We start from the raw sequence: 112,611 nt of genomic DNA, 5'->3' as shown, positions 1-112,611 counted from the left end.
GGTGGGAGAGCAGTGATGAGGCCGCCAAACGCAGGAAGAAATCAGCAAGGAAGGGGTGGTCGAGCCCAAGCTACTGGGCGTGTGTACGCAATTACTGGTGCGGAAGCAGCAAGTTCAGGTACACTTATCACCAGTACTTGCTTGTTATATGGAATGCAATGTTGTGTGCTGTTTGATTCGGGGGCGACGCACTCCTTCATCTCGAAGGCGTGTGTTGAAAAGCTGGGAATAGTGGAGAGAGATATGCAGTTTGAATTGGTGGTATCAACACCAGCGGCTGGAGAGCTTAGGACATCTACCGTATGCATTAGATGTCCTATTGTGGTAGAGGGGCATAGTTATAAGGTGAATTTAATCTGTTTACCTTTGAAGGACTTGGAGATAATTCTAGGAATGGATTGGCTAGCTGCCAACCATATTATTATTGACTGTGGCAAGAAGGAATTAGTGTTTCCTGAAGAGGATGAAGAATACTTGGGTGTAACTTTCGGTCAATTGAAAGAGGATATAATGGAAGGTGCAAGCTGTTTTCTCATCATGACGCATGAAGATAAGGAGTTAAGGGGGTTGGCAGAAGCACGGATGTACAAGGGGAGCAGTATTGAGAGCACGGTTGTGAATGAATTTCTGGACGTATTTCCAGAAGAGATACCAGGATTGCCTCCTGTTAGAGAGATTGAATTCACCATTGATTTGGTGACAACAGCTGCACCTATATCTGTTCAACCTTACCGGATGGCGCCTGCAGAATTGACCGAGCTTAAGAAACAGATTGAAGAACTTATGGAGAAGCAATTCATCAGACCAAGTGTATCACCATGGGGAGCTCCTGTACTCTTGGTGAAAAAGAAAGATGGTAGCTCTCGGTTATGTATAGACTACAGGCAATTAAATAAGCTGACCATCAAGAACAAATACCCGTTGCCAAGGATAGACGATTTGCTGGATCAGCTGCATGGAGCAACGGTATTTTCAAAAATTGATTTGCGTTCAGGATATCACCAAATAAGGGTTAAGGAGGACGACATCCAGAAGACAGCATTTAGATCACGTTATGGACATTATGAGTACGTGGTCATGCCATTCGGAGTAACGAACGCTCCAGCCATCTTCATGGATTACATGAACCGGATATTCAGACCCTATTTGGATAAGTTTGTAGTTGTGTTTATAGATGATATTCTCATCTACTCCAAAAGCAATGCCGAACATGAGGAGCATTTGAGAACAGTACTAACCGTATTGAGGGAGAAAGAGTTGTACGCAAAGCTGTCAAAGTGTGAATTCTGGTTAAAGGAGGTGCAGTTTTTGGGACATGTGATCTCGGCTGAAGGCATTTCAGTGGATCCCTCTAAGGTGAGAGCAGTGTTGGATTGGAAGAGCCCTCGTTCAGTCACAGAAGTGAGGAGTTTTGTGGGACTAGCAGGCTATTACAGACGTTTCATAGAGGGGTTCGCCAAGATAGTGGCTCCACTTACTCAGTTGACTAGAAAGGATCATCCATTCGCTTGGACTGATGAGTGTGAGGAACGGTTCCAGGAGCTGAAGGCGAAACTGACGAGCGCCCCAGTTTTAATTATCCCAGACACGTCCAAGCCATTTGAAGTATACTGTGACGCTTCTCACCATGGTTTAGGCTGTGTGCTCATGCAAGAGAGACGTGCAGTAGCTTACGCGTCTCGCCAGTTGAAGATTCATGAAAAGAATTATCCCACTCACGATTTGGAGTTAGCAGCAGTTGTGTTCGCATTAAAGATTTGGAGGCACTATCTATACGGATCAACATTTCAAGTCTTTAGTGATCACAAGAGCCTCAAATATTTGTTTGATCAGAGGGAGCTGAATATGAGGCAAAGACGTTGGTTGGAGTTTTTAAAAGATTATGATTTCGAACTGCTGTATCACCCTGGGAAAGCCAATGTAGTGGCAGACGCTCTGAGCAGGAAGGCAGTGCAAGTTTCGTTTATGATGGTGAAAGAGTTTAATTTGGTGGAGAGTTTTAGGGATTTGAGATTACAATTTGATCTAGGAGCGGATGTGATAAGGTGCTGTAATCTTAGAATTTCCAGTGATGTGTTTGACAGAATTTGGAAGAAGCAAAGAGAGGATGAAGAATTGGTGAAGATCTTTGATGCACTCGGTACAGACAAAGCTAAGGAGTTTAATGCTGGAACAGATGGTATGTTACGTTACCTTGGTAGGACGTGCATTCCCAACGATGGCGAGCTGAAGCGGATTATTTTGGAGGAAGCTCATCACAGTCGTCTTAGCATGCACCCTGGCATGACTAAGATGTATCAAGACCTACGAAAATCGTTTTGGTGGCCTGGAATGAAGAGTGATGTTGCACGCTTTGTGGCATCTTGCTTGACCTGTCAACGTGCAAAGGCTGAACACCAACGTCCAGGAGGGTTGCTTCAATCACTGGAAATTCCAGAATGGAAGTGGGACAGCATCTCCATGGATTTTGTGACTCACCTGCCACGAACAGTGAGGAATCATGACTCAATTTGGGTGATCGTGGACAGACTAACGAAGAGCGCTCACTTCCTACCAGTGAATTTGAAGATGTCAATGACGAATTTGGCTAAGTTGTATATCAAGGAGATCGTTCGTCTTCATGGAGTGCCCTCAAGCATCATTTCTGACCGAGACACGAGATTTACATCTCGGTTTTGGCAATCACTGCAAGGCGAATTGGGAAGCAAGCTGCAGATGAGTTCAGCATATCATCCGCAAACTGACGGCCAATCTGAACGTACCATCCAGACACTAGAAGATTTATTGAGGACATGCGTCCTAGACCACTTAGGCGCATGGGATGAGGTCTTGCCACTGGTGGAGTTCACATACAACAATAGTTTCCAATCTAGCATTGGAATGGCGCCGTTTGAAGCTCTCTATGGGAGGAAGTGCAGAACGCCACTTTGCTGGTTCCAGGAAGGGGAGAACGTAATAACTGGACCTGAACTCATCCAGCAAACAACCGAGAAGGTTAAGTTGATCCAAGACAGATTGAAGACGTCCCTGAGCAGGCAGAAATCTTATGCGGATAGAAGAAGGAGGCCTTTGGAGTTTGCTGCAGGAGATCACGTATTCTTGAGACTGAATCCAATCACTGGAGTGGGAAGAGTTGTTCGTCCAAAGAAGCTGTCTCCCAAGTTCATAGGACCGTATCAGATTTTAAAGAAGATTGGACCAGTAGCCTATGAACTCGCGTTACCTCCTCAATTATCAAATTTACATCCGGTCTTCCATGTGTCTCAGCTTAGGAGATACATATCTAATCCTTCTCATGTCTTGGAGCTGGAAAACATCCAACTGCGCCAAGACAGAACATTGGAACTACAACCAGTCCGCATTGAAGATGAACGTACCAAGCTGCATAAAGGAAAAGACATCCGTTTGGTAAAGATTGTATGGGACGAAAAGACTGGAGATTCAACGTGGGAAGTAGAGAGTGCAATGAGGAACTTATATCCACACCTATTCACGGGTAATTTCTAAATTTTCGAGGACGAAAATTTTTGTAGATAGGGAGAATGTGAGATCCTTAATAATTAGCTTAAATTAATCCTGGCACCTCACCCTTAATGCTTGCCACCTCATTCCCAGCCATTTAAAACCCACTTCCTAATCTGATCAAAATTCTGTCTGACGTGCACGAAGCACCACGCTCATCATTCTCTGAAACATTAAAACGCACTAAACTCTACATGCACACACGCCACTTGTCACGTTGGAATCTTCTAAATCAGAGTTTGGTGTGCATGTGGCAACCTGTGACACGTTCTTCCAATTGAACGTTGGTTTAACCAAAACCAGACTTTTCGAAAACTCTCTCTCACTTGCACGAACTCATCTTCAACCTCTGAACTCACCCTTTCATCTTCTCCAACTTCTCTCTAAAAACCCTAAACTTCTCTCTGCTGTAATCCTTACGTTTCTTCTCCAATCGCGTTTTCAGCACCGTAGGAACAACCACTGCACTAAGAGCTATCCATTGGACCGAACAGCTTCAAAGACTGACACTGGTGAGTCCCTTTCGTAGTTCGTCCTTAGGTTCTGGAAAAATAGAGTTTTAGTTGCATGCAAACTGGTATTCTAAGAGTTCTGTAATCTGTGGTTAGATTTGGTTCTGGAAGAGTCAAGAATCCTAAGCAAAACGTAGTTGGACGAAGCCATTTTATACATCTAGAACAAGCTTGAATTTCAATCCGGGTAAGGGAAGTTTATATGTTTAATTTATACTGTTTGATTTATGATCTGAGATGCATGTATGGAAAGCATGATGTTTGAGTATTTAGAAACGTTTACTGATATGGAATATGATTTCTGGTTTGTTTTGCATGTGTGAAAAATATGAAGTTGAGTTGTTAGAAATGATCACTGATATCTGATATGCATTCTGGTTTGGATGAATCTGTCATGAACTGATACGGCTTGTATGAATTATATTTGATGTTGAATTTGTTTTAAATGCATGTTGAGTTGATTATGGATGAATGGAGAATGGCTATTGTGTGGTTGGAATGATTTTAAATGTTGAAATCTGCATGATGATGATGTTTGAAGGGAATTAAACCTGAAATGGAAGTATAAAGTTGGAAAATGGAAATCTGGAAAAATTCTGCTAAGTGTGAAAAATCTAAATTTTCTAATCCTTCTCTGTTGCTAAAAGGACGTTCGTCACTGTACGGTCTTAGACCGTTCGGTTTTTGGTTAACATGACTTAGATTGGAATTCATTCATTTGGAATGAATTCTGCTCAAGAACGAGCGTCCCCCAATTGAGTGAATGAGCGTTCGTTCTGCTCAATATAGATCAATATTTAAAACTTTATAAATAAGTGACGTTCGGTCTTAAGTCGAGCGTTCGTCCTCAATGACGTTCGGCCTCATGTCGAGCGTTCGTCCTTATTGTTGTTCGACCTTATGTCGAACGTTAGTTTTAGAGAGCGTTCGTCCTTATACTGAACGTTCGTCCAAAGTTGGCGTTCGGTCCTATACCGAAACGCTCGTCCTATAAAGCGCTTGGGTTATAACCAGCGTTAGTGCTGATTCGTGCTTTGTCATTGACCTAGCGTTCGTCCACAGCAGGGTTCGGTTTCTAACTGAACGCTCGTCCTTATTATTGAATTCTGAGCGAACGTAATTGACGTTCGTCCAAAGTAAATTTCTGAACGTTCATTCATTGACAGTAAGAGTTGTTTCTGTACTTTAAATATTCTGGTTATTTATCTAAGTTATTCTGTAAGATAATTATTTCTTTTGATTCAACCTAAAGTTCTTGTACTCAACATCTTCTAAGTATTATTCTGAACTTCTAAATTCAATCTCATCTAAATTCTTTAAGAATTCTTAATGTCCATCAGTGAATAAGAGTTCGTTTCTTTTGTTCAGAAACGTGAAATCAAAGGTTCTGTAATAAGTTCGTTTTATTTGAGTAAAGAATGCATGACGTTAATGTTAAGAGAGTGGAACACAGAATGAAAATGTGAAAATGAGAAATGTTTAATGTGGACGAATGATATGTTGAACGAATTATTGGAATTGGATTTTTACGAGCGTTCCAGGGAGGAACGTCTCTTATATGATTGAATATTGAATTGTTAAGGTATGACTGTGGTTAGTTAATGCTGGCTTGGTCCATCCTGATATTCCGTGATACACCTCTTCAAGTAGAAGGGGGTAGTCATGCGTGGGAATGGCAGGAGGTCCTTAGTCCATAAGTTAACATGGGCGACGTAAGAACGGACTTACCTTGAGTGGCAGCTGTTTGGTGTTACCCAGTTACTACACCACTCGGGTGCAAGGACGCCTGTAACTACATGGTTCATACAGTCCGGACGGTCTGTCTTATTATATGCCTTTATATGATTATTATTTGATGAATTACATGCTGTATGTGTGTTTAGAAATGTAACTGTATGTGTTGATTGTATAAATTAAATATTATAAGCTTACCCTTGCATTTTCCATTGTGTTGTCTACTGTACATGTATACTCCGTCTTGTCAAATGCAATGATCATCCGTTGTGGATGTGAGCAGATGGTGGTACATCCCTTGAAGCAATGCTGGAAGAAGAAAATTTGGACGACCCCAATCTGGTTGAAGTTGAAGTAAAGGCCGAGCCTTAGAGTGCTCGTTTGATTTAGGCTGTACATGTTAGCATAGTTATAACGTTCGGCCACCTATTTTGTAAGGCCGTTCGTCTTATTCATCTCTGATTGTATTTTGGTGCACGTTAGTTTATGTATTTAAGAGCGTTCACTCTTGGTTTTATTGTATGCGTTTACACGCGTCCGCTGTACTGATGCCGTTAGGCTTTTCAATCCAGTTTTAAATGCAAAGACTGTTTGTGATTACTGTTAATTGTAATTAATTCTGAATTATAGTGATTACTGTATTTTGGGATGTTACAAAATTAGTTTTATGTTTTTCTCTTAATTCTTTAGTTTTATAAAATTTTAGTTAAAAAGAGGTTTTTAGGTGTAATTTTTAGCTTTTGTTAATAATTAGGAAATTAGTATTTTTCTGAAATTCTTTCAATAAAAATGTTTTGTTTTAATTGCATAATTTCTCTTTTTTTTCTTAATTGTTTGATTTTTTAGAGATTGGAATAACATTTGGACCATAATAGAAGTTGATTGAGAGGTGTTGAATTGAAATGAGCTGCTGGATTAAATTTGGGCCGCTGTTTTGGGCCACTGTTTTAACATTAAGCTGCTGCAAGTAAAATTGAAGGCAGCGCTGGCCTGCTACAATGGTGCTGCAATTGGAAGACTGCTGCTGATTGGATAATTGGGCTGCGAATGCTGGTATGGGCTTAAGCTAGGGCTTGTGCGAGAGAAGGGAGAAGAAAAGCTCTCGCCACTTACCCAAAGAAGAACCTGACCGGTGAAGCTGAAGACGTGACCGGAGCGCGATCCTCGCCAGAGAAGAAGTTGACCGAAGCTTAAGTGGATCGGAGGGTTTGAAGAGCAAAGCTTTTGGAGACCGTTGGATCAAGGTGAAGCTCGAAGCGTCATAGCAAGGTTTCCCCTCTCCCATTTTTCTTTTCCCCCTTCCTTTTCTCTTTTCGTTTTTGACCCTATATAAAGGGCCTTCACCATGTAAATAGGGAGATATAGAGAACACTTCTTCATATACTTTTGAGATACATTTTCAGACGCTCTGTAGATTAGGGTTTTTACGCTTTTCTTAGAGTAGAGATATTGTTCTTGTTTCTGGATTTTGCTGAGACAATTGCGAGAGTGACAGTCGCGAGAATATTGGTGACTTCCGATATAGTTGTAATCTTCTTTTCATATTAATAAAGTTCTATTTCGTATTCTCGTTTGTGTTGAGATTGTTCTGTGTTCTTGATTTCTGCCATTGTTATGTTTTGAGAAAATGATTTGGATTCTGATTCTCTGCAATTTATGATTTCTTTCGGAATTAAATGTCTCCATAGTGAGCATTTTTCATGGAGATGTCTTCTCGAGACAGAGAAAAGTCCAATGCATAAAAATTGATTCAAATTTGTGTTTCTTGAATTTGTTTGTGAATTTTAGATTGATGAATAGGCTAATGAACCTTGATTGGAAAAATGAGTGGAAAGAGTCAAATTAAAGTTCTGAAATATGAACTAGAATACCCTGGATTGGGATTCACATTATCATGATGTCTTCTTGAGAACTCTACGCACTCTTTTATTCATATCAATGTACATTCACCTATGAAATCAATTCTGTCTTTGCTTTTGATAGTGATAGTTGAAGTTCAGTTTGAGTTTTGATGTTCCAGTTGTTTACTTTGAGTATTTTAGAATTTATGATCTGCTTTACTTCTGTTTCAGCCTTTACATTCTTGTTGATATGATGCTTTTCAATCTTGAGTTTTAAGTTCTTTTCAATTTGGTTTTATTTCTGATTTTGTTCCAGTTTTAGTATATAGGTTTTGTTTTGGATATAAATAGGTTTAATCTCTTCATCACTTTAGCTTAGGTTTTATTTCTTTATTTTCTTCCTTCTTTTATTTTAAAATAGATTATAGTTTCGCTTTTCTTAATTTTTTAATTTCTGTGTTTTCATTTTAAATGTCCCCACCTGTTTAGTAGTAGTTAGTAAGTAAATAATTAGTAAATAAATACAAGACTTAACTCTACATTTTAAAACTTAATTTTGTTGAGTCCTAGGATTGATATTCTGGTTGCCCTATGCTACATTAGTGGGACCAGATTTTGTTCTGATTTTAGGCGACAAAAATAAGTTTAACAAATGGTGCCGTTGCCGGGGACTCGGCGAGTTAAGTCTTAGAGTGTTAGGTTAGTCTTGTTTAGGCTTGTTTTCTTGATTTTATTTCTGTTTTGTGTTCATATATGTTCCTTTTTAGTTTAGGATCTGTTTGTTTTGTTTTCATTTTTGTATATTAGGATCTGTTCTGCAGAGTAGAAATTGTGAATATAGCTTGTATAGATTTTCTTTTCTTTCAATTCTTTTGTTGAATTCTGTGATAGAGGCTTTATTGGTCTGATTGGTTTTTATCTTGTGAGCAATTGTTAAGCATGGATCACTCCTCTGCATATGGTAATTTCTCATTTCCTTATAATGCTCAACCACCAAGATTTGACATGTTTTATGAGCCTATTCCTGAGGTTTTTATGCAGCCAGCCAATCAAGCTTTCCAGCAGCAACCACCACATTGTTTTCAACCATATCATGAGCAACCACCCTTGCAAGTGCAGCAGCAGCTGCCACACGTATACTGGGACCAATATGCTGAACCAGAGCAGGAGAATTTCCTGTCGGAACAGCCATGGCAGCCATCTTTTTTCCATTATGATGCACCAGAGCAAGAGGAAATTCATTCAGAACAGCCATGGCAGCCACAATTCTGTGATCAGTGGCAACAGGGGATTCCAGCGTATGAACTTCAAGGACTAACCAATCAAGTGGCTGAGTTAGTAGCTGTAGTCAACAAGTTGACTGGGAGAGTTGAAAAGGAGAAAGAGGCAGCAACCAATGAAGCACCACTGATGGTAGCTGTTACCCCAGAGTTTCAAGTGATTAAGTGTCCAACCACCTCTGTAATTGTATACGCTAATCCTTCTTTCACTGATTCAGATTCTGTTTTAATTTCTGTTAATGATAGTTCCAATTCTCTGATGAGTGGTGATTGTATGAATGCATCTGTTGATTCTGAATCTGTATATGAACTTTATGTTGGTGATGAGAGTACTGAACCTCATTCTGAAATTGATTGTATTGTTGATTTGAACTCTGATTTTAAAATTGAACCTGCTGAGCTTGAAGTACAAATTGATTTCAGAAAGTCCAAAGAGTATTTGAAAAAAATGAGGGAAGCTGCCAACCATGTTTTGGTGCTTCAGTACTATGAAATGGACTTTTATGCTGATGTATGTGATCCTAAAATTGATTTGACTACGTTTGATCAAATGCTTGATGTGCCTGTAGAGGTTGTTGATTTTAGTCCTTGCTTTGATCATTCTAATATCACAAATTCAGTATTTAACATTGATAGAGTTCATATACCTGCATCTAGTGTTTTTTATGATTGCACAGATTTAAATGCACTTCTTGATGATGAATCAGGTGCTCATGATGATAGATATGTAGTTTTTGATGATGTGAAAGTTGATATGACTGATTTTGAAAATGCCTGTACTGATTTAGGATTAGAACTTGAACTTGAGTTTGCTGGGTTCTTAAACTCTTCAGAACTGAGTAATGAAAAACTCACTGGTTGTACATGCCTTGGGGGTGGTTGTGAAGTTTGTGAAGAAATCAGTTCTGCCATATGTTCTGCTTCTAACTATTTTGCAGGCGCCAAAGAAGAGATCATTATGTTCAAGCTGGATGGAAATGACCTTGATGAGGTAGCTAGTGATCAGAGAACACAGGTTTATTCTGAACTTAGCATTCCCATAGAATTCTCTAAGGTTCAATATGAATTTAATGCTTTGGATCTGTTTAAAGTTGAACCCATAGAACCTGCTCCAGATTATGTTCCTGTTATGCCTGCACACAGTCATATTTTAGATTCAGCCTGTTCCATTGGAAATATTGACATGCCTTATGCTGTTTCAGAGTTATGCACTGGTTTTGACATTATTCCAGTTGATGATAGCTTCACAATAGGTGTTCATTTAGCTGCTGATTTGATAGATGCTAGTGAGGTCATTTTTGAGGAGCCAGTACAGGTTGATTTTAAATTTGAGCTTCCTGTCTGTTTAGGTGAGGTACAAACTAGCTTTGATAATCTTATGGATGAGAAAACCTTGCCAGATATTCTTGCTGTTATACCTGATTGTACTGAAAAGCTGGATGAAATTTGTGTTGTAGAACATATTGATATTTCTGATGATTTTTATGATGTGTGCATTGGTCTGGACAACAATTTTGAGGATAACTTTATGGACTGTGTTGAGTTCACTATGGATTTTGTTGTTATTACTAAGGAAGAGCCAACACAGGTGTTGTTTAACCTTGAAATTCTAGTTGTCTTATCTGAGTTTCCTTTGCAGTTTAGCTCATTTGATTGCCTATGCATAGATCCTTTAGAGCCTGTTGTTAACACTGCAGTAGTTATTGATTCTAAGGTTCTTAGAGCACCATTTGAGATTGAATGTATCCATACCCCTACTGTTTGCACTGATAATATTTTTCCCACCTTTGATGCATTGGTTCTTCATGAGAATGATCTTGATTTCAGTTTTAACAAAGCTGAAATGTTTGATGATTCACTGATGAACATTGACTTTGATTTTGCTGTTGCAGCTGACATTACTAATATTGCCACTCATCCAAAGGAAGCTGCAGACACAAAGGAAGTGGTCATGAATGCAAGAGAAGGTATAAATGATGCTCAAAGAGCCTGGAATTTGCAAAATCAACAGCAAAGGCATGAGGAGATCTGGTTGCTGCAGCTGAAAGCATTGAATGGAGAACTGATGATGCTAAAGCAGAGAGCTGGGAAGGAGCTAATGCACATCTTGGCTGACAATGGAGAAAATCCAATAAGCTCTTTCTTGTCCCTTCCTTTAAATAGTAGTTATAGGTCTTTTATAGTAGTTTACATAGCTTTAAGTAGCATAATAAATAGTAGGGTAGATAATATGTTGTTTTTCATAAAAATAAAAAGAATTAACTTTGATTTGTGGCCAATCTGAATAAGTTCTTTGCCTCTTTAGTTTTGTAGTTTTACTTTTAAGTCTTGTTTCTGTTCTTGTTCAATTGCTGTTTTTTTTGTGTTTTTCAGTTTCTATTCTTGTACATATCTGTTGCTGTTTGATCTGAGTATGTTTTTGTTGATTAGAAAACCTTACTCACTCACACATTGAGGGCAATGTGCCTCTTAAGTGTGGGGGGTGAGGGGTTGTAGTTAAAATTTTTGCTTTTACTTTGATAGATGTGTTTAGTATCTGTTTTAGCAATAAAATAGGGGTATTTTTTTCTGAACTGTTTTTCTCTTAGTTTAGGTCTGGTTTGGTTTATAAATCCCTAGAGTAGTTTACTATTCTTTCTTTAGTCTGTAAATACTTACTCTTGTTACTGATCTGTTTTAGTTTAGTTGTTAGTTTTGTTGATAATAGTTCTCAGGTCTTTTAAAGTTCATTCATTTTCTGGTTTATGTTGTTTTAGCTTAGGTTCTTTTGCTGTTTTTTAATCTGTTTTAGAACTTATTTTAGGTCCCTTTTCTTGGCTTATTTCTATTATTTTGTTTTCCTTATGCTAGTTTCTTGCTCTGTTTTAGTTCTTCATTAGTTTCTATTCTTCATTTTATTTTCATGCTTTGCTTCAAGTTTTAATTAGGATTCTTTTCATAATTTGGTTCTATTTTCTTTCTGCTACTGTTTTTGAAATTTTTCTGAATCTGTTTAGCTTTCTTTTTGTCAATTCTCTATTCTGGTTATATTGCATATGTCAGGTAGCTTATAGGAATAGTTTAGGTTTATCTTCTGTCAATATATTAGGTAGTTTAGGACTGATTCCAGGTTCCTTTTATTTCTCTAACCTTTGTTTCTATTCTTTTAGATTCTGTTTTATGCTTATCTTCATTCTTTGGTGATGTCATTCAAATTTTAGCTTTATTTCCTTAGATTAGAATTGTCAAGAGTAGACTTAGCTTTGGATTTGGGCAGAAGTAGTTCTAGCATTAATTTTTACAGTCTTTCGTTCATTTCAATTCAGTAATTTTTACATAGGATGAGTAGCAAGTCAGTTTTAACAAATTTTAAACCCTTGAGAGATTTTGGGCCAGTTTTTGTCTTTCTTGTGTGATAACATGCATGTTTAATTGTCATTCTGATTTTGCATTGATTCTTTGTGATGTGCTCGCTCTTGGTAACTTTAAATGTGATCTAGGCATCCTTCATTTTTCCAGTTTAGCTTATCCATTTCATTCCTTACCATTGCACCTTATATTGAGCTTTAGTTTTTTTTTTTCTTTGGTTTTCATCCATTTCAAGCCATTTCCCCCAACCAATCATTCCTTAGAGACTCGTGAGATGTAGGGAGAAGTCTAGAACTTGGTGAGTGCATGAAAAAGAGTGAGGCCAGAAGTGAAAAAGAAAAAAAAATGTGTTGAAAAAAAATCTGGTTTGGTTGAAAAAGAAAGAAACAGGTTTGGAAATGAGAAAAATCAGAAAAAGAAATTGAAAAAGAGACCTGAAATGAATGAAATAGAAAGAGAACCAGAGAAAAAGAAAGAAAAAATCATCTGGCCAAAGTCTGAGAAAAATAGTATGTTCTGAGTTCTAGTTTTATCCCTTTTTCTTCACATTTCTCTACTCATTTCAGTTCCCATTCTTTTCTGTTTTTCCATTTCATTCCATGAACATTACAAGCCAATTAAAGACCTATTGATTTAGAGAAGCCTTGAGTCAAGCATTGTCATTTAGAGTCTTTTCAAAGTTGTGAATGGTAGTTGGCATGACATGATTGAGTGAAACAGGATTACATACTGTATTTTGTTTGATTGATTGAAATATACTGTATTTTGTTAGGAATGTAAATCTAGAATCACAACTGATTTAACTGTCATTAGACAGTTTACTTTTTGTACATATATACTGCTGACTTCAATAAGAAAATTAATCGTTTTCTCTAAATCTTTTGCATCTCTGTTTTCATTGCCTATCTCTCTCGGTTCCGCTTTTCCAAAATATCTTCCTCTCTTCTCTGATAAGCTGCCACTCTAACAGTGGTATCAGAGCTTACAGGTTTCGAATCTGGGAGGAGTAGTCAAGTAAAGAAACTCTGCAGCAAAATAGATTTTACGCTGAAGTATGGCAGGGATGATCCAAAGTAACCTACCGGTATTCGACGGAAAGAATTTCGAAGATTGGTGCGTAAAGATGGATGCTATATTGGGCTTCCATGAGATCGATGAAATTGTCAAAGATGGGTTTAAAGATCCTGCAAAGAGTGCTACAGATGAAGAAAAGAAAGCGTATAAAGAGAACAGAAAATTAGACTGCAAAGCACGCATGATCTTGCATCAATGCATCTCGACGGCGATATTCCAAAAGGTGTCAAAGGCGACAACGGCCAAAGAAACATGGGAGATGTTACAAGATGGGTACAGAACTGCTGGAAATATAAAGGAGATTAAGCTACAGTCACTACGGCGGCAGTATGAGCTCCTGAACATGGGGGAACAAGAAACCATTCAAGGGTACATCGGCAGGATCCAAGTAATTGTCAACGCAATGCGTGCATGCGACAAAGTTGTCAAGGACAAGAAGATAGTTCATAAGATCTTGCGTACGTTAACGCCCCAGTATGACCACATTGTTGTGGCGATTGTAGAAAGTAGAGATTTGGAGAAAATGAAAGTCGAGGAGTTGCAAAACTCACTTGAAGCTCACGAACAGAGACTGCTAGAAAGGAAAGCCGCAGAACAAGATGCAACACAGATCAGCCAAGCATTACAAGCCAAAATACAAAAGGGTCGTGGATTTGGTAGAGGAAGAGGCAGAATGCGAGGTGGTCGTGGAGGCCGAAACGGAGGAAGGTCCGCTAATAACCAAGATCAGAACAAAGATGACGTTAACTATGATCAAAAGGAAGGAAACTTCAGAGGAAGAGGTGGCAGAAGAAATGTCGACAGAAGAAACGTGCAATGTTTCACATGTAGTAAATTGGGCCATTATTCGTCTGAATGCTGGCATAATGAAAACACCAAGAAAGAGAAGAATGACGAAGCTAATCTAGTGAAAGACGAACAAGAATCAGATTCTGATCACGTAGTGCTAATGACTGTTACAACGCAAGGAAGAAATACTGATGAGAATCTGATTAATCAAAGAAAACAAGTACTTGAGACAAGCGAAGTTGAAGACAACTGCACAAAGAATGCTGCAGAAAGAGAATACGTGTCTCTTGCTGGGAAGACGAGCCATGCAAATGAGGGATCATCGTGGTATTTGGATATAGGGTGTTCCAACCACATGACAGGAAATCGAAATTGGCTGATCGATCTTGATACTAGTGTTAAAAGCATAATACGGTTCGCTGATAATAGTACCATAAGAGCTGAAGGCACGGAAAAGGTATTGATTGCGCGCAAAGATGGAAGGCCAGTATACATGCATAATGTTCTTTACGTACCCACCATGAGAAGCAACCTCCTGAGTCTTGGTCAGTTACACGAGAAAGGATACACCATGAAAATGGAACAAGGGCACATCAAAGTGTTCGACGAAAAGCAACGAATGATACTCAAAGCTCCTATTGCCAGCAATCGCACATTTCGTGTAGATCTGAATACAGCGGAGATACAATGCATGAAAGCAACAAGTGTTGAAGGAAATTGGCTGTGGCATTATCGTTACGGGCATCTAAACTTTAGAAGCTAAAGAAAAGAAGCTTGTGAGTGGAATCTGTACGATTGAGGCACCTAAGAAAGTTTGTGAAAGTTGCACCATAGGAAAGCAAACAAGATCAGTATTCAAGAAACGTGCCTACAAGAGAGCAAGACAGCTGCTAGAAGTGGTGCATGCTGATGTATGTGGACCATTCGACGTGCATATAGACTCTATGATCCATGAAATCAAAAATTGTGATAAGTAGGGACGTGATTGTTGATGAATCTAATGTGTTCAAGTGGAACACATGTGAGACTACCCCAGATAATTCACCTAGTACTGTGATTACTACGTTGTTTAAGGAGAGAAACTATGATCAAGACACTCCGACAGTTAATACAGAGGATGTAAATAATAGGCGGTCAAAAAGAACGCGTTTCCCATCGACAAGACTGGCAGATCACGAGCTATTCCGAGACAGTGACATTACAGACACAGGTGATATATTGCATTATGCTTTACTTGCAGGTACTGAAACCATAGCATGGGAGAAAGCTATCAAAGATGATAATTGGAAGGATGCTATGATTGAGGAGATTTCAGCTATCGAGAAGAATAAAACATGGACGTTGATGGACTTACCTGCCTACAAGAAAGCCATAGAGGTGAAGTGGATATTCAAAACTAAGTACAAACCCGATGGGAGTGTGGCAAAGTTAAAAGCTAGACTAGTTGCTAAAGGATTTCTGCAACAACCTGGGATCGATTTCACTGATGTGTACGCCCCTGTTGCAAGATTGGAAACGGTGAGGATCGTGGTAGCTATTGCCAATTCAAATAATTGGAGTATCAGCCAGATGGATGTCAAATCAGCATTTCTTAATGGGGCTCTCGAAGAAGAAGTCTACGTATGTCAACCGCCTGGTTTCATCAAGAAGGACAATGAACTGAAGGTTTATAAACTTAACAAAGCTCTCTACGGTCTTCGTCAGGCACCACGAGCATGGAACAAGCATATTGACTCGTTGCTCACCAGGTATGGATTTCAAAGATGTATTGTTGAATATGGAATATATGTCAAGTTCTGTGATCAGCTAGGTACCTTGCTCATATGTCTGTACGTGGACGACCTACTGGTCACTGGAAGCTCAGTGCAAGAGATTGAAAAATTCAAAGTTATGATGAAGAATGATATGGAGATGAGAGACCTTGGCTTCTTGGGATACTTCCTTGGATTGGAGTTTATACAAACCAAAGAGGGAGTACATATGAATCAAAAGAAATATATTCTCGAAACTCTGGAGAGGTTCAAGTTAAAAGACTGCAACAGCGCATCAGTTCCAGTTATTGCCAACATGAAGCTCTCACTGCAGCAGGATGAAAGCAAAGTAGATGCAACGCTATACAGACAGATAGTCGGGACACTCCGCTACATCTGTAACAGCAGGCCAGACATAAGCTTTGGTGTGGGTCTCATCAGCCGTTACATGCATGATCCCAGACAATCGCACATGACAGCTGCAAAACACATCCTTCGATACTTGAAAGGTACCTTAGACTACGGAATTTACTTTCCCAGAAAAATTGATAGCACTACCAACATCTTGGAGGCATGGTGTGACGCGGACTGGAGCGGTGATCTTGTAGACAGGAAGAGTACTTACGGGTATTTGTTCAAGCTTATGGGAGCCCCCATCTCATGGTGTTCTAAGAAGCAGACAGTCGTGGCACTCTCATCGTGTGAAGCCGAATACATCTCAGCAGCAGAGACTGCCTGTCAATGCACTTGGATAGAAGCCATTTTGCAAGAGCTAAAGATCAAGCATCACGGACCAACATGCTTAAGGATAGACAACAAATCAGCTATTAATCTAACCAAAAACCCAATATCTCATGGACGGAGCAAGCACATCGAAACAAAATTTCACTATCTCAGAGAACGGGTCAGCGAAGGAAAACTGGAACTGATCTACTGCAACACGGATGAACAGGAAGCTGATATATTCACTGTTTCGGTGTACATTTTCCTGCGTGTCTTTACTGTTCTTGGCTGTTTGGGTTGCTTGCTGATCTTCAATTGTTGTTCTTCATATTCGCCAAAGGAGGGGAGGAGGTACCTGCAAAGATACTCCGACGCTCAAGTCAGATATGAATTATGGAGCTGAAGCTCTCAGGAGAATTGGAGAATGATTATGATACTGCTCTGAAATATTATTCAGGATCTCTAGAGCCTAAAGAGAACGTACCTGGACTTTGGTCCTGTCACTGTATTTATAAGCAAAATAAAAATAACCACCTTACCTAAAAATGTGGCTAATGGCTTTGACAAATATCTTAACTGTCTAAAATATCTAAGATATTTATGTTATTACATAAATATCCTTACTACATAACATTCACGAAAGCCCTACGACAGAATAGATTTGAAAAGCTTAGAAGATCACTTGGAATTAGGTCTCTTAGTGATTTAGATTTAAGAGGGAGTGTTAGGAATGTAAATCTAGAACACAACTGATTTAACTGTCATTAGACAGTTTACTTTTTGTACATATATACTGCTGACTTCAATAAGAAAATTAATCGTTTTTTCTAAATCTTTTGCATCTCTGTTTTCATTGCCTGTCTCTCTCGGTTCCGCTTTTCCAAAATATCTTCCTCTCCTCTGATAAGCTGCCACTCTAACATATTTGATGCAAATCTGGAAATTTGGGGATGAAAAATGGGGTTTCTGCGTTTCTGGAAACTCTGGTGCGATTCTGCAGAATTCTGCAGAAACGGGCGTACGTCCAATTTTGGTCAAAATGGGACGTTCGTCCAAATGGCTCGACCAAACAGTGGTCGGCCAAAATCTGTGGAGCGTTCGGTCTTGTGTTAGCGAGCGTTCGGGTTCGTCCTTCATAGTGAGTTTAACGTTCGGTTGATATTTAGTACCGTTCGGTTACAATTGGCTTTAGTACCGTTCGCACAGGCTTGATTTAATACTGTTCGGTTAAAGTGTTCATATGGTACTGGATTAAGTGATGACCGTTCGGTCAGGATTCTAAACGATCGTTCAGTACCTTAGGTATTCGACATAGTTCTCTAGGGATTCGATCCATACTCAAAACGTTCGTCCCTGTGGTGTTCAATTTAATAGTGGTTAATTTGAGTTTTGGTCTCGGTGTACTACTAATTGTATGCGTTCGGTCTTAAATTCATAGGCTTCAATCTTGAGCTTTCGGTCTTTGTGAAATAGTGGNAACGTTAGTTTTTAGAGAGCGTTCGTCCTTATACTGAACGTTCGTCCAAAGTTGGCGTTCGGTCCTATACCGAAACGCTCGTCCTATAAAGCGCTTGGGTTATAACCAGCGTTAGTGCTGATTCGTGCTTGGTCATTGACCTAGCGTTCGTCCACAGCAGGGTTCGGTTTCTAACTGAACGCTCGTCCTTATTATTGAATTCTGAGCGAACGTAATTGACGTTCGTCCAAAGTAAATTTCTGAACGTTCATTCATTGACAGTAAGAGTTGTTTCTGTACTTTAAATATTCTGGTTATTTATCTAAGTTATTCTGTAAGATAATTATTTCTTTTGATTCAACCTAAAGTTCTTGTACTCAACATCTTCTAAGTATTATTCTGAACTTCTAAATTCAATCTCATCTAAATTCTTTAAGAATTCTTAATGTCCATCAGTGAATAAGAGTTCGTTTCTTTTGTTCAGAAACGTGAAATCAAAGGTTCTGTAATAAGTTCGTTTTATTTGAGTAAAGAATGCATGACGTTAATGTTAAGAGAGTGGAACACAGAATGAAAATGTGAAAATGAGAAATGTTTAATGTGGACGAATGATATGTTGAACGAATTATTGGAATTGGATTTTTACGAGCGTTCCAGGGAGGAACGTCTCTTATATGATTGAATATTGAATTGTTAAGGTATGACTGTGGTTAGTTAATGCTGGCTTGGTCCATCCTGATATTCCGTGATACACCTCTTCAAGTAGAAGGGGGTAGTCATGCGTGGGAATGGCAGGAGGTCCTTAGTCCATAAGTTAACATGGGCGACGTAAGAACGGACTTACCTTGAGTGGCAGCTGTTTGGTGTTACCCAGTTACTACACCACTCGGGTGCAAGGACGCCTGTAACTACATGGTTCATACAGTCCGGACGGTCTGTCTTATTATATGCCTTTATATGATTATTATTTGATGAATTACATGCTGTATGTGTGTTTAGAAATGTAACTGTATGTGTTGATTGTATAAATTAAATATTATAAGCTTACCCTTGCATTTTCCATTGTGTTGTCTACTGTACATGTATACTCCGTCTTGTCAAATGCAATGATCATCCGTTGTGGATGTGAGCAGATGGTGGTACATCCCTTGAAGCAATGCTGGAAGAAGAAAATTTGGACGACCCCAATCTGGTTGAAGTTGAAGTAAAGGCCGAGCCTTAGAGTGCTCGTTTGATTTAGGCTGTACATGTTAGCATAGTTATAACGTTCGGCCACCTATTTTGTAAGGCCGTTCGTCTTATTCATCTCTGATTGTATTTTGGTGCACGTTAGTTTATGTATTTAAGAGCGTTCACTCTTGGTTTTATTGTATGCGTTTACACGCGTCCGCTGTACTGATGCCGTTAGGCTTTTCAATCCAGTTTTAAATGCAAAGACTGTTTGTGATTACTGTTAATTGTAATTAATTCTGAATTATAGTGATTACTGTATTTTGGGATGTTACATTAGTGGTATCAGAGCAGTTTTGTTCTTCTAAGGACACTGTAGGGTTATGAGTGCACTGTGTTTTGTTGTGTGCTTATTGCATGTTTAATGAGTTATTATTGTTTTAACTCTTGGACATAACTAATGCTCGTTTGTTTTTCTCTGCATCCAGAGAACAAATGGCACCTAGACTTCCTCCTCCTCCTCAACCGAATGAGTCCGAAACGTCCAACAACACTAGATTGTTGGAAACCGTGGTGGAAAGATTGCATCAACAAAATACCACGTTGCTGGAGCAAAACGCCACCCTGATGCAGCAAAACCAAGCTGCTATGCAAGGTTTGGAGGCCTCGCGTGTTAATTCTGAAAACACGCAAAGGCAGTTGATGGAAATCTTGGCTGCAACTAGAGGTGCGCCTGGAGCATCTTCTTCAAACGCTGCTCAACCTGCTGCCGAGTGGAGTTTGGAGAGCTTCCTGCAGCATCACCCAGCTAAGTTCAGTGGGAAGTGCCTCCCTGATGAGGCTGATCAGTGGCTGAGGGATATGGAGAGGATTTTTAACGCCAAAAGGTGTCCGGATGAGAACAGGTTGGCGTATACAGAATACTTATTAACTGGAGAAGCAAGCCATTGGTGGACGAGCACAAGGGCCATACTGGTAGACGCTCACCGCCCTGTTACTTGGGAAGTATTCCGTAATAAGTTTTATGAGGAATATTTCCCTGACAGCGTAAAGTTTGCAAAGGAGGTGGAGTTTTTACAACTGGTTCAAGGTGGAATGTCTGTATCAGAATACACCAATAAGTTTAAACACCTTGTCCGATTCAATACAATGGCCACTAGTGAGGAGTGGCAGTGCAGAAAATTTGAGAATGGTCTACGCAGTGATCTGAAGGTTGTGATTTCCAGTTTATGCATCCGAACGTTCCCTGCCATGGTGGAGAGGGCTAAGGTACTGGAAAAGAATTTAGCAGAGGTGGAACGGTATAAGAAACAGCAAACAGTAAGGGGGCCAATTGTCTCAAGGGGGAGTGTGAATCAGAGAGGATCCCCTTACGCTCGTCCAGCAGCCAACACAAGTGGATCTCAAGCCTTGATTCCTGCTGGACAGTCTGGACAGCAAGGTAGTATCACTTGTTTTCAGTGTGGAGGGCCACACTACCGTTCATCATGCCCTCAGTTGGCGAGAGGAAAACATTGTGCTCGTTGCGGAAGAAGTGGACATGGAACGAATGAGTGCAACTCTGGTGGGAGAGCAGTGATGAGGCCGCCAAACGCAGGAAGAAATCAGCAAGGAAGGGGTGGTCGAGCCCAAGCTACTGGGCGTGTGTACGCAATTACTGGTGCGGAAGCAGCAAGTTCAGGTACACTTATCACCAGTACTTGCTTGTTATATGGAATGCAATGTTGTGTGCTGTTTGATTCGGGGGCGACGCACTCCTTCATCTCGAAGGCGTGTGTTGAAAAGCTGGGAATAGTGGAGAGAGATATGCAGTTTGAATTGGTGGTATCAACACCAGCGGCTGGAGAGCTTAGGACATCTACCGTATGCATTAGATGTCCTATTGTGGTAGAGGGGCATAGTTATAAGGTGAATTTAATCTGTTTACCTTTGAAGGACTTGGAGATAATTCTAGGAATGGATTGGCTAGCTGCCAACCATATTATTATTGACTGTGGCAAGAAGGAATTAGTGTTTCCTGAAGAGGATGAAGAATACTTGGGTGTAACTTTCGGTCAATTGAAAGAGGATATAATGGAAGGTGCAAGCTGTTTTCTCATCATGACGCATGAAGATAAGGAGTTAAGGGGGTTGGCAGAAGCACGGATGTACAAGGGGAGCAGTATTGAGAGCACGGTTGTGAATGAATTTCTGGACGTATTTCCAGAAGAGATACCAGGATTGCCTCCTGTTAGAGAGATTGAATTCACCATTGATTTGGTGACAACAGCTGCACCTATATCTGTTCAACCTTACCGGATGGCGCCTGCAGAATTGACCGAGCTTAAGAAACAGATTGAAGAACTTATGGAGAAGCAATTCATCAGACCAAGTGTATCACCATGGGGAGCTCCTGTACTCTTGGTGAAAAAGAAAGATGGTAGCTCTCGGTTATGTATAGACTACAGGCAATTAAATAAGCTGACCATCAAGAACAAATACCCGTTGCCAAGGATAGACGATTTGCTGGATCAGCTGCATGGAGCAACGGTATTTTCAAAAATTGATTTGCGTTCAGGATATCACCAAATAAGGGTTAAGGAGGACGACATCCAGAAGACAGCATTTAGATCACGTTATGGACATTATGAGTACGTGGTCATGCCATTCGGAGTAACGAACGCTCCAGCCATCTTCATGGATTACATGAACCGGATATTCAGACCCTATTTGGATAAGTTTGTAGTTGTGTTTATAGATGATATTCTCATCTACTCCAAAAGCAATGCCGAACATGAGGAGCATTTGAGAACAGTACTAACCGTATTGAGGGAGAAAGAGTTGTACGCAAAGCTGTCAAAGTGTGAATTCTGGTTAAAGGAGGTGCAGTTTTTGGGACATGTGATCTCGGCTGAAGGCATTTCAGTGGATCCCTCTAAGGTGAGAGCAGTGTTGGATTGGAAGAGCCCTCGTTCAGTCACAGAAGTGAGGAGTTTTGTGGGACTAGCAGGCTATTACAGACGTTTCATAGAGGGGTTCGCCAAGATAGTGGCTCCACTTACTCAGTTGACTAGAAAGGATCATCCATTCGCTTGGACTGATGAGTGTGAGGAACGGTTCCAGGAGCTGAAGGCGAAACTGACGAGCGCCCCAGTTTTAATTATCCCAGACACGTCCAAGCCATTTGAAGTATACTGTGACGCTTCTCACCATGGTTTAGGCTGTGTGCTCATGCAAGAGAGACGTGCAGTAGCTTACGCGTCTCGCCAGTTGAAGATTCATGAAAAGAATTATCCCACTCACGATTTGGAGTTAGCAGCAGTTGTGTTCGCATTAAAGATTTGGAGGCACTATCTATACGGATCAACATTTCAAGTCTTTAGTGATCACAAGAGCCTCAAATATTTGTTTGATCAGAGGGAGCTGAATATGAGGCAAAGACGTTGGTTGGAGTTTTTAAAAGATTATGATTTCGAACTGCTGTATCACCCTGGGAAAGCCAATGTAGTGGCAGACGCTCTGAGCAGGAAGGCAGTGCAAGTTTCGTTTATGATGGTGAAAGAGTTTAATTTGGTGGAGAGTTTTAGGGATTTGAGATTACAATTTGATCTAGGAGCGGATGTGATAAGGTGCTGTAATCTTAGAATTTCCAGTGATGTGTTTGACAGAATTTGGAAGAAGCAAAGAGAGGATGAAGAATTGGTGAAGATCTTTGATGCACTCGGTACAGACAAAGCTAAGGAGTTTAATGCTGGAACAGATGGTATGTTACGTTACCTTGGTAGGACGTGCATTCCCAACGATGGCGAGCTGAAGCGGATTATTTTGGAGGAAGCTCATCACAGTCGTCTTAGCATGCACCCTGGCATGACTAAGATGTATCAAGACCTACGAAAATCGTTTTGGTGGCCTGGAATGAAGAGTGATGTTGCACGCTTTGTGGCATCTTGCTTGACCTGTCAACGTGCAAAGGCTGAACACCAACGTCCAGGAGGGTTGCTTCAATCACTGGAAATTCCAGAATGGAAGTGGGACAGCATCTCCATGGATTTTGTGACTCACCTGCCACGAACAGTGAGGAATCATGACTCAATTTGGGTGATCGTGGACAGACTAACGAAGAGCGCTCACTTCCTACCAGTGAATTTGAAGATGTCAATGACGAATTTGGCTAAGTTGTATATCAAGGAGATCGTTCGTCTTCATGGAGTGCCCTCAAGCATCATTTCTGACCGAGACACGAGATTTACATCTCGGTTTTGGCAATCACTGCAAGGCGAATTGGGAAGCAAGCTGCAGATGAGTTCAGCATATCATCCGCAAACTGACGGCCAATCTGAACGTACCATCCAGACACTAGAAGATTTATTGAGGACATGCGTCCTAGACCACTTAGGCGCATGGGATGAGGTCTTGCCACTGGTGGAGTTCACATACAACAATAGTTTCCAATCTAGCATTGGAATGGCGCCGTTTGAAGCTCTCTATGGGAGGAAGTGCAGAACGCCACTTTGCTGGTTCCAGGAAGGGGAGAACGTAATAACTGGACCTGAACTCATCCAGCAAACAACCGAGAAGGTTAAGTTGATCCAAGACAGATTGAAGACGTCCCTGAGCAGGCAGAAATCTTATGCGGATAGAAGAAGGAGGCCTTTGGAGTTTGCTGCAGGAGATCACGTATTCTTGAGACTGAATCCAATCACTGGAGTGGGAAGAGTTGTTCGTCCAAAGAAGCTGTCTCCCAAGTTCATAGGACCGTATCAGATTTTAAAGAAGATTGGACCAGTAGCCTATGAACTCGCGTTACCTCCTCAATTATCAAATTTACATCCGGTCTTCCATGTGTCTCAGCTTAGGAGATACATATCTAATCCTTCTCATGTCTTGGAGCTGGAAAACATCCAACTGCGCCAAGACAGAACATTGGAACTACAACCAGTCCGCATTGAAGATGAACGTACCAAGCTGCATAAAGGAAAAGACATCCGTTTGGTAAAGATTGTATGGGACGAAAAGACTGGAGATTCAACGTGGGAAGTAGAGAGTGCAATGAGGAACTTATATCCACACCTATTCACGGGTAATTTCTAAATTTTCGAGGACGAAAATTTTTGTAGATAGGGAGAATGTGAGATCCTTAATAATTAGCTTAAATTAATCCTGGCACCTCACCCTTAATGCTTGCCACCTCATTCCCAGCCATTTAAAACCCACTTCCTAATCTGATCAAAATTCTGTCTGACGTGCACGAAGCACCACGCTCATCATTCTCTGAAACATTAAAACGCACTAAACTCTACATGCACACACGCCACTTGTCACGTTGGAATCTTCTAAATCAGAGTTTGGTGTGCATGTGGCAACCTGTGACACGTTCTTCCAATTGAACGTTGGTTTAACCAAAACCAGACTTTTCGAAAACTCTCTCTCACTTGCACGAACTCATCTTCAACCTCTGAACTCACCCTTTCATCTTCTCCAACTTCTCTCTAAAAACCCTAAACTTCTCTCTGCTGTAATCCTTACGTTTCTTCTCCAATCGCGTTTTCAGCACCGTAGGAACAACCACTGCACTAAGAGCTATCCATTGGACCGAACAGCTTCAAAGACTGACACTGGTGAGTCCCTTTCGTAGTTCGTCCTTAGGTTCTGGAAAAATAGAGTTTTAGTTGCATGCAAACTGGTATTCTAAGAGTTCTGTAATCTGTGGTTAGATTTGGTTCTGGAAGAGTCAAGAATCCTAAGCAAAACGTAGTTGGACGAAGCCATTTTATACATCTAGAACAAGCTTGAATTTCAATCCGGGTAAGGGAAGTTTATATGTTTAATTTATACTGTTTGATTTATGATCTGAGATGCATGTATGGAAAGCATGATGTTTGAGTATTTAGAAACGTTTACTGATATGGAATATGATTTCTGGTTTGTTTTGCATGTGTGAAAAATATGAAGTTGAGTTGTTAGAAATGATCACTGATATCTGATATGCATTCTGGTTTGGATGAATCTGTCATGAACTGATACGGCTTGTATGAATTATATTTGATGTTGAATTTGTTTTAAATGCATGTTGAGTTGATTATGGATGAATGGAGAATGGCTATTGTGTGGTTGGAATGATTTTAAATGTTGAAATCTGCATGATGATGATGTTTGAAGGGAATTAAACCTGAAATGGAAGTATAAAGTTGGAAAATGGAAATCTGGAAAAATTCTGCTAAGTGTGAAAAATCTAAATTTTCTAATCCTTCTCTGTTGCTAAAAGGACGTTCGTCACTGTACGGTCTTAGACCGTTCGGTTTTTGGTTAACATGACTTAGATTGGAATTCATTCATTTGGAATGAATTCTGCTCAAGAACGAGCGTCCCCCAATTGAGTGAATGAGCGTTCGTTCTGCTCAATATAGATCAATATTTAAAACTTTATAAATAAGTGACGTTCGGTCTTAAGTCGAGCGTTCGTCCTCAATGACGTTCGGCCTCATGTCGAGCGTTCGTCCTTATTGTTGTTCGACCTTATGTCGAACGTTAGTTTTAGAGAGCGTTCGTCCTTATACTGAACGTTCGTCCAAAGTTGGCGTTCGGTCCTATACCGAAACGCTCGTCCTATAAAGCGCTTGGGTTATAACCAGCGTTAGTGCTGATTCGTGCTTTGTCATTGACCTAGCGTTCGTCCACAGCAGGGTTCGGTTTCTAACTGAACGCTCGTCCTTATTATTGAATTCTGAGCGAACGTAATTGACGTTCGTCCAAAGTAAATTTCTGAACGTTCATTCATTGACAGTAAGAGTTGTTTCTGTACTTTAAATATTCTGGTTATTTATCTAAGTTATTCTGTAAGATAATTATTTCTTTTGATTCAACCTAAAGTTCTTGTACTCAACATCTTCTAAGTATTATTCTGAACTTCTAAATTCAATCTCATCTAAATTCTTTAAGAATTCTTAATGTCCATCAGTGAATAAGAGTTCGTTTCTTTTGTTCAGAAACGTGAAATCAAAGGTTCTGTAATAAGTTCGTTTTATTTGAGTAAAGAATGCATGACGTTAATGTTAAGAGAGTGGAACACAGAATGAAAATGTGAAAATGAGAAATGTTTAATGTGGACGAATGATATGTTGAACGAATTATTGGAATTGGATTTTTACGAGCGTTCCAGGGAGGAACGTCTCTTATATGATTGAATATTGAATTGTTAAGGTATGACTGTGGTTAGTTAATGCTGGCTTGGTCCATCCTGATATTCCGTGATACACCTCTTCAAGTAGAAGGGGGTAGTCATGCGTGGGAATGGCAGGAGGTCCTTAGTCCATAAGTTAACATGGGCGACGTAAGAACGGACTTACCTTGAGTGGCAGCTGTTTGGTGTTACCCAGTTACTACACCACTCGGGTGCAAGGACGCCTGTAACTACATGGTTCATACAGTCCGGACGGTCTGTCTTATTATATGCCTTTATATGATTATTATTTGATGAATTACATGCTGTATGTGTGTTTAGAAATGTAACTGTATGTGTTGATTGTATAAATTAAATATTATAAGCTTACCCTTGCATTTTCCATTGTGTTGTCTACTGTACATGTATACTCCGTCTTGTCAAATGCAATGATCATCCGTTGTGGATGTGAGCAGATGGTGGTACATCCCTTGAAGCAATGCTGGAAGAAGAAAATTTGGACGACCCCAATCTGGTTGAAGTTGAAGTAAAGGCCGAGCCTTAGAGTGCTCGTTTGATTTAGGCTGTACATGTTAGCATAGTTATAACGTTCGGCCACCTATTTTGTAAGGCCGTTCGTCTTATTCATCTCTGATTGTATTTTGGTGCACGTTAGTTTATGTATTTAAGAGCGTTCACTCTTGGTTTTATTGTATGCGTTTACACGCGTCCGCTGTACTGATGCCGTTAGGCTTTTCAATCCAGTTTTAAATGCAAAGACTGTTTGTGATTACTGTTAATTGTAATTAATTCTGAATTATAGTGATTACTGTATTTTGGGATGTTACAAAATTAGTTTTATGTTTTTCTCTTAATTCTTTAGTTTTATAAAATTTTAGTTAAAAAGAGGTTTTTAGGTGTAATTTTTAGCTTTTGTTAATAATTAGGAAATTAGTATTTTTCTGAAATTCTTTCAATAAAAATGTTTTGTTTTAATTGCATAATTTCTCTTTTTTTTCTTAATTGTTTGATTTTTTAGAGATTGGAATAACATTTGGACCATAATAGAAGTTGATTGAGAGGTGTTGAATTGAAATGAGCTGCTGGATTAAATTTGGGCCGCTGTTTTGGGCCACTGTTTTAACATTAAGCTGCTGCAAGTAAAATTGAAGGCAGCGCTGGCCTGCTACAATGGTGCTGCAATTGGAAGACTGCTGCTGATTGGATAATTGGGCTGCGAATGCTGGTATGGGCTTAAGCTAGGGCTTGTGCGAGAGAAGGGAGAAGAAAAGCTCTCGCCACTTACCCAAAGAAGAACCTGACCGGTGAAGCTGAAGACGTGACCGGAGCGCGATCCTCGCCAGAGAAGAAGTTGACCGAAGCTTAAGTGGATCGGAGGGTTTGAAGAGCAAAGCTTTTGGAGACCGTTGGATCAAGGTGAAGCTCGAAGCGTCATAGCAAGGTTTCCCCTCTCCCATTTTTCTTTTCCCCCTTCCTTTTCTCTTTTCGTTTTTGACCCTATATAAAGGGCCTTCACCATGTAAATAGGGAGATATAGAGAACACTTCTTCATATACTTTTGAGATACATTTTCAGACGCTCTGTAGATTAGGGTTTTTACGCTTTTCTTAGAGTAGAGATATTGTTCTTGTTTCTGGATTTTGCTGAGACAATTGCGAGAGTGACAGTCGCGAGAATATTGGTGACTTCCGATATAGTTGTAATCTTCTTTTCATATTAATAAAGTTCTATTTCGTATTCTCGTTTGTGTTGAGATTGTTCTGTGTTCTTGATTTCTGCCATTGTTATGTTTTGAGAAAATGATTTGGATTCTGATTCTCTGCAATTTTATGATTTCTTTCGGAATTAAATGTCTCCATAGTGAGCATTTTTCATGGAGATGTCTTCTCGAGACAGAGAAAAGTCCAATGCATAAAAATTGATTCAAATTTGTGTTTCTTGAATTTGTTTGTGAATTTTAGATTGATGAATAGGCTAATGAACCTTGATTGGAAAAATGAGTGGAAAGAGTCAAATTAAAGTTCTGAAATATGAACTAGAATACCCTGGATTGGGATTCACATTATCATGATGTCTTCTTGAGAACTCTAAGCACTCTTTTATTCATATCAATGTACATTCACCTATGAAATCAATTCTGTCTTTGCTTTTGATAGTGATAGTTGAAGTTCAGTTTGAGTTTTGATGTTCCAGTTGTTTACTTTGAGTATTTTAGAATTTATGATCTGCTTTACTTCTGTTTCAGCCTTTACATTCTTGTTGATATGATGCTTTTCAATCTTGAGTTTTAAGTTCTTTTCAATTTGGTTTTATTTCTGATTTTGTTCCAGTTTTAGTATATAGGTTTTGTTTTGGATATAAATAGGTTTAATCTCTTCATCACTTTAGCTTAGGTTTTATTTCTTTATTTTCTTCCTTCTTTTATTTTAAAATAGATTATAGTTTCGCTTTTCTTAATTTTTTAATTTCTGTGTTTTCATTTTAAATGTCCCCACCTGTTTAGTAGTAGTTAGTAAGTAAATAATTAGTAAATAAATACAAGACTTAACTCTACATTTTAAAACTTAATTTTGTTGAGTCCTAGGATTGATATTCTGGTTGCCCTATGCTACATTAGTGGGACCAGATTTTGTTCTGATTTTAGGCGACAAAAATAAGTTTAACAAATGGTGCCGTTGCCGGGGACTCGGCGAGTTAAGTCTTAGAGTGTTAGGTTAGTCTTGTTTAGGCTTGTTTTCTTGATTTTATTTCTGTTTTGTGTTCATATATGTTCCTTTTTAGTTTAGGATCTGTTTGTTTTGTTTTCATTTTTGTATATTAGGATCTGTTCTGCAGAGTAGAAATTGTGAATATAGCTTGTATAGATTTTCTTTTCTTTCAATTCTTTTGTTGAATTCTGTGATAGAGGCTTTATTGGTCTGATTGGTTTTTATCTTGTGAGCAATTGTTAAGCATGGATCACTCCTCTGCATATGGTAATTTCTCATTTCCTTATAATGCTCAACCACCAAGATTTGACATGTTTTATGAGCCTATTCCTGAGGTTTTTATGCAGCCAGCCAATCAAGCTTTCCAGCAGCAACCACCACATTGTTTTCAACCATATCATGAGCAACCACCCTTGCAAGTGCAGCAGCAGCTGCCACACGTATACTGGGACCAATATGCTGAACCAGAGCAGGAGAATTTCCTGTCGGAACAGCCATGGCAGCCATCTTTTTTCCATTATGATGCACCAGAGCAAGAGGAAATTCATTCAGAACAGCCATGGCAGCCACAATTCTGTGATCAGTGGCAACAGGGGATTCCAGCGTATGAACTTCAAGGACTAACCAATCAAGTGGCTGAGTTAGTAGCTGTAGTCAACAAGTTGACTGGGAGAGTTGAAAAGGAGAAAGAGGCAGCAACCAATGAAGCACCACTGATGGTAGCTGTTACCCCAGAGTTTCAAGTGATTAAGTGTCCAACCACCTCTGTAATTGTATACGCTAATCCTTCTTTCACTGATTCAGATTCTGTTTTAATTTCTGTTAATGATAGTTCCAATTCTCTGATGAGTGGTGATTGTATGAATGCATCTGTTGATTCTGAATCTGTATATGAACTTTATGTTGGTGATGAGAGTACTGAACCTCATTCTGAAATTGATTGTATTGTTGATTTGAACTCTGATTTTAAAATTGAACCTGCTGAGCTTGAAGTACAAATTGATTTCAGAAAGTCCAAAGAGTATTTGAAAAAAATGAGGGAAGCTGCCAACCATGTTTTGGTGCTTCAGTACTATGAAATGGACTTTTATGCTGATGTATGTGATCCTAAAATTGATTTGACTACGTTTGATCAAATGCTTGATGTGCCTGTAGAGGTTGTTGATTTTAGTCCTTGCTTTGATCATTCTAATATCACAAATTCAGTATTTAACATTGATAGAGTTCATATACCTGCATCTAGTGTTTTTTATGATTGCACAGATTTAAATGCACTTCTTGATGATGAATCAGGTGCTCATGATGATAGATATGTAGTTTTTGATGATGTGAAAGTTGATATGACTGATTTTGAAAATGCCTGTACTGATTTAGGATTAGAACTTGAACTTGAGTTTGCTGGGTTCTTAAACTCTTCAGAACTGAGTAATGAAAAACTCACTGGTTGTACATGCCTTGGGGGTGGTTGTGAAGTTTGTGAAGAAATCAGTTCTGCCATATGTTCTGCTTCTAACTATTTTGCAGGCGCCAAAGAAGAGATCATTATGTTCAAGCTGGATGGAAATGACCTTGATGAGGTAGCTAGTGATCAGAGAACACAGGTTTATTCTGAACTTAGCATTCCCATAGAATTCTCTAAGGTTCAATATGAATTTAATGCTTTGGATCTGTTTAAAGTTGAACCCATAGAACCTGCTCCAGATTATGTTCCTGTTATGCCTGCACACAGTCATATTTTAGATTCAGCCTGTTCCATTGGAAATATTGACATGCCTTATGCTGTTTCAGAGTTATGCACTGGTTTTGACATTATTCCAGTTGATGATAGCTTCACAATAGGTGTTCATTTAGCTGCTGATTTGATAGATGCTAGTGAGGTCATTTTTGAGGAGCCAGTACAGGTTGATTTTAAATTTGAGCTTCCTGTCTGTTTAGGTGAGGTACAAACTAGCTTTGATAATCTTATGGATGAGAAAACCTTGCCAGATATTCTTGCTGTTATACCTGATTGTACTGAAAAGCTGGATGAAATTTGTGTTGTAGAACATATTGATATTTCTGATGATTTTTATGATGTGTGCATTGGTCTGGACAACAATTTTGAGGATAACTTTATGGACTGTGTTGAGTTCACTATGGATTTTGTTGTTATTACTAAGGAAGAGCCAACACAGGTGTTGTTTAACCTTGAAATTCTAGTTGTCTTATCTGAGTTTCCTTTGCAGTTTAGCTCATTTGATTGCCTATGCATAGATCCTTTAGAGCCTGTTGTTAACACTGCAGTAGTTATTGATTCTAAGGTTCTTAGAGCACCATTTGAGATTGAATGTATCCATACCCCTACTGTTTGCACTGATAATATTTTTCCCACCTTTGATGCATTGGTTCTTCATGAGAATGATCTTGATTTCAGTTTTAACAAAGCTGAAATGTTTGATGATTCACTGATGAACATTGACTTTGATTTTGCTGTTGCAGCTGACATTACTAATATTGCCACTCATCCAAAGGAAGCTGCAGACACAAAGGAAGTGGTCATGAATGCAAGAGAAGGTATAAATGATGCTCAAAGAGCCTGGAATTTGCAAAATCAACAGCAAAGGCATGAGGAGATCTGGTTGCTGCAGCTGAAAGCATTGAATGGAGAACTGATGATGCTAAAGCAGAGAGCTGGGAAGGAGCTAATGCACATCTTGGCTGACAATGGAGAAAATCCAATAAGCTCTTTCTTGTCCCTTCCTTTAAATAGTAGTTATAGGTCTTTTATAGTAGTTTACATAGCTTTAAGTAGCATAATAAATAGTAGGGTAGATAATATGTTGTTTTTCATAAAAATAAAAAGAATTAACTTTGATTTGTGGCCAATCTGAATAAGTTCTTTGCCTCTTTAGTTTTGTAGTTTTACTTTTAAGTCTTGTTTCTGTTCTTGTTCAATTGCTGTTTTTTTTGTGTTTTTCAGTTTCTATTCTTGTACATATCTGTTGCTGTTTGATCTGAGTATGTTTTTGTTGATTAGAAAACCTTACTCACTCACACATTGAGGGCAATGTGCCTCTTAAGTGTGGGGGGTGAGGGGTTGTAGTTAAAATTTTTGCTTTTACTTTGATAGATGTGTTTAGTATCTGTTTTAGCAATAAAATAGGGGTATTTTTTTCTGAACTGTTTTTCTCTTAGTTTAGGTCTGGTTTGGTTTATAAATCCCTAGAGTAGTTTACTATTCTTTCTTTAGTCTGTAAATACTTACTCTTGTTACTGATCTGTTTTAGTTTAGTTGTTAGTTTTGTTGATAATAGTTCTCAGGTCTTTTAAAGTTCATTCATTTTCTGGTTTATGTTGTTTTAGCTTAGGTTCTTTTGCTGTTTTTTAATCTGTTTTAGAACTTATTTTAGGTCCCTTTTCTTGGCTTATTTCTATTATTTTGTTTTCCTTATGCTAGTTTCTTGCTCTGTTTTAGTTCTTCATTAGTTTCTATTCTTCATTTTATTTTCATGCTTTGCTTCAAGTTTTAATTAGGATTCTTTTCATAATTTGGTTCTATTTTCTTTCTGCTACTGTTTTTGAAATTTTTCTGAATCTGTTTAGCTTTCTTTTTGTCAATTCTCTATTCTGGTTATATTGCATATGTCAGGTAGCTTATAGGAATAGTTTAGGTTTATCTTCTGTCAATATATTAGGTAGTTTAGGACTGATTCCAGGTTCCTTTTATTTCTCTAACCTTTGTTTCTATTCTTTTAGATTCTGTTTTATGCTTATCTTCATTCTTTGGTGATGTCATTCAAATTTTAGCTTTATTTCCTTAGATTAGAATTGTCAAGAGTAGACTTAGCTTTGGATTTGGGCAGAAGTAGTTCTAGCATTAATTTTTACAGTCTTTCGTTCATTTCAATTCAGTAATTTTTACATAGGATGAGTAGCAAGTCAGTTTTAACAAATTTTAAACCCTTGAGAGATTTTGGGCCAGTTTTTGTCTTTCTTGTGTGATAACATGCATGTTTAATTGTCATTCTGATTTTGCATTGATTCTTTGTGATGTGCTCGCTCTTGGTAACTTTAAATGTGATCTAGGCATCCTTCATTTTTCCAGTTTAGCTTATCCATTTCATTCCTTACCATTGCACCTTATATTGAGCTTTAGTTTTTTTTTTTCTTTGGTTTTCATCCATTTCAAGCCATTTCCCCCAACCAATCATTCCTTAGAGACTCGTGAGATGTAGGGAGAAGTCTAGAACTTGGTGAGTGCATGAAAAAGAGTGAGGCCAGAAGTGAAAAAGAAAAAAAAATGTGTTGAAAAAAAATCTGGTTTGGTTGAAAAAGAAAGAAACAGGTTTGGAAATGAGAAAAATCAGAAAAAGAAATTGAAAAAGAGACCTGAAATGAATGAAATAGAAAGAGAACCAGAGAAAAAGAAAGAAAAAATCATCTGGCCAAAGTCTGAGAAAAATAGTATGTTCTGAGTTCTAGTTTTATCCCTTTTTCTTCACATTTCTCTACTCATTTCAGTTCCCATTCTTTTCTGTTTTTCCATTTCATTCCATGAACATTACAAGCCAATTAAAGACCTATTGATTTAGAGAAGCCTTGAGTCAAGCATTGTCATTTAGAGTCTTTTCAAAGTTGTGAATGGTAGTTGGCATGACATGATTGAGTGAAACAGGATTACATACTGTATTTTGTTTGATTGATTGAAATATACTGTATTTTGTTAGGAATGTAAATCTAGAATCACAACTGATTTAACTGTCATTAGACAGTTTACTTTTTGTACATATATACTGCTGACTTCAATAAGAAAATTAATCGTTTTCTCTAAATCTTTTGCATCTCTGTTTTCATTGCCTATCTCTCTCGGTTCCGCTTTTCCAAAATATCTTCCTCTCTTCTCTGATAAGCTGCCACTCTAACAGTGGTATCAGAGCTTACAGGTTTCGAATCTGGGAGGAGTAGTCAAGTAAAGAAACTCTGCAGCAAAATAGATTTTACGCTGAAGTATGGCAGGGATGATCCAAAGTAACCTACCGGTATTCGACGGAAAGAATTTCGAAGATTGGTGCGTAAAGATGGATGCTATATTGGGCTTCCATGAGATCGATGAAATTGTCAAAGATGGGTTTAAAGATCCTGCAAAGAGTGCTACAGATGAAGAAAAGAAAGCGTATAAAGAGAACAGAAAATTAGACTGCAAAGCACGCATGATCTTGCATCAATGCATCTCGACGGCGATATTCCAAAAGGTGTCAAAGGCGACAACGGCCAAAGAAACATGGGAGATGTTACAAGATGGGTACAGAACTGCTGGAAATATAAAGGAGATTAAGCTACAGTCACTACGGCGGCAGTATGAGCTCCTGAACATGGGGGAACAAGAAACCATTCAAGGGTACATCGGCAGGATCCAAGTAATTGTCAACGCAATGCGTGCATGCGACAAAGTTGTCAAGGACAAGAAGATAGTTCATAAGATCTTGCGTACGTTAACGCCCCAGTATGACCACATTGTTGTGGCGATTGTAGAAAGTAGAGATTTGGAGAAAATGAAAGTCGAGGAGTTGCAAAACTCACTTGAAGCTCACGAACAGAGACTGCTAGAAAGGAAAGCCGCAGAACAAGATGCAACACAGATCAGCCAAGCATTACAAGCCAAAATACAAAAGGGTCGTGGATTTGGTAGAGGAAGAGGCAGAATGCGAGGTGGTCGTGGAGGCCGAAACGGAGGAAGGTCCGCTAATAACCAAGATCAGAACAAAGATGACGTTAACTATGATCAAAAGGAAGGAAACTTCAGAGGAAGAGGTGGCAGAAGAAATGTCGACAGAAGAAACGTGCAATGTTTCACATGTAGTAAATTGGGCCATTATTCGTCTGAATGCTGGCATAATGAAAACACCAAGAAAGAGAAGAATGACGAAGCTAATCTAGTGAAAGACGAACAAGAATCAGATTCTGATCACGTAGTGCTAATGACTGTTACAACGCAAGGAAGAAATACTGATGAGAATCTGATTAATCAAAGAAAACAAGTACTTGAGACAAGCGAAGTTGAAGACAACTGCACAAAGAATGCTGCAGAAAGAGAATACGTGTCTCTTGCTGGGAAGACGAGCCATGCAAATGAGGGATCATCGTGGTATTTGGATATAGGGTGTTCCAACCACATGACAGGAAATCGAAATTGGCTGATCGATCTTGATACTAGTGTTAAAAGCATAATACGGTTCGCTGATAATAGTACCATAAGAGCTGAAGGCACGGAAAAGGTATTGATTGCGCGCAAAGATGGAAGGCCAGTATACATGCATAATGTTCTTTACGTACCCACCATGAGAAGCAACCTCCTGAGTCTTGGTCAGTTACACGAGAAAGGATACACCATGAAAATGGAACAAGGGCACATCAAAGTGTTCGACGAAAAGCAACGAATGATACTCAAAGCTCCTATTGCCAGCAATCGCACATTTCGTGTAGATCTGAATACAGCGGAGATACAATGCATGAAAGCAACAAGTGTTGAAGGAAATTGGCTGTGGCATTATCGTTACGGGCATCTAAACTTTAGAAGCTAAAGAAAAGAAGCTTGTGAGTGGAATCTGTACGATTGAGGCACCTAAGAAAGTTTGTGAAAGTTGCACCATAGGAAAGCAAACAAGATCAGTATTCAAGAAACGTGCCTACAAGAGAGCAAGACAGCTGCTAGAAGTGGTGCATGCTGATGTATGTGGACCATTCGACGTGCATATAGACTCTATGATCCATGAAATCAAAAATTGTGATAAGTAGGGACGTGATTGTTGATGAATCTAATGTGTTCAAGTGGAACACATGTGAGACTACCCCAGATAATTCACCTAGTACTGTGATTACTACGTTGTTTAAGGAGAGAAACTATGATCAAGACACTCCGACAGTTAATACAGAGGATGTAAATAATAGGCGGTCAAAAAGAACGCGTTTCCCATCGACAAGACTGGCAGATCACGAGCTATTCCGAGACAGTGACATTACAGACACAGGTGATATATTGCATTATGCTTTACTTGCAGGTACTGAAACCATAGCATGGGAGAAAGCTATCAAAGATGATAATTGGAAGGATGCTATGATTGAGGAGATTTCAGCTATCGAGAAGAATAAAACATGGACGTTGATGGACTTACCTGCCTACAAGAAAGCCATAGAGGTGAAGTGGATATTCAAAACTAAGTACAAACCCGATGGGAGTGTGGCAAAGTTAAAAGCTAGACTAGTTGCTAAAGGATTTCTGCAACAACCTGGGATCGATTTCACTGATGTGTACGCCCCTGTTGCAAGATTGGAAACGGTGAGGATCGTGGTAGCTATTGCCAATTCAAATAATTGGAGTATCAGCCAGATGGATGTCAAATCAGCATTTCTTAATGGGGCTCTCGAAGAAGAAGTCTACGTATGTCAACCGCCTGGTTTCATCAAGAAGGACAATGAACTGAAGGTTTATAAACTTAACAAAGCTCTCTACGGTCTTCGTCAGGCACCACGAGCATGGAACAAGCATATTGACTCGTTGCTCACCAGGTATGGATTTCAAAGATGTATTGTTGAATATGGAATATATGTCAAGTTCTGTGATCAGCTAGGTACCTTGCTCATATGTCTGTACGTGGACGACCTACTGGTCACTGGAAGCTCAGTGCAAGAGATTGAAAAATTCAAAGTTATGATGAAGAATGATATGGAGATGAGAGACCTTGGCTTCTTGGGATACTTCCTTGGATTGGAGTTTATACAAACCAAAGAGGGAGTACATATGAATCAAAAGAAATATATTCTCGAAACTCTGGAGAGGTTCAAGTTAAAAGACTGCAACAGCGCATCAGTTCCAGTTATTGCCAACATGAAGCTCTCACTGCAGCAGGATGAAAGCAAAGTAGATGCAACGCTATACAGACAGATAGTCGGGACACTCCGCTACATCTGTAACAGCAGGCCAGACATAAGCTTTGGTGTGGGTCTCATCAGCCGTTACATGCATGATCCCAGACAATCGCACATGACAGCTGCAAAACACATCCTTCGATACTTGAAAGGTACCTTAGACTACGGAATTTACTTTCCCAGAAAAATTGATAGCACTACCAACATCTTGGAGGCATGGTGTGACGCGGACTGGAGCGGTGATCTTGTAGACAGGAAGAGTACTTACGGGTATTTGTTCAAGCTTATGGGAGCCCCCATCTCATGGTGTTCTAAGAAGCAGACAGTCGTGGCACTCTCATCGTGTGAAGCCGAATACATCTCAGCAGCAGAGACTGCCTGTCAATGCACTTGGATAGAAGCCATTTTGCAAGAGCTAAAGATCAAGCATCACGGACCAACATGCTTAAGGATAGACAACAAATCAGCTATTAATCTAACCAAAAACCCAATATCTCATGGACGGAGCAAGCACATCGAAACAAAATTTCACTATCTCAGAGAACGGGTCAGCGAAGGAAAACTGGAACTGATCTACTGCAACACGGATGAACAGGAAGCTGATATATTCACTGTTTCGGTGTACATTTTCCTGCGTGTCTTTACTGTTCTTGGCTGTTTGGGTTGCTTGCTGATCTTCAATTGTTGTTCTTCATATTCGCCAAAGGAGGGGAGGAGGTACCTGCAAAGATACTCCGACGCTCAAGTCAGATATGAATTATGGAGCTGAAGCTCTCAGGAGAATTGGAGAATGATTATGATACTGCTCTGAAATATTATTCAGGATCTCTAGAGCCTAAAGAGAACGTACCTGGACTTTGGTCCTGTCACTGTATTTATAAGCAAAATAAAAATAACCACCTTACCTAAAAATGTGGCTAATGGCTTTGACAAATATCTTAACTGTCTAAAATATCTAAGATATTTATGTTATTACATAAATATCCTTACTACATAACATTCACGAAAGCCCTACGACAGAATAGATTTGAAAAGCTTAGAAGATCACTTGGAATTAGGTCTCTTAGTGATTTAGATTTAAGAGGGAGTGTTAGGAATGTAAATCTAGAACACAACTGATTTAACTGTCATTAGACAGTTTACTTTTTGTACATATATACTGCTGACTTCAATAAGAAAATTAATCGTTTTTTCTAAATCTTTTGCATCTCTGTTTTCATTGCCTGTCTCTCTCGGTTCCGCTTTTCCAAAATATCTTCCTCTCCTCTGATAAGCTGCCACTCTAACATATTTGATGCAAATCTGGAAATTTGGGGATGAAAAATGGGGTTTCTGCGTTTCTGGAAACTCTGGTGCGATTCTGCAGAATTCTGCAGAAACGGGCGTACGTCCAATTTTGGTCAAAATGGGACGTTCGTCCAAATGGCTCGACCAAACAGTGGTCGGCCAAAATCTGTGGAGCGTTCGGTCTTGTGTTAGCGAGCGTTCGGGTTCGTCCTTCATAGTGAGTTTAACGTTCGGTTGATATTTAGTACCGTTCGGTTACAATTGGCTTTAGTACCGTTCGCACAGGCTTGATTTAATACTGTTCGGTTAAAGTGTTCATATGGTACTGGATTAAGTGATGACCGTTCGGTCAGGATTCTAAACGATCGTTCAGTACCTTAGGTATTCGACATAGTTCTCTAGGGATTCGATCCATACTCAAAACGTTCGTCCCTGTGGTGTTCAATTTAATAGTGGTTAATTTGAGTTTTGGTCTCGGTGTACTACTAATTGTATGCGTTCGGTCTTAAATTCATAGGCTTCAATCTTGAGCTTTCGGTCTTTGTGAAATAGTGGTCGTAGGCGTTCGTCTTTCAATTGGTATCCTCCGAAATTGATATTTAGCGTTCGGTCTGGGTTCTGTATTAGAAATTATAAGCGTTCGGTTTTGTGGTAATACTGATTTTAAGCGTTCATCATAAAGTGTTAGTTTCAGGAAGTGATCCTGAGCGTTCGTTTTGATAAATTAGTGATTGTAGTCATTCGTTTAAGTTGGTATTCTTAGGTTTGTATCTTGAGGGTTCAGTTATGGTTTAATTCTGATTGTGAGCGTTCGGTTTTTGTTCGATTCTGTTTGTGAGCGTTCGGTCTTGGCTTGATTCTGATTGTGAGCGTTCGGTCTTGGCTTGATTCTGATTGTGAGCGTTCGGTCTTGGTTTGATTCTGATTTTGAGCGTTCGGTCTTGGTTTAATTCTGATTGTTGAGCGTTCGGTCTTGATTTGATAGTCTTTAGTTTGGATCTTGAGCGTTCGGTCTTGATATCAGTAAGAAATCATTAGCGTTCGACCTAAATCGCGTATTGTGATGTTTCGATCGATAAGCGTTCAATCTGGGTGTATCAGTAATAGCTAGCGTTCGTTCTTGACCAAGTATTTTCAGTTTTCGATCGTAAGCGTTCGGTATTAATGATAGATAACGTTCGGTTTTGCTGATGTTTATTCCCAGTTAGTGATCGTTCGTAGCGAACGTTCGGTATTTGATGATGATTGATCTTTGAACGTTCGTCCAGACATTGTACGATTTTAGTGAGGTGTTCGGTTATAACGTCCAGATATATAATTATTTTTTAACACATCTAAATTTTTATATTTATTTGACATCATTTTTTTATTTTTTTTAAAAAAATACAAAAAATTTATTTTTTTATGATTATGCATTACTCATGACTAAATGAGTTGGTGTACTTCATTATGCGTTCAAAGGATGAAACTGTAAGCTGAAATTTTTTTGTTTCTTTCATCTCCTTTTCTTAGTTTGGAGACGCATCTGAAGTTCTTTAACTTTGAACTGAAAGCTAATTTTGTTTCTTCCACTTATTTCTACAGTATTCATCAGTTTCCCATTGGACGAGGATTCAACAAACGGAATTTCCTTGATCCAAAGTTGGTCAGAACAAAATAACATTGTTGGAAGTCTCCCTCAACGATTCAGAAGATAAATTTAAAATATACAAGTTCATGAAAATTTTATTATATAAACTAATTTTTGTAACGTGGAATTAAGTTTAAAGTTCGTACTGAAATACTTTACATGAAAAGACCAACACCTCCGTGCTAAAGCTAGCTACGATATCCATTTCATTTTCTTCAATTTAAACGTAGGAGATCAATCCAACAAGAGTTTAAAGAACTACAAAAATGTTAGGAAACTAAATTAAACCGCAGATGGAGAAAATCTGTGATTGTGATTGTACATGGACATTGCATTTTGACAAGACGAAAGTACATGGACAGTAGACAACACAATGGAAATGCAAGGGTAAGCTTATAATATTTAATTTATACAATCAACACATATATTTACATTTCAATTCACACATACAACATGTAACTTATCCAATAAAAATCACAGAAATACATATATAAGACAGACCGTCCGGACTGTATGAACCATGTAGTTACAAGCGTCCTTGCACCCGAGTGGTGTAGTAACTGATCAAATCTCCCAGCTGCCACTCGAGGTTAACCCTATCTGCCCGAAGTACTCAATGGACTAGGGCCTCCTGCCATTCCCACGTATGACTACCCCCTTCTACTTGAAGAGGAGTATCACGGAATATCAGGATGGACCGCGAGGCTTAACTTATCCAGGTTCATACTTTACCAAATTTCACATTCAACACATCTGAGACGTTCCTTCTTGGAACGCTCGTTAAAATCCACTTCCATTAATTCATTCAAAATATCATACGCCCATATTAACCAGTTCTCTTATTCACATTTTCATTCAGTGTTCCATTCTCGTAACATTAACAACATGCCTCCTTTAATCAAATAAGAACGAAATTATTAATGTACCTTTGTCTACACGTTTCTGAACAAAAGAAACGATCTCTTGTCCACTTACGGACGTTAAGAATACTTAAATAATTTAAATGGGATTGAGTTTAGAAGATCAGAATAATACTTAGAAAATTTTGAGTACAAAGAATTTAGGTTGAATCAAGAGGATAAATACCTTACAGGATAACTTAGATAAATAAGCGGAGTATGTTTAATTCAGAAAACAACACTTACTGTCAATGACCGAACGTTCAATAATTAACTTTGGACGAACGCCAAGTACGTTCGCTCAGAATTCAATGATAAGGACGAGCGTTCAGTTATAAAACCGAACCCTGCTTTGGACGAACGCTAGGTGTATGACCGAGCATAAATCAGAACGAACGCTTGGCAAAACCCGAGCGCTATTTGGGACGAACGCTTTGGTATAAGACCGAACGCCCTGTAGAACGAACGTTCGACATAAGGTCGAACGATATTAAGGACGAACGCTTCGGTATAAGACCGAGCGTTACTTATTCATAAAGTTTTAAATATTTAAATACTGCTGAGTTAGACGAACGCTCAGATAATTCAATTGGGGACGCTCGTTCTCGAGCAGAATTCCTTCCAAATGAAAGAATCCCAATCTAAGTTATTTTACTGAAAACCGAACGGTCTAAGACCGTACAGTGACGAGCGTCATTTATCAGAGGGGATGATTTGAAATTTCAGATCTTTCAATCTTAACAGAATTTTCCAGATTTCCAATTTTATAAACTTCATAACTTTCCTTCCAGATTTAATTCACTGTAAACATTATCATCATACAGATTTCAACATTTTAATCATTCCAACTATACAATAACCATACTCCATCCATACATAATCAAATCAACATGCATTTAAATCAAAATCAACAACATATATATAGTACATACGAGCAGTGTTCGTTCATGACAGATCAATCAAAACCAGAAATCATATCAGATATCAGCAAACGTCCATAACAGCTCGAACTTCATACTTTTCATACATGTAACTCAGATCATACAACATACAGTATAAATTAAACATATATGCTTCCCTTACCTGGTCTAGCAGTGAACGTTTAACAGTGTAACTTGATTCTTCCCAACTAGGAATTTCTACCCGACAAGCTCTTTCTTACGCTCCTCAACTAGGTTTAACCAAAGAGAACTCAGAAACTCAGATTTTATCCTTGCATGCAACTGAAACAGTGTTCCTAGAAATTCCAGAACTAGGTTATGGCTGGAAACTTACCGGTTACAGGATCAAAAGAAGTTCGGCTCAAAATGAAGCTTACTGGCCCGTGAACGTTTCTACGGTTTCAGAAAGTTGATTGGAGTTGAAAGAAGTGAGTAATGGTAGAGAGAAGATGAAAGTTCTTAGAGAGAAGCTGGAGAAGAGAAATGGCCAGGGTTTCGTGAGGAAGAAGGTGAATGCATAGAATGGAGTGAAATGTTTTCAGAGAAATTATTTTCTCTTCCTCGTCAAACGGTCGTGCACTCCCGCACTGCCACCTGGATCCCACTACAGCTTTTAGAAGCTTCTAACGTGACAGATGGCATGCGTGCATGCAGAGCTTGGTGCGTTTTTAATGCACTGAGTGTGTGTGACGTGGTGCGTGTTTCAGAGAATGATGTGGCACGGTTTTTCAGTGCACAGCAGAGATGAAATCAGAGTTGGGAGGGGGTTTTTAAGAGAATTTAAACATTGATTGTGGTGTGAATTAATTTGATTTGACACAGAATTATTATTGCTAATTATAGAGGGTTTTACAGTGATCCTCCTAATTTGGTTTGGAAGAAAGTAGACTTTAAGTCTAATTCTATCTTATAAAATCAGTTTGTAATACAAGATTTGTATTTGTTTATAAATTATAAATTGATCTTATCCTTAATTTACGTAAGAATTCCAAGACTTCCAACAAATAGTCTCTTGTCGATGAGAGTGGGTTGGCTAAATAAGTAGGGTAGGTTTCACCAGCCATGATCACAACAATCTGTGGCTCTGAAATATTAACCTTCTTTTTCTCCATCTTTGTTGCTTTCTCTTCATCACCGGCTGAGTTCGAAGCATAATAATGTTTACGATAACAACAAGCTATGATGAGTAATGCAACTGCTATGACTGCGAGCATCAGGGCTAAGCCACCAAACAGGTAAGCTATGGGAGAACTCAACTTTCTCAAACCACCTTCTTCCGATTCACTTCTTCTGCTTGAGTTCATTCTTTTGACTACTTTTTTTTACAAAGTTGTAATCTTTTTTCTTTGGAAACTGGTTTTTGATTTCTTTTTGTACTTTCAAATTTCTTCCTAAACCTCCAAATTTATCTAAAACTCCGAAATATCCTTTGACCTTTCACTAGGGTAAAAAATGTAAAGTCTAATTTCTTCCTTTTATTTTTAATACAACCCTAACTTTTTTTCACTCTCTCCATACACTGTATGTCACCCACCCCAACCTCCTGTTTCCCTTTGCTTTTCATGGCAAACTAACTCCAAGTACTTCCATTTTTATTTACTTTTTTTCTATTGTTTATATGAGGATAATATTCTCATGAGAAATTTATGCTATATTTAAATTAGATGTCTAATGTAACATCCCAAAATACAGTAATTACTATAATTTAGAATTAATTACAATTAACAGTAAAAATAAGCAGTCTTTACATTACTAAAATAGGGTTCAAAAAAACCGAACGGTTTCAGTACAACATAACGCACATAAGGCGTATACAGAGAATCTAGAACGAACGGCTTTACAAAAATTAAACAGCCGAACGTCAAAAATAAACTAACACTTAAGCTGAAAAGTAAACGAGCGGTCTAAGGCTCGGCCTTGACTTCCACCTCGACAAGATTTTCCTCTACAATGACGTCCTCCAGAGTGGCCTCGCCTTCTGCTCACATCCACACGGATGATCATTGCAAGACAGGACGAACGTACAGATACAATGGACAACACAAGGAAAACGAAAGGGTAAGCTTATATAATTTAATTCATACAAACTGCACATACAATGAACATGTCATTCCACTCAAGCACATAGTTTAACATATAACACATGTAACATCGATAAATATATATATATATATATATATATATATATATATATATATATATATATATATATATATATATATATATATATATATATATATTAGACGACCGTCCGGAATGTATGATCTGTGTAGTTACAAGCGTCCCTGCACCCAAGTGGTGTAGTAACTGGGATACACTCAACAGCTGCCACTCGAGGTTAGTCCGTTCTTACGTCGCCCATGTTAACTTATGGACTAAGGACCTCCTGCCATTCACACGCATGACTTACCCTCTCTACGTGAGAAGAGTAATCACTGAATATCAGGATGGACAGCCTGGCTTAACTTATCCACAGTCATACTTTACCAATTCAATATTCAACATATATGAGTCGTTCCTCCCTGGAACGCTCGTCCAAATCCAATATCATAATATCGATCCATATAGTGTTCACACTTTAAGTTATCATCATTCATTATCATTTTCATCGTTAGATTGAAGTGCATAAAATGACGAACGTTCAGTCCTCTGAAAATTAGGACGAACGTCCAGATAAGATACTGGATAAACAGGGAATATATAACGAACGTAATTTTCTGTTTGGTTAGTTAAATGAACTGACTCGATTGGAAGTATACTGGTACTTAGAAAAATTTCGTGATGAAGACTTGGACCCGATCTAATGTAAAAATGAGGGTCATTAATACTTAGAATTATTTTTGTAAAATTGTGCATATGGAAACCGATGTCAGTAATTGAACGAACGTAAGAAAATGAATATTTAGCAATTGAACGAACGCTAATTTATCCAAGTGATTATTCAATAATACGAGCGCTTGATATGAGACCAAGCACCGTTTATGACGAACGCTTGGTATAAGACCGAGCGCTATTTAGAACGAACGCTTGGTATAAGACCGAGCGATATTTAGAACAAACACTTGGTATAAGACCGAGCGATATTTAGAACGAACGCTTGGTATAAGACCGAGCGATATTTAGAACAAACGCTTGGTATAAGACCGAGCGATATTTAGAACGAACGCTTGGTATAAGACCGAGCGATATTTAGAACGAACGCTTGGTATAAGACCGAGCGATACTTATTTTTAGTTTAAGGTATACGACATCTCTATGCTGAGTCGAATGCTCAAACATAGTAATTCGAATGGGGACGCTCGTTCTAGGTTAGAATTCTTTCCGAATGAAGGAATTCCATTTTAAGTAAATTTCAGGGAAACCGAACGGTATAAGACCGTACGATGACGAACGTAATTTATCATAGGGAGAGTTATCCTATCCAGATTTTTCAACTATCTTAACTTTAACATTTTTCATACGATTCATACTTTATAACTTCTCATCCCATATTAATTCACAGACTCTATAGAATTCATTACATTAATAACTCATACATTACAGCAATCATCCAACTTTCTATCCGTACGTATCAAACATATTCATACATTACAACCAACATATGCCATATCAATTAACAGCGAACGTTCATAACAGTTAAATCAGCATACTTTTCATGCATCCAAATCATATCATACAACATCCAAGTATAAATTAAATTTATAAGCTTCCCTTACCTGGATAGCAGTGTACTCCCAAAAAGCAAGGTTTAGTTCGTCCTTTAACAGCGTTCTACCCTCAGGTTTCGCTCAACAACTTTCACTTAATCTAAAACACCAGAAATCAGAAACAACTCAGACCTATACCCATGCATGCAACCAAACTAGGGTTCGCATGAAACCAAATGGACGAACAGTTAGCGACTAGAACTTACCAGTTCCGATCCCAATTCTGTTCGGTCCAGAATCACGTTCACGTCTCCAGGAACGTTTCTATGGTTCTGAAACGTGATCGGAGAAGAAGGTGAAGAGTTACAGTAGAGAGAAGGTGAAGGTTTCTAGAGAGAAGATGGAGAAAATGAAAGGCCAGAGTTTCGTGAGGAAGAAGGTGAATACAGAGAGTGAGAAGAAGTGTTTTCAGAAAATCATTTCCTTCTTCTCAACGTCAAACGAACGTGCACTCTCATGCGGACACCTGTTTCCCACTGCAGATTCAGAAGGTTCCAAAGTGACACTTGGCAGGCGTGCGTCAGAGTGTGTGAGTGCGTTTTTAATGAGACTGAGTGTGTGGCGCAGTGCATTAATGAGAGCAGTCAGGTGACTCATCAGTGCATTAATTTGATGTGACAGAGATTTTTAGTGCTAATTATCTAGGGCCTCACATCTAAAACCATAGCTGATCTGAGAATGAAAATTACATTTGGACTTTAGATAGCAGATTTTGAAATCGTGTTAGACAAATAACTAGACTTCTAAATCTCGTTATAAATAAAATTCCAGTTTTTAAAATTTGGTGTACCATTGAAATCTCTAATTAAGAAGGTAATTAATTTCCAAATTCTATTAAAAAAATATTAGGTTTTGAAATTTAATTAAGTAATTTACCGTAATTGACAACAATAAAACCAAACCTAAAAACAATTTTTTAAATTTATTGAATTAATTCATCACATGAAAAAAAATATGATCGGTTGTCAAATTATTTATATAATCTTTTTACACATTTTATTTGTGAAAGAACATAAATCTAACAAAGGTAAAATTTATAAAACTAAAAGAAATCTTTCACCTTAATTATGACGAATCTAACTACCAATAATACAACATTAAGATAGAATATGTAACATCCCAAAATTATACAGTCAGCAACTATATAATAGAATATTCACATATATTAATATATCAAATCAGTCTTACAGTAAGGAAATAACGTACGCTCTTGGCCGAACGGCCTTACATAGATACATAAAATTTTACGAGAGTTCACTAAGCAATAAGAACGAACGGTTTACAAAACTGAGGGAACACCGAACGTTCCAAAATTTATTATAAACAAGAGGGCGTTCGCTCTAAAACAACCCACTAACATAAATAAACTAACATATAACTGAAAGTTCTATGGTTCGGCCTTCACTTCAATCTCCACTAAATTCTCTTCCGCCAGAATTCCTTCTTCAAGCGTTTCTTCCAGAGATGCATCTCCCTCTGCTCACATCCACACGGATGATCATTGCAAGTACAAGACGGACGTACAGATACAGACAACACAATGGAAAACGAAGGGTAAGCTTATTGAATTTAATTCAAGTAAAACATACATATACATCAAACAAATTAAATAAGTCATAACATATGCTTCAATCAATTCATTCACTCAATCAATTCCTGATACTAGACTGACTGTCCGGACTGTATGAATTCTGTGTAGCTACGACGTTCGTGCACCCAGGTGGTGTAGTAACTGGCATTTATCATCAGCTGCCACCCGAGGTTAGTCCCTTCCATCCAAGGTACCCCCAAGGACTAGGACCTCCTGCCATTCCCACACATGACATACTCCCCTCTACTTGAGGACGAGCACTCACGGAACATCAGGATGAATCGCCAGCTAAGCTTTGTCCACATTCATACTTTACAAATCTCAATTTCCATCCAAGAGTCGTTCCTCCTTGGAACGCTCGTTCAAACTCCACAATCACAATTTCAACTCTTATAGTATTCGCACATCTTAATTCAACCTCTTATTAACACTTTCATTCTTTGTTCCACTTGTATAAAAAGACGAACGTTCAATCCTCTTCATAACGAGGACGAACGTCAAGAACGAGACCAAAGGGACTTCTTTTACAAAGGAATCAAGCTGACTCATCTTTCATGACGAACATTATTAAAATTTGAATCACTTAAATGAACTGATTCTAGAACAATTAAACTTAGAATAATTCACTTGACAAGATTTCAGATTCAATTCAACTGAATGAGGATAAAATACGAGTACTAAATGTACTAAGAACAATTTGATTGGAATAACCGCCTGTCAGTAAATGACCAAACGCGGTACACAAATTTACTGAAAATTAGGACGAACGCTATTTAAGTTTTAGGACGAACGCTAGGAGAATTTAGGACGAACGCTATTTCGATTCGTTGGCGACTACTGAAGGAACAAACGTTCGGCATAGGATCGAGCGTTACTTTATAACGAACGTATTGGGACGAGCGTTCGGTATAAGACCGAGCGCCACTTAGGACGTACGTTTTGGGTTGAGACTATTCACTGGTTCAAAATCATAGAAGTTTGGGATTTAATATAGATCAGATACTTAAAGTTTATGTCTTAATAATTTAACTAAGAGTTCAAAGATATACTTTCAGGCTTCTCAAATTCTCACACAACACTCCTGAAGTCTACGTTTGGCCGAACGCTCAAACGTAAAACTATATATATAAGAGGGCGTTCGTCCTCAAAGGGAAATCCTTTCCAAATGAAAGGGTTCGACTATTTCAAAGAATTTACCAAGACTACCGAACGGTCAAAGACCGTTTCGATAACGAACGTTCATTTTCATATGATTTTCATATTCAATTTCAACCTACAGTAACCATATTTTTCAGTATAAACTTTCATGCATTTAATCACTCATATCATGGCACAAATTCATACTTCTTCATACATCATCTCATCATACAACTCATTTTTCAATTTAATCCAACCATAGCACATTTCATCATTTACACGCATCATTTCAGAATCATATTCGCATATCAAAATACAATATCATGAATCATACATTCCAGTAACACTTAAACGCACATGCAGTACAACACAATCACATGAATTAAATCTAATAAGCTTCCCTTACCTGGATTCGTGATTGAAACGTCTAATAATTGGACTCGTCCACAATGGTTTCCTACCCTCAACGATTTTCTTAAGTTCTTCACTAAATCTAACCAAAAGAAATGTAAAAGAATTTAGCTGATACCCTTGCATGCAGCTGAATTTGGGTTTTGTAGGAAATCTAGAAACGAGAGTCTAGGTTGGAAAACTTACCGGTTACAGAATCAGAAGTTGTTCGGTTTAAAATGACGCTCACGATGCAGGGGACGTTCCTACGGTGCTGAAACGTGAACGGAGAAAAGGGTGGTAAGTTACCGAAGAGAGAAGAAGAGGGTTCTAGAGAGAAGGAGGAGAAAATGGGGTTTTGAATTTCTGAGGAAGAAGATGGTGCAATGCAGAGAGAGTGGGAAGAGGTGCTTCAGAAAATCAACTCTTTTTCCAAGTCAAACGGACACTCTCTCGCACGCTGACACCTGGCTTCCACTATCAAATTTAGAACATTCCAATTTGACACATGGCAGACGTGATTCAGAGAATGTGAGTGCGTTTTAATTGCATTGAGCGTGTGGCGTGGGTGCATTTATGGAAGCTGACAGGTGACTCAGCAGTGCTTTTATGGTGACGTGACAAAATATCTCACTGAACATAACTAAAATTGAGATTAACAAATTCATAAAACAAAATAAACAAAATAAATTTAAAAGTATAAAATAAAAAAAAAGCAATAAAACAAACAATGTAAATTTGAAAAAATAAAACTAAAAACAATACCATATTTTCAAATTAAAAAAAATACTTAATAGAATTTTGAAATTTAACTGTGTCCTAAACATAAGTTTGAAATCCAATATAATTTAACCATATTTCAAAATCTGATAAATTTTTAAATAAGATTTCCAATTTGATTAAGTTCTTAATTAAATTTCAAAATATGATGTATTTCTATATCTAATGAATTATATTGCAATGTTAATTTCTTAATCAAAGTCTAAATTATAATAATTACTGTGATTACTTGATTTTGTCTGAAAAAATATAAAAATAATTTTTAAAAAATTAATTAAAAATAAATGTAATAACCCAAAATATAACAATTAACCATATGTTAATCATTATATAATTAATAAGATAGAACAGTTATAAACTATAATATATAGTACATGTAACATCCCGATTATATAATAACAAATATTACATAATAAAGACGTCAACATTCCAATAAAGAGAACAGTCGGAGCATGACGTGTAATTAAATGTGAAATTACAGTCATCCAGAAATAAAAGAAACGGGAATTCAAACTTGAACAGCTTAAAGAGTCAAATACTACAAGAGTTCATATGGGAAATTCCTAAGAAGACTACTCCGCAACCTTAGTATCCTCTAGCTCTTGCTCCAAAGGGATCTCTTCAACAACGTCTGCTCCCATCCAAGTGGATGATCATCGCCGGAGAAACATACCCAAACAGCACATAACACAAACAATGCAAGGGTGAGCTAGATATAAAAAGCATGTTATACATATAGCACAGTTAATTCATGTCATCATACGTAGATTCATATAAAGAAACAATTAAGGCATGCTCATTAAACCACAACTCACACATCTTTACACTTACATAGTTCTGCTGGCACTCCCCAACACTATGCAAGGTAAAGTCACAACACACGACTCATCCGAATTTGTATAACTGTCGAACTATTGGTCGTCTTTGCACTTGCATAGTTGAGCTAGTCTTGCCTAACACTAGCAAGGTAAATCCCCCAATCTGTCTATGTCTAAATTCAAAGACTATAGACGAGGACCTCCCTCTACTCTCACCACTTACATTGTTCTTCTCTACTTGAGCATGAACAATGCTTTGAGTGTAGGGATAGACATACTAGTTCAAAGTTCCATACAGTTTATACAGAACAACACACCACCACATAACCACTTTCATCCATCTCTCCCCGAGATGTCCACTTCATACTCACATACACTATTTACTTTTACAATCGTATCATCATAGTAATTTATCATATTTCATACATTCACATATCTTCACATACATCACATCGCAATATATATTCCAAACATTTGTACACATAATTCAATTCCAGAGAAACTCAACTTAGAACTCAACACTATTCATCCGAACACTATTCATCCGAACACTATTCATCAAACACTTTGCGGGACACTATTCATCCGAACACTATTCACCGAACGCCATCTGTCGAACGTTATCTTGCCGAACACTACTATATTTGGACGCACGCTATAAGATCCAACACAATCAGGCCGAACGCTAAAACCGAACAGTATTCAGTCGAACGCTAAAACCGAACACCTCCAATATTCAGTCGAACGCTAAAACCGAACGACTCTAGTATTCAGTCGAACGCTAAAACCGAACGCCCCACTGGATTAAACATTTCCCGACCGAATGTTATAACCGAATACCTCACTAAAATCGTACAATGTCAGGACGAACGTTCAAAGATCAATCATCATCAAATACCGAACGTTCGCTACGAACGATCACTAAATGGGAATAAACATCAGCAAAACCGAACGTTATCTATCATTAAGACCGAACGCTTACGATCGAAGCCTGAGACTACTTGGGCAAGATCGAACGCTAGCTATCACTGATACACCCAGATTAAACGCTTACCAACTAAACATCAGAATACGCGATTTAGGTCGAACGCTAATGATTTCTAATAGATATCGAGACCGAACGCTCAAGATCCAAACTTAAGACTATCAAATGAAGATCGAATGCTCAACAATCAGAATTAAACCAAGACTGAACGCTCACAATCAGAATCAAACAAAGACCGAACGCTCACAATCAGAATTAAACCAATACAGAACGCTCACAATCAAAATCAACCCAAGACCGAACGCTAACAATCAGAATTAAACCAAGACCGAACGCTCACAATCAGAATCAAACTAAGACCGAACGGTCACAATCAGAATCAAGTCAAGACCGAACGCTCACAATCAGAATTAAACCAAGACCGAATGCTCACAATCAGAAGTAAAGCAGATCATAAATTCTAAAATACTCAAAGTAAACAACTGGAACATCAAAACTCAAACTGAACTTCAACTATCACTATCAAAAGCACAGACAGAATTGATTTCATAGGTGAATGTACATTGATATGAATAAAAGAGTGCTTAGAGTTCTCAAGAAGACATCATGATAATGTGAATCCCAATCCAGGGTATTCTAGTTCATATTTCAGAACTTTAATTTGACTCTTTCCACTCATTTTTCCAATCAAGGTTCATTAGCCTATTCATCAATCTAAAATTCACAAACAAATTCAAGAAACACAAATTTGAATCAATTTTTATGCATTGGACTTTTCTCTGTCTCGAGAAGACATCTCGATGAAAAATGCTCACTATGGAGACATTTAATTCCGAAAGAAATCATAAAATTGCAGAGAATCAGAATCCAAATCATTTTCTCAAAACATAACAATGGCAGAAATCAAGAACACAGAACAATCTCAACACAAACGAGAATACGAAATAGAACTTTATTAATATGAAAAGAAGATTACAACTATACCGGAAGTCACCAATATTCTCGCGACTGTCACTCTCGCAATTGTCTCAGCGAAATCCAGAAACAAGAACAATATCTCTACTCTAAGAAAAGCGTAAAAACCCTAATCTATAGAGCGTCTGAAAATGTATCTCAAAAGTATATGAAGAAGTGTTCTCTATATCTCCCTATTTACATGGTGAAGGCCCTTTATATAGGATCAAAAACGAAAAGAGAAAAGGAAGGGGGAAAAGAAAAATGGGAGAGGGAAAACCTTGCTATGACGCTTCGAGCTTCACCTTGATCCAACGGTCTCCAAAAGCTTTGCTCTTCAAACCCTCCGATCCACTTAAGCTTCGGTCAGCTTCTTCTCTGGCGAGGATCGCGCTCCGGTCACGTCTTCAGCTTCACCGGTCAGGTTCTTCTTTGGGTAAGTGGCGAGAGCTTTTCTTCTCCCTTCTCTCGCACAAGCCCTAGCTTAAGTGTTTCTACTCTCTTCCACCAAATGAATGAATGTGCTTGAGAGAATGTTATTTTCTCAAATGAGCTGCTCTGCAATGACCCCCAAAAGCTGCCTCCATTGAAACTCACCGTTTCACTTAAGTCCATACCAGCATTGGCAGCCCAATTATCCAATCAACAGCAGTCTTCCAATTGCAGCACCATTGTAGCAGGCCAGCGCTGCCTTCAATTTTACTTGCAGCAGCTTAATGTTAAAACAGTGGCCCAAAACAGCGGCCCAAATTTAATCCAGCAGCTCATTTCAATTCAACACCTCTCAATCAACTTCTATTATGGCCCAAATGTTATCCCAATCTCTAAAAAATCATACAATTAAGAAAAAAAAGAGAAATTATGCAATTAAAACAAAACATTTTTATTGAAAGAATTTCAGAAAAATACTAATTTCCTAATTATTAACAAAAGCTAAAAATTACACCTAAAAACCTCTTTTTAACTAAAATTTTATAAAACTAAAGAATTAAGAGAAATACATAAAACTAATCTAATTCTAAGAAATTAAAAACTAAAGAAATCTAAGAAATGTTTTTTAATAGAGAAAAATATGTAAATATAGAGTGTTATCAGTAACTAATAATAAATAAATGACAATTCATATAAAACATCTCCAGAATAAGGTAGGATGTTCTTTTATTTACTTTTGGAATTAGGGCAAGGAAAGAAGGGGGAAGCTGTGTAACTAGAGTTGTGTAATTCTTATAGCTAAATCAATGCTGCCCCTGCAGCCATTGCTCCATTGCTCACTACTGTTTTCAATATGTACTTCACTACGACAATGTACTATTCAATGTTCAAAGCATCAAGTTTTCTCTGTTTGAATCTTCAAATAGTGGAAGTTTGCAATGCTATCAATAAACTTAAATGAAAAAAATTTAAGAAAAAGAGTAAACAAACTTTATAATGGATGTTTGTATTGGTGATCAAAGATCTTACAGTTAGTGGATTGCCTAATGACTTTCCAGTTTGAGGGTCCCAACAAATAAGTTCAACAGCCTTGCTCCCACTTACAAGATACTTTCTATCCAGTGACCATGCAATACAAAGTACCCAGTTCTTGTGTCCTGCATAAAATGTTAACAGCTATAATGCTATATATGACTCGTTAAAATTGCCGAAGCATTATGAAACTATAGAAATTGATATTAATTTAATAAGGAAGGATAAAGAATAGCTCTTTACAGCAGAGTAGACCATTGTAATTCTCTCAATACTATAATTCTCAGCCTTCACAGTCCCTATCCTTCCCTCTTATTATTTTCTCATTCCTTTGCAATAACCCCCACCCTCCCACTATTCTTTGCCAGCTTAGAATTCCATCATGATCCAGATTTAATAGCATGAACATTCCCCTTAGCAGTAACACACTGCTTCTCATCGAGAACCTTCAATTAATTCTAACTCCTTTTACCATTTAGTTAAATTGATCATTTATATTTCCTGTACTTAATTAGCAAATACCAAGAACAACTTAACATTTTTAAATGTCAAACCTTTGCAAGTGTACAATGGTGTCTGAGTGGTCAAGTCCCAAAATCGAACACTGGTATCACCAGAACCACTTGCCAGTTGTCGTCCATCGGGACTGAAGGCAACACTAAGTACAGCTTCAGCATGACCTAAAAATATAAACAACCGCAAAAATATGAATTCCAGAACATTCAAAGAATAACACAAACTTGTGCTGCAATCATCAACATCCAAACCACACTGATGTCTCTCACAGTTTAGCAAGCACAATACAACATTGTGCCACTACGAATGGGAAAATACACAATATGTCTCACATACCAGAAATAGTTGCAGAACAGCGATTCACAGGACGAATCCAAAAAATAGCTTGAGGTTGACAAACTATAGGCAAAGCCTTCTCCACCGAGACTGGAATAGTGTTAAAGTAACATTGCAAAGGAAAAGAAAAACATCATTACAAGTGCGTAATTCTTTGTATCAATTCTTTAGAAAGATGAGGATTTTTTTTCTCAAAATGTGTTAAAAGCAAGTAAATAAGTGAATTTACAACGAATTAAGAAAGAAAAAGAAATAATTTATTGTAAACAAACATGACTAACCTTTGTTTTTCTGCAAGTATGTTTCAAGTGGCACAATGAGCTCCTCATCTGATATATAGAAAGCATACGACAACTTCTCTTCCTAAAATGAAAGCATAGATAATCGCTCAATGTTATAAATAATAAACAAAATGTAAAATAGAATTTGAGAAGAATAAAGGGACTTGCTTACATTGTTTTGAAGCTTATTAACAATCTGATTGAGGTGTTGAGGGCCAGCAATCTGAGGTAGGTACATGGGAGAGCCCAAGGGAGTTCCATCTGGGTCTGTCAAAAGACACATCACGGTCTTGATTATCTCCCTCTTCTCCACCATAGTCTCTGTCTCTACCTCCATTTTTCAATCAGGGATTTTCCTTCTCTTATGCTGAGATTCTCTTATGGATGATGCTTCTTACTCTTCCACTTGGGATTCTATTTGGTTATATCTTCGTTGTCATGCTGAAACTAATAAAAGTAGTGAAATAAAGTCACACCGGCACAAACCCTAAATTAAACAGGACCCAGGACCCATCATACAGAGACCTCAGACTTCCCATATTTATGTTTTTTTTTCTTTGTTAAATATCATCATTTTAAATTTTAAATTTTAAATTTTAAACTTTAAATTTTAAATGATGATATTCTCAACCCAACTCATTGGATTTATTTACAAAAACGGCGGCAGATTTGGGGTTGAGAGTGGTGTGGTTTAGTTGGGGGAGGAACCTGGGTGACCTTCGTGGGGTGAGGAATTGACTGTGTACATAAGAGTTTTTCTCTGACATTTTAACGAACACTTGAAGGTGTCGCTTCTACAGTGAACAAAAATTAGACTCTCCCGATTAGAATTCAAACTCGAATTGAGAGTCTCGTGAATGCATTAACCAACACCCTTTTGGGCTTCTCTTCATGCACAAAAAAAAATTCTTACCCAGCCGCCGTGAACGATGCTCTGCCACAAATCCTTCTCTTCGGTGCTACAGATGCGTGGGAACGTTCTCAAACAAGACACGCACACGAATGGGGATAAAAATGCATGGTGATGGGTGTTTCTTCGTGCATCCCATCAAATTTCTACCTGCACCTCATCACAGGCTTCCGAAAATTTTGATCCGGTGCAGGGGTGTGTTAACTGTCTTTCGAAAAAGAAATTTCAGAATTGATCTATTGTGTTGCGAAAAGTAAAATCCAGTTTTATGGAATTAAGGGACAGCCTAGCCTGCCATTTTTTTTAAAATCTTTTAATTATTTTTAAACTTTTTAATTATTTTTAAAATTTGTTTATCCATATTTAAAGCATATTTAATTATATAATTTTTTTAAAATTTTTAATTAATGTTTTCAATCAAATAAATTAAAATAATATTATATTTACATATCATATTATTCTATTATAAATAAAAAATAAATTTTAATTTATAATGATAATGGTTTAAACTACAACACTAATATATATTTATATTCTTAAAATAATATAACATAAAAATATTAACTTTTAATTTATTTTATATTTTAATTTTAAAAAAAACGGGTTAGTAGAACAATCCACCGCTAATTTGACGGGGACCATGTAAGATTTTGCCGAATTGAAGTCACATATCTAAAGGGTTCTTTCTTTTCAACATTTTAACCATTTAAACCATCTAAAACTAGAAGTTTGAATCTCTGAAGATACCTCACCCACCATTCATCTACGATTTGGTTAAAGGAGGGGTGTAATGGTTCAATGAGGACATCCACACACAGCACTTGGTCGTGTTGTACTTCCAAGCCTTTCACATCTCTTTTTCATGTTTGCATGAATGTTTTAATTTCACTAAATAGCAGTCTGAACACAGCTTTACAAAATAAGAACTAAATTTTAACCGTTACATCTCAATTTAAAATACTCCATTCAAACACTACAAAAGTGACAAGGTGAACAAAAATGACAGTTTAACCAAAAATGGCCATTGTTGTTAGAAGAAAATGCCTCCTGCATCGCATCGCTCGTGTTTGTGACCTTGGGTTTTAATTTTTTTTTTTAAATCATCTCTGATAATGGGTCTTCCATTTTTTGTTTATGGTTTCTTGTTTATTCCGTATCCATGAATCAACAGAGACACAAAAAATTATGACACACAAATTTATCACAATAATGCTAAGTGTAAGACCTTGGAAAATGAACACCATTAATCACCTGTCACATCCCCTTTAATTACTCCCAAAACCCCTCTGCAGTGCATTAAAAACGCACTTCCATACTCTTTGCATTCTCGCCAAGTGTCGCGATGGAATGTTCTGAAGTCAGTTAATGGAGTGCAGGTGTCAGCAGAAGAATGCACGACCGTTTGGACGTGGGGCAAACAAAATTAATCTTCTGAAAAATCTGCCACACTCTTCTGCATGCACCTTCACCTTCCAAACTCTGATCTCCATTTTTCTCCTCCTTCTCTCTAGAAAACCTTTCCCTTCTTTCTACTACCACTCACTCTTCTCTGCTCCGATCACTGTTCAGGCACCGTAGAAGGATTCCAGTCGTCCTGAGCTTTCACCTGAATCGAACACTTTAGAGTTCTGAAACCGGTAAGTTCATTTTCCTTCAACTGTTCGTTCTGGTGAACATGCACACCTAACTCTGGGTGCATGAGTTCTTAAGTTAAATACTGAACCCCTTTTTCATCTGTCGTTGATGTTGGTTCGAATGGTAGTGAGCGTTGAGGGTAGCATGGATTTTTAGTTCACAAGTCAAGTTGCAAACTGTAGGACGTCCGTTCATGTTAGAGGTAAGGGAAGCTTATTAATTTAATTCGTATGCTGATTGTATGATTTCTGAAAATGAATGTATGTTGTTGAACGAGTGAATATATGTATTCAGTATGAGTATGATGCATGATAGTTGATGAGTATGAAGTATATGAATGTGAAAATGAGTTATAAATCTGAGGTATGAATTATTGATATGGATGTTATAAAGTCTGAAAATTTATAATTGGTGTAAAGTATAAAGTATAAACTGGTATATGGAAAACTTAAGTTGAAAATAGTTATAAATCTGAATATGAACTTATTACTATGATTATGTATGTTCGTTATCGAACGGTCCTCTACCGTTCGGTTTTCAAGTAAACTGGTTAAAAGGGAATTCTTTCATTTGGAAGGAATTCTGATCGAGAACGAGCGTTCTCATGTGGAAATAATATCTTGAAGCGTTCGGCTCAGAATAGTCGTACCAAATATTTGAAATAAAGTAATATATATATATATATATATATATATATATATATATATATATATATATATATGTACCTTGTAATTTAAAGATTTGTAACGCTCGATCTTATACTTAGCGTTCGTAACAAGTAGCGCTCGGTCTTACACTAAGCGTATGTCCTATGTAGTGCTCGGTCTTATACCGGACGCTCGTATTTGTCTTTAACCATCAAACGTGTGGAAATAGCGTACGTTCAAACTTCAGTAAAATTCCTCTTACCGTATTCGGTCATTAACTGGCAGTCAGTCTCAAAAATAGAATTATTCTCGTTATGGTTCTGAAATGGTCTTGAGGTGGTTTTATCCATTGGATCCGGCCTAGAGTCCTGTACTTAAATTATTTTTGAGTATTGATAAAATCTTCCGAGAGTCAGTTCATTCAACAGATTTCAATGGTAAGTAACGTTCGCCAAAAGTGATGTTTATTTGTAGTCAAATTTATTCGGTTCTGGAACGAAGGTTATCGTTCTCTTTTCTCCCGTTCGTCCTCATTATGAAGAGGACTGAACGTTCGTTATTTTATGAACTTGGATTGGAAGATGAAAATGAAAATAAAGGGAAATATTATAAATAATGAACAGTATATGAGATGAATAAGTGATGGTGGATTTTGAACGAGCGTTCCAAGGAGGAACGACTCTATGATTTGAATATGGAAAGTTGTGTAGTATGAACGTGGTAAAGCTACTGATGGCAGTTCATCCTGATGTTCCGTGAGTGCTCGTCTTCACGTAGAGGAGAGTAGGTCATGTGTGGGAACGGCAGGAGGTCCTAGTCCTTAGGAGTACTTTGGACTGATAGGGCTAACCTCGGGTGGCAGCTGTTGAGTGTTTCCCAGTTATCACATCACTCGGGTGCACGAACGCCTGTAGATACATGGATTCATACAGTCCGGACGGTCTGTCTTATGAGAGTTTTGGATGGTTATTTCTATGTTGATATATTATTGTATTGTTGGTATCTTTAAATTGGATGTTGATGCATTGAATTAAATTATATAAGCTTACCCTGTGTTCTTTCCTTGTGTTGTTTTGTATCTGTACGTCCGTCCTGTCAATGCAATGATCATCCGTGTGGATGTGAGCAGAAGGAGACACTCTTTTGGAAGAAGTGGTGGAGAAGAGAATCTTGTGGACGTCGAAGTGAAAGCCGAGACTTAGATCGTCCAGTAGAATTAGGCGTCCTTAGAATTTTATGACGTTCGGTTATTGGTTTTGTAAAACCGTTCGTCCTGAACCTTTGTTACTTCTGTTTTATCTTATTAACTCTGTATTTAATGACGTTCGGCTTTTGATAGCTGACTTTATATAAGACTGCACTGATTAATTATGTAATGTGATTAATTCTAATTTATGGTTATTACTATATTTTGGGATGTTACACTAAGAAATCATGCATCAGATTTGCAGAACAGAGGAAATACAACTAACAAAGATTAAGAAAACGCGCATGAACAAATCCAAAAGATAAGAAAATTTGACCAGTGATATAAACAGTTCAAGCAAAGAGATAAGATTTGGTAAATAACCTTCGTTGTGTGAAACCAATACAATCCTAATTTTCTTCTTTCTTCAATCCAGTATTCTTCTTCCCTCTAATTCTTTCCAGCTTTTCGAATTCCAGAAACCAATTAGCTCCCTTCCTCGTTTTTCAATTCCAGTCCCCCTCTCCCTTTTTCAAATACCACGCAAGCAGAAAACCCTAATTAGGTTTTTACATTGGGCATTTTAGATTTTCCTTATTTTTCTATTTTTTGTTTTTGTTTTGTTTCTAAATTTTATTATATTAGTAATAATTTTTATTATATATATATATATATATATATATATATATATATATTTATTATATTAGTAATAATATTTTTAACATAATTGATATTTTTTCATCTTAATTCATTTATTATTATTATATTTTTTTTAAGTTAAAATCTTTATTGTAACATGTAAGACCTCGGAAAATGCACACCCTTAATCACCTGTCACATCCCTTAACTTCTCCCAAAACCCCTCTGCAGTGCATTAAAAACGCACTTCCATTCTCTCTGTTTTCCTGCCAAGTGTCGTGATGGAATGTTCTGAAATCAGTAGTGGAAGACAAGTGTCAGCAAGAGAACGGACGTTGGTTTTTAAACAAAACTGACTTTTCTGAAAACCGCGTCCCTCTCTGCATGCACTCATCTTCTCCAACAATCCTAATCTTTCGAATTCTCCTCCTTCTCTCTAGAACCATTTCATCTTCTCTCTACTGCAACTCACTCTACCTTGCTCCGGTCACTGTTCAGGCACCGTAGAAGGATTCCCGGCGTCCTGAGCTTTCGTTTGAACCGAACACTTTAGAGTTCTGAAACCGGTAAGTTTATCCTCCTTCCACTGTTCGTTCTTGTGAACATGCACGCCCAGCTTTGGGTGTTGGAATTCTTTAGTTAAAAACTGAACCCGTTTCCATCTATGTTTGATGTTGATTCATAGAGTAGTAAGCGTTGCGGGTAGAAGGAATTTATAATTTACAAGTCAAGTCACACACTGTAGGACGTCCGTTCACGTTAGAGGTAAGGGAAGTTTAGTAATTTAATTTGTATGTTGTTGTATGCTTGTTGAAATTGATTGCATGTTACTGAATGAGTGTATGTATGTATCCAGTATATGTATGAAGCATGATGTTTGATATGCCTGAAGTGTATGAATGTGAACATGAGTATTTATTTGAAGTATGAATTATTAATGTGGATGCCATAAAGTCTGGAAATTTATATTTTTGATGTGAAGTATAAAGTATGAACTGGTATTTGGAAAGATTCAAAGTTGAAAATAGTGGAAAATGTGAATATGAACTTCTTAATATGATTATGTACGTTCGTAATCGAACGGTTCTCTACCGTTCGGTTTCCTAGTAATCTAGTTAAAAATGGAATTCTTTCATTCGGAAAGAACTCCGATCGAGAACGAGCGTCCTCTTGTGAAAGACTATGTTTGAGCGTTCGGCTCAGCCTAGTGGTACCTGACTATCTTAAACCAATTGAAGTTTTATATATTAGTAACGCTCGGTTTTATATCAAACGTTCGTTATAGGTAGCGCATAGTTTTATACTAAGCGTTCGTCCCAATCGGTGTTCGGTCTTATACCGAGCGTTCATCCTAATTAGTACTCGGTCATCTACCTAACGTTCGTCCTAAGTAGTGTTCGGTCTTATACCGAACGCTCGTCCTTATCTTTGATTCCTAAACGGACGTAACTAGCGTTCGTCCAAATTGTTAGTAAGCATATATAATTGGCATTCGGTCATGGACTGGCAGTCGACCCCTTTTAAACGAATTGTTCTCAGTATAGTTAATTACTTGTCTTTTTGTATCTTTATCCATTTGGATTCGGCCTAGAGTCTGCATACTTAAATTATTTCTGAATATTGATTGTATCACTATAGAGTCATTTCATTCAACTGATTTGAGTAGCCATGACGTCCATTAAATAACCAGGAAATCAACAACAATGGATCACGTTAAATCTGGATCACGTTTCTCGATGCTTCTCCACGCTCCTTCATACTAGAAATCAACAACAATGGAATCAACAACAATGGAAGCAATGAAACCCAAAAGGAAAATGGCAAAGAGACAAATGAAGGAAAAGAAAAGGAAAGGACGAAGAAATGAGAGAAAGTGAGAAGGAAACAGGGAAGAGAGATATATGTGAGAGATGGGTGGGGTGCAGCTGAAGAGCAAAATTGACGTGAAATAGAGTTTTCAAATCAATTAAAAAATCCTAAACAGTAAAAATAAAAAGGTTTTAACTAAAAAAGAAGGATAAAATTGGAATTAAATGAATTTGGAGAGGTGGAGGAAGCACGGTGTGGTGGTAGAGGGAGTAACACCCGTACAAATTTGATGGGATGCACGAAGAAACACCCAGCACCATGCATTTTTATCCCCATTCGTCTGCGTGTCTTGTTTGAGAACGTTCCGACGCATCTGTAGCACCGGAGAGAAGGATTTGTGGCAGAGCATTGTTCACGGCGGCTGGGTAAGAAATTTTTTTTGTGCATGAAGAAAAGCCCAAAAGGGTGTTGGTTAATGCGTTCACGAGGCTCTCAATTCGAGTTTGAATTCTAATAGGGAGAGTCTAATTTTTGTTCACTGTAGAAGCGACACCTTCAAGTGTTCGTTAAAATGCCAGAGAAAAACTCTTATGTACACAGTCAATTCCTCACCCCACGAAGGTCCCCCAGGTTCCTCCCCCAACTAAACCACACCACTCTCAATCCCAAATCAGCCATCGTTTTCGTAAATAAATCCAATGAGTTGGGTTGAGAATATCATCATTTAAAATTTAAAATTTAAAGTTTAAAATTTAAAATTTAAAATGATGATATTTAACAAAGAAAAAAAAACATAAATATGGGAAGTCTGAGGTCTCTGTATGATGGATCCTGGGTCCTGCGTAATTTAGGGTTTGTGCCGGTGTGACTTTATTTCACTACTTTTTTTAGTTTCAACACGACAACGAAGATAGAACCAAATAGATCCCCAAGTGGAAGAGTAAGAAGCATCATCCATAAGAGAATCTCAGCATAAGAGAAGGAAAATCCCTGATTGAAAAATGGAGGTAGAGACAGAGACTATGGTGGAGAAGAGGGAGATAATCAACAACGTGATGTGTCTTTTGACAGACCCAGATGGAACTCCCTTGGGCTCTCCAATGTACCTACCTCAGATTGCTGGCCCTCAACACCTCAATTAGATTATTAATGAGCTTCAAAACAATGTAAGCAAGTCCCTTTATTCTTCTCAAATTCTATTTTACATTTTGTTTATTATTTATAACATTGAGCGATTATCTATGCTTTCATTTTAGGAAGAGAAGTTGTCGTATGCTTTCTATATATCAGATGAGGAGCTCATTGTGCCACTTGAAACATACTTGCAGAAAAACAAAGGTTAGTCATGTTTGTTTACAATAAATTATTTCTTTTTCTTTCTTAATTCGTTGTAAATTCACTTATTTACTTGCTTTTAACACATTTTGAGAAAAAAAAATCCTCATCTTTCTAAAGAATTGATACAAAGAATTACGCACTTGTAATGATGTTTTTCTTTTCCTTTACAATGTTACTTTAACATTATTCCAGTCTCGCTGGAGAAGGCTTTGCCTATAGTTTGTCAACCTCAAGCTATTTTTCGGATTCGTCCTGTGAATCGCTGTTCTGCAACTATTTCTGGTATGTGAGACATATTGTGTATTTTCCCATTCGTAGTGGCACAATGTTGTATTGTGCTTGCTAAGCTGTGAGAGACATCAGTGTGGTTTGGATGTTGATGATTGTAGCACAAGTTTGTGTTATTCTTTGAATGTTCTGGAATTCATATTTTTGCGGTTGTTTATATTTTTAGGTCATGCTGAAGTTGTACTTAGTGTTGCCTTCAGTCCCGATGGACGACAACTGGCAAGTGGTTATGGTGATACCAGTGTTCGATTTTGGGACTTGACCACTCAGACACCATTGTACACTTGCAAAGGTTTGACATTTAAAAATGTTAAGTTGTTCTTGGTATTTGCTAATTAAGTACAGGAAATATAAATGATCAATTTAACTAAATGGTAAAAGGAGTTAGAATTAATTGAAGGTTCTCGATGAGAAGCAGTGTGTTACTGCTAAGGGGAATGTTCATGCTATTAAATCTGGATCATGATGGAATTCTAAGCTGGCAAAGAATAGTGGGAGGGTGGGGGTTATTGCAAAGGAATGAGAAAATAATAAGAGGGAAGGATAGGGACTGTGAAGGCTGAGAATTATAGTATTGGGAGAATTACAATGGTCTACTCTGTTGTAAAGAGCTATTCTTTATCCTTCCTTATTAAATTAATATCAATTTCTATAGTTTCATAATGCTTCGGCAATTTTAACGAGTCATATATAGCATTGTAGCTGTTAACATTTTATGCAGGACACAAGAACTGGGTACTTTGTATTGCATGGTCACTGGATGGAAAGTATCTTGTAAGTGGGAGCAAGGCTGGTGAACTTATTTGTTGGGACCCTCAAACTGGAAAGTCATTAGGCAATCCACTAACTGTAAGATCTTTGATCACCAATACAAACATCCATTATAAAGTTTGTTTACTCTTTTCTTAAATTTTTTTCATTTAAGTTTATTGATAGCATTGCAAACTTCCACTATTTGAAGATTCAAACAGAGAAACTTGATGCTTTGAACATTGAATAGTACATTGTCGTAGTGAAGTACATATTGAAAACAGTAGTGAGCAATGGTGCAATGGCTGCAAGGGCAGCATTTATTTAGCTATAAGAATTACACAACTCTAGTTACACAGCTTCCCCCTTCTTTCCTTGCCTTAATTCCAAAAGTAAATAAAAGAACATCCTACCTTATTCTGGAGATGTTTTATATGAATTGTCATTTATTTATTATTAGTTACTGATAACACTCTAGATTTACATATTTTTCTCTATTAAAAATCATTTCTTAGATTTCTTTAGTTTTTAATTTCTTAGAATTAGATTAGTTTTATGTTTTTCTCTTAATTTTTTAGTTTTATAAAATTTTAGTTAAAAAGAGGTTTTTAGATGTAATTTTTAGCTTTTGTTAATAATTAGGAAATTAGTATTTTTCTGAAATTCTTTCAATAAAAATGTTTTGTTTTAATTGCATAATTTCTCTTCTTTTTCTTAATTGTTTGATTTTTTACAGATTGGAACAACACTTGGGCCATAATAGAAGTTGATTGAGAGGTGTTGAATTGAAATGAGCTGCTGGATTAAATTTGGGCCGCTGTTTTGGGCCACTGTTTTAACGTTAGGGTGTTGCTCCCTCCACCTCCCCGGTTGCTCCCTCCACCTCTCCTCTTCCTCTTTTACCCTTCAATCTATTTTTCTATTCCTATTTTATCTAAGTTTATTTTTAAGGTTTAAATCTTATAAAGAAACCTCCCTTAAACGGATATGAGAGCTATAAACGGATATCAACATGTAAAAACAGATTTCGACATCTGTTAAGGAATGTTTCGACGTAATTACTTCTTTCAGAGATCCTTTCTGTTATCGTCTTCGCTCATTCTTTTCTACACTCTCGTTTTGCTTGCACATATCAAAATCAATTTCTGATCCAAAATGAACGATCTAATCATCAAGTCTTCACGTGGATCTAAAAAAACTGCGAACGTTGATTTGGAAGCGGGTATGTGGAACTCACTTCTTCCATAACCCACTTAGACACTAACATGAGAATCTTCATGGAAGAGGCTGAGAAGGTGAAGACTGAAATGGGGTCCCCAGAGACATCCTCGGCAACTTGCAGCAGGCCAACGAGGAGAGCAAGACAACCAGGCCCCCCGCTCTCCGTCGAACTCTCCCCACCTACATTGCGTCGCCGCCATCGTCGAGCCAACCGCACCAAGCTCGTGCATCTTCTTTGCACCATTGAATCATCACGCCATCATCAAACGATCCAGAAGCAGAAGCATAGCGCTGCCGCCATCATCGCGCGCTCTCATCATCTTCATCACAAATTCAACGCGCATTTCCTTCGCGCAGCACCATCACCACCCTCACAGAATCACCACGACCACCAGCAAGCCGCCATCTCGAGCCTACACCTCATCACCTTCGCATGTCACCCGACCTGCATCAGAAAAACAACAAACACAAAACCCAATTCCAGGTCCACGCATCCAATTTCAGAAACCCCCAAACCAGAGACGCACAGTTCGGTCATCTTCATCGCAACGCACAGAGAAACGCAGCCTGCACACAGAATCGCATAAGCCAAACCCAAGAATCGCAAATCGCTTTCCGGTCTCAAGTACGGCACGCCGACCATCTACCGGACCCGGATCGCTGTCACCAATGGGCTGAGGAAGAAGTTGAAGGAGTTGATGATAGAGTTTCAGGAACTCAACCACGTCGACTTGCTCTCCGCCGCCTTCATTTCACCTCGTAATTTTGCTATTCTCCTCAGCCATCGCGTTCTCTCCGTGCACCTCCATTCCGACCTTGCCCCCAATTGGTGCTTTTGCGATGAAAACATGCTCCCCGTCGAAGTCATCGACAACGAACTCGCCACCCTCGCCACCGACTGTCCAACTTGCGCCGCCTCTAGGTCATTGGCCCCAGCTAGATGGGGCTGCTGAGCATCGCGGGAAAGTGTCTCTCAAACTGCAGTGCTGATTTAAAAGCTTGGGGGAGGTGGGCTGTAAGCAGAGAGTAAAGTAAGATTGAGGGTTAAAAGTTAAAAAAGGATAAAAAAGGTAAAGAAAGAGGTTATTTTTGTAATAAAAAAAAATTGAAGAAAGTTGGGGAGGTAAAGGAAGAAAACGGGGGAGGTGAAGGGATCAACATCCTTAACGTTAAGCTGCTGCAAGTGAAATTGAAGGCAGCGCTGGCCTGCTACAATGGTGCTGCAATTGGAAGACTGTTGCTGATTGGATAATTGGGCTGGCAATGCTGATATGGGCTTAAGTGAAACGGTGAAGCTGACCGGTGAAGCTGAAGACGTGACCGGAGCGCGATCCTCGCCAGAGAAGAAGCTGACCGAAGCTTAAGTGGATCGGAGGGTTTGAAGAGCAAAGCTTTTGGAGACCGTTGGATCAAGGTGAAGCTCGAAGCGTCATAGCAAGGTTCCCCCTCTCCCATTTTTCTTTTCCCCCTTCCTTTTCTCTTTTCGTTTTTGACCCTATATAAAGGGCCTTCACCATGTAAATAGGGAGATATAGAGAACACTTCTTCATATACTTTTGAGATACATTTTCAGACGCTCTGTAGATTAGGGTTTTTACGCTTTTCTTAGAGTAGAGATATTGTTCTTGTTTCTGGATTTCGCTGAGACAATTGCGAGAGTGACAGTCGCGAGAATATTGGTGACTTCCGGTACAGTTGTAATCTTCTTTTCATATTAATATAAAGTTCTATTTCGTATTCTCGTTTGTGTTGAGATTGTTCTGTGTTCTTGATTTCTGCCATTGTTATGTTTTGAGAAAATGATTTGGATTCTGATTCTCTGCAATTTTATGATTTCTTTCGGAATTAAATGTAGCATTTTTCATCGAGATGTCTTCTCGAGACAGAGAAAAGTCCAATGCATAAAAATTGATTCAAATTTGTGTTTCTTGAATTTGTTTGTGAATTTTAGATTGATGAATAGGCTAATGAACCTTGATTGGAAAAATGAGTGGAAAGAGTCAAATTAAAGTTCTGAAATATGAACTAGAATACCCTGGATTGGGATTCACATTATCATGATGTCTTCTTGAGAACTCTACGCACTCTTTTATTCATATCAATGTACATTCACCTATGAAATCAATTCTGTCTTTGCTTTTGATAGTGATAGTTGAAGTTCAGTTTGAGTTTTGATGTTCCAGTTGTTTACTTTGAGTATTTTAGAATTTATGATCTGCTTTACTTCTGTTTCAGCCTTTACATTCTTGTTGATATGATGCTTTTCAATCTTGAGTTTTAAGTTCTTTTCAATTTGGTTTTATTTCTGATTTTGTTCCAGTTTTAGTATATAGGTTTTGTTTTGGATATAAATAGGTTTAATCTCTTCATCACTTTAGCTTAGGTTTTATTTCTTTATTTTCTTCCTTCTTTTATTTTAAAATAGATTATAGTTTCGCTTTTCTTAATTTTTTAATTTCTGTGTTTTCATTTTAAATGTCCCCACCTGTTTAGTAGTAGTTAGTGTAACATCCCAAAATTATACAGTCAGTCAGCAACTATATAATAGAATATTAACATGTATTAATATTATAAAGCAGTTTTACAATTAAAGAGAGCAGTGTGCAAAAATGGCCGAACGGCCTTACATATACTCAAAAGAATAACGAGCGTTCACAAAAGAATAAGGACGAACGGTTTTCAAAACGATTACCGAGCGTCCTAATATTTACAATCAGAAAAAGGGCGCTCGCTCACCAGCGGCCCATTATCCTAAATACACTAACTAAAAACCGAACGCCTCACTGTTCGGCCTTCACTTCTACTTCCACGAGATTCTCCTCAGCTATGAATCCTTCTTCCAGTGTTTGCTCCAGGGAAGTATCACCTTCTGCTCACATCCACACGGATGATCATTGCATTTGACAAGACGGATATACATATACAAGACAACACAATGGAAATGCAAGGGTAAGCTTATTGAATTTAATTCAGGTCAAACAGATATTTCATACTTAACAAATTCAGCAAGTACGTTCACAACATATACATTCAATTCATACATAAATTTCATCCAAAATCCTGATACTAGACCGACCATCCGGACTGTATGAATCCTGTGTAGCTAAGGCGTCCGTGCACTCAGGTGGGGTAACTGGAATGCTCATCAGTAGCCACCTGAGGTTAGTCTGTTCTGTCCAAGTTACAGTTATGGACTAGACCTCCTGCCATTCCCACGCATGACATACTCCTCTCTACTTGAGAACGAGCACTCACGGAATATCAGGATGAACCACCATCTAAGCTTACCACGTTCATACTTACAATTCTCAATTTCCAACCAAGAGTCGTTCCTCCCTGGAACGCTCGTTCAAAAACCATAATCATAATTTCAACTCTTATAGTGTTCGCACATCTTAATTATTCCTCTTAAATACATTTTCATTCTTAGTTTCACTTCCATAAAAGAACGAACGTCCAGCCCTCTTTGTAATAGAGGACGAACGTTAATACATTACCAAGAGATGCTCGTTCACGAATAGAATAAAACCAAGACAGGTTATTAGACGAACTCCATTATAACTTGACTCAGTTAGATGAACTGAATCTAGTACGATCTGGAAAATACTTAGAATTGATTTAAGTTCACTAACTCTGGAATGAATCCAATGGATACATAATTCGCAAACTAGTTTAGATAAATAAACCGAACACAAGATAATTCAGGAGACAAACCGCCAGTCAATGACCGAGCGCGAAAATAGGCATTTAGTGAATTTTTGAACGAACGTCACTGAAGTATTGGACGAACGTTACTAGAACTATTGGACGAACGTTATTTAAGATTTAGGGACGAATGCTATTATACTTTAGGACGAACGTCATGAGAATACAGGACGAACGCTATTTCAGCTAGTTGGCGATTACGGAAAGGAACGAGCGTTCGGTATAAGACCGAGCGCTACTTATTACTTACTCTTCGGGACGAGCGTTCGGTATAAGACCGAGCGCCACTTAGGACGTACGCTTTTTGTGTCGAGACTATTCACTGATTCAAAATCATGGAATTGGGAATTTCATATAAACTGAGATAATTAAAGTTTGTGTTTTAGCAATTTGACTAAGTGTCCAAGAGTAGATTTTCAAGCTTCTCAATTTCTCACATAATACTCCTGATATCTACGTTTGGCCGAACGCTCAAACGTAAAGCTATATATATATAAGAGGGCGTTCGTTCTCAAAGGAAATCCTTTCCAAATGAAAGGGTTCAGCTATTTCATAAATGACACTGATAATACCGAACGGTCAAAGACCGTTTCGATCACGAGCGTTCTTTAACACAGAATTTCATATTCAGATTCATCTTACAAAAATTACCTTTTTCAGTATAAACTTTCATACATTTAATTGCTCATATCATAGCACAAAATCCATACTTCTTCATACATCATCTCATCATACAGCTCATTTTTCAATTTAATCAAACCATAGAACATTTCATCACTTTCACCCATCATGTCAGAATCATATTCATATACTCAAAAGTCCAATATCATAAATCATATTTTCAAGCATCACATAACGCGCATGCAGTACAGAAATCACATGAGTTAAATCTAATAAGCTTCCCTTACCCGGATTAAGCAGTGTGCGTTCGTTCTTCAGAAAGAAAACAAGATTCCAGTATACTCTTCTACCCTTAACGTTCAAACCCCAAAAACTCCTCAAACCGTTTCAGAATCCAAAACTGTTCGGTTTGATGGAAAGCTCACGGTGCAGGGATGGTTCTCACGGTGCTGAAACGTGAACGGAGCAGCGTAGGGTGAGTTACAGAAGAGAGAAGGAGAGGGGTTCTAGAGAGAAGGAGGAGAAAAATGGAGATTTTGAATTTCTGAGGAAGAGGAAAGTGTACGCAGAGGAGGGGAAGAGTGTTTCAGAAAAATTTAATTCTCTTACCAAATCATACGGACGTTCCTTCCTGTGCTGACACCTGGCTTCCAGAATTGAGTGCAGAACCTTCCGATGTGACACATGTCAGAGAGATTCAGAGAATGAAAGTGCACATTAATGGCACCGCACGTGGGGGGCGTGGGTGTATTAATGAGGACACAGTGGCATTAAATGGGGCGTGACAGTTAGTAAGTAAATAATTAGTAAATAAATACAAGACTTAACTCTACATTTTAAAACTTAATTTTGTTGAGTCCTAGGATTGATATTCTGGTTGCCCTATGCTACATTAGTGGGGACCAGATTTTGTTCTGATTTTAGGCGACAAAAATCAGTTTAACAAATGGCGCCGTTGCCGGGGACTCGGCGAGTTAAGTCTTAGAGTGTTAGGTTAGTCTTGTTTAGGCTTGTTTTCTTGATTTTATTTCTGTTTTGTGTTCATATATGTTCCTTTTTAGTTTAGGATCTGTTTGTTTTGTTTTCATTTTTGTATATTAGGATCTGTTCTGCAGAGTAGAAATTGTGAATATAGCTTGTATAGATTTTCTTTTCTTTCAATTCTTTTGTTGAATTCTGTGATAGAGGCTTTATTGGTCTGATTGGTTTTTATCTTGTGAGCAATTGTTAAGCATGGATCACTCCTCTGCATATGGTAATTTCTCATTTCCTTATAATGCTCAACCACCAAGATTTGACATGTTTTATGAGCCTATTCCTGAGGTTTTTATGCAGCCAGCCAATCAAGCTTTCCAGCAGCAACCACCACATTGTTTTCAACCATATCATGAGCAACCACCCTTGCAAGTGCAGCAGCAGCTGCCACACGTATACTGGGACCAATATGCTGAACCAGAGCAGGAGAATTTCCTGTCGGAACAGCCATGGCAGCCATCTTTTTTCCATTATGATGCACCAGAGCAAGAGGAAATTCATTCAGAACAGCCATGGCAGCCACAATTCTGTGATCAGTGGCAACAGGGGATTCCAGCGTATGAACTTCAAGGACTAACCAATCAAGTGGCTGAGTTAGTAGCTGTAGTCAACAAGTTGACTGGGAGAGTTGAAAAGGAGAAAGAGGCAGCAACCAATGAAGCACCACTGATGGTAGCTGCTACCCCAGAGTTTCAAGTGATTAAGTGTCCAACCACCTCTGTAATTGTATACGCTAATCCTTCTTTCACTGATTCAGATTCTGTTTTAATTTCTGTTAATGATAGTTCCAATTCTCTGATGAGTGGTGATTGTATGAATGCATCTGTTGATTCTGAATCTGTATATGAACTTTATGTTGGTGATGAGAGTACTGAACCTCATTCTGAAATTGATTGTATTGTTGATTTGAACTCTGATTTTAAAATTGAACCTGCTGAGCTTGAAGTACAAATTGATTTCAGAAAGTCCAAAGAGTATTTGAAAAAAATGAGGGAAGCTGCCAACCATGTTTTGGTGCTTCAGTACTATGAAATGGACTTTTATGCTGATGTATGTGATCCTAAAATTGATTTGACTACGTTTGATCAAATGCTTGATGTGCCTGTAGAGGTTGTTGATTTTAGTCCTTGCTTTGATCATTCTAATATCACAAATTCAGTATTTAACATTGATAGAGTTCATATACCTGCATCTAGTGTTTTTTATGATTGCACAGATTTAAATGCACCTCTTGATGATGAATCAGGTGCTCATGATGATAGATATGTAGTTTTTGATGATGTGAAAGTTGATATGACTGATTTTGAAAATGCCTGTACTGATTTAGGATTAGAACTTGAACTTGAGTTTGCTGGGTTCTTAAACTCTTTAGAACTGAGTAATGAAAAACTCACTGGTTGTACATGCCTTGGGGGTGGTTGTGAAGTTTGTGAAGAAATCAGTTCTGCCATATGTTCTGCTTCTAACTATTTTGCAGGCGCCAAGGAAGAGATCATTATGTTCAAGCTGGATGGAAATGACCTTGATGAGGTAGCTAGTGATCAGAGAACACAGGTTTATTCTGAACTTAGCATTCCCATAGAATTCTCTAAGGTTCAATATGAATTTAATGCTTTGGATCTGTTTAAATTTGAACCCATAGAACCTGCTCCAGATTATGTTCCTGTTATGCCTGCACACAGTCATATTTTAGATTCAGCCTGTTCCATTGAAAATATTGACATGCCTTATGCTGTTTCAGAGTTATGCACTGGTTTTGACATTATTCCAGTTGATGATAGCTTCACAATAGGTGTTCATTTAGCTGCTGATTTGATAGATGCTAGTGAGGTCATTTTTGAGGAGCCAGTACAGGTTGATTTTAAATTTGAGCTTCCTGTCTGTTTAGGTGAGGTACAAACTAGCTTTGATAATCTTATGGATGAGAAAACCTTGCCAGATATTCTTGCTGTTATACCTGATTGTACTGAAAAGCTGGATGAAATTTGCGTTGTAGAACATATTGATATTTCTGATGATTTTTATGATGTGTGCATTGGTCTGGACAACAATTTTGAGGATAACTTTATGGACTGTGTTGAGTTCACTATGGATTTTGTTGTTATTACTAAGGAAGAGCCAACACAGGTGTTGTTTAACCTTGAAATTCTAGTTGTCTTATCTGAGTTTCCTTTGCAGTTTAGCTCATTTGATTGCCTATGCATAGATCCTTTAGAGCCTGTTGTTAACACTGCAGTAGTTATTGATTCTAAGGTTCTTAGAGCACCATTTGAGATTGAATGTATCCATACCCCTACTGTTTGCACTGATAATATTTTTCCCACCTTTGATGCATTGGTTCTTCATGAGAATGATCTTGATTTCAGTTTTAACAAAGCTGAAATGTTTGATGATTCACTGATGAACATTGACTTTGATTTTGCTGTTGCAGCTGACATTACTAATATTGCCACTCATCCAAAGGAAGCTGCAGACACAAAGGAAGTGGTCATGAATGCAAGAGAAGGTATAAATGATGCTCAAAGAGCCTGGAATTTGCAAAATCAACAGCAAAGGCATGAGGAGATCTGGTTGCTGCAGCTGAAAGCATTGAATGGAGAACTGATGATGCTAAAGCAGAGAGCTGGGAAGGAGCTAATGCACATCTTGGCTGACAATGGAGAAAATCCAATAAGCTCTTTCTTGTCCCTTCCTTTAAATAGTAGTTATAGGTCTTTTATAGTAGTTTACATAGCTTTAAGTAGCATAATAAATAGTAGGGTAGATAATATGTTGTTTTTCATAAAAATAAAAAGAATTAACTTTGATTTGTGGCCAATCTGAATAAGTTCTTTGCCTCTTTAGTTTTGTAGTTTTACTTTTAAGTCTTGTTTCTGTTCTTGTTCAATTGCTGTTTTTTTTTGTGTTTTTCAGTTTCTATTCTTGTACATATCTGTTGCTGTTTGATCTGAGTATGTTTTTGTTGATTAGAAAACCTTACTCACTCACACATTCAGGGCAATGTGCCTCTTAAGTGTGGGGGTGAGGGGTTGTAGTTAAAATTTTTGCTTTTACTTTGATAGATGTGTTTAGTATCTGTTTTAGCAATAAAATAGGGGTATTTTTTTCTGAACTGTTTTTCTCTTAGTTTAGGTCTGGTTTGGTTTATAAATCCCTAGAGTAGTTTACTATTCTTTCTTTAGTCTGTAAATACTTACTCTTGTTACTGATCTGTTTTAGTTTAGTTGTTAGTTTTGTTGATAATAGTTCTCAGGTCTTTTAAAGTTCATTCATTTTCTGGTTTATGTTGTTTTAGCTTAGGTTCTTTTGCTGTTTTTTAATCTGTTTTAGAACTTATTTTAGGTCCCTTTTCTTGGCTTATTTCTATTATTTTGTTTTCCTTATGCTAGTTTCTTGCTCTGTTTTAGTTCTTCATTAGTTTCTATTCTTCATTTTATTTTCATGCTTTGCTTCAAGTTTTAATTAGGATTCTTTTCATAATTTGGTTCTATTTTCTTTCTGCTACTGTTTTTAAAATTTTTCTGAATCTGTTTAGCTTTCTTTTTGTCAATTCTCTATTCTGGTTATATTGCATATGTTACGTACCTGAGTACGTAAACTAGCCAAATACAACCTTGCACACTCTCTCACACGTAATAGAACAATAAACACACGTAATAGAACAATGAACGAATAACAATGGATGAATGAATCTCTTTTATTGATGGTAATATCTGAATAAACAAGGGTAAACAATAATTGGGAGCATAACCTCCTTCAATTACTTTGAGAGCATAACCTCCCTCACAAGACAATAATGTCTGTCACAAAACTCAATAATCATAAGCATACCTTTAACCCTAGACTCTAACTTTATTTATATTAATTATTTCCAGCCCATCTCTTATTAAATATTTGTAACATCCCAAAATATAGTAATACCATAATTCAGAATTAATTACAATTAACAGTGAACAGTAAACAGTCTTAATATTAACAGGAAACCAAGGTTCAAAGCCTAACGGCTGGTGTACAAATAACGAGCGTATCCAAGTGCAGAGAAAATAAAGCAGAACAACTTAAGGTTTCAGAGTTACAAATTACAGCTCAAAATAACGAGCACTAATAACGAACGGTTTTACAAGATGATAACCGAACGTCCCAAAATGAGCTAATATATATATACAGTACTAAACTAACGAGCGCTCTAAGGCTCGGCTTTAACTTCAACTTCCACCAGATTTGCATCCTCCAAATTTTCTTCTTCCAGCATGACTTCAAGGGATGCATCACCATCTGCTCACATCCACAACGGATGATCATTGCATTTTGACAAGACGAAAGCACATGGACAGTAGACAACACAAATGGAAAACGCAAGGGTCAGCTTATACTGTTTAATTAATACAACACACATACAGTTCGTAATTCGATTCACACATACATCAAGTAACTTAATCATGTAATTTAACATAGAAAGATATATAAGACAGACCGTCCGGACTGTATGAACCATGTAGTTATAGGCGTCCTTGCACCCAAGTGGTGTAGTAGCCGGGATATACCTAATCAGCTTCCACTTGAGGTTAATCCTTCGCCCCTGCTAAGTGAGGGATACGAAAGACCTCCTGCCATTCCCACACATGACTACCCCCTTCTACGTGAAGATGAGCATCACGGAATATCAGGATGGACCAAGCCAGCATTAACTAACCACAGTCATACTTTACCAATTCAATATTCAATCATATAAGAGACGTTCCTCCCTGGAACGCTCATCCAATATCCATAATCATAGATTCAATCCATATAGTGTTCACACTGTAATTCAATATGATGTAACATCAATTTCATCTTTAACTGTAAGAGAATAACAGAACGAACGTACAGTCCACTGAACACTCAGGACGAACGTCCAAATAACTTCACTGGATACTCAGGAAAAATACTTAGAACGAACGTAATTTCTGTGGATTCTGTTAAATGAACCGACTCGACTTGAAGTGTACTGGTACTTAGAAAATAATCATGATAGAAACTTGAACCAGATTTAATGTACAAAGGAGGGTCAAGAACACTTAGAATTATTTTTCAAGAGATCTACATATGAATCCAATTCCAGGAATGGAACGAACGCAAAGAAAAATGAATATTTAAATACTTTGAACGAACGCTATTTTATCAATTGAATATTCACTTAGTACAAACGCGAGGTAAGAGACCTAGCGAGATTCAGAACGGACGCTCGTGATAAGACCGAGCGCTTATTGAGAACGGACGCTCGACATAAGGCCGAACGCTACGAATGACGAACGCTCGACATAAGGCCGAACGCTTATGAAAAACGAACGCTCGACATAAGGACGAGCGCTATCAAAGACGAACGTTCAACATAAGGCCGAACGCTAATTAGGACGAACGCCTCGGTATAAGACCGAGCGTTACTTATTCATAAAGTTTTAAATATTTAAATATTGCTGAGCTAGACGAACGCTCAGACATTCAATTTGGGACGCTCGTTCATGAGCAGAATTCCTTCCAAATGAAAGAATCCCAATCTAAGTTACTTTACTGAAATGCCGAACGGTTTAAGACCGTACAGGGACGAACGTCATTTATCAGTGGGAAACAATGAAATTTCAGATTTCTCAACCTTAGCAAAATTTTCCAGATTTCCAATTTATAACTTTATAACTTTCATTCCCGATTTAATTCACCGTAAACATCATCATCATACAGATTTCAACATTTGAATCATTCCAACTATACAATCACCATACTCCATTTATACATGATCAGATCAACATGCATTTAATCAAAATCAAAAACAACATATATAATACATACAAGCAGTATTTGTTCATGACAGATTAAACCAACATCAGAAATCATATCAGATATCAGTAACCGTTCATAACAGCTCAAACATCAGACTTTACATACATGCAACTCATATCACAAAAATCAAGCAGTATGAATTAAACTTATAAGCTTCCCTTACCTGATCTAGCAGTGCACTTCCAAATGCTTAGAGTTTCTCTCGTGCTCTCACGGCTTTCTATCAGAAATTCACTCAACCACTTCAATTTAATCTAACACACCAAAATCGTAAACAGATCAGACTTCTAACTCATGCATGCAACCAGAATTTTGGTTTGCATGAACTAAATGGACGAAGGTGCAAAGACGAGAACTTACCAGTTCAGTTCTCAATTCTGTTCGGATCAGAATGATGTTCACAGTGCAGGGAAGGTTTCTATGGTGTCTGAAATGAGATCAGAGGTTTGATGGTGAGTTATTTTAGAGAGAAGATGAAAACGGTTTAGAGAGAGGGCAGAGAATTTGAAAGCAGAAATTCTGAGAAGAAGATGAAGCATGCAGGAGGAAGAGGGAGAGTTTTTCAGAATTATTTTTCTCTTCCCATGCAGAATAAACTCCCCAACCTCCACACGCCACTTGTCTCCCACTAACCTTCTCAGAATGCTCCAACCGTGACACATGTCAGGCGCATGCAGTGGAAGTGTGAGTGCATTTTGACGTGTCACGGTGCATTAAAATAGTGATCAGAGAATGAATTAGTGTGTATTAATTTATCAGGTTCTCACAATATTCCTCTATCTGCATTTAATATAAATATCCTTATATTTAATATAAATATCCCTATATTTAATATAAATATCTCTCCGTATATTATCCTAGCATATATCCTTAATTATAAATATCTTATATTGAATATTTTCCTAAATATATATTTATTTACTCTAATTATCTTATACTATATTTATTTACTCTAATTAACTTATACTATATTTATTTACTCTAATTAACTTATACTAAATATTCTCTCTGCTTATATACTTTCTAACCCTTATTATTAGCCCTACCTTAGATCGTAACATTACACCCCGCTGCAAAACAACCTTGTCCTCAAGGTTGGAAACGGGGAGCTGGATCTCATGGCTCCTCATCAATTCATGTCTGGAGGTTCGGGTGGTGGTAAAACCTTCTCTAATGTCTTCCATTCTTCGTCCAGCATTCTGGTTACCACTTCTCCTGAACCATAAGCCCTGAGGGAATGGTTTTCAATGTCTTTCAGTACTTCACGTCGCTCTCTTCCTTCCGCCAGTGTACCAAACATTGCAAGCCTCCTGTTCTTTTTGTCGGCCCATCTCTTCACAGACTCCATTGTTCTCTCCAGGGTATTGATTCTTCCATTTGCCCTTCCTTCCAAAGTCTTCATTCTTCCTTCCAATACTAGACCGTTTGGTTCAGGTAGTTTTCTCATGCTCGGTTCTGGCCGTCTCCTCCCGTTCGGCTCGGTAAGTCCTCTCTCTATAGGTTCCGTCCGTTCTTTCACGTTCGGATCCAGCAGTCTGCTATCGTTCGGTTCTGGCAGTTCGCTCACGTTCAGATTCGTTAGTCCACTATCGTTCGGTTCCAACAGTCCCTTCCCATTTGGAGCTTGGACTTCATGGCGTATTCCACTCAACTCTGCCTTCAACCTCCTTAGGGAGAACTCCATGTTCTTTAGTCTCTGCTCCATGCTCTCCAGTCTCCCTTCAACTGCATTCAATCTTCCCTCCATGATGTCTTTCACTCGTCTCTATTAGGATCCGGCAGTTTCCTCCCTTGACGATCCGGCAGGTCGGACCAATTGTTACGTACCTGAGTACGTAAACTAGCCAAATACAACCTTGCACACTCTCTCACACGTAATAGAACAATAAACACACGTAATAGAACAATGAACGAATAACAATGGATGAATGAATCTCTTTTATTGATGGTAATATCTGAATAAACAAGGGTAAACAATAATTGGGAGCATAACCTCCTTCAATTACTTTGAGAGCATAACCTCCCTCACAAGACAATAATGTCTGTCACAAAACTCAATAATCATAAGCATACCTTTAACCCTAGACTCTAACTTTATTTATATTAATTATTTCCAGCCCATCTCTTATTAAATATTCCTCTATCTGCATTTAATATAAATATCCTTATATTTAATATAAATATCCCTATATTTAATATAAATATCTCTCCGTATATTATCCTAGCATATATCCTTAATTATAAATATCTTATATTGAATATTTTCCTAAATATATATTTATTTACTCTAATTATCTTATACTATATTTATTTACTCTAATTAACTTATACTATATTTATTTACTCTAATTAACTTATACTAAATATTCTCTCTGCTTATATACTTTCTAACCCTTATTATTAGCCCTACCTTAGATCGTAACAGCATATGTCAGGTAGCTTATAGGAATAGTTTAGGTTTATCTTCTGTCAATATATTAGGTAGTTTAGGACTGATTCCAGTTCCTTTTATTTCTCTAACCTTTGTTTCTATTCTTTTAGATTCTGTTTTATGCTTATCTTCATTCTTTGGTGATGTCATTCAAATTTTAGCTTTATTTCCTTAGATTAGAATTGTCAAGAGTAGACTTAGCTTTGGATTTGGGCAGAAGTAGTTCTAGCATTAATTTTTACAGTCTTTAGTTCATTTCAATTCAGTAATTTTTACATAGGATGAGTAGCAAGTCAGTTTTAACAAATTTTAAACCCTTGAGAGATTTTGGGCCAGTTTTTGTCTTTCTTGTGTGATAACATGCATGTTTAATTGTCATTCTGATTTTGCATTGATTCTTTGTGATGTGCTCGCTCTTGGTAACTTTAAATATGATCTAGGCATCCTTCATTTTTCCAGTTTAGCTTATCCATTTCATTCCTTACCATTGCACCTTATATTGAGCTTTAGTTTTTTTTTTTCTTTGCTTTTCATCCATTTCAAGCCATTTCCCCCAACCAATCATTCCTTAGAGACTTGTGAGATGTAGGGAGAAGTCTAGAACTTGGTGAGTGCATGAAAAAGAGTGAGGCCAGAAGTGAAAAAGAAAAAAAAAATGTGTTGAAAAAAAATCTGGTTTGGTTGAAAAAGAAAGAAACAGGTTTGGAAATGAGAACAATCAGAAAAAGAAATTGAAAAAGAGACCTGAAATGAATGAAATAGAAAGAGAACCAGAGAAAAAGAAAGAAAAAATCATCTGGCCAAAGTCTGAGAAAAATAGTATGTTCTGAGTTCTAGTTTTATCCCTTTTTCTTCACATTTCTCTACTCATTTCAGTTCCCATTCTTTTCTGTTTTTCCATTTCATTCCATGAACATTACAAGCCAATTAAAGACCTATTGATTTAGAGAAGCCTTGAGTCAAGCACTGTCATTTAGAGTCTTTTCAAAGTTGTGAATGGTAGTTGGCATGACATGATTGAGTGAAACAGGATTACATACTGTATTTTGTTTGATTGATTGAAATATACTGTATTTTGTTAGGAATGTAAATCTAGAATCACAACTGATTTAACTGTCATTAGACAGTTTACTTTTTGTACATATATACTGTTGACTTCAATAAGAAAATTAATCGTTTTCTCTAAATCTTTTGCATCTCTGTTTTCATTGCCTATCTCTCTTGGTTCCGCTTTTCCAAAATATCTTCCTCTCTTCTCTGATAAGCTGCCACTCTAATAGTGGTATCAGAGCTTACAGGTTTCGAATCTGGGAGGAGTAGTCAAGTAAAGAAACTCTGCAGCAAAATAGATTTTACGCTGAAGTATGGCAGGGATGATCCAAAGTAACCTACCGGTATTCGACGGAAAGAATTTCGAAGATTGGTGCATAAAGATGGATGCTATATTGGGCTTCCATGAGATCGATGAAATTGTCAAAGATGGGTTTAAAGATCCTGCAAAGAATGCTACAGATGAAGAAAAGAAAGCGTATAAAGAGAACAGAAAATTAGACTGCAAAGCACGCATGATCTTGCATCAATGCATCTCGACGGCGATATTCCAAAATGTGTCAAAGGCGACAACGGCCAAAGAAACATGGGAGATCTTACAAGATGGGTACGGAACTGCTGGAAATATAAAGGAGATTAAGCTACAGTCACTACGACGGCAGTATGAGCTCCTGAACATGGGGGAACAAGAAACCATTCAAGGGTACATCGGCAGGATCCAAGTAATTGTCAACGCAATGCGTGCATGCGACAAAGTTGTCAAGGACAAGAAGATAGTTCATAAGATCTTGCGTACGTTAACGCCCCAGTATGACCACATTGTTGTGGCGATTGTAGAAAGTAGAGATTTGGAGAAAATGAAAGTCGAGGAGTTGCAAAACTCACTTGAAGCTCACGAACAGAGACTGCTAGAAAGGAAAGCCGCAGAACAAGATGCAACACAGATCAGCCAAGCATTACAAGCCAAAATACAAAAGGGTCGTGGATTTGGTAGAGGAAGAGGCAGAATGCGAGGTGGTCGTGGAGGCCGAAACGGAGGAAGGTCCGCTAATAACCAAGATCAGAACAAAGATGACGTTAACTATGATCAAAAGGAAGGAAACTTCAGAGGAAGAGGTGGCAGAAGAAATGTCGACAAAAGAAACGTGCAATGTTTCACATGTAGTAAATTTGGCCATTATTCGTCTGAATGCTGGCATAATGAAAACACCAAGAAAGAGAAGAATGACGAAGCTAATCTAGTGAAAGACGAACAAGAATCAGATTCTGATCAAGTAATGCTAATGACTGTTACAACGCAAGGAAGAAATACTGATGAGAATCTGATTAATCAAAGAAAACAAGTACTTGAGACAAGCGAAGTTGAAGACAACTGCACAAAGAATGCTGCAAAAAGAGAATACGTGTCTCTTGCTGGGAAGATGAGCCATGCAAATGAGGGATCATCGTGGTATTTGGATACAGGGTGTTCCAACCACATGACAGGAAATCGAAATTGGCTGATCGATCTTGATACTAGTGTTAAAAGCATAATACGGTTCGCTGATAATAGTACCATAAGAGCTGAAGGCACGGGAAAGGTATTGATTGCGCGCAAAGATGGAAGGCCAGTATACATGCATAATGTTCTTTACGTACCCACCATGAGAAGCAACCTCCTGAGTCTTGGTCAGTTACACGAGAAAGGATACACCATGAAAATGGAACAAGGGCACATCAAAGTGTTCGACGAAAAGCAACGAATGATACTCAAAGCTCCTATTGCCAGCAATCGCACATTTCGTGTAGATCTGAATACAGCGGAGATACAATGCATGAAAGCAACAAGTGTTGAAGGAAATTGGCTGTGGCATTATCGTTACGGGCATCTAAACTTTAGAAGCTAAAGAAAAGAAGCTTGTGAGTGGAATCTGTACGATTGAGGCACCTAAGAAAGTTTGTGAAAGTTGCACCATAGGAAAGCAAACAAGATCAGTATTCAAGAAACGTGCCTACAAGAGAGCAAGACAGCTGCTAGAAGTGGTGCATGCTGATGTATGTGGACCATTCGACGTGTCGTCTCTGGGAGGTAACAGATACTTCCTACTTTTTGTGGATGAGCTTTCTAGAAAAATTTGGGTTTATCTGTTAAAAGGAAAAGGTGAAACTTACACTTTGTTAATTTTTGCTCCATGGCCGAGAGGCAATCGGGCAAGCAGATCAAAATTCTCCGCACTGATGGAGGAGGTGAATTCAACTCAGGAGAAATGTCGAAATTCTGCACTGAAAAAGGGATTATACACGAAGTCACAGCCCCCTACACTCCTCAACATAATGGATTGGCTGAGAGGAGGAATCGCATGCTTCTTGATATGGTCAGATGTATGATCAAAGGAAGGGGTCTTCCGCATCATCTGTGGGGAGAAGCAGTTTCAACTGCAGCATACCTACTGAATAGGAGCCCAACCAAAGCTTTGCCAACTAGCACACCGGTAGAAGCGTGGTCTGGAAACAAACCTGACGTGCGACACCTGAAGATTTTTGGATCAGTCTGTTATAAGCATGTCCCAATTGAATTGAGAAAGAAATTGGACGATAGAAGCGAAACTTTCGTTTTTGTTGGTTATCATCCAACTGGAGCATATAGACTCTATGATCCAGTGAAATCAAAAATTGTGATAAGTAGGGACGTGATTGTTGATGAATCTAATGTGTTCAAGTGTAACACATGTGAGACTACCCCAGATAATTCACCTAGTACTGTGATTACTACGTTGTTTAAGGAGAGAAACTATGATCAAGACACTCCGACAGTTAATACAGAGGATGTAAATAATAGGCGGTCAAAAAGAACGCGTTTCCCATCGACAAGACTGGCAGATCACGAGCTATTCCGAGACAGTGACATTACAGACACAGGTGATATATTGCATTATGCTTTACTTGCAGGTACTGAAACCATAGCATGGGAGAAAGCTATCAAAGATGATAATTGGAAGGATGCTATGATTGAGGAGATTTCAGCTATCGAGAAGAATAAAACATGGACGTTGATGGACTTACCTGCCTACAAGAAAGCCATAGAGGTGAAGTGGATATTCAAAACTAAGTACAAACCCGATGGGAGTGTGGCAAAGTTAAAAGCTAGACTAGTTGCTAAAGGATTTCTGCAACAACCTGGGATCGATTTCACTGATGTGTACGCCCCTGTTGCAAGATTGGAAACGGTGAGGATCGTGGTAGCTATTGCCAATTCAAATAATTGGAGTATCAGCCAGATGGATGTCAAATCAGCATTTCTTAATGGGGCTCTCGAAGAAGTCTACGTATGTCAACCGCCTGGTTTCATCAAGAAGGACAATGAACTGAAGGTTTATAAACTTAACAAAGCTCTCTACGGTCTTCGTCAGGCACCACGAGCATGGAACAAGCATATTGACTCGTTGCTCACCAGGTATGGATTTCAAAGATGTATTGTTGAATATGGAATATATGTCAAGTTCTGTGATCAGCTAGGTACCTTGCTCATATGTCTGTACGTGGACGACCTACTGGTCACTGGAAGCTCAGTGCAAGAGATTGAAAAATTCAAAGTTATGATGAAGAATGATCTGGAGATGACAGACCTTGGCTTCTTGGGATACTTCCTTGGATTGGAGTTTATACAAACCAAAGAGGGAGTACATATGAATCAAAAGAAATATATTCTCGAAACTCTGGAGAGGTTCAAGTTAAAAGACTGCAACAGCGCATCAGTTCCAGTTATTGCCAACATGAAGCTCTCACTGCAGCAGGATGAAAGCAAAGTAGATGCAACGCTATACAGACAGATAGTCGGGACACTCCGCTACATCTGTAACAGCAGGCCAGACATAAGCTTTGGTGTGGGTCTCATCAGCCGTTACATGCATGATCCCAGACAATCGCACATGACAGCTGCAAAACACATCCTTCGATACTTGAAAGGTACCTTAGACTACGGAATTTACTTTCCCAGAAAAATTGATAGCACTACCAACATCTTGGAGGCATGGTGTGACGCGGACTGGAGCGGTGATCTTGTAGACAGGAAGAGTACTTACGGGTATTTGTTCAAGCTTATGGGAGCCCCCATCTCATGGTGTTCTAAGAAGCAGACAGTCGTGGCACTCTCATCGTGTGAAGCCGAATACATCTCAGCAGCAGAGACTGCCTGTCAATGCACTTGGATAGAAGCCATTTTGCAAGAGCTAAAGATCAAGCATCACGGACCAACATGCTTAAGGATAGACAACAAATCAGCTATTAATCTAACCAAAAACCCAATATCTCATGGACGGAGCAAGCACATCGAAACAAAATTTCACTATCTCAGAGAACGGGTCAGCGAAGGAAAACTGGAACTGATCTACTGCAACACGGATGAACAGGAAGCTGATATATTCACGAAAGCCCTACGACAGAATAGATTTGAAAAGCTTAGAAGATCACTTGGAATTAGGTCTCTTAGTGATTTAGATTTAAGAGGGAGTGTTAGGAATGTAAATCTAGAACACAACTGATTTAACTGTCATTAGACAGTTTACTTTTTGTACATATATACTGCTGACTTCAATAAGAAAATTAATCGTTTTCTCTAAATCTTTTGCATCTCTGTTTTCATTGCCTGTCTCTCTCGGTTCCGCTTTTCCAAAATATCTTCCTCTCCTCTGATAAGCTGCCACTCTAACATATTTGATGCAAATCTGGAAATTTGGGGATGAAAAATGGGGTTTCTGCGTTTCTGGAAACTCTGGTGCGATTCTGCAGAATTCTGCAGAAACGGGCGTACGTCCAATTTTGGTCAAAATGGGACGTTCGTCCAAATGGCTCGACCAAACAGTGGTCGGCCAAAATCTGTGGAGCGTTCGGTCTTGTGTTAGCGAGCGTTCGGGTTCGTCCTTCATAGTGAGTTTAACGTTCGGTTGATATTTAGTACCGTTCGGTTACAATTGGCTTTAGTACCGTTCGCACAGGCTTGATTTAATACTGTTCGGTTAAAGTGTTCATATGGTACTGGATTAAGTGATGACCGTTCGGTCAGGATTCTAAACGATCGTTCAGTACCTTAGGTATTCGACATAGTTCTCTAGGTATTCGATCCATACTCAAAACGTTCGTCCCAGTGGTGTTCAATTTAATAGTGGTTAATTTGAGTTTTGGTCTCGGTGTACTACTAATTGTATGCGTTCGGTCTTAAATTCATAGGCTTCAATCTTGAGCTTTCGGTCTTTGTGAAATAGTGGTCGTAGGCGTTCGTCTTTCAATTGGTATCCTCCGAAATTGATATTTAGCGTTCGGTCTGGGTTCTGTATTACAAATTATAAGCGTTCGGTTTTGTAGTAATACTGATTTTAAGCGTTCATCATAAAGTGTTAGTTTCAGGAAGTGATCCTGAGCGTTCGTTTTGATAAATTAGTGATTGTAGTCATTCGTTTAAGTTGGTATTCTTAGGTTTGTATCTTGAGGGTTCAGTTATGGTTTAATTCTGATTGTGAGCGTTCGGTTTTTGTTTGATTCTGTTTGTGAGCGTTCGGTCTTGGCTTGATTCTGATTGTGAGCGTTCGGTCTTGGCTTGATTCTGATTGTGAGCGTTCGGTCTTGGTTTGATTCTGATTTTGAGCGTTCGGTCTTGGTTTAATTCTGATTGTTGAGCGTTCGGTCTTGATTTGATAGTCTTTAGTTTGGATCTTGAGCGTTCGGTCTTGATATCAGTAAGAAATCATTAGCGTTCGACCTAAATCGCGTATTGTGATGTTTCGATCGATAAGTGTTCAATCTGGGTGTATCAGTAATAGCTGGCGTTCGATCTTGACCAAGTATTTTCAGGTTTCGATCGTAAGCGTTCGGTATTAATGATAGATAACGTTCGGTTTTGCTGATGTTTATTCCCAGTTAGTGATCGTTCGTAGCGATCGTTCGGTATTTGATGATGATTGATCTTTGAACGTTCGTCCAGACATTGTACGATTTTAGTGAGGTGTTCGGTTATAACGTCCAGATATATAATTATTTTTTAACACATCTAAATTTTTATATTTATTTGACATCATTTTTTTTTATTTTTTTTAAAAAAATACAAAAAATTTATTTTTTTATGATCATGCATTACTCATGACTAAATGAGTTGGTGTACTTCATTATGCGTTCAAAAGATGAAACTGTAAGCTGAAATTTTTTTGTTTCTTTCATCTCCTTTTCTTTGTTTGGAGACGCATCTGAAGTTCTTTAACTTTGAACTGAAAGCTAATTTTGTTTCTTCCACTTATTTCTACAGTATTCATCAGTTTCCCATTGGACGAGGATTCAACAAACGCAATTTCCTTGATCCAAAGTTGGTCAGAACAAAATAACAATGTTGGAAGTCTCCCTCAACGATTCAGAAGATAAATTTAAAATATACAAGTTCATGAAAATTTTATTATATAAACTAATTTTTGTAACGTGGAATTAAGTTTAAAGTTCGTACTGAAATACTTTACATGAAAAGACCAACACCTCGGTGCTAAAGCTAGCTACGATATCCATTTCATTTTCTTCAATTTAAACGTAGGAGATCAATCCAACAAGAGTTTAAAGAACTACAAAAATGTTAGGAAACTAAATTAAACCGCAGATGGAGAAAATCTGTGATTGTGATCCTCCTAATTTGGTTTGAAAGAAAGTAGACTTTAAGTCTAATTCTATCTTATAAAATCAGTTTGTAATACAAGATTTGTATTTGTTTATAAATTATAAATTGATCTTATCCTTAATTTACGTAAGAATTCCAAGACTTCCAACAAATAGTCTCTTGTCGATGAGAGTGGGTTGGCTAAATAAGTAGGGTAGGTTTCACCAGCCATGATCACAACAATCTGTGGCTCTGAAATATTAACCTTCTTTTTCTCCATCTTTGCTGCTTTCTCTTCATCACCGGCTGAGTTCGAAGCATAATAATGTTTACGATAACAACAAGCTATGATGAGTGTTTCGGTGTACATTTTCCTGTGTGTCTCTGTTGCTCCTGGATGTCTGGGATGCTTGCATTTCTTCAACTGTTGTCCTTCGTATTCACCAAAGGAGGGGGAGGTACCTGCAAAGATACTCCGACGCTCAAGTCAGATGTGAGTTATGGAGCTGAAGCTCTCAAGAGAGTAATTGGATACTGCTCTGAAATATTATTCAGGATCTCTAGAGCATAAAGAGAACGTACCTGGACTTGGGTCCTGTCACTGTATTTATAAGCAAAATAATAATAACCACCTTACCTAAAAGTGTGGTTAGTGGCTTTGACTGATATTTTAACTATCTAAAATATCTAAGATATTTATGTTATTACATAAATATCCTTACTACATAACATGCCCCCCAAGTCCGAGTTAACCGTTCCGTTTTATGAACGTGGTAACTCTAGGACTTATGAGTTTGATGGAGGCTGTCTTTGCTGTAATTAGAGAGCGTGTGCAAGTAAGGAATTTGATGGACAAAAAGGAGGCGAAGACGAACGGCAAAAACCAAAAGGTTGAACAAATTTGAGGCCGAACGGCCAACTTCTTGAGTGCTCGTTAATCATGAATGTCGAGCGATGTTTGAACGCTCGCTGATACGGATTGGCGAGCGCTTATGGAACGCTCGTTGAAACGGAATGTCGAGCGATGTTTGGACGCTCGTTGACGTGCATTTGATTGTCGAGCGTTGAGGTCGACCGATTGACTGAGTGGACGATCGTTGACATTTGATTGTCGAGCGCTGAGGTCGAACGCTGACTGAGTGGACGCTCGTTGACATTTGATTGTCGAGCGTTGAGGTCGAACGCTGACTGAGTGGACGCTCGTTGACATTTGATTGTAGAGCGTTGATGTCGAGCGTTGACGCTGTACGACTGACTGAATGGACGCTCATACACATGAGTTGGCGAGCGGTTGAAACCAAAGGGAGGCCGAACGGCCGACTGCTTGAACGCTCGTACATGGATTGTCGAGCGGTTGAAACCAAAGGGCGAACACCTTTGAGGCCGAACGGCCGACTGCTTGAACGCTCGTCCATGGATTGTCGAGCGGTTGATGTTCTGGGTGTTCTGGGGCGAACATCTACCAACGGGAGTGTGTCCCTTTGTTCGATGCACCTGGGTGTTCTAGGGCGAACATCGGCCAGCGGGAGTGTATCCCTTTATGCACGTGTTGTTCGATGCACCTGGGTGTTCTAGGGCGAACATCGGCCAGCGGGAGTGTATCCCTTTATGCATGTGTTGTTCGATGCACCTGGGTGTTCTAGGGCGAACATCGGCCAGCGGGAGTGTATCCCTTTATGGCCGATGTTCGCCCTAGAACACCCAGGTGCATCGAACAACACTTGCATAAAGGGATACACTCCCGCTGGCCGATGTTCGCCCTAGAACACCCAGGTGCCGCCAAAATGTTTCGGTGTACATTTTCCTGTGTGTCTCTGTTGCTCCTGGATGTCTGGGATGCTTGCATTTCTTCAACTGTTGTCCTTCGTATTCACCAAAGGAGGGGGAGGTACCTGCAAAGATACTCCGACGCTCAAGTCAGATGTGAGTTATGGAGCTGAAGCTCTCAAGAGAGTAATTGGATACTGCTCTGAAATATTATTCAGGATCTCTAGAGCATAAAGAGAACGTACCTGGACTTGGGTCCTGTCACTGTATTTATAAGCAAAATAATAATAACCACCTTACCTAAAAGTGTGGTTAGTGGCTTTGACTGATATTTTAACTGTCTAAAATATCTAAGATATTTATGTTATTACATAAATATCCTTACTACATAACAATGAGTAATGCAACTGCTATGACTGCGAGCATCAGGGCTAAGCCACCAAACAGGTAAGCTATGGGAGAACTCAACTTTCTCAAACCACCTTCTTCCGATTCACTTCTTCTGCTTGAGTTCATTCTTTTTACTACTTTTTTTTACAAAGTTGTAATCTTTTTTCTTTGGAAACTGGTTTTTGATTTTGGGATGGTGTGGATGTGATAGAGTTTAATCAATTTATAGTCCATGATTAAGTACAACTGCTACAGTTACGGATCTTCCATGAAAGAGAGTGTTCGGAAGTTACTAAAACGCCCATCTGGTTTTTCTTTTTCTTTGAGGTTGTCTTGTGTGAAACTTCAAATCATTGTTGGTTCTTTTTCTTGTGTTTGGAGCATCAATTGCTGCAATTTTTCTTTCTTCTATCTTTTCCAAAGGAGGGCCTCAGGAACTTGTCTCGTATATATAGTAACTCCATCTTTCAATATTTTATTTTATTTTAGTATGACTAATTAATAAGTTTGTATAGTAAGATTTAGCATCATTTCAACTAACATTTTTCACATTGCACATTTAATTTCTTATTTAACATTATATATATAAATATCAGAGATCACAAATTCTAACTCATCAAATCATTTGACCAAATACGACAAAAGTTTACTAAGAATATGATTTATGAAAACTCATGTAAGTGATTTTAGTAGACTAAAGTTATCTTTGAGAGAATTTTAGGTGATTCTAGAGTTATCAGGATCATTTCAAAGTCCAAACTGATAAACCCTTGTTTTAAGTTTTTAAGAAAAGAAGGTCTCCATTTTTTTAGTAGGGATTAATTTAAGCTTCCAAGTAAAAAAGTCTTCAAAATTTTTTTAAAACAAAAAAAAAACTCAATTTTTGAAAAAAATATTTTAAATAAAATTATAATAAAAATCACATTTTAAAGTTTGTTTAAGTCTTTCAACTCGAAATTAACTTTATAGAAAAGAAACTAATCTTATTAGACATATGTAGAAATTTAAAGGGAAATCTAAAAGATGTCCTAAATTTGTCTCTTTGTTCCAAATTAAACTTGAAAACAACCTTTTTAAAGATGACTTAAAAAATATGAAAGTCTGATTTATTTTGGAAATAAACTAAATCACGACACACTTATTGTATTCTTGATAAGTATCTTTGAGGAACCTAATTCGGATAATGTGTGACTTATTTATTATTCGGTTGGTTGTTTTGGAACTTCCAAATGGATTATTGATGTTGTATCAATGAAGCAACCAACACAAAAGAAGGAACAAGAAACCTGAAACTGTTGTGCTTTTAAAGTCTCTAAATAGGACCCCTAAAAGTTTAAGAGACACGACAATACAATTATTAGTCACACTTCTTATTACACCCAATTATACAAGAAAAAAAGACAGTATTATAGTTTGTTAAAAATAAGAGGAAGTGCAATATAACATTTATTTAAAAAAAATAATTATTATAAATAAAGTTTCTTTAGCTCGTGTCAGTAAGACCTAACAGTGTAATACAAATTAATGTATGATTAGGTCGTTATTGGACAATAAAAGATAAAGACTCATTACAACTATTATAAATAAAAGTTTCATATATATATGACTTTAAAATCATCATGCACATTATATGCATCACTTAATGTATTAATTGGTCGGTCATATTATTGACTTGAGGATCGAAATATCTTTGACAAGCAACTTATCTTATGGACAGTTTGGAATACTTTGAGTAAGGGACCTCAATTCCGTACCTGAAAGACCTTGTGAAAATGTGAGTCTCGTTAAATAAATTAAGCTGGTTTAAATATTTATTTTTTTCAGCAATATAAATTTATAGAATCGTTTACACTGTGAAAGAGGAAACATGAAGATCTTTTGGTTGAACGACAACAGTGCAGCAATTGATAGAAATAATGATAATAATTATTATGGTCTGGCATTGGAAAACAGTGGAGAAACACATAATGGGGTTAGTTTTTTTTTGTAATGGAATAAGCTAGTTAAGAGGTTTAATTATGTGATCCATTGTACTCTAACAGGAGAAATCTGTGGACTGACATAATGGATTTGGTGTGTGACTAATGGGGTTATGTGGAAAATAGAATGGTCACTTAGTTGGTGGATTAAGGTGGAAAAAGGAAAATCTTTTTGTGGGGTAAATTGGAATAAAATAAGTGAGTGGGAGTGGTTGATGGAAGGGTCATTGTCTTTAAGACTTATGAACTGATGAGGTTAAGAAAATTGTTGGAGGGCCACCCAGCACTCACATATTCCAACTCCACATAAACATATATTTAAATATAACATGTCTCAGTTCATGTCTCAGGCCAATTGGAACCAGAAATGTAAAGAAGAAATGGTGATTGGATTTTTGGTTTAAGAGTTAACATTGGAATATGTTCTGTTTCTTTTGGAGTTACATGAGGCCAACATTTATTTTGTGGCCGTGACTTTAAGTGCTAACCAAAGACTACACTTCTAGAAAAGTGATTCCCATTAAGAAAATCAATGATCATATCAGATAATTTTAAGTCATGATTGAGGAATATCATATCTATTCACCTGGCTAAAGGACAAAAATGTCATGGTTAAAGTTGAGATTCACGAATAAATAATGTGAATCTAAATCATATTAAAAGGACTGGTTAAAGTTGAGATTAAAAAATAATGTGATTTAAATCGTATTAAAATTATATTATAAATGATATTATATCATCATCTAGATGGTGTTTATTCATATACTTAAACGAAATATTGTAGTTAGTGAAAACGTATCTTAACTATGATGTTTCAACAATTAATCAATCAAAAAACTGATCAATTGAACACTCACCAATTACTTAAATATTTCTAATAATCAAATTTAAAGGTGAAGTATATAGAATCATAATTAAGTTTATGTTAGTTGTGAGATCCCGGTAAATTAGAGATGTAATTAGGTGTCAAATCAGTATTTATTATGCTGCTGATTCACCTAGTTGCTTCCATAAATGAGCCGTGCCACACGTCCAGTGCATTAATTGCGCACTAAACTCTGCATGCACACACGCCACTTGTCACGTTGGAAGTTTCCAATTCAGAGTTTGGTATGCAGGTGTCAGCGAGGGAGACGTTCGTTCAAACGAACGTGAGTTCAGCAAAAAGAGTTTTTCGAAAACCCTCCACTCACCTGTATCACTCATCTTCTTCCTCTGAACCAGACTTCCATTTTCTCTGATCTCTCTCTAGAACCAGTGACCTTCTCTCTTCTGTAACTCATCTTCTTCTTCTCCAATTCACTTTCCAGAACCGTAGGATTGTTCGTCCAGCTGTGATCTTTCATTTGGACCGAACAGAATTTGGATCGGAACTGGTAAGTTCTCCTGTCTGAAGCTTCGTCTTTTCTGGTCTCATGCGAACCCTGGTTTTGTTTGCATGCATGGGTTCTAGGTCTGAATTGTGTTGATTTTTGGTGTCTTAGTTTTACGTGGGAACTGTTGAACGAAACCTGGGTGTAAGAAGTGGTTAGAGGAAACCCTAGAATCTTGCTTTTGGAAGTACACTGCTATCCAGGTAAGGGAAGCTTACATATATTTAAATTTATACGTGTATGATTGTATGAAAGCATGATGTGGGTTGTGGGTATGAAATCTCTGTATACGCGTTTTTCTAATCTGCATGAACGAGTCCTGTTGTGCTGTTATGAATGTTTACTGATATGATTTTTGGGTTGTTGAACTGCATGCTGATTGAAACGTATGAGTAATGGATGAATACTATAATGCATGAATTATTAAGACGTTGATTATTGAGTATGAATTAATCTGGAAGTGAAAGTATAAAGTTCATCAATTTGAGATTCATTTGAAGTATAAAGTCTAAGTTAAATTGTTGTAATCTGGAAAATTCCTAAGGTTGAGAAATATGAAATTTTATTCTTTCCCACTGATAAATGACGCTCGTCCCTGAACGGTCTTAAACCGTTCGGTCTTCATTAAAATAACTCAGTTTGGAATTCTTTCATTTGGAAAGAATTCTGCTCGCGAATGAGCGTCCCCAATGGAATATCTGAGCGTTCGTCTAGCTCAGCAGTATTTATATATTTAAAACTTTATGAAATAGTAACGCTCGGTCTTATACCGAAGCGTTCGTCCTTAATATCGTTCGGCCTTATGTCGAACATTTGTTCTACAGGGCGTCCGTCTTATACCGGAGCGTTCGTCTTTAAATAGCGTTCGGCCTCATGTCGAGCGTTCGTCTTCAATAGCGTTCGACCTCATGTCGAGCGTTCGTCTTCGATAGCGTTCGACCTCATGTCGATCGTTTGTTTTTAATAGTGTTCGTCCTGATCTAAATTAGCGTTCGTCCATACAGTTAATTAACGTTCGTTTCTTTTGAGAAGTGTATCTAAGAATGAAAATGTGATGTTGAGAGAATTATAAAATGAACGAGCCATATATGAGGTGAATTTATGAGTTTGAGATTTGAACGAGCGTTCCAAGGAGGAACGACTCTTGGTTGGAAATTGAGATTTGTAAAGTATGACTGTGGATAAGTTAAGACTCGCTGTCCATCCTGATGTTCCGTGATACGCCTCTTCAAGTAGAAGGGGGTACTCATGTGTGGGAACGGCAGGAGGTCCTTAGTCCATAAGTTAACATGGGCGACGTAAGAACGGACTTACCTCGAGTGGCAGCTGTTTGGTGTTACCCAGTTACTACATCACTCGGGTGCAAGGACGCTTGTAACTACACAGATTCATACAGTCCGGACGGTCTGTCTAGCATTAGTATATTTATGCTTTGATTGATGTTATATGTATATGTGCTGATTGCGTGATGGTTTAAATATAAATGTTGAAGTATGAATTTAAATTACGTAAGCTTACCCTTGTGTTTTTCCTTGTGTTGTCTACTGTCCATGTATCTTCGTCTTGTCTTGCAATGATCATCCGTTGTGGATGTGAGCAGATGGTGGTGCATCTCTTGAAGAAATGCTAGACGAAGAAAATTTGGAAGATGCAAATCTGGTCGAAGTTGAAGTAAAGGCCGAGCCTTAGAGCGCTCGTAGATGTTAGGCTGTTAATGTTAGATCGTTTTGGACGTTCGGTTAATCCTTTTGTAAAACCGTTCGTTCCGCTTTATTCCCTGTTACTCTTATACTCTCGTTATTTTGTAATGAAGCCGTTCGGTTTCGAACCACTGAATGCTGTTAATATTAAAGACTGTTTATTTTACTGTTAATTGTAATTAATCCTGATTTATGGTAATTACTGTATTTTGGGATGTTACATTAGTTAATTATAAATTTATCTCGAAATTTATAAATATAAAATTTAAATAAAAAGATAAATAATTATATTTATTATAAATTTAAGATTTTAGTTGATTATCCGAAGGGTCGTGTTACTTACTTGAATGCTGAATTACCTTTTATCTATATTCTCATACTGCTTGTAACTAAAAATGTGAAAACAATTAAAAAATTTGGTGAAAAGCGTGACATGAAGTATTTTAGTTGCGTGCTAAACTTGCTTTCATCTCATACATGATCCGTAGTATAACGCAATTCCAATATTTTTTTTGAAAGGTTATCTTAACATACTAGTTTCTATGATTATTTGTTTTTGTTTCAAAATTTATCAATTAAAAGAGTGTGTTGACAAAGTTTTCCTTTTGAGGAAGAAAAATACGGCAAATTATACATATATTATCTACTATTCTTGGTAATATCTATACCAATGTTCTACACCGACATGGGACACTATTCAATGTTCTACACCGACATGGGACATTATTTTATGTTTGAGACGTGACATGCTTTCATGAGTATTTGATAATGAAAACTATGTCGTGGTATCACACTAGGTAGATAGGATAATGAGTTGCCAGTGATTTATTAGTTATTATTATTTCTCACGGTTTTCCTTCACAATTATATATTTTAAAATCAAGAAAAATCCTTTCTATTTTAAGAGGAAGTATATATATCCTTTTGTTCCATTCGTAATATTTTTCAAGCCAAAGATCATCAATTTATAGTTTTTTCTAGAATATCGGCTTATGGCTCTTAAATTTGATCAATCAAAAAGTTAAAAGTGTCCTATAATTCAAGTACTTAACATGACTTTGTACGCTTTCATAGGTTTAGATTGTTATTTTTCGGATTAATTTTTCAAAATATTGCATAAGACCGAAAGAAAAGTGTTTTTGTGCCAAAAAATTTCTGGAATAATTTATAGCCTCTTCCAAAAAATTCATTCCGAAATGATAAATTAAATTGTGAAACATTCAGAAGATATAATTTTGTGGTACCACCAAGTTCAAGAGTTTGTTTAAAGGCAATTTGATCATTTGGTACTTTTGGGGGTGCAGGGAGATATTCCTACTGTGTAGAAAAAAATCACAACTTGGGAGCCCATGGCGCAATTCGGGCCTTGGAAACCCTTCTCTTTTGTTAAGAAAACCAGAAACAAAAGTACGCCTGAAATTAACGACCAATAAAGAAGCCAAAAATTGTTAATTTTAAAAAAGGACAAATCAACTAAAATACTTTCAATCTCTTTGTTTTGTCGAAGAGCCACCCGAAACAAACCATATTGAAAACACAAACATGGTAAAAATGTCATAGGCCAAAATCTGATTACTTTGGGTGGGTGAGATACAAAAGAAAGGTTGTTCTCCACAGGAGATGAAAGCTCAGATAGAACTTCCATCGCTACAGGTGGAAGCTCACAATAAACATATCGTTCAAACCTAATCTCAAACTCAACTGGAACCTTCTCTGCCAAAATTTAATTTCCACCAAATCAATGTTTGATAAGAGAACAACCAGCCTCTGCAACCATAACAGAAAATAACATTGAAGAAAAAGAAGTACAGCCTATATCTCCAACTGAAGATATAAAGCAATTCACATCAAAAGCTGTTGCTGACAACCAAATGTTCAATCTTTCCACATATCTGCAAACTCATCAGGCTCCAGAGGATTAGACATCTCATGCATTTTCCTCCTTGTCTTTGCTTTGACCTTCTTAGCAAACTTTCCAGACTTCTTCTTTTTCTCCAAAGCCCGAACCTATCACAACCAACCAATGACAGATATAATTATTAGTAGAAAGCTAGAGAAATTCAAAGCATACATTAAAAATATATTGATTGGTACCTGATTTGGAGATACATAAAATGGATTCTCATATAATGTCGGGCCTCCAAAACTGCCACCAAATATTTTAATTGGATTCAAGCAGAACCGTGGACCGACCTAAACAAATAATAGTTTGCTCATAGGTTAAATGAATGTTAGAAATTGAAAGATCAAAAGATACATGAAGAACCAGTTTTCAGACCTCAATCAATGTCATTTTATCAAGGCCTCCCCTTGGTAATTTGTCTGATTCATTATGATGAGTAGAAATCTGCAAGGGAATAAAGATGTAACATTCCTCAGTAGGCATTAGCAACAGGTAGAAAATACTACAATATTGTCTCATGGAAAAATCAATATTATATAGTAGGAGAAAATGAAACCATATAATGTTCGAATTAAATAGGAGTATTGCGAACAACTAATAGTAACAATTGTCCTCTAATGACCATGTCATGAGTATAACACAAATGACTCAATCTAACGGTATATTGTCCAACAAAAACGGAGTATAACATCTATCGCAGGCATGCACAGGTCAAACCAAAATCCCCACTTGATTCGATCTTCACTGATCTGGTAAGACTGACCATAATTAAATGAATAAAGATGGTCAATAAAATAAAACATTACATGCATCATAGTTTAACCTTTGAGCTTACAAAACAATACCATAGCGGAACATATTAATGTATTTACAAATAAAATGTTTTACATCGGTAGTAGATAAAATTTAAACTCATTATAATGGTCAAATATCCTCCATCTTCAAAATTCCTGTGGTTAACCATTCTTTATATATTATCTAAGTCTTGTCAAAAACTAAAACTTCAAATTGAAATGTATAGATAAGTTGATAATTGAGTAATGTTTATAAGAAAGTAAAGGAGTAAAGGTTAAAAATGCTCGACCCAAACTTCACTTCAATCATTAACATGTGGCTAAAAAGAGCAATAAACATGTTTATAATAACAATGCATACACTTAATTTGTATAGAAATAGGCAGAAAAGATGCTCCTAACAATAATCTCCAGGATTTTTTAACCTTTATCTTAATGCAAAAATAGTCTATGGTAATTCCGAAATTCAGACACAAACCTGGTAATTCCGGAACCATATATGGTCATCAGCTATTGAGAAAACAAAAACATGATCATGGAAGGGCTTCGCCTTTCTATGGTCCTTTGGTACTTCAAATATCTAAACAAAAGGAAAGAAATAGTATATTAGAAATTATCAAATACAGTAAACAAACAACAGTATCAGAAATAGAGAGAACTGCACACAGAAAATATACATTAAACAGATATATGACATAAACTATGTAAAATAGATGGGCATAACAATAACATCAATTGAATTTTCATTGATCAGACATAATAAATTGAGAAAAAAATCGTAGGAAGATATATGACGACAAAAATGTAAGATTCCAATTAAATTGGTAGAAAGCACATGAAGCTGTTCTTAATTTGGCCGGAAATTCATGGTTTACAACATCACGAATCATAAAAATAAGATGAAATCATCAAGCTAACCTTTACCTTATATACGAAAGTGCACATATTAGAGTTATCAACATAAGTTTACAGAAATCCATCTTTCCTCGGATGGAACTAGATGGACAAAAACGAAAAAACTTGCAACAAAAGAAACCAACAACACACCTGTAACAACATCTCCTTTAACAGTTTCCAATGTGCATCTTTTTCAAAATTTGCAGAAAACGTCAAAAGTGGACGAGAACCTTTTAGGTGATTTCCCGTTAGCTTCAACTCCTCCATTGTATGAACTGAAAAAACAGTGGAGGAAAAAGGAAAATCACTAAAAGTGTATAAAAAATGGTCGAGATAGAGAGAGAAACACAAAAGACATAGTTCACTAGGAAGAATGACCAGTGATGCCTAGAGTATACAGACATCAGAACTCTAAATAATCAGAGCAAGCAAACTAGTGTTATATTAAGATTACAATGATTGAATCGGAATATACCTGCACTGACTAAAAATTTTACAGATGGGCCACTGGGGCATTTGGCCATCCAGAGATAAAGATCTTTTGCTTTCCTGCACTGAAATTGATACATAAAAAATGAGAGAAGACACTAATAGAATATAACAAGTTGACCAGACTCAAACTCACGACCGCATCTCATTGAAATAGCATCAACAGTTGTGACCAACAAAGAATTCCCCTACCCATTAGCATGCTTCAGGTTTTCCAAATAGCGCAAAAAAAAAAATGCAAATACTAGTCTAGAGAACAGCACAACATATCAATCCTAAATTGAAGTAACACGGCACTGAAAAAACCTTGTGGCATATAAATAAAATACCTCAAAAAATAAACACGAAGAACAACTTTTGAGCTCAACAAGCTCATTAAGGGTGGCGCCTTTAGTTTCTTTTGATTCAACCTTGTTATCCTTCTTGCAATGCGGCAAAAGTGACACCAAGTTCAACATCAAATGTCGGTACCTACAAATTAATGGAAAACAATCACTCCACCCATGAATACCATAACAATATCCAAACTCGAAAAAGCAACAAAAACTGTAACTAAAAGTTATGGGGTGTATATTAGGTTGTACCTGTAACTGATACGCCTAGAGCAAGTGACCAAAACCTTCTCTTTGTTCCTAAATATTGGTGAAGCAACGTTATTGTCTTCTACTTCATCAGTGACTTGACTCTTATCCTTCCAACCCAGAAGGGTCCTCACCGGTCTCTCTGGAGCAGCATCTTCCTTTTTAGGATGTGCAACAACTTGACCACTCTCACTGCGCTTTCTCTTCTTCACCATTTTCTTCTTCAAAATCTGCAAAAACCAAGAACGACAATCACAAAAACAAAACAAAACAAAAAATTGCCAACGACCCTTTAGCAAGGTACGCACCTGGGGTGGGAAGAGATGATAGAAAAACTGGAATGGGATTTCGCCGGTGGTGGCGACAAATGAATAAACGAATGAGTTGCAGCAATGGGGGCAAAAGGTTTTTCTACTTAGCAAAGGGACTACGCTTAAATTGGGCCTTTATTCCCGATGGGCCTTACGGAAAGCCCACATATACGACTTTTAGGGTGTTGCTGCCTCCACCACTACACCATGTTCCTCCGCTTGTCCTTAGGTTAAAACTTTTTTACTTTTTATCATTTAGGATTTTTTTAATTAATTTGAAAACCCTATTTTTTCTCCGTGCGCCCCCCACCCATCTCTCACACGGATTCCTCTCTTCTCCCTTTTCGTTTCACTTCATCTCAGTTTCTTCTTCCTTTCCTTTCTTTTTCCTTTTCTCACTCATTTGTTTGGTTTGTTTTTTTTTTCATCCAGGTTGGTTTTCTTCACTGGTTTTCTTCAGCATTCTTTTGTAGCCTTGTTTGGTAGTTTAATTTATGGTGTATTATTACTTTTTGGCTTTGAATGTGTGCTATTTTGTGTTCTTGTCCACTGTCTTTCTGTTGATTGTATTGTTGGTCGCCTGAACAGAGCCAAAACGGTAGATCAATTCTGAAATTTCTTTTTTGAAAGACAGTTAGCACACCCCTGTTCCGGATCCAATTTCTAATTATTATTTTAACTTTTTTATTTTATATGTTTTTAACCTAACCCCGAGATCGCTGGCCGCGCCGTTGCCGCTGACTGTTTCCTGCGTTGCGTTATTCAATCATCGCCACCGTCATTGGTGTTGACGAAACCACTTGCCGGAAGCATCGCTCAACCACCGCATTATGTTCTCTGGCGCGACGTGGTTTTCATTATCTCACCATCCAAAATTTTGAAATCAAAAGCCATATCTCTTCTCTGTGTTTGTGACCTTGGGTTTTAATTTTTTTTTTTAAATCATCTCTGATAATGGGTCTGTCATTTTTTGTTTATGGTTTCTTGTTTATTCCGTATCCATGAATCAACAGAGACACAAAAAATTATGACACACAAATTTATCACAATAATGCTAAGAAATCATGCATCAGATTTGCAGAACAGAGGAAATACAACTAACAAAGATTAAGAAAACGCGCATGAACAAATCCAAAAGATAAGAAAATTTGACCAGTGATTTAAACAGTTCAAGCAAAGAGATAAGATTTGGGTAAATAACCTTCGTTGTGTGAAACCAATACAATCCTAATTTTCTTCTTTCTTCAATCCAGTATTCTTCTTCCCTCTAATTCTTTCCAGCTTTCCGAATTCCATAAACTAATTAGCTCCCTTCCCCGTTTTTCAAATCCAGTCCCCCTCTCCCTTTTTCAAATACCACGCAAGCAGAAAACCCTATTAGGTTTTTACATTGGGCATTTTAGATTTTCCTTATTTTTCTATTTTTTGTTTTTATTTTATTTCTAAATTTTATTATATTAATAATATTTTTTAGGTTTAATCCTTTACTACATCCCTATTTATGTACGAATTTCTCAATTGGGTCCTCGTTTTTTAAACTGTATCAAAATGGTCCCTAATTTTGAAAATTGATATCAATTGAGTCCTTTCCGTTAAGTTGGCTGGACGGCGTTAAAAAAATTGATGAGTGGGATGCTTAGATGACGAACGAGCGCTCGTCCACCAGCGAACGAACGCTCGTCCATCAGCGAACGAACGCTCGTCCATCAGCGAACGAACGCTCGTCGACCACCGAACGAACGGTCGTCCAGTGTGGAACGAGCGGTTGTCCAGCAGTAAGAGGTCGACGAGCGTTCGTTCTCTGGTGGACGAGCGTTCGTTCGCTGCTGGACGAGCGTTCGTTCGCTGCTGGACGAGCGTTCGTTCGCTGGTGGACGAGCGCTCGTTTGCCATCTCAGCATCCACTCATCAATTTTTTTAACGCCGTCCAGCCAACTTAACGGAAAGGACTCAATTGATATCAATTTTCAAAATTAGGGACCATTTTGATACACTTTAAAAAACGAGGACCCAATTGAGAAATTCGTACATAAATAGGGATGTAGTAAAGGATTAAACCTATTTTTTATTATATATATATATATGTATATATACATATATATTTTTAACATAATTGATATTTTTTCATCTTAATTCATTTATTATTATTATGTTTTTTTTTAAAAGTTAAAATCTTTATTGTAAGAACTTAAAAAAATAGAGTATTAGACTAAATAGGTATACTAAAATAATGAGATTGAGTATTCTATTATAAAATGATTTTATGATATAAATAGAATTTTTTAAACTTGTTTTATTATTTTAAGAACACTTCATCTTTTTAAAAGTCTTTATCTTTGTTCTCTCTCACTTCTTTTTAAAATTTCTTACTCCTAAGTTATCTATTCGATGATTAGGAGGTGTCTAGGCGATTCTGGAGTCAAGGGTTACCTATTTAACCGATCAGTTTTGTGATTAGAGCAAGTAAATTTTATTCTCTCTTTCATGGCATTTTCTTTATTCTTGACCATGTAAGGAGTTTCTGTTGCATGTGTCAATTTTTGACTCCATTTAGATTTTAAAGTTTCTTTCCAATCACTAATCGGTGATTTGCACATATTTTTAGAAGTTTCTTAAGGTGTAAGTTACAGTTGGGGAAACTATGGAAGTTTTATAAAGATAAAGGATTTGCTTTTAATTGAAGTATGTGGTATAATTTTAATGATATGTGAATTTACAACGAATTAAGAAAGAAAAATAAATAATTTATTGTAAACAAACATGACTAACCTTTGTTTTTCTGCAAGTATGTTTCAAGTGGCGCAATGAGCTCCTCATCTGATATATAGAAAGCATACGGCAACTTCTTTTCCTAAAATGAAAGCATAGATAATCGCTCAATGTTATAAATAATAAACAAAATGTAAAATAGAATTTGAGAAGAATAAAGGGACTTGCTTACATTGTTTTGAAGCTTATTAACAATCTGATTGAGGTGTTGAGGGCCAACATTCTGAAGTAGGTACATGGGAGAGCCCAAGGGAGTTCCATCTGGGTCTGTCAAAAGACACATCACGTTGTTGATTATCTCCCTCTTCTCCACCATAGTCTCTGTCTCTACCTCCATTTTTCAATCAGGGATTTTCCTTCTCTTATGCTGAGATTCTCTTATGGATGATGCTTCTTACTCTTCCACTTGGGATTCTATTTGGTTCTATCTTCGTTGTCGTGCTGAAACTAATAAAAGTAGTGAAATAAAGTCACACCGGCACAAACCCTAAATTAAACAGGACCCAGGACCCATCATACAGAGACCTCAGACTTCCCATATGAGAAGTTGTGTAGTATGAACATGGTAAAGCTACTGATGGCAGTTCATCCTGATGTTCCGTGAGTGCTCGTCCTCACGTAGAGGGGAGTAGGTCATGTGTGGGAACGGCAGGAGGTCCTAGTCCTTAGGAGTACTTTGGACTGATAGGACTAACCTCGGGTGGCAGTTGTTGAGTGTTTTCTAGTTATCACATCACCCGGGTGCACGAACGCCTGTAGATACATGGATTCATACAGTCCGGACGGTCTGTTTTATGAGAGTTTTGGATGATTATTGCTATGTTGATATATTATTGTATTGCTCGTATGTTGATTTGTATGTTTGTTGTATGAATTAAATTACATAAGCTTACCCTTTCGTTTTTCCTTGTGTTGTCTTGTACCTGTACGTCCGTCCTGCCAATGCAATGATCATCCGTGTGGATGTGAGCAGATGGAGAAACTCTTTTGGAGGAAGTGGTAGAAGAAGAAAATCTCGTGGAAGTCGAAGTGAAGGCCGAGACTTAGATCGTCCAGTAGGAATAGGCTGCTTAGAATTTTGTGACGTTCGTTATCAGCTTTTGTAAAACCGTTCGTCTTGAACCTTGATTGTTTCTGTATTGATTTTCTTAACTCTGTAACTTTTTGACGTTCGGCTTTTGATAGCTGATCTTGCTTAAGACTGCACTGTGTACATTATGTAATGTGATTAATTCTAATTTATGGTAATTACTATATTTTGGGATGTTACATAACAACTTAAAAAGTAGATTATTAGACTAAATAGGTGTAGTAAAATAATGAGATTGATTATTTTATTATAAAATAATCTTATGATGTAAATAGAATTTTTTAAACTTGTCTTAATATTTTAAGAACACTTCATCTTTTTAAAAGTCTTTATCTTTGTTCTTTCTCACTTTTTTCTACAATTTCTTACTCCTAAATTATCTATTCGATGATCAGGAGGTGTCTAGGCAATTCTAGAGTCAAGGGTTACCTATTTGACCGATCAGTTTCGTGATTAGAGCAAGTAAGTTTCATTCTCACTTTCATGGCATTTTCTTTATTCTTGACCATGCAAGGAGTTTCTGTTGCATGCGTTAATTTGTGTCCTTTTTTAATGTTTGACTCCGTTTAGATTCTAAAGTTTGGAGAATGAGGTATGTCTGAGGAATCCCGTAGTTTAGTTTTCTTTAGATTGATGATGTAATTATTTTTATGGTTTAATTGCTTCCTTTGTCCCCAGTTTGGTTGAATTGTGTCAAATTCATCCTCATTTTTAAAAAAGTTTCATTGTCGTCCTCACGTGGTGTAAAAGTGTCAATTGAATCCAAACATTGAAAAAATTTGTGTCAATTTAGTCATCTCCGTTAAATACACACTAACTCCGTTAAGTGTCTGATTATTTGGCACTAGAGAAGTAAAACGTGGCAACTGAGTCACAGTAGTGGTAATGACGTGGCAATGATATATTTGAGAACATGGAAATAGGTTATTGAATTGGGGAAATTAAAATCAGAATTCATTTAGGGTATTTGTATTTGTGAACGAAAAATAATTAGGGCATTTGAGATATTTGATATAGAGTGTTTCTGAGTTTTGGAAGGGTGAAAAATCGCAATTGGGGCTTTTGAAAGCAGAACGCGTTTGGTGATTTGGAAGCGTTTGGTGATTTCGAAGTGCGAAGTGGGTTCCATTCGAAGGTCCATTCGAAGGTACGTGTACATTGCTTTCGTTGGGTTTATGGTTGCTTTGGTGTGTGTGTTTGCTTCGTGTGTGTGTTTGCTTTTGTTGTGGTCCCCCATAAGCTTGGTGAGTTTATTTTTCTTCCTCCCTGTACTTCTTCCTCCCTCTTTGGGTGTTTGTTGAGAAATGGCTGTTCTTCGGTTTGGAGTTGGTTGAAGAAGTGTTGGTACTGTGTGGATTGGGGTTGGGTGAGAAAGCTTGGTTGTGAGGTTGTGTCGTTTTTTCGTTGGCTTAGGAAGTGGCAATGTCATTGAATCATCAGTGTTGTTCGTCTTGCTCATGGGGGAGCTGTCGTGCCGTTTCATCCAGAGGATTGGTTCAAACTAACATATGTCATTGTGGGGAAGTTGCTGTGTTGAGAGTGGCGAAAACTGTGAAGAACGAAGGCAAACAATTTTGGGGATGCCCTAATTACAAGGTTTGTTCAATGGCTGTAGTTTCATTTTAGTGATTAGTTTATTTTTTGAGTAATGAAATGTTTGTGGTTGGATGTTTTGAACAGCGGACTCGAAACGAAGAACTTCAAGGATGCAATTATTTTAAATGGTGCAATGAAGCTAATTTGGATGAAAGGGATACTATTATTGCTAGGCAAAGGAGGAAAATTATTAGTCTGGAGAAATCTGCTATGGTTTCTCAGAAATGGGAGAAGCAATTAACATGGATGCTTGATAACAGTTTGATAGCTGACGGCTTGAGCTGAATCCGGAGACGTCGTGAAATCTGGACTTGATCGAGCTGAAGAACCGGAAAACAACGGAAGAAGCAGATTTGACCGGGAATCCTCAGATTCTGCCAAGGAGAAACAGATGAGGCAGCGGAAGAACTAGGATTGGAGGTTTGTTCGGTGGAAAACCTAGGGTTTGGTGCGGAAGCGGATTTGGAACGGTGGAGAAGTGTTTTAGGCGGTGAGAAAGGATCTAATCGGTGGAGAATGGTCGTGAAGCAGAGATGAAGATGTGGTTCGGAGGGATCTATCAGACGTGAGAAGTTTGAGATTCGGAGGTGACGAATCTCATGAGGAAAAGGATTCGGAGGCTTCGCTGATGAAATCTCGTGAGGGAATAAGGCACGCGTGGCATTAGATATGATGCAAGCCCCGAGGAAGCTTTCAATTGATGAGAGTGGCGTGAGATGGATGCTACGGAGGAGAGAGAATCTGATAATGGAAAATGAGAGAATGGATGTGTGAATGGAATGTGGCTAGAGGAGATCCTTTGGGATTCTCTAGCTTTGACTTTCAAGGTAGAATTGATCTGGAGTGTTCTCAACAGAATAACAATTCATTATGCTCAAAAGTACCTTACAAGAGGTGGTGGCATGTCTATATATATAGGACTAAAAGTCCCTCCTATCTAGCACATGCCTAACACCTTTTACACATGTTTTTAATAAAAGTAAAAGAAATACTATACTAAACTAATTGGCCTTGGGCCCCGTGTATCATCCCCTCCCCCTTGGAAAGGATTTGTCCTCAAATCTGATGGTGCTTTTGAAGACTTATTTTTGTTAGCTTCATAAGGGTTCCTCCTGGGTCAAATATCCATCTGCAATAAGCATCAAACATATCTCTAATGAGTTTTCTTTGACCCAATAAAATATATAAAATAATATGTGTAGAAGAAGGGTTCCAAATTTTGAAATTTTTAATTTTATTATAACAAAGAAACCTTTCTTCATTTGAAATTTTATTTGTATCTTGAGTTATTGGTAACCATAAAGGTAACCATAACCCACGTTGGAACTTTGCATGTGTTGAAAGTGATAACATTTTTAAAGATGGAGTGGTCAATTCTTTGAAAGAAAAGTGAAATTTTGAAATTTCAAATATAAATGGAGAAAAGTGATAGGATAGAAAACCTCCCCTTAAGAGTCTAGCTTCTAGGATAGGAGGAGATGTGACCCTTAGTTGCTTTTTCTTTTCTTCCATTTCTATTCTTTCAACTTCTTCCTTTTCTCTTCTTTGTGCTTCTTTTCTCTCTTTCTCTCTTCTTTTCTCTTCTTCGCTTCTTTCTCTTCTTTCTCTTTCTTCTTCTCTTCTCTCTCTTCTCTCTTTTTCTTCCTCTTCTCTTCTATTTCGTTCTGCCTCTTCTCTTCTTTCTTTTTCTCTTTTTAATCTCTCAATTCTATATTTACTTGTCTCTTCCCATAGCCTCTTAAGTTTTTCTAGAAACTCACTTTCCCTACGAGAGAACCCACTTAAATTTTGAATGAATGACTCACCTTCTCTAATAAGCTCTCTCATAAGTTCTAAGTTTCTTTCAATTTCTCGAGGCACAAACTTTCTTCTCATACAAGCTTTCAATTCATTCCAATCATAAATGGGATATTTTCTACCTATCTTAACATGATATTGCCTATCATCCCACCACTCTCTTGCATGCTTTTTAAAACTAGAAGTGTAAAGATTAAGAATATAAGATTCATCATCTTTAGAATAGAAGGATTCATATTTACTTTTTCTCACCATGAATGAATGCATGTCATTAATTTCCTTTTCCCAAGCTAGGTATGTTAATGCACCAATATCATTACCAAAGAATGGAATATTTTCACTAGCTTTTTTATACAAATCATCTTCAATCCTATCAAATTCATAAGATGAACAAGACTTCCTTCTAGCTTTATCATGTTCTCTTTTGATTCCTTTGTAACTAAGTTGCTTATCAAAATTAAAATTCCTAGAAGACTTGTATGAATAACAAAACATCTTTGTTTCTAAAAGTTTTTCTAGTGTAAAAGATATACAAGATTCACACTTAGACAAGTCCCAGGTAAGAGAGGTGAGTCATGAAGACTGCTTAAGTACCAAGTCTTGCCTTGCCAGAAATGTCTTAGGTTACTACTAGTTATCTTTTAAACAAAAATCACTTTTAAAATCAAAGAACACAACTCACAAACAATCACAACAATTAACAGTAAAAGACGAGACTTTGCGGACTCTAATGTGACAAGGCTTAGAGTTTAATCCCTTTTAGCCTAAGTCACCCTAAACGTAAGACACTAAAAAAATTAAACACCAACAAGAAAAGTTTTGCCAAGAGTTGAAAGAGTACCAAGGACTCTTCCAAGACACTTGGACTTTGAATGGCCTTTTACAATGAATTTAAGAAAACTAACACAAAAAACCTATTACACATAGAAATGAAGAAAACAATTACAGAAGATGCAAACAGCTGTCACGGTCTGGTACTGGTTCAGCTACAGTTCACTTTTGATGTCAAGTCCTTGTGCTAAAATTCGTACATTGATGTTACTGTTTCGGCAGCTTTGACCCCCTTTTCTGGCTTCGGAATTCCACTCTATGGATCTGATTCACCAGTTCTTTTCTTGCTTCTGGACAACGTTGGAGTCTCCTAGCTCTTGGTTTCAACTCTGCAATCACAAATATACAAAGCTGGATCAGAGAGCTGTTATCGAACATATTGGAAGAGGGAAGTTACACTTAAATGAGCCTTCCCTTTCTCGGTTTGTACACTTGATGCAGAGAAAGGTTCCTACTGCCACTTCTTCATCTTGTACGAAATCTTCCAGAGGCCAAATATTCCTTTCAATTCTCGGCCTAATTCAAGAAACTATCTTGTCCACTCCTTTTCTTTTAGCTGCACAAGCTTTCCAAACTTTCCACTAAGATTATGCTGCTGTTCAATTAACCTCCTGCACAAACTGAATTCCAACCCAATCAACAATTAAACAATTTTAATCCTAACGATTGCAGGCCATACTAAACAATTTAAGCATATCAAAAACAGTTTGAGATAAAAGAAACTCCCTTTAGTTCAGATGGTTGCAACTGTCTTCATTGAAACAGCTCACAATGTACAATCTGCCACAGTACACTCAATATTGCTTTTCCCAAACTACACAGAAAATTCACACTAAATCAGCAGTTCATGCAATCCATAATGAACAATTTTAAACCAAAACAATGTAAACAATCAGAAGCAATTAAAGTAAATAACTCCCTTCAGTTCAACCCTCCCACAAGAAGGGTTTCTGCCTCTGGTTTCCTCAGTGATATTCTGCTCACGTAAGGATTCATTCACATCAGCTCTGCACACATAAATCCAATAAAATCCAGCAACAGAATCCAGCAAGAGCAAATGAACAGTGACTTAAATTCAGATTGGATGTAATTCAATGCAGAAACTAACCACCTAATTAATTCAATCACCAAGTCAGAACTGAAAGTTATGTGCTTTAATCACTTTTTAAAACTGGAGGATGCATTGGCAATTAAAACAGTTTGATGCACAATTGATTATGACAAGAGCAGCCTTTTCAGAAAAATTAATGAATTACAGTGGACATAAACACTTAACCAAACTAGTCACGAACAATGTTCTAAAGATCAGTGGACCATGCTAATCAAATAAATGAACAAAGAGTAATGTGAGGCAAATCAGAAATTGGCAGTTTTTAAAACAGTGTTGTTGCACCAGAAATGCTCATAAAACACTCAGCACATTATTTGCAAATCCTATACATCTACCAAGTTCCCATAGGTCTTTATCAAATCAGAATCAACATTCAACATGCCCAATTAAACCATAAAATCAACAATTCACTTTCAAAACAGTGAGTATATCAATTAATTCAGCAGGCAATGTTTGACAATAAAGTGAGTGCAATGACAGTTTAAACATTCACAAGCACAATTAGCATCACTAGCAAATCAGCAATCACATTCAAGCATTTAATATCTCACTGACTTCATCAAACAGTTTATGAACTAAATTGATTTCAATAACTTCTTAAACAGACACAACTCTCCACTATGATCATCTCATTTTCGTTTCCTGCACAATGAACAATCAACAATTGGTTAAATGAAATTGAACTCTCTTGCAAATGCCAAGGAATTTTAGGCTAAATTAGCCTTACTAAGCTCACAGCACTGAGGTTTCTCTTTAAAAATTTAAAACACTCAAATGAAAGGTTGAAAAGAGAATTTTCAGTTTAGGCCAGAGAATCCTGTGGATCACCACCACCTAATATGCTACCATTCACACTTACCTTCTTTCAAATCCCAAAAACCAGGATGGAATCAGATTTCTCAATCAGGAAAATGGCTAGGCTAAACAAGGTAAAGTGAAGGACAAAACAACTCATAAGGTAATGGAAATGACAGCAGATTAAACTCTTCTCAAGGAAACTCTAGACCAGATGAAATAAGCAATGAAAAGCTTCAATTAAAGATGGCAGAATAGATTGCACATGCATTGCAGACAAAACTAGATAACCAACAAAGACAAACAAGAAACAAAGCTTTTGATCAAAGTGAGCACTCAAACTGAACCTATGATTGGCACTAGAACAGATTTTAAAAGCAAGAAGAACAAACAAGCAAGTTAGAGCAGAAACAATTAAGTGACTCCAGTACTGAATTTTACAAATGCTTTTGATACAATGCCCCAACAAAATTAGTTCATAATTGATAATGTTTTCAGTTTCTGATTTTGGAGCTTCACTTATTTGGATTGTACAAGGTCTGAATGCTTTTTAAACTTGTATAGATATTCTTTTTCACCTGTTTTGATTTCATTCAACAGACCCTAGCTCTTACTACAATCCAACTGAATCATAAACTCACAAATCAAAATTTCAGTACTGCACTATACTTGCTTTATAAAAAATTTGACTTAAAATGGTGGTTTCAAAGGTGAAAAACGCACAAGGCTGATATAACTCGAATTAACTATCTCAACATGTTTAAAACTTCAAAACCAACTTGTTTTGCATTGAAATTGGATGCAGAACATAGTAATTCGAAAATTGAACTTGCAATAGCCAATTATGCAATCAAACAGGTCAACCACACCACCAGTTTTAAGTTTCATTGAGTCAATGGACAAATTATTGATGACTTTAAAACAGCAATGGGAATCTTGAACATGACACGAGGAAGTTAATGTAAGATTTCCAGCAAGATCTATATGCCAGAACAGATTTTAAAACAAAAATTAGACTCAAACAAGACAATGCAGTTCGGCCTACTGCTTGCAAGTAATCTCTGCTGTGATTTTCACACTAACAACCAAGCTAATGCTGAGCATATCACGGCTTTTCTGGTTGGCACTTTGTTACTAATCATCTCAGCATTCCAGCTCAATTTTAAAAGTGCAGAATAGCTTCAATGTTCAGACTCAACAGCTTATTAAAACCAAAATTTCACAACAGAAAATTCAAATCAGATCTGCTGCTCATTTCATGCATCCGAGCTCTCAGTATTGAATGTCATAGCTCATACGGTATGCACATTGAACATACAATCAGATCACCACAAACACAACTCAATTAAGAATTACAACTTGAAGTTATGAACAAGAAAAATCAACTAACATGACAACTATGACAAAACAGAATTGATGCTCAAATAAAATGACTCAAACAAAATTTGGACCGATTAAGATGATGAAAGACACAACCCAAAACAAGGTTAGCATACAAGAAATGACTCAAGCAGAAACCTAATGAACAGATCAAGACCAAAACCACATGATACATGAATCAACACAAGACAGAGAAGGAATCATAATGAACAACACGAATATTGAAGAGATTCAACACGAATGAATAAGACGAAGTAAAAATACTCAAGACATTGCACGAATGATAATCAACAACACCAAAAAACTTGAAAACAAGCAAACGCACAAATTGAATCTCAAGAACAGAGAACAGATCGAGACAGAAATTTTGAGAATCGACGAAGAGTAACTCAGATCAGAGAGAAACGAGATACTTAGCTCAAGCGGACGCGCCTAACCTAGGCTCTGAATACCACTTGATAGCTGACGGCTTGAGCTGAATCCGGAGACGTCGTGAAATCTGGACTTGATCGAGCTGAAGAACCGGAAAACAACGGAAGAAGCAGATTTGACCGGGAATCCTCAGATTCTGCCAAGGAGAAACAGATGAGGCAGCGGAAGAACTAGGATTGGAGGTTTGTTCGGTGGAAAACCTAGGGTTTGGTGCGGAAGCGGATTTGGAACGGTGGAGAAGTGTTTTAGGCGGTGAGAAAGGATCTAATCGGTGGAGAATGGTCGTGAAGCAGAGATGAAGATGTGGTTCGGAGGGATCTATCAGACGTGAGAAGTTTGAGATTCGGAGGTGACGAATCTCATGAGGAAAAGGATTCGGAGGCTTCGCTGATGAAATCTCGTGAGGGAATAAGGCACGCGTGGCATTAGATATGATGCAAGCCCCGAGGAAGCTTTCAATTGATGAGAGTGGCGTGAGATGGATGCTACGGAGGAGAGAGAATCTGATAATGGAAAATGAGAGAATGGATGTGTGAATGGAATGTGGCTAGAGGAGATCCTTTGGGATTCTCTAGCTTTGACTTTCAAGGTAGAATTGATCTGGAGTGTTCTCAACAGAATAACAATTCATTATGCTCAAAAGTACCTTACAAGAGGTGGTGGCATGTCTATATATATAGGACTAAAAGTCCCTCCTATCTAGCACATGCCTAACACCTTTTACACATGTTTTTAATAAAAGTAAAAGAAATACTATACTAAACTAATTGGCCTTGGGCCCCGTGTATCACAGTTGAAAAACTGTTATTTTCATGCTTAAAAGTGATACTAAAAGCAACCTTTAGACTTAGAAACTAGCTTGAAATCATGCATTTTGTTTATATTTTCAGAAATAAGAGAGCTGGACAGGTTTATGCTTGATTTGAGTGTTTTTGTGCAGGTTTTGAGGTGAATTTGGTGAAAGAAGTGAAGAATGAGAGAGAGGACATTAGAAAAGACAAGAAAGAGTGCAAAAAGGAGAAGTCGAAGGCACCGCTCAGCGGCAAACTACCGCTGAGCGGCACTCAAGAGGTGACGTTGGAACCGCTGAGGGGCAAAATGGCCGCTGAGGGGAAGAAAGAAGACGCGTAACCACCGCTGAGCGGTAAATGGCGCTGAGCGGCACTTTTTGGGCTTGGACTTTTATAATCTTTTGTAACTCTAGATTAGTATTTAAGGGCTTGCACGTCCTTTAGTTAGTATCTTTGGCAGAAACGAGGCAAACACTCTCTCTTTCACCCCTTTGAAGGAGGATCTTGGATGCTCAGGCTACCTCTTCACCTTTATTGGGTTTATTCTTTCATACTTTCATTGTTGTTCATCTAGGTTCACCATGAATATGGTGAACTAAACCTTGTATGTTTGTTGGGGAATCAATGTAATCTCTTGAAGCTCTCATATATGGATTTGTTGAATACATCTTTGAATTAAGACATATGCTTTCTTTTCATCATTAGTTAGGGTTTTTCCTCTTTGCTCAATGCTTGCATTGTTTAACTCATTCTAATGCATGATTATTGGTTTTGTTGATACGGACACGTACGGGGAAATCTAGATCCGGGGAATTTCTCCCAATATTTTACTGACAACATTATATTGGTTGCCTTAAGCTCCTGCACTCATGAACTAATCATTAGGAATGCTAGGAATTGTATGAACTATTTGATTAGGGAGAAGCCATCTAGAATGGTACATTAGAGAGTGGCATTAACAATGATGATTTGAAAGAGGAATTCCTAAAATATATGAGAGTGGATGAGATGAAATTGACCCCCAACAACATATTCATTCATTTAATCCATTGAAAGTGTTTATCTTATGTCTTTGCCATTGATCAATTCATGCATACATGTTTATTTTCGTCTTGCATATTAAAATTTCAATCATTGTTTTCTTAAGTCTTAGCTAATCAAGAAATCACATAACTAAACTAGGCCGTGAGTCCTTTGGGAAGAACGATACTTGGTCTTACCAAGTTTTATTACTTGAACGATTCGGTCATACTTGCCGATTGTGAAACAAGTTTGTGACATCATATTTTGGTGCTTACAAATTTGTCCATCAAGTTTTTGGCGCCGCTGCCGGGGATTCATGGTTTAACTGGTTAATTTGTGTGATTATTGATTACCTTTGACTTTAATTTTGAATTTCTGTTTTTATTTTTTCTGTTTTTATTAGATTTTATTTTTTTTAGATTTGATTTTATC

General features: G+C 37.6%; 7 protein-coding genes, 1 long non-coding RNA gene and 1 pseudogene across 15 annotated transcripts; 6 read left to right on the top strand and 3 right to left on the bottom strand.

The window, feature by feature from the left end:
• The first annotated feature begins 13,360 nt into the window (after positions 1 to 13,360).
• Positions 13,361 to 14,863, top strand: LOC148203771 (uncharacterized). The gene has a single exon (XM_088107745.1). It carries the CDS (start codon positions 13,361 to 13,363, stop codon positions 14,861 to 14,863), a length of 1,503 nt encoding a protein of 500 aa, XP_087963871.1.
• A 188-nt stretch (positions 14,864 to 15,051) lies between these two features.
• On the top strand, positions 15,052 to 24,270 carry LOC148203770 (uncharacterized). The gene is made up of 5 exons (XM_088107744.1): positions 15,052 to 16,925; positions 20,427 to 20,881; positions 21,314 to 21,554; positions 21,639 to 24,017; positions 24,129 to 24,270. The coding sequence occupies exons 1-5, from the start codon at positions 15,052 to 15,054 to the stop codon at positions 24,268 to 24,270; spliced, it is 5,091 nt and encodes a 1,696-aa protein (XP_087963870.1).
• Positions 24,271 to 29,842: 5,572 nt separating this feature from the next.
• On the top strand, positions 29,843 to 31,971 carry LOC148203769 (uncharacterized). The gene has a single exon (XM_088108003.1). The coding sequence runs from the start codon at positions 29,913 to 29,915 to the stop codon at positions 31,935 to 31,937; it is 2,025 nt and encodes a 674-aa protein (XP_087964129.1). The 5' UTR covers positions 29,843 to 29,912; the 3' UTR covers positions 31,938 to 31,971.
• A 2,153-nt stretch (positions 31,972 to 34,124) lies between these two features.
• LOC148203768 (uncharacterized) lies at positions 34,125 to 35,627 on the top strand. The gene has a single exon (XM_088107743.1). It carries the CDS (start codon positions 34,125 to 34,127, stop codon positions 35,625 to 35,627), a length of 1,503 nt encoding a protein of 500 aa, XP_087963869.1.
• A 10,989-nt stretch (positions 35,628 to 46,616) lies between these two features.
• On the bottom strand, positions 46,617 to 55,849 carry LOC148203767 (notchless protein homolog). Of its 6 annotated transcripts, none has more exons than XM_088106544.1 (8): positions 55,602 to 55,849; positions 55,397 to 55,482; positions 54,861 to 55,129; positions 54,689 to 54,770; positions 54,408 to 54,497; positions 54,110 to 54,235; positions 53,553 to 53,680; positions 46,617 to 46,912 (listed from the first exon to the last, which is right to left on the bottom strand). In XM_088106544.1, the coding sequence occupies exons 3-8, from the start codon at positions 55,023 to 55,025 to the stop codon at positions 46,853 to 46,855; spliced, it is 651 nt and encodes a 216-aa protein (XP_087962670.1). In that variant the 5' UTR covers positions 55,026 to 55,129; positions 55,397 to 55,482; positions 55,602 to 55,849; the 3' UTR covers positions 46,617 to 46,852. The 6 variants fall into 6 exon arrangements, with proteins under 6 accessions (XP_087962670.1, XP_087962668.1, XP_087962669.1 ...); XM_088106542.1 differs by having other exon boundaries at positions 46,618 to 46,912; positions 54,861 to 55,135; XM_088106543.1 differs by lacking the exon at positions 55,397 to 55,482 and having other exon boundaries at positions 46,618 to 46,912.
• Positions 55,850 to 61,439: 5,590 nt separating this feature from the next.
• On the top strand, positions 61,440 to 64,977 carry LOC148203766 (notchless protein homolog; annotated as a pseudogene). The gene is made up of 7 exons (XR_015784259.1): positions 61,440 to 61,939; positions 62,406 to 62,680; positions 62,771 to 62,852; positions 63,045 to 63,134; positions 63,307 to 63,432; positions 63,862 to 63,989; positions 64,627 to 64,977. The product of XR_015784259.1 is annotated as a notchless protein homolog (transcript).
• Positions 64,978 to 71,747: 6,770 nt separating this feature from the next.
• LOC148203765 (uncharacterized) lies at positions 71,748 to 73,385 on the top strand. Its single transcript, XM_088105645.1, has 2 exons — positions 71,748 to 72,330; positions 72,871 to 73,385. The coding sequence occupies exons 1-2, from the start codon at positions 71,766 to 71,768 to the stop codon at positions 73,293 to 73,295; spliced, it is 990 nt and encodes a 329-aa protein (XP_087961771.1). The 5' UTR covers positions 71,748 to 71,765; the 3' UTR covers positions 73,296 to 73,385.
• Positions 73,386 to 74,422: 1,037 nt separating this feature from the next.
• On the bottom strand, positions 74,423 to 77,045 carry LOC148203764 (uncharacterized). The gene is made up of 4 exons (XR_015784008.1): positions 76,923 to 77,045; positions 76,650 to 76,716; positions 76,453 to 76,543; positions 74,423 to 74,747 (listed from the first exon to the last, which is right to left on the bottom strand). It is a non-coding gene; the product is annotated as an uncharacterized LOC148203764 (long non-coding RNA).
• A 17,978-nt stretch (positions 77,046 to 95,023) lies between these two features.
• LOC148203763 (ribosome biogenesis protein BRX1 homolog 1-like) lies at positions 95,024 to 99,922 on the bottom strand. Of its 2 annotated transcripts, none has more exons than XM_088106539.1 (9): positions 99,766 to 99,922; positions 98,257 to 98,483; positions 98,002 to 98,143; positions 97,659 to 97,737; positions 97,334 to 97,458; positions 96,765 to 96,866; positions 95,868 to 95,936; positions 95,684 to 95,782; positions 95,024 to 95,596 (listed from the first exon to the last, which is right to left on the bottom strand). In XM_088106539.1, exons 2-9 carry the CDS (start codon positions 98,466 to 98,468, stop codon positions 95,465 to 95,467), a joined length of 960 nt encoding a protein of 319 aa, XP_087962665.1. In that variant the 5' UTR covers positions 98,469 to 98,483; positions 99,766 to 99,922; the 3' UTR covers positions 95,024 to 95,464. The 2 variants fall into 2 exon arrangements, with proteins under 2 accessions (XP_087962665.1, XP_087962666.1); XM_088106540.1 differs by having other exon boundaries at positions 98,562 to 99,917.
• Positions 99,923 to 112,611: the final 12,689 nt, after the last annotated feature.

Source organism: Vigna umbellata, chromosome 2 (assembly GCF_029865625.1).
Source record: "Vigna umbellata cultivar VRB3 chromosome 2, Vumbellata_1.0, whole genome shotgun sequence".
Classification (NCBI taxonomy): Eukaryota; Viridiplantae; Streptophyta; class Magnoliopsida; order Fabales; family Fabaceae; genus Vigna; species Vigna umbellata.
The sequence above is the reverse complement of the archived record's forward strand: the minus strand, read 5'-3'. Positions and strand labels throughout refer to the sequence as shown.

Excerpts from the sequence above, each read along its gene's own strand:
- LOC148203771 (XM_088107745.1), top strand. The coding sequence starts at position 13,361 with ATGGATGCTATATTGGGCTTCCATGAGATCGATGAAATTGTCAAAGAT.
- LOC148203770 (XM_088107744.1), top strand. The coding sequence starts at position 15,052 with ATGAAATCAAAAATTGTGATAAGTAGGGACGTGATTGTTGATGAATCT. Across the intron at positions 16,926-20,426 it reads TCGCCAAAGGAGGGGAGGAG|TTTATGCATCCGAACGTTCC; the intron begins GTACCTGCAAAG and ends TGTGATTTCCAG. Across the intron at positions 20,882-21,313 it reads TGCGGAAGCAGCAAGTTCAG|ATAAGGAGTTAAGGGGGTTG; the intron begins GTACACTTATCA and ends TGACGCATGAAG.
- LOC148203769 (XM_088108003.1), top strand. The coding sequence starts at position 29,913 with ATGAGTGGTGATTGTATGAATGCATCTGTTGATTCTGAATCTGTATAT.
- LOC148203768 (XM_088107743.1), top strand. The coding sequence starts at position 34,125 with ATGGATGCTATATTGGGCTTCCATGAGATCGATGAAATTGTCAAAGAT.
- LOC148203767 (XM_088106544.1), bottom strand. The coding sequence starts at position 55,025 with ATGGAGGTAGAGACAGAGACTATGGTGGAGAAGAGGGAGATAATCAAG. Across the intron at positions 54,771-54,860 it reads TTAATAAGCTTCAAAACAAT|GAAGAGAAGTTGTCGTATGC; the intron begins GTAAGCAAGTCC and ends CTTTCATTTTAG. Across the intron at positions 46,913-53,552 it reads CATTAGGCAATCCACTAACT|AGGGAGATGCATCTCTGGAA; the intron begins GTAAGATCTTTG and ends GGATGTGAGCAG.
- LOC148203765 (XM_088105645.1), top strand. The coding sequence starts at position 71,766 with ATGACTGATTTTGAAAATGCCTGTACTGATTTAGGATTAGAACTTGAA. Across the intron at positions 72,331-72,870 it reads TGAGGAGCCAGTACAGGTTG|TGATGAACATTGACTTTGAT; the intron begins ATTTTAAATTTG and ends TTGATGATTCAC.
- LOC148203763 (XM_088106539.1), bottom strand. The coding sequence starts at position 98,468 with ATGGTGAAGAAGAGAAAGCGCAGTGAGAGTGGTCAAGTTGTTGCACAT. Across the intron at positions 98,144-98,256 it reads TCTAGGCGTATCAGTTACAG|GTACCGACATTTGATGTTGA; the intron begins GTACAACCTAAT and ends ATTAATTTGTAG. Across the intron at positions 97,459-97,658 it reads AAAATTTTTAGTCAGTGCAG|TTCATACAATGGAGGAGTTG; the intron begins GTATATTCCGAT and ends CTGTTTTTTCAG.